This window comes from Sorex fumeus, unplaced genomic scaffold (assembly GCF_029834395.1).
Source record: "Sorex fumeus unplaced genomic scaffold, SorFum_2.1 ptg000035l, whole genome shotgun sequence".
NCBI lineage: Eukaryota > Metazoa > Chordata > Mammalia > Eulipotyphla > Soricidae > Sorex > Sorex fumeus.
In genome coordinates, this window is record NW_026606092.1 from 32308117 (window position 1) to 32452295 (window position 144179).

Consider the following 144179-nt stretch of genomic DNA (forward strand, 5'->3'; position numbering starts at 1 on the left):
CAGTTCCCCCTCCCCCTACACACACAGTTGTGATTAGTTCCAACCATTTACAAGTCCTCCTAAACCCTGTTTTCCCTGGCCTTGGATATTAGTCTCCTACTCTATATTTCTTTTATATACCACAAATCAATGCAGTCAATCTTGCAATTAGACCTATTTCTTCCTGCTTATCTAACCTTAAGTCATCCTTTTCTTGGTAGACTATATGATGGTGATTTTATTATTTAAAAACCTTTTTTTTTCCTGGAGGGGTGGGGGAGATGACAATTGGGATACTGGTGAGGGAAGTTAAAGCTGGTGGTGGGATTGGTGTTAGACTAGCACAGCGGGTAGGGCGTTTGCCTTGCACGCAGCTAACATGGCCGACCCGAGTTCGATTCCTCCGCCCCTCTCGGAGAGCCCGGCAAGCTACCGAGAGTATTCGATATGCCAGACACAGTAACAACAAAGTCTCCAATGGAGACGTTACTGGGCCCGCTCGAGCAAATCGACGATCAACGGGAGGGCCTTTACTTTACTTTATTATTTATCTCGAGGCTGGAATATAGCATAGCAGACAAATTTCTTGTCTTACACACAACAAGTAAAACCGTTTTCCTTTGAAATAGTTGTATTTTATTATCATTAAAAATTGATGCACTATGATTGATGCATATAACACCATACCCTTCACCAGAGTGTACCTCCTCTGCTTCCTGTAACCTACACCCCACCATCAACTCCACTCACTCACCAAGGTACCATCAGTTTTGCCAACCAGTTCTCAGACTTTGTTGCCTTTGTTGATCATTTGTTATTGCTTTGCTGTGCATTTTTATCATTATTATTTTTGAATGGATAATGCATTTAGTTTCACCTGTTTATTTTCATTTTTAACAAAGCTCCCATTTAATTTACAATATTCACTGCAAGGTCCTTCTCTTTTGACTGTTATTTCACTTCTTTGCACATGCATACCCATGCATGCACACACAGATGTGAATACATGCACAGATGTGTGTATACACAAACACACATGCATATGCATGCATGCAAAACAGGCACACACACATATGCACACACATTCATGTACATACACAGGTGTGCACTCAGCACTTTCTGTAGTACTCTGCTCTCAGACTGCCAGGTGCCCTAATTTAACACCATTCCTGGGAGGAGAGGGAAGAATGGCAACAGATCCCATGTGTAGTATCATCTCTGGATTTTCTAGGGTTTGACCACGGAGGTAGAAAACTTAAAAGTTGTCCCTGAGACTTCTAAAGAGATGCTTCCCCCCCGCCCCCCACAAACAATGGAGTCTCCTTACACTGTGTTTTTCTTCTGTTCTCAGAGCAAAACACTGTTAAGACGTCTTTGGACCTCACATACACTTGGCCTCACATAGCTGTTCACATTCTGACAACCAGTGCTTTGTAGCAGGCTTTAAGAACCATGACTTTTGGGGTTCTGGGATTCCTACCTGCCCATGAGGCAGTGGTTGATCTTGGTAGTAGTGGTATTTGGTAGAGGCTTCTCAAGCTCCCCAGAGACAAGGGGGGATCAGGAGGACAGAAGATGTCAGGTCTGGTATCAACCCTTCATAAGTCAAAAGTCAACAGCATTTCTCTAGCACTGCTTTGGAACCCTGTGGTGGGGTGGGGGGAACACTGGAAGGCGTCTCACTGGGAAAGCCACTGAGACTGTTCAGGGACTGCTTGCTGCCTTGGTTTGGCAGCATAACCCAGATTTCCCCTGTAGGACTGATGCATTCTACTCCATTCTGACCTCTCAAGTTCCTTGACTTTCCTCTCGTGGCCCTCTCCATGTGCCTTGCTCTTGCTCCCTTTGCTGATCATTGCACACACTTCCCTCTCTTCTCTCCACTCTCTCCCCTCTCTATGCTACCTGCTCCTGAATTTAGAAGGGGGCTTGGGTAAGCAACTTATGAGAGAAATCCTTTTGTGTCTCTCCTCTCCTTCTGACTCATTTTAACATGATATTCTCCAGATCCATCCACTTAGCAGCTAATTGCATGATAAAATAATTTCGACCACAAGAAATCATGAAAAAATATTATGGAAATTTCCCATGCATCTTTTCCCCAGCTCCCCTGATGATAACGTCTTTCCATAACAATCATCACTGGTTATTATTTTACAACCTGATCAACACCTTCTGCTTTGCTTTGAGTTCCTTTGCCTGGTTGCTTCTGCCCTGCAAAAATCCTTTCTGGAATCTGAAAGAACTTAATGTCAAAGAGAAAACTCCAAGGCACAAAAACATAACCTCAAAAAGATATGTATAAATACAGGTATTCATTGTAACACCTACCACAATAGTTTGGATATGGAAACAATCCAGATATCCACTAACAAATGAGTTTATACTAAAGGGATAACATACATACACAGTGAAATATTATGCAGTTGCAAGGAAAGGTGAAATACTTTAGCTGCAACTTGGATGGAACTGGAGGCTATCTTGTTAAGTGAAGTAATTCAAAAGAAGGCCAAATACTTGATGATCTGACTTATATGTGCTGTGAAGAGTAACAGAACAAGGGATTATACAGTATCGGAGGTGTGATGCCATATTACCCCAGACTCTAGATTATAGCAATGAGAAGGACGGGGAAAAAATCAAAAGGGAATAAGAGGAGACATACAGGAGGTAACAAGAGTAAAAGCCCTTGGGCACATGAATGGTGTCAAAGGGAAGCATATGTATGTATCTGAACCATGGAGACAACAGCACTGTAAGCATGAGACCCAACCTACAATAACTGAACATTCAAGTATATCTGTCAAGGAGGCAGGCTGGAGAGACAATTGTGATGGGAAATTGACTTCCATGAATGGTGATGGATTGGTGTTGGAGCACTGTATGCCTAAAACATTGTATTCTTAAAAGGCAAACATTGTATGCCTTTTATGTACACCTTTGTAATTCATAGGACCTTTATAAAGAAAGAAACAAACAAAACAGAGCAAACTGTTTGCAATGTAAAGGTGAAGAATGGAGACTAGAGCTCAGCTTCTAGTTCCAAATCTGGAGCTGTGTCTTTATGTGATACAGCTCCACATTAGAAGAATCCCCAAATGAAAATTGATGGCTTATTTATTTAAAATAGAGGCAATGAATAACTCATGAATTCATGCATAGGCTTCTTATTCTTCCTTGCAATGGAGATGAATGGATAAATCTATTTACCTCTCTGCCTCCATGTCTCTTTTCACCATGAAAGAAATATGAGATAAACTGGGGACGGCAATGAGATGTGAGAGGAAGAGGGCATGACCAAGACATGGGAAACAGAAGGCAACGTACTGACTAACCTGGAATATTGTTACTAGTCTTCATTTCCCCCTTTGTAAAAGGAGTACGTGGAGGAAAAAGGAACGTGGTCAGAGGCTCTAGTTGAGGAAGTCCATGGAAATGGGTATAGCTAGCTAGGTTCTCTAGGAAACTAACTGGGGAAGGGAGTTAGCATGCATTAAGAAGGAATGGTGGGATTGACACTGTAAAATGGAGAGACTGATGCACAATTGGATAAAGGAAGAAATTGAAGCCCAATGAAAGCCTTGATCAACTGCATACAGGGCTCTGAACCTAGAGCACCCTATGGCATAGTGTCAATGAGGGGCATCTTACTACCTACCTCTATCAGTGTGAGTGGTACCAGGATAAGTTGGAATCAAGATTAGTTGCAGGCAACTGAAGCAATTTTTTTTCAATTATACTTTTTTTTCTTTTTGGGTCACACCCGGTGATGCACAGGGGTTGTTCCTGGCTCATGCACTCAGGAATTACTCCTGGTGATGCTCAGGGGACCATATGGGATGTTGGGAATTGAACCCGGGTCGGCCACATGCAAGGCAGATACCCTACTTGGCTGTGCTATTGCTCCAGCCCCACCAATGATACTCTCAACAACTGGGCAGGAAAGGCTTCATTAAAGAGACATCTGGAAAGTGATCAGCAGATGTCCACTCCAATGGGAGAGCATCAGCTTATTGATATGATATGTTATTATCATATCCTAGTTCTTAGAACTCATGCAGCTCAACCTCTTCCTTAAAGGGAGGGGAAGAGTAATAAGTTGTTCAAGGTCACAGGCAAGGTTATAACATGCTGAGTGCTTGTCCTTGCCTCTATTGATTTCAGGATAGAACATCTAAGAGGCTGCGTACCTGTCTGAATCTTCACAGGGAGAACTGGGCAGGCTCCAAGTACGGGCTGCTTCTGTGGGTACCACCATGGGTCTCAGACACAGCCAAGAGGCCTGGAGCTCATATTGGTATTTTCCAAAAACTTTTTTCCCTCCAGCCTTTCAGTCTTTCTGCCAGCCTTCAGCCTTTCAAAGAAAATGGCACTCAGCCTCTGGCTTCCTGGGAGTCTATCCAGGCAAATTTTTCAATTTGATCTTTTGTCCTTGGCATTCGTTAAAAGGAGAATTAAAAATGCATTAGGATTAAGCCCAGTGGTGATGGTGCCTATGGCCCCATGGGAAATTCATCAATTCATCAACCAAAGCTGGATTGACAGAGCATAGAGTCGAGTCTGAGAGGACCGGGAATTGGAATTTTCCTGTGAATTTGCACAATTTACTCACAAGGTCTCTATGGCCAGGGTCTGAAATAATGAAGATAATGAATGCCCCAGTTGGTGCTGAGAGCCTGCCTCTGTGCCTGGCAGTACTTAGAGTGAGGTCGGGGGCAGAATGGGGACAAAGTGCACTAGAAACAGTTAAATTTTGTAAGAAAAGTGTCTTATCTTGTTCTACTCACAGAGGGAAGGAAAACATCAGCTCCAGAGTCAAACCTATTTTGGAGGCTAATCCGTCTTGGTACAGGGGTGCCCTGCAAATCTCTCTTACATTAGGATTTTGGGCTTCACACTAATGCGTGCACTGTATTCCATGGAAATTTAATAAGAGCCCTACGTGTCTTTTGTAATTCGTGTGTCTGTATCTTATCTCCACTTAATGAGTTAATATGGAAATTAATTTAGTACTCATCAGATAGCAGAGTGACTTGTCAAGATGTGGGTTTCTTTGAGCTTTGTTCAAAGTTCTCCCCGCCCCCTCTCTGGCAGCTGAATTCTTAATATTATCCAAATAGGGAAAAATTGACTTGCTGCAAATACATATGAACAAATTTAGAGTTGAAGGAATCCCATAGCTTTTTTTTTCCTTTTTTAATTTTACTGAATCGCCGTGAGAAAGTTACAAGCTTTTCAAACCTGAATCTCATTAGGCCCTCTGTTCTAAGTCCGTTTCCTATTGTTTCTGGCTGTATTCCAGCTGGGAATCTTCTCATTGAATTGACCTCTAGAAGTTTCCACATTTTCAAGGTCTGTCCCCGAGTGCTTGCTGGTCCCTTTGCCTAGGTCAATTGTTCTTGCCTTCTTTACAGGAGAAACATATATATCTTTGGTCAGGCTAAAATTTTACTTTCTCCCGAGACTACGGCTGGATTCCTTCCATGCTGAGGGTGTCAACTATCTCTGGAGGTGAGGGTTACAACCGAAGACTAGGGTTTCTCAATATTTGAGTGCATGATCCCTTCCTTGCTTTTATTGAAGGAGAGATCTCCTGCAAGAAAGAACTACTATTGCTCAAGGCTAGGAAATGGGGGTAAGAAAGCAGGACTGGTTTCAAACCTTGCCAGGAATTCAAGGGACTACAAAATTTGAGCATAAGAGAACAGGCAGATGATTGGGTACTACCCTGTTCCTGAAAAAAACATCCTGTTACCTTAGGTAGAAGAAAAAAAAAAAACAGTGCCCATTGCACCCAAGTAATAAGCTGAAAAATCAATACCAAATGGAAGCAATGACCCTCGGTTTTAAGGCTGGACAACATTAGCAGTCCCTACCCCATAACCTTGTCCCCTGCCCTCTGCAGTTTTCTCATTAAATCCCTGGCACTAGCCCATCCTCTCCATTTGATGGTTTGTATAGAAAGGGGCTCTCTCCATTCTCCTTGTCTTTCCAACTTCTGTCTCTTGATTGTATAGCAAAGGAGGCAGAGGATAATTGCAGGTCTCTGGCTGGGACAACTCTGGCAGGGCTGCAAGGCCCTTGGCTTTTTCTGCAACAATCACAGCCTATAGGATGAGGAGCTTTCTTGAGGCTTGACTGACTCCCATCATGTGGGCAGTGAGCTGTGACAGTGTACTCAGCGTAACCTACATTTATGGTCAGTTGCCTGCCTGCTTCTTCCTTTGCCCATTCTCCCTGGTGTTCTCACTGGACAGATCGCTTGAGATGGTGAAAATTTCCTAGTGATTGACAAATGAGTGAGTCACATGGGCTCAGCACTCAAGGCACCCAATGAGCAGGTCAGCTTTCTATAGCCAGATGTCAGATGGCACCCTGACCCTGCAGTGGGTTTGCTAAATATCTCTTGGGTAGTGATACCACTGGCTGCTTCCATAGGATGCCTCTGTAAGGATTGCCACGAGCAATAAGTCAGCACTCAGGGATACCTGATCTTTATATCATGCCATTTAAATGGCATTTACTCTGGTTACTTCTATTCTGATGTTCCAGATAACATGGACAAACCAACTCTATTCCCTAAGATTCTCCTCTGGACTATCTTTTTTTTTTTTAATTAATTAATTTATTTATTGAATCGCTGTGGGAAAATTACAAAGCTTTCAAGTTTAGGTCTCAGTCATGCAAATATCAATCACAATTCCCTTTACCAATACTTATTTTTCACCACGAAGAACCCCAATAACCCCCCCCCAACCCCCCCATGTCTGTGGGGCAGATGAATTCTACTTAACACTCTACTTTGACTAGTTTCATTGTTTCGATAAAAGTTGCACCATTATTATTTAGACTTTACCGCCCCCCCCCCCCCCAAACTCAGCCATGCTGAAAAAGCATTGTGAAATGATCTGCTTTCTACAGCTGGGTTCAAGAATTAAATGATGTTGCGCGGCCGGGATAGAGGCTGCGCGGTTTTGGGTGTCTGCTATTTTATTTATTAACCCTGCAAGTATTTCTACTGAGAGTCAGATAATTAAGAGATTGGTCTCTGTGCTTCTGGGCCGTGGCCGTGCCGGAGAGCCACTCGTGGGGGGCAACTGGTGACCTCAGTCGGGCGTGAAGGACGGGCCAGAGCGCCCCCTGTCCCATGAGGTATCCATCGCGCCCCCACCCCCGGCTCAGACCTGCTCTCCACCAGGCTCCCATGCGGCCGCCATCTTTCTTTTTCTGGACTATCTTCTTATCAAGAAATTAGATCCCTGAATCATCAAGGAAATATCCCTAATCTTTCTCGGCAAAATTGCAGGGCGCCAATATACACTTGTGGTAGAGGAGACAAAGTTCCTTAATAGCACCCTGGACACTTACTCCATTCTCCAACTCAATCTTCATTGTTGGAACATAGAAAATTGGTCCAAGATGCCTTATGGTCAAGTCTTGACGCCTCTTAGCCAAAACTCAAAGCTAAATACAATCGGGGTCCTTCAAAATTTATCTGGGTGTGGCATAGAATCTTATCCTTCAAAATACACTCGAGAATGAAAGAATAATGAGAACAGAGTCATTTTGAAATATAAACTGCTAGAACATTTCTTTGACTTTAGTATTTATTGGTACAGAGGGATTGGGTTAAAAATGAAGGGAAAATGTATCTGTTGAAACATATGCTAGAAGCATAAAAAATTAAAAGAAGTTTGGGGAATTTTTAAAAAACAAGTAAGGATAAAGGACAGAAGTTTAAAACGAAGAAAAATAAAATAATCTTCCAAAATATAGAAAAAGTCTGAGGAACGTGGTCAGTAGGGAAGGTACATCTGCACAAAAGCAGGTTTGTGAGAATCTTTTAGAAAAGAACTTTGTAGGATGAAAATAAATCAAACTTGAGTGACACTTATAAGCTCCACCATTATGTATTCTCATCCAGCAATGGATGATGATCTAGCCTCCTTAAGACTTAGTTTTATTAAACTCCTCTTTGGTAGGTCCCTTTTGGCAGTGACTCAAATTACAGGCCCAGTTACAATTACCAAAAACAGTATATTATCTTCTTTGGAAAGATTACAGATGCCTAATAGTTATGTGAACAGTCATCCTCAGAGCCATGGCTGTTTTGTCTTCCAAATATCCTAAAATATCACCAGGCAGTTGGGTTCTTCTAAAAATCCTTCCCCAGGATAAAACTCCCTGGTAACCCACCTGGACTGAACCATATTAAGTCTTTCTGCCAACGTCCATGGCAGTCAGACTTCAAGGACATACTTCATGGATTCATTTGCCAAGACTCAAATCAGCCACAGGTTGACCTCAGCTGCACCTAAGAACCAATAATTGACCTTCAACACCTGTTTTGCAAATCTGCCAAGTAATGATTTAAGAATTGTTTCTTCCTCTTTTTATTAGCCTCTTCATTCTCAGAGTAATGTTTTTATTTTACAGATTTATCATTTTCCTACCCCATGCCAACCCCAGCAATTTTAATACTTGAAGTTATTCTCAGTAATCTTTCAATCTTTAGGTCCAGAATCCACAATCTTACCAGTCAGTAACTTCTTATTTCTTTCTCCTCCAAAAGGCTTGCCCAAACACCCCTATTTTAGACTCTTCAAATGGCTCTAACAGTTCTCCAAGATTTTCATACCAATTATGCTTGCCAATGTTGGCTCTTTGTGGCTTCCACCCCTTAAGGTTACCTTCCACTCCTTTACCCTGCTAATGTCCAAGAATGAGCCTTCATTTTTAAGAACCTATTTGTAAGCACCATGCGGGATCACAATCACAATCACAACCATCCTGTTATTCGTCGATTGCCTCGAGCAGGCCTCAGTAACGTCTCCTTCATCCTAGCCCTGAGATTTTTTTAAAAAGTGCCCTATTCAAGGGCTGGAGCGATAGCACAGCGGGTAGGGTGTTCGCCTTACAAGCGGCCAACATGGCCGACCCGAGTTCGATTCCTCCACCCCTCTCGGAGAGCCCGGCAAGCTACCGAGAGTATTCGATATGCCAGACACAGTAACAACAAAGTCTCCAATGGAGCCGTTACTGGGCCCGCTCGAGCAAATCGACGATCAACGGGAGGGCCTTTACCTTTTTACCTATTCAAGGCTCTTTCAGAGTTAGGAGAATGAGACCCTTCATTGTTACTGGTATTTGGCATATTGGGTACGCCACGAGGAGTTTGCCAGACTCTGTCGTGTGGGCAGGTTATATTCGGTAGCCTGCCGGTTTGTCCAAAGTAGGAATGAGATGATAAGATGTCCTTTCCAGGAGCTGGGTTTTTTAGTCTCTGAGTCTTGGCCGTTGATGGAATTACACAGCGCCAGGGGGCCAGTTGATGGGTGTGACCCCTCACCCCCCTCCCCGCCTACTGGAATTTGGAGGATCTGGGTGGAGTAGGCTTGGAGATCTCAGCCCCGGGACCCATGTGCTTTTGTTCCTCTGCTGGTACCTTCATGTGTGTGGAAAGTGGTCTCAGCATGGTGGTGGCTGGTTCTGGAGGTCTTCGGCTGCCGGAGCCCTGGTCGGGGCGGGGAGGAAAACTCAACCCGCTCCTCTCCAAGGGACCCCAGCGAGGATAGCCAGGTGCGGGGATTACCATGATATACCATGAGGGATATCAGATATTATTCCTTATCTCAGCCCCAACCCCAACTCTTTAGACTATTATATGACTTATTGAATTCCTTTGGAGGTGTTAAAGGTAACATTATTTTCCATTTACTGACATGTTTTCTTCAGTGCTTCTCAAAACCCAGGTTCCCCTCTGTGTTATATTCACTTGAAAAGAAGGACTCTCAGTAGGTCAATTAAACCCCGTCAAGAGCAATTTCGTGTTCTTAGTCAAAGAAACCTTATCAAAGTTGAAAAAGATCACCCTTCCAGGGTCAAAATGAAGCTATTAAAATCTTCATTTCTTCTCCTCCAAATAAAACTTTACCCACTAATACTGTCTTCCTACGACTCTCAGTTTTTTTTTAATTTATTTTTATTTATTTATTTTTTTACAGTTGTAGATTTACAATTTTTTTTGTGCTTGGGTTTCAATTATACAATGATCAGATACCCATCCCTCCACCAGTGCCCGTTTTTCACCACCATGGATAATAGACTCTCAGTTTTGTGTAGGGAGATTGCACAACCATGTCCTACCAATACTCAATTGCTTAAATACAATCACTTCCTTAATTACTAAAACTCACATGACTCAGCCAAAATAATAAAATCTTACTCTTTGATAAACATAGGCTATTCTCTTTTGGAAAAACCCCACTCAAAACCCCACCCAAGTTACTTATCCATCTTTGTTTCACCTGGAAGCTTCTGCATTACCTTCAAAATACTTTAACTGCAATTCTGTCAAACTAAGTTTTTTCTTAATCTATGTCTGTCTCCACTGGCAGATATTCTATTTTACTTATGGCATCCCAGACTATTTCAGACTTCCTCATCATATTGGACTGGAATCTGTTCTCCTGCATACCTTATTCCTATCATAAAGAATGTACTATTAAAAACTCTCTGGCCTTTCCATTCTAGGGGAACCTAATGTCCTTACAAGCCAAGAGTGCCAATTATCATTATCTGACTAGTGGCATTAGAGCATGATATCCTCTGAAATAGGAAGAATTATCTCCTCTTCTTAAGCAGGTAAATTTAGACGTGCTAAATAATATTTTGAGCCCAGTTGTACAGACTGGCTGAACATATGCCCACCTGTTCCTGAAAAAAAGTTTGTGATATAGTTTGTATAACACAGACTTTCTCTGGAACTCACATGAATCACTAACAATATTTTTGTCCTTCATGAGCTCCAAGAACAAGTGAACTCTCTCACTGCAGTAGTTCTTTAAAACTGTAGAACCCTGGTTATGCACCCAAGCAGGGTACTACTCTAATGTGACGGGATGAGACAATCAGTGTGAACAATTCCAAGACAACATAAAAAGCTCACTGAGCAAGCCTCCTTATTTTGGAAGAGGGTTAACAGCAGTTGGCTAACCTGGAAATTCAATTGGAACTAATTTTTCTACTTAATACCCCTCTTATCACTGTCACTGTCATCACTGTCATCCCGTTGTTCATCAATTTGCTCAAGCTGGTACGAGTAACGTCTCCAATTGCCCTAGCCCAGAGATTTTAGCAGACTCTCTTTACTTGTCCTTCTCAATGGTGCCACATTGGAGGCTCTTTCAGGGTCAGGGGAATGAGACCCATTATTATTACTATTTTTGGCATATCGAATATGCTATGGGGAGCTTGCCAGGCTCTGCCATGCAGATAGGATACTCTCAGTAGCTTGCCAGGCTCTCTGAGAGGGAGAACTAGACGATAAGAGGTTGTGAGGCTGAGCGTGCTTCCAAGAGCTTTGTTTTATAGTCTCTGGATCTTGGCTGTTGATGGGATTACACACTGCAGTTTGTGGGTGTGACTGCCAAGTTACTGGAAAATGGGGGATCTAGGTGGAGTAGGCCCAGTTCCGATCCGAGCAGGCTTGGAGATCTCAGCCCCGGGTCCCGTGCACCTGGGTTCCTCTGCCAGTTCCTTCATGTGTAAGGCTTGTCCGAGACCCCTCTTATAATCACTATAATCACTACATTTCTAATTTTGACATTTTTTCCTTAGCTCATTAACCAGTAAACAAGTTTGTTCTCTCACCCTCAGTCCCTAAACCTTAAATTTGATGTTCATCTAACCAATAATTTAGGCCTAACATCTCCTCATTTCCCCTAAATTCACAACATGGTGATGGCATAGGTAAACACAATTCTATGTCAATCATCAGCCTGAACCAATTTAAAGTATCATGTTAAGCGAAATGAGTCAGAAAGAGAGGGATAGACATAGAGAGATTGCATTCATCTGGGGAACATAAAGTAACAAAATAGAAGACAAACACCCAAGAGTGGCCGAGATTAGTACCAGGAGTTTTGCTCCATGGCTTGGAGGCCAGCCATACATTCTAGGAGAAGAGGGAGCTCAGATAGAGAAAGGAACACCAAATAAAGGGTGTTGGGAGGATCCTCCCAAGATGGGAGAAGCATGCTGAAAGTAGACTATAGACCAAACATGATTGCCACTCAATGCCTCTTTTGCAAACCACAACACCCAAAAGGAGAAAGAGAACAAAAGGGAATGCCCTGCCACAGAGGCAGGGTGGGATGGGGGGGATGGGGGGATGGGGGGTGGGAGGGATACTGGGACCCATGGTGGTGGAAAATGGGCACTGGTGGAGGGATGGGTGTTTGATCACTGTACAATTGAAACCCAAACACAAAAATTTGTAAATCTACAAGTGTACCTCATGGTGTTTCACTAACAAAAATTAAAAAAAAAATGTAAATGATGGAGAATGGGCACTGGTGGAGGGATGGGTACTGGATCATTGTATAACTGAAACCCAAGCACAAAAATTTGTAAGTCTACAACTGTACCTCGTGGTGTTTCACTAATAAAAATTTAAAAAGAAAAAGAAAATATACCATTGCCTCCATTCTATGATTTCTCTTGCTGTCTGATGGGGGTGGGGGAGAAGGACTCTAAGGACTAAATAATAATATTTTGAGCCTAATTGTACAGGCTGGCTGAACATAAGCTCACCTGTTCCTCAAAAAATATCCTGCCAACTTGGATATGAGAAAAGGAAACACTGCCTATTGGATCCAAAACACAAGTGAAAAATCAACGCTACCCCCAACATTGTCCCTCTGATCTAAAGGTAGATAATGTCACCAGTCTCTACAATCTCTCGACCTCCACCCCTGGGAGACAGCTCTCTTCAGTCCTTTGTTGTTCTCATTTTTTTTAAAAAAAAAACTTGCTTCTACTTTAGTTTTTGGTAAATTCCTTTATTCCATCCCACCTCCACAGCACCAGTCAACCTTCTCCAAGGACCTGGTTTGGATTCTTATACTTAGTCGACCCAGGAAGGGGCAGGTCCTAAAATTCTTCTTAAGGAACAGTTAAATGAGAGATATAAAAATAAAAACTAAAAGTTTTTCCATGAGAATGTAGTTGGAAATTTTATTTTCCTTCTCAATTAGAACATTACAGTTTTTTTCTTTATTTATTTAAAAAAAAAAACCCCTCTCTTTAAAAAGGTTGAGCTATGGCACAGCAGTAGGGCATTTGCCTTGCACGCAGCCGGCCTGGCTGAGTAGGTTCAATTCCTCCACCCCTCTAAGAGAGCCCGACAAGCTGCCGAGAGTATATCGCCTGCACAGCAAGCCTGGCAAGCTACCCGTGATGTATTTGATATGCCAAACACAGTAACAAGTGTCACAATGGAGATGTTACTGGGTCCGCTTGAGCAAATCGATGAACAACAGGAGGACAGTGCTTTAAAAGAGAAAAATTCAAAACAAAACAAATCAAGGAACCAAATTCTAAATTAATGAACCAAAACCAGTAAAAGACTCTTCAAGTTACAAGTCTGACAGAATTTTTCACAGCTCAACAAAGGTGAGTACAGCAAATTCATTCCTCAGGTATTCAACAGACATGTGCAACCCAAGTGAGACTCTGATCTCTTCTTCTGGAATATCTGGAGAGAAAAGAAGTTTGCCTCAAATATAGTTTCTTGAGGTGTTTCTCTGTGGAGTAAGATCTGTGCCTTTCCTCTCTAGTACAGCCATGTCCTGTTCCTTAACCACCTAGCAGTTTTGGTAGGCTGCTTTTTCAGGAACTTTGACCTCCAACAGGGTCACCTGCTCTTTCTCTACACCTTCTCTCACTCCAAGGCTGTGTGTGGGAGTCTGCTTCATTAAAGGTGGACAGGGATGTGTGTGGTAAATGGTGTCTCTAGAGGGAAAATCGTGGCCTTGTGCAAGAAAATTGGGCAGAGTATAATTGCAGTTGTAGAGGTTGTTGGCAGGGATATGCAAATCAGAAAAGCAATGAGATATCTCACAACAGTAAGAAACCATGTTACCTAATAAGAAATCACTGGAAACTACCAGTGTTGGTGAGATGCCATGACAAAGGAATCATCTTTCACTGTTTGTGAAAATGTCATCTTGTTCAATCTCCATGTAAAACAGTATGAAGACGTCTTAAAAAGGTAAGAATAGAACTTTCATATGAGCCAGCAATACCACTTCTTGTCATCTATCCCAAAAGACAACAACAAATAATTTAAAAGATGCATGCATTCCTCTGAAGTGCTAATAGATGATATATGGGAATAACCCAAGTGTTCAAAAAGAGATGAATGGATAATGAAGTTGTGGTACATATAAAAGAATGGAATACTGCACAGCTATGAGTTGAGAGGTAGAACAGGGGTGAAGGTGCTTTCAATGCATGAAGTTTATCCTGGTTAAATCCTAGCACCATGTATGGTCCTCAGAGCATTGCCAGGAATTATCACTGAGCACAGAGTCAGGAGTTGCCCTAAGCACGACTGGGTATACTTGCCAATTCCACCCCTCTCCTGCACAAAGAAAAGGATTGAAATACTGAAGTTCACTGTTTGTGAGTACTGGAAATCAGATAAAATTGTATCACAACATATGAAGCAAAATAATTTAGAAAGAAAAGGACAAATACCAGATCATCTCAATCATATGTTCTCATGAGAATATCCATCCAAATTTTTAGGTGCAAAGAGATTAAATAAAAGTTTGAAACTTCATTTAAGCTTTGTATATGTGGTACAAAGGAAACGAAATAAGGAAAGAGACATTGTTGGATGATGACAACCCTCCATTTTTCTTGAGAACCTAGATTGCCATGCTGCATATGTCAGACCTGCTCATCTCATGATTTCTAATTTTTTTAATTTTTAAATTTTATAAGGTAGTTTACAATATTTGATTACATTTAATATTCAAACACCAATCCCACCACCATTACACCTTCCCATCACCATATTTGGGATGTTTCCATCACAAGCCCCAATCCCTGTCCCAAAGCACAATCGAAATAATGTATTTTGAATGGTCTGTTGTGAAAAACCACTGGAAATCATACAGAAAAAGTATCCATAGAGAAAACAGTGTGAAGATTTTTCTTTTTAGGCAGGGACCATTAATACATTCTTTAGGATATCACTAACATTGTCAAAGGTTGAGTGATGTGAGCTTTCATATATATATGTCTGAAAATACGAGTATATGCATATATATATATATTTCCCTCTATGATTTGTTGTCTACTATTTGAACCCCATCAGATGTGGTGTGATACTCTTAGATAATGGGTAGGGAGTGTTTTATGGTGTCTTATGGTCCAGGAATAGGTTCACTCGTGCTTGAGGCTCTGCTCGAGCGTGTGGGGAACAGCCTTGAGTGTGGTGGCGATTGGGTTGTGGAGGTTTTCAGCTGCCAGGGATGAGTCTTTTGGGGTGGGAAGGGCTCTCACCCGCCCCCATCTGGGGTGCCCCGAGTGAAACAGTCATGGTCTCTAATTTTAAAATCATTGTTTCCAGTATACCAACTCACATTTCCTGTTTCACCTGGCCTAGGAACTATTTTCCTTTCTGATGAATTTCTGTCTGTACTACCATTTACCTCTTTCTAAAAAATATTGAATTATTCTGAGATACACAGTTAAAAAGTTGTTCATGATTGGGTTTCATGCAATGTTCCAACACCCAACCCTTTACCAGTGTACATTTTCCACCACCAATGTACCTTTTTGTCTGGATTGATAGCCCACATGAATTATATAAATGAGGTTAGTCAGGACTTTCCTGGGCTGTTGCAGCCACAAAAGCTGCATCTTTCAAGACTATTAACTCTTGCCATGTACAAACCATAAAGCTACTATATGATTTAATATGATTTAAAGAATGTGGCTCTGGATGAGAAAAAGGCCACCAGCAAAATAGTAAATTGTCTCTTTCATTCTATTCATAAACTGTTTGCATCTATAGTTATCCAAAGACTCTTAAGTTCCTTCGACCAGTCAATATATCAGTTGAAGACAGAATCTGGGAAAGTGGAGCAAGGAGAAGAAAACAGAAGTGTTTGGATTGCCCAATTCAGCAGTCTGCTGTCATGTGAACTCTCTCTGTATAACTCAGAAAAGATTGGTTCCAGAATCATCCAAAAGTTGATCAGAAATTGGATGTTTTTATTAGCAAGGGAATAGAAAATCTTGTTCTATCAAGTGGTAACCCATTAAGTTTTGGAAGATCCAAGGATTTTCCCCACAGGAATAGTTCCCAAATTTTAGGATCACTTGGAAGACTTATTAAAGCAACATTTCCAGGCCACATCCCTAGTCTCTCATTCAGTAGATCTCTCATTCTATATATCTCATATCTTCCAGGTGACATTGATGCTATTGACTTGAGGGTCACACTCTGAGAATCTGCCCGAGAGGAAAGAAGAAATTATTTTTTGCCAATTTTTTTTTCTGAAAACACACTCTTGAACACAGTGGAGATTCAGTTTCTAATTTTATGAAATAAGTTTTTCTAATTTTTATGCAAAGCTTTAAACATTATACTTTAACTGCAAAACTCATAAGCTTAAAAAAGCTTTGGCACGGTAGAGAACAAAAATTATGATTTTAAATGAGAATTAAGTACTTTTCAACTAAGACCTTGAATGGCCTACAGCCATTGCAATTATCATTATAATCCTGTAACTCTGCAGCTGGAGAGCTTAGCCCAGATGAAATTGTAAGGGGATGGGCCAGATTGCTTCCAACCTATGTGCCAGCTGTTTCCCTCTAATAAGGAGCATACAGCAGTTGGCAAAGCATGGCTCACAGGCCAAACCTGGCCTGCCACCTGTTTTTGCATGGTCTGAAAGCTAAGAATAGCTTATACGTGTTTAGATGGTTAAAAGAAAAATACGGTAACAATTTCATTCAATGTATTAACACTAGGAAATTCAAATGTCTTTGTCTATACAGCTTTATTGGAATACTATCACACTCATTGTTTTGTATTTTCTGTCGCCAAGATGGAGGAGTTGTAATAGAAACAACATGACCCACAAAGTCTAAAATATTTACAAAATGGTCCTTTATAGAAAACATTTTCATTTTCCTGTATTAAAGGATGAAGAGCTTACCGTGTCATTTCCACTGAAGTGGAAGACCGTGATGCTTGCAAAAAAATACTAAAGAACACTGGAATAGCAGGCCATAGGCTCTCAGAATTTGAAGGAACAAGAAAATGTTGAATTTTCACATCCCCAAAGATCATTAACCATCTGTGCTTACACTTACAGTGAGCTCAGTTTTCAGAAAGACTTTTTCCCCTTATCCCTTATCCCACATCTCAGAGATTTTGATCTCAGTCATCTGCGTGTTTGTTTACAATACTCCAGTAAGTGGTTTGCTAATCAGTTCCTCAAACTCAAAGTTGTGATCAGAGAAATAATAAAGTGAATAAGGTGCTTGTCTTGCAAGCAGCTGAGCAGGATTTAATCTGTGGTACTGCATATGGTTCCCCTAGCATCACCATAAGTGAATCCTGAGCACAAAGCCAGGAGAAAGCTCTGAGCTCTTTTGGGTGCCCTTTACCCACTTCTAAAAAGAAAAGAAGTCAGTTCTGGTCTAGTATTTATGATCCCTTTGAAGGTGAGGAGTCTTTCTCCATGGTGTAAACTTCATTTTGGAACAATTCCATGAATTGTAAGTCTTCCAGATAGAAGAATATCAGTAAGAGTTGCATCAATGCCAGAAAAGATGATAAATATCCCCAGTGTAACCATACACAGGCCTTAAAAATTTCCTAAGAGGGGAACATAGCCAACCATTATAAGAATTGGTGGCTAAAGTTGCAAATACACAATCCTTAGTAAAACTAATGGAACAAACTGGATCAAATTAAGTTCTCCAAAGACACATTCAGCAAAACTAACACTAGATACTGAGTAAAAGTACTGAAGAAAATAGTTTTTGTGACCGCTGAGTAGCAAGAAAGATTGGAAATGTGGAACACTTTTTCCAGAAAACAAGCTATGCATGCTACTCTGTGAAATCTTACTAAAATCTGTATGATTTTAGGGCCAGGAAAATTTTATTTGTATAAAACTAAAAATTGCAAACTAAACTGTTATGTAACAAGGATATTATTTTTTACATCATTGTCATAAGCTAAAAACTTTTGCTCTGTTAATAGAAAAACATTAAATGAAGGAATAAAGGTTTTAGTTCTAGGGCTGGAGAGAGTACAGGGGTTAAGGCACTTGCTTTGCACGTGGCTGACACTGGCTTGAATTTCTGTCACTGCATCTGGTCCCCTGAACACTATTAGGAAAGATCCCTGAGCGTAAATCCAGGAATAGATCCTGAACAATTCTGGGTGTGTCTCCCCGCAAATAAATCACTGATTGCATAAAAAATTAAAACTTGGGGGTTATTCATGGGTTTAGACGGAATGATTTAGAAAAACATTACCAGCCGCCACCATGCTGAGACCACTCTCCACACACATGAAGGTACTGGCAGAGGGACAAAGCCACGCGGGTTCCGGGGCCAAGACCTCCAAGCCTACTCGAATTGGAGTCGAGCATCTTCCACCCAGATCCTCCAAATTCCAGCAGGCGGCGGTCACACCCACCACCTGGCCCCCTGGCGCCGTGTAATCCCATCAGCGGCCAAGACTCAGAGACTATAAAATCCAGATCCCGGAACCGCGCGGCCGCAAATGCGGCCGCACAACATCTTATCAGAACTTTTTTTTATGACATCTTATTGTCTCATTCCTACTTTGGACAAACTTGCAGGCTATCGAATGTAGCCTGCCCACAGGGCAGAGTCTGGCAAACTCCCCGTGGCGTACCAAATATGCCAAATACCAGTAACAATGATGGGTCTCATTCTCCTAAAGAGCCTTGAATATAATCTCAGGGCTAGGATGAAAGAGACGTTACTGGGGCCTGCTCGAGGCAATTGACGAATAACAGGATGATGAAATGAAATGAAATGAAATGAAATGATTTAGAAAACAATGCATGATGCATAGACTTTTTTTGGTGACTTTTTAAAATGAATTACCATGAGATACAGTTACAGACTTAGAATCTTTCGTGATTACATTTCAGTCATACAATGATCCCTCCACCAATGCCCATTCTCTACCACCAATGTTCCCAGTATCCCTCCCACCACACCTGCCGCTCCCCGCCCCCCCCCGCCCCCGCCCGTTACCCACCCCCTGCCTCTGTGGCAGGCACATTCCCTTTTACTCTCTCCTTTTGGGTGTTATGATTCTGGCTATTTACAAAGACTTTTTTGGAACCTAGGCTGGAGCGATAGCACAGCGGTAGGGCGTTGGCCTTACAAGCGGCCAACATGGCCGACCCGAGTTCGATTCCTCTGCCCCTCTCGGAGAGCCCGGCAAGCTACCGAGAGTATTCGATATGCCAGACACAGTAACAACAAAGTCTCCAATGGAGACGTTACTGGGCCCGCTCGAGCAAATCGACGATCAACGGGAGGACCTTTACCTTTACCTTTAGGATGACTTAGTGGCAAAGCTTCTGCTTGGCAGGTGTAAGGCCACAAGGCTAATCCCACAAGTGCCAAGTGCAATCCAGAGAGCACCGCTGGCTGCCTTCCTGAGCACCATCACTGAGAGTGAGGTCTCTGACTCAGTCTGGTGAGTGTTGGCACCTTGCCCAAGACTGTGAACTCTGACAAACAGTAGAACTTAAAAGTGCCTGAACATCATAAAGAAAAGAGTGTTACCACTGGTGAGCATGTATGCAAGTACCATGACTAAAGTATGTGACCCTCACAAGCACTGCAACACGTGTATGTGGGTGTGCCCCCGGTCATGATAGTAGTAGCAAAGGGAAGGTAAGGGCGAAAGTGTTTTGTGAACCTAGGCTGTTTTTTTTTTTTTATATGTGTGTGTGTGTGTGTGTGTGTGTGTCTTTGGCAGGGGTTGGAGGAGGGAGGTCACGCCTGGTGATGCTCAGAGGTTGCTTCTGACTCTACACTCAGGAATCACTTCTGGTGCTGCTCAGGGGATCATATGGGGTACTGGGGATCAAACCTGGGTTGACCAAGTGCCCTACTCACTGTACTATCTCTCCAGCATCTTGTGAATCTTGTTTTTTTTTAAAACATGTGTTTCAGAATTAGAGATATTTATATAATCTCCCTTTAAGTTCATAAGGTGGTTAAGGAGTTAATCTACTTGGCAAAATATAATGCTTGCTTCTGAGTATATAGTCCAAGAATATCCTTTTATCTCACTATTGTTTATTTTCTATTATCAGCACCCCAATAGGGGAATCCTGAACTCTGCATCATGCATTGTTTTCTAAATCATTCCAATAACTAAATACTATTGACTGAGGAAAATATATAATGAAAATGGAATATTTAATATTTTTGCTTTAATATTAAGAATATGATCTGTTTTCCTCTGTAGAGAAAGGAGCAACTGATCTATGCAAATGTAATATAATAGAAAATTTTAACTGAAATGCATTGTAATTGCATTATGCTACCTTACAGTTGTAAAAAAATGGCATCTTTTGTAAATTGGTGCTAGCAAAATCTTGATCTATATATATGCAATATATATGCAGCTAGAGAAATGTTTCTACTCGAACAGTTTATAGAAATTTTATTTGAATAGTAGTATAGTTTCATGGTTCATTAAATCAGAACTGCCCAACAGACATACACTGAAATGTTTATTCTCACCTTTCTCCTCAGGACACCCAGAATTTTCCCCACAGGTTAAAATTTATATTAATTTCCTATTTTCATCCTAGTGTTTGCCTTCACATTTTCCTTAATGTCTGTTTATTAGACATTTTCATCCAGTTACATGTTCTAATACTTTTTACTGAGTAACATGATATTAATCTTTATACTTTAGGTTTATAATGTAATTGCCCACCCCTATCACCAAGCTGCCAATAGCCAATATTTCTACACCACTGTCCTTTCTTGTCCAGCCCTTTAATTCTCCCTCACCTTGGAAAACTTCGTTATATTGGCAAAGTCTAACCATTTGTTTTTTATTGACTGTTGTCTATTTCCTTTATTTATATACTGGTATTTGTCATTCTCATTATGATTTAATTTTATTTAATATGATACCTGTAGTTCTATTCAAGTAGCAGTGAAAATTAAAGACTTTTATTTTTTCTTATAGTTGAGTAGTTTTCTATGAAGTCTATATACCACAATTTCTTAACTCACTCATCTGTTACCGGGCAGATCAGTTCTATTCAGAGTCTGACTATTGGAAATAGCATTGCAGTGATAATAGATGTGCATATACATTTTTGGGGGGGCTCCCCCCCCCAAGCTATGCTCAGAGTTTACTCTTGACTCTGTGCTCAGGGATCGATCTTAATGATGCTCAGGGTACCATATAGGGTGTGGGGGATTAAAACCAGGCGGCCACTTGTAAGGCAAGTGTCCTGCTTACTTTTTTTGGTCCTGCTTACTGTAATATCTCTCCATCCCCTACAATTTATATTTTTTGAATGAATATTTTATATTCTCGGTATCAATACCAAAGAGTTGGAGCACTGAATCATGTGGAAGTTCTATTTTCAATTTTTGAGAAGTCTACAGATAGTTTTCCATAAAGGTCAGACCAATTTACATTCCCATCAATAGTGAATGAGGGTTCCTTTTTGACCACGGCCCTGCCAGCACTGGCCATTTACAGATTTGTTGATAGAGGTGATCCTCACTGTTAGGAGTTATGACTTTGGTTTGAATTTCCCTGATAATCAGTGATGACAAATACTTTTAGAAATGCTTCTTGGTCCCTAAGAACATCAGTTTGATCCTTGATGCCACATGGCCATGAACATTTCCTGTATAGCTCCTATAAAGAAGTGTAAAATAAAAATATTGAGAAAAAATAACTAATTGTCATTGATCTAAAACAGTACTAATTAGGAGAATGAACACTAACAATATGGTAGACTTTTTAATATAAGTGAAATATATTTATCATTGTAAAGTGAAGAGAACATTCTAGTTCAAAAAGGTATAGAGATGATGTAAATATTCCAATAACAAATCAGCATTCCACATAATCAAATTTACTCAATAAAAGCATAAGTTCTAATATTATTAAACCAAATAATGAAAAGACACTATTGATTTTCGCATCTAAATCTTGTATTTGTGAACTTTCATCTATAACCAGTATTTTAATCATTTAACATGCTCCATTTTAATCATTTAACATGCTCCATAAGTGTTAAATAAAACCTAAAAAATGGCTTGATACATACTTATTAAAGTGGTGTGAAAAAATGATTTCTATTTTACTGTATTAATTGGATATTGGTAAGAAAATATTAGCAGGGACTGGAGCAATAGCACAGTGGGTAGGGTGTTTGCCTTGCTGACCCGGGTTTGATTCACAGCATCCCATATGGTCCCTTGAGCACTGTCAGGAGTGATTGAGTGATTCCTGAATGCACAACCAGGAGTAACCCCTGTGCATCGCCTGGTTTCACCCAAAAAGAAAAAAAAAAAAAGAAAAAAAAAAGAAAATATTAGCAGACAAAACTCTTATAAGAACGTTGAAGCATCTCTTGTTTCACAAGATCAATTAGAAGGTGCTAATAGAAAAATAAATAAAAACAATGGGACCAAGCCAAACAAAGTATTTAAATCACTGAGGATACATGGTTAAAAATTCATGAATTGGAGGCCAGGTAGTGTAGTGGGTAAGCCTTTCTCCTTGCACTTGTCCAGCTCCAGTTTAATCCGAGGCACCACATGTGGCCTTCCAAGCCCCTGAGCGCAGATCCAGGATTTAGCCCTGACTTTGGGTGTGGCTCTCCAAACAAAAATTGATTATTTATCTAATTCTATTCTATAGATTGCAAATCAATTTTCCTACTTGTTCAGATAACCTCTAGTGCAAGTTCCCTAGGTATGCATGGCTTCTAACACAGTGGCTTCCTTAAGGAGGTTAAAGCAAGGAAGAAGGAACTCAGACCAGCTCTTGGTTGATTCTTTTTTTTTTTATTATTATTATTAGTGAAACACCATGAGGTACAGTTGTAGATTTACCAATTTTTGTGCTTGGGTTTCGATTATACAATGATCAAATACCCATCCCTCCACCAGTGCCCATTTTCCACCACCATGGATAATATCCCTCCCACCCCCATCCCTCCCATCCCACCCTGCCTCTGTGGCAGGGCGATCCCTTGTGTTCTCTCTCTCCTTTTGGGTGTTGTGGTCTGCAAAAGAGGCTTTGAGTGGCAAACATGTTCAGTCCATAGTCTACTTTCAACCTGCATCTTCCCTCCTGGGAGGATCCTCCAAACACCCTCCATTTGGTGCTCCCTTCTCTATCTGAACTGTCTTTTCCCCTAGAATACCCGGCTGGCCTCTAAGCTATGGAGTAATCCTCCTGGTGCTGATTTCAGTTATTCTTGGGTATTAATCTCATATTTTGTTACTTTATATTGATTCTTAATCTCAAGGTATTGGTCAAGATCTATGTCTCTGATGTGCTGAAGGTGAAGATTTGACTTTACCTGCCATTTTGTACACATGAAATGCAGGGGACTTAGAAGGATACAAAATGAGTACCCATTTATCTGAAGAACTCACTTAACAACCAGGAAATAGGTGGGTCAATAGTTCCCTATGGTGCATGGAGGGAATTTTAAAGAAGGCTGATTTTCATGATTCCTTCCACCTCCTAGTATCTGTAAAGCACTTTGACTTCTCAGATCATTTTTCCCCACTCATTATCTAATTTGTTTTTCACAACCACCCTGGGGTTGACAGCACAGTTATTATTCTCATGCTTCTTCTTTTAAAAACATATATATATTTAAAATACAAATATGCCAGAATCAGAGCAAAAATTCAAGATGGAATAAGCAGTGATGTTTCTGAGAATGCAGCTCTCTCATCCTCAGAGGGAAAATTTAAATGAAATGAAATATTTAACAGATAAATGCACTCCCTTCGCAGCCAAAGTAGAGGAAAGATGGTACTAAGTACTTAGTAAAGGAAAAGACATTTTTAGATAGAAATTTACCCCCCAAAGTCATTGCTTATAAAGAAATTCAGACAATATGCCAAACTTTGAGGAAAATATGCAAAATTGTTTTTCCTTCCCACCTAGCTCTGTAAGCATCAGAGAAGGACCAGATAGGAGTCAGAAATAACAATAGTTATTTGAATAGAGACAATGTGATAGAGAGAATTTTTAATAAGATATATAAAATATAGTAAACTAGGTAATCAAAAGAGTAAAAGATAATAGGCAAGGTATGCAAAACACTTATTGCCCCTGGGAAAAATCCAGTCTATTGCTTCTTTTGTACATAAAATTTTATTGAACCATTGACACTCATTTACCCGAATGATGTGAGTATGGTTGCTTTGTGCTTTTAGGATAGAGTCAAGAGATCTAGCCTTTTGCTGGAAAGTTTCCTAGCCTCTGTTTTGTGTCAATGCATCAGGATGAAGCTATTACAAAGGGGCTCCTACTTCTAGGACTGAAAGAACAAAGAGAAGGAGTTGGAATTAATAACTCTTGGAAACTTGTAAGGAGTCCAAACTCAGGGCATATGAGGGGAACATTTCAGTCTGGGACAGGGCTAAGGGACATTCACGCAGCAAGTTCAAGTGTTGAAAAAACTTTAAACTGGGTCCATCTTATTAAAGCAATGAGGTTCCACTAGGTTAGAAACTTGCCTACAGACCCACAGGGGTTGGGGTGGAAAGATGGCTCGAAGGGTTTGAGAATGTGCCTTTTATGTGGCGCCCCAGTTCGATTCCCAGCACCACATGAGATTACTGCCTTGGACCCCTGAAAGAGACCAAACACCTTCATTGTAATGTCGGAAGTTTCTCCAGGAAATGAGCGTTCAAAATTGATTTCAAAAATGGAAAGGGAAGGAGTCTGGGAATAACTTTTTGAGAAGGGTTTTCGCTGTTTAAGCTGTTGAAAGGAAATGCAGCACAGTACAACGCTCAGAAGAGAATGAAAGGAAGACCAGCTGGCTAGTCCAGGCCACACCCGGGGTGATTAAAGCAGGACTGGTGGGTGTTGTCTTCTGGCATCACTATTTTGGAAAGTTCTGCAAGAGACTCCAAAATGGAGCCAACGTCTAGACACGCATGTACCCACATTCAGAAGCTTCTCACCCTTCTTCCCTGCCTCTCTAATGGCATCTTCCCACCTTTAAAGAAGTGTGTTGCTTTTGGGCAGGGGCAAATGGCATATCTACATTGTGTGGGCATTGGCAATGGATAACTGAGAAGCATCAGTCCCTGGTCCCTCAGAAAACATCCAGGCATGCCTGTTTCGGGTGCTGTGGAGCAGCTGTTCTCAGAACACTTGCTAAGAGCAACTTGGCTTCGCCTTTGCTTTTCCTTGTACAGTCATGGCTTCTTAAAAAGCCTTTCATCAACCAGGGCACTTTCAGATCATGCGCCTATGGAAGTTATAAAAAGAAAACTCCATGGGGAGAAAAATGGTCCCACACAAGGAGCCTGGGCAAAACCCCACCACTCCAAGTAGCTCTGATCTGTGCACTCTTGCGAAATATGTCACTAGGAGGCCTCTGGAGAATTCGGGACCTACTCAGTCAAGCCACTCATTGTGCTTATACTGGCACAAAAGCACTCCTTGCTTTTTCCCCTGGGAGAGCTTTTAAAGAGGGGGGCGGTGAAACCAAGTTCAATTTTTATTTAAAATATTTTCCCGTAACAAGAGAAGTGAATGAACAAAAATTTGAAAATTTCCTAGAACAAAGAAAAATTATTACCTATAGTCCACCACCCACGTCTAAGTAGATTGTGGGGTAATTGACCTGGACAGGCAATGCGCACATATAATAAAGTATATATGTAGGGGAAATTGGATCATATAGATTATACGCCTTGTACATTTTTAAAAATTGCAAGTATACATAATTTTAAAGGGTACATTGGGTTCTATTGCATGGGTGACACAGCCTATTTATCTATTTTAAGACTTAGTTTTTGAGAGCAGTTTTAGATTTACAGAAAAATTAGGGAAAAGAACAAAGGCATTCTTTCATGTTTCCCTGATTCTGTCAGATATCATCTCCCCCACTTTGAAAATCTAGAGATGGTACATTTGATCAGCAGACAGGTACATATTGTCACATTTTCATCACTCAGAGTCCATGGTTTACATCTGGATTGACATGGTCTTCTACTTTCCATAGGTTTGGATAAAAGTATAATGAATATATCCATTACAATAATACACTTAGCATTTTTACTTTCCCATAAAACCCTATATGCTGAACTTATTTTATCATTCTCTTGTTATTGGACACTGTGGCTGTTTTTATTTTTCAGTATCAGAAATAACACTATAATTATATCATTAATTGTATTCCTTAGAGATAAACCTTGATTGATGCGCTGGATTATCTTTACTCTTGAGTTTCAGGCTGTGGGATTTTGTGCCTGCTACCTGGAATATTTCTATCTCCCCAGGCTCTTTTTTTAATTAACTTCTATTTATTTCTTCAGTGTTGGTTGTCAAATGTCAGTTTTTCCTAAGAGTCTTTCTGACCTCAAACTGGTTATATACTTTGATAACAACTTGTATTTTAGTTTCTAACAATAACACACTTTTATTTTTGTTCTCTACTAGGTTCCCAGATTTGAATAGTGTCTGGTTCACAGTAGTATCTAAGTATTTAATAACTTAATTTTCCATCACATTCTAATGCAAGCTTTCAAATATTACTTTGCCTTTCATAGAAGAATTTAAAAGACTTATTAGTCTCCAGTTTACCTGCTGTTCTAAGATGACAATATATAGTTTGCAAGCAATGAAGTCAAGACAAGAACATAATCTTTTTGACTTTTTTGTTTTGTTATTGGGCCATACCTGGTTGACTCTGAGTATATCTTGACTCTGCACTCAGAGATCATTCTGGTGGGGTTTAGGGAACAAAATGTAGTGCCAGAGATTGAACTTAAGCAGGCTGCATGAAAGACAAGCACCCTACTTGCTGTATTATCACTGTGGTTCCCATTTTAATTGAATTTTAATTAATTGTGTTTACCTGGTGGCCGGGGGCTGGAGCGATAGCACAGCGGTAGGGCGTTCGCCTTACAAGCGGCCACCATGGTCGACCTGAGTTCGATTCCTCCGCCCCTCTCGGAGAGCCCGGTAAGCTACCCAGAGTATCTTGCCTGCGTGGCAGAGCCTGGCAAGCTCCCCGTGACGTATTCGATATGCCAGACACAGTAACAACAAAGTCTCCAATGGAGACGTTACTGGGCCCACTCGAGCAAATCGACAATCAATGGGAGGGCCTTTCCCTTTACCCTACCTGCCTGGTGGCTACAGTCAGCTTCTTCAAGCCAGACACATCCGGAAAACATGCCTTGCCTTACCAGAGGGCAAAGTTATGCTTACTAAATGAAAATAAGTCCATCAGTCCATCTACCCATGTATCCACCCACCAATTTATCCATTGATAGATCCCTTTTGGATAGATTGAACAAATATTATTACTTTCCCAGACCAATATTTAGTGAATATGCCATGCATGGCTCAATGTTCAGTGAAAGATGATGGATAACATGTCTTTTCTCTTGGAGAGCACAATTAATCTATCATATGAAATTATTCTAGGTACAACTTGGAACTTGAGGTAATTACACTAAAGGAAGTAAGAAAGAAAGTGAAAAATAAGTGCAAGAAAGTTTCATTCATGTGTGAAAAATAAATAATTAAAGCAAATGAACTTGAAAACCCTAACAGAAGTGACTTCCAGACTCCGTGAAAATACTGTTGGTCACTGTAGAGAAAGGGCGATGAATAGGACAAATGGGTAGAGGGATCTCTGGTGATAGGATGTCGTCTGAATTTTAGCAGTTAGGTTTGGTAAGTCCTAAACGTATAGAGAGGGTTTAAAGCTAATCCACTGAGGGTGAAGGAGAGACTTCAGTTGCAAAATATCTGCCTGGAAATCGCAAGACTGTGAATTCAATGAGTGGTGTCACATACAAGTTCTGGGCAAGGTCCCAGCAACTCTGCTATGGGGAATCGCCAGAACTAGAACCGAGTCTGATCTCCAGAGTATTGCAGTCAGGTGTGTGGGAGCACTGCGTCTACCGTGTGTGAGCTCTGGCAAGCCCCTCAACTGAAAATGTGAGGGTACTTAGGCCAAGTGTAAGATCCCCAGCAAAGCTTGCAGGTTCGCAGGGGAGCCGGGGATGGGGTCCGATTCCCATGGCGCGCCAGACCCCAATCACTAGGCAGCCAGAGGAGACTTGGGGGAACACCTGCCGGAATCCCGCTAGACCTCTGACACACGTCTTTAGGACTCAGCCCTCCTCTGCAGGTACCTAGTTCAGTGGGTTGGGTTTCTGGACCGGCTGGGGGCGTGGCCTCCCCACAGTGGGCGTGGCCTTCTCCAAGGCGGGCAGCCCAGTTACATTTCCCACTCCCAGCACTCTCCACTCATATCTCAGCCTTTATCACCTAATTCTGTGGAAAAAATCCTGGCGCCTCAACTACGATACAGTAATAGCCCACTGGCCTACTCCAAAGAACCAGCTCTTGGTTTCATTAACCTTTCGGATTTTGGGGGGGTTTCCATGCTGTTAATTTCTGCTCTAAGTTTTATTATCTCTTTCCTTCAGGTAAATTTGGGTTCCTTTTGTTGGTCTTTGAGAAAATAAACAAGATTGATAAACCACTAGAAAGACTCATAAAGAAAGAGAGAGAGAACCCTAATAAACCAAATCAGAAATGAAAAAGGGGACATCACAACAGAAACCAATGAAATTCAAAAGATCATCAGAGACTACTTTGAGAGTCAGTATACCACGAAACAAGAGAACCTAAAAGAAATGGATAAATTCCTGGATTCCTATAATCTCCCTAGATTGAACCAAGAAGACTTGGGTTATCTGAATAAACCCATTCATATCAAGGAAATTGAAGTGGTAATCAGAAGTCTTCCCAAAAACAAAAGCCCAGGCCCAGATGGATTCTCTAGTGAATTCTTTCAAACATTCAAAGGAGACCTTTTGCCAGTTCCTCTTAAGCTTTTCCAGGAAACTGAAAAAAAAAAAACAAGGATTCTCCCAAACAGCATCTGTGAGGTACACATCTCCCTAATACCAAAAGCAAACAAAGATACCACTAAGAAAGAAAACTATAGGCCAATATCCCTGATGAACATGAATGCGAAGATCCTCAACAAAATATTAACAAATAGAATCCAACAACTCATCAAAAAGATCATACACCATGACCAAGTGGGATTCATCCCGGGGATGCAAGGATGGATTAACATTCAGAAATCAATCAACATAATATATAATATCAACAAAAGTAAAAATAAAAACCATGTGATCATATCAATAGATGCAGAGAAAGCTTTTGACAAGATCCAGCACCTGTTTATGATAAAAACTCTCACCAAAATGGGCTTTGAAGGAAATTTCCTCAAGATAGTCAAAGTCATCTATGACAAACCCAATGCAGGCATTATCCTCAATGGGGAAAAACTAAGAGCCTTCCCTCTAAGATCAGGGACAACACAAGGATGCCCACTATCACCACTTCTGTTCAGTATAGTACTGGAAGTACTTGCAATAGCAATTAGGCAAGAAAAAGACATTAAAGGCATCCAGATAGGAAAGGAAGAAATATAGCTCTCAGTATTCGCAGATGATATGATACTATATCTCAAGAACCCTAAATCCTCTACCAAGAAACTCCTAAAAACAATAGACTTGTACAGTATATTTGCAGACTATAAAATCAATGCCAAAAATCCATGGCCTTCCTATATGTGAATAATGAGACAGAAGAAAGTGACAGGAAAAAATTCTTGTTCACAATCGTGCCCCAGAAAATCAAATACCTCAGAATCAGCCTAACTAAAGAGGTAAAGGACCTCCACAATGAAAACTAGGAAATGCTACTCCATGAAATAAAAGAGGACATGAGGAAATGGAAACATATCCCCTGATCATGGATAGGAAGAATTAACATTGTCAAAATGGTAATACTCCCCAAAGTATTATACAGATTCAATGCAATCCCTAGAAGGATACTCATGAAATTCTTCAAAGAAATATATCAAGCACTCCTGAAATGCATATGGAACAACAAACTCTGACGAATAGCTAAAGCAACTCTTGGGAAAAAGACGTGGGGGAGGCATTACCCTCCCCAACCTCAAACTCTACTACAAAGCGGTAATAATTAAAACAGCATGATACTGGATCAAAAGCAGGGCCCCAGACCAATGGAACAGGGTGGAATATTCGTACACACAATGTATGAACATCTAATCTTTGATAAGGGAGCAAGAAATGTGAAGTGGAACAAGGAAAGCCTCATCAACAATGGTGCTGGCATAACTGGACAAGCACATGCAAAAAACATGCACTTAGACCTCGAACTAACACCGTGCACAAAAGTCAGATCAAAATGGATTAAAGATCTCAACATCAGGCCAAAATCCATAAGGTACATTGAAGACAAGGGCGGCAAAACCCTCCACAATATTGAGGCTAACGGTACCTTCAAAGACGACACTCCACTGACCAACCAAGTGGAAACAGAGATAAACAAATGGGACTCTCTGAAACTAAGAAGCCTCTGCACCTCAAATGATACAGTGACCAGAATACAAAGACAGTCTACAGAATGGGAAAAGATATTCACCCAATACCCATATGTTAAGGGGTTGATATCAAGGATATACAAAATACTGGTTGAACTCCACAAGAAGAAAACATCTAACCCCATCAAAAAATGGGGTGATGAAGTGAACAGAAACCTTCTCAAAGAAGATACCTGAATGGCTAAGAGGCACATGAGAAAAAGCTCTACATCACTAATCATCAGGGAGATGCAGATCAAAACCACAGTGATACATCATCTCACACCACAGAGACTGGCCCACATTCAAAAGAACAAAAGCAACTGATGCTGGCGTGGATGTGGCGAGAAAGGGACACTCCTTCACTGCTGGTGGGAATGCCCACCGGTTCAGCCCTTTCGGAAAATTGTATGGATGATTCTCAAAACATTAGAAATTGAGCTCCCATTTGACCTAGCAATACTGCTTCTGGGAATATATCCTGGAGAGACAAAAACGTATAGCTGAAATGACATCTGCACTTCTATGTTCATTGCTGCACTGTTTACAATAGTTGAAATCTGGAAAAAACCCGAGTGCCTGAGAACAGATGACTGGTTAAAGAAACTTTGGTACATCTATACAATGGAGTACTGTGTAGCTGTTAGAAAAAGATGAAGTCATGAAATTTACATACAAATGGTACTACATGGAAAGTATCATGCTAAGCAAAATGAGTCAGAAAGAGAGGGTCAGACATACAAAGATTGCATTCATCTGGGGAATATAAAGCAACAAAATAGGAGACTTTTAACATCCAAGAATAGCCTAGATAAGTACCAGGAGGTTCACTCCATGGCTTAAAGGCCAGCCACACATTCTAGGGGAAAAGAACAGCTCAGATAGCGAAGGGAACACCAAGTAAAGGGTGTTGTGAGAATTCTCCCAGGATGGGAGATGCATGCCGAAAGTAGACTATATACGGAACATGATTGCCACTCAATGTCTCTTTTGCAAACCTTAACAACCAATAGGAGAGAGAGAACAAAAGGGAATGCCCTGCCACAGGGGCAGGATAGGATGGGGGGATGGGGGGAGGGATACTGGGATCATTGGGGTGGAGAGCGGGCACTGGTGGAGGAATGGGTACTCGATCATTGTATAACTGAAACCCAAGCACAAAAACTTGTAATGTCCATGGTGGTGGAAAATGGGCACTGGTGGAGGGATGGGTACCTGATCATTGTATAATCAAACCCAAGAACAAAAAATTGTAAATCTACAACTGTACCTCATGGTGTTTCACTAATAAAAAAAATTAAAAACAAACAAACAAACAAAAAAAACTTGTAATGTCCACAACTGTATCTCACAGAGTTTCACTAATAATAATTTTTTTAAAAAAGACCCCCATCAAACAAGTGTCACACCTTCAATAAGCACTGTAGCCAAGTGTGTGAGAACCATATCCAAATATATGAATCCTGATCTGTGCCACAACAAAATATGTGAGAATTTGGGTAATGGATATAGCTCAGGCTTTGCATGCATGAAACCTAGGTTTAATAAAGAAAAAATGAAGGAAGGGAGTGAGGGAGGGACAGAGGGAGGAAAGAAAGGAATAAAGGAAGAATGAAAGAGAGAAAGAAAGAAAGAGAGAGAGAGAAAGAAAGAAAGAAAGAAAGAAAGAAAGAAAGAAAGAAGGGAAGAAAGGAAGGAAGTGGGAGAGGGAGGGAGGGAGGAAAGGGGAGGGAGGGAGAGAGGAAGGAAGGAAGGAAGGAAAGAAGGATGGATGGAAGGAAGAAAGGAGGGAAGGAAGGAAGGGAGAGAGGGAGGAAAGGAGGGAGGGAGGGAGTGAGGAAAGATGTGCAAGAAAGATAGGTGTCCCCATGCATCCATCACAGCAAAGACAAGAGAGGAGGATTGTTACATCTCTAAAGTTCTATAATGCTGTAAAGCTAATGATAAATCAACCAAAGGGACCAAATATTTTAGAAACTGTCAATGTAACCAGTTTAAAAACTTTTTTTAATTGAACCAATTCAAAAAATCTTATATCAGTTTTCACATTTCACACATCCGTCTCAAATTAATTTCTGCATATGATGAGGGATTAGGGCTCAGGTCCAGGTGCTAAGCCCTTGCCTTTAGCAGGACTACATGCCCGTTTCTCTCTCTCTCTCTCTCTCTCTCTCTCTCTCTCTCTCTCTCTCTCTCTGCTTTTTTAGTCTGGCAACCCTCCTTCACCCTGTGACCCCATGCGAAGCAAATGGTATATGTGCAGGGTTGGTGCTCACAAAGGACTCATCTCGCCTTTAAATCTTTTGTATTATCTTGCAAATCCACAGGGTTTTTCTAAGTAGTTCTGGTGTCTCCAAGTCCCTGTGAAGTCCGTCTGTCTTGACAGATTGGTGTATGCACAGAGTAGTGACAAAATTCAGCTGAATACCCAGGAAGAAAACTGTCCCAGCTCCAGGCTGGGTCCCTCCTTTGTTGACTACATTCCATTAGACTACTTTGCTCTCAAGATTCTCTTTTGTCTGCATTAGCCAAGCAGCATAAATGCTGGCCGATTTCGACCATGAGTCTGGAGATGTCAGACTACAGTTGAATCTCACAAAGACAATGTTTATGAGAAATGGTCTTGTTCCTGACACTCCATTCGCTCTCAATGGAACGAACATCTCTGAATGCAACAGTTATGTGTACCTAAGTCGAGAAGTCAACATGACAAATGACTTGACACCTGAGTTGCGCAGGAGGAAGAGAGTGGCTTGGAACGCCTTCAAGAGCGTGGAAGAAATAGCTAAGAGGATGAAGATCCTCTGGCTCTGGTTACATCTCTTTTGATTCCACTGTTCTGCTTGCATTAACATATGCCTCAGAGACCTGGGCCCTACGAAAACAGGATGAGAATGCTATTCAGGTCTCCCAAAGAGGAATCAAAAGAGCTATGCTTGGAGTATTACGCTTCACTCCAATGAGATAAAGAATTCGGAGTTTCGACCTCTGTCGATGGTCAAGAATCAGGAGCACTGTCTCGCTTGCCAAGGCATAGAAAATCAGATGGGCTGGACATGTAATGAGATTTGGAGACGACCACTGGACTAGAGCGGTTACCAACCGGATTCCATGGGATGTCAAAAGATTGCGTAGCCGCCCACCTACGAGATGGTCAGACTTCTTTGTGAAGACCCTGAACGATCGGTTTGAGACTCTTCTTGTTCCTAGAACGAGCAGACGCCATTGGGCTACACTAGCATGTGACAGGGACAAATGGAGACATTACTGGTGCCCCGCTCAAGTAAATTGAGTAACGGGATGTCGTGATATCAAGTGATATATTTCAAACTGGATTCCTCCTTTAATTTTGGTTATTATTGGAAATTTGCAAGCAATATCATGCTTAGAGTCTCCTGCCCCCACACCTGGCTGTCCTTGCCGGGGCCCCTTGGAGGGGAGCGGGTTGAGTTTCCCTTCCCGTCCTGACCAGGGCTCCGGCAGCCAAAGACTTCCAGAACCAGCCACCACCATGCTGAGACCACTCTCCACAGGCATGAAGGTACCGGCAGAGGAACAAAGGCATGCGGGTCCTGGGGCTGAGATCTCCAAGCCTGCTCGGATCGGGGTTGAGCATCCTCCACCCAGATCCTCCTTATTCCAATAGGCAGGGGTCATACCCACCAACTGGCCCCCTGGCGCCGTGTAATCCCATCAACAGCCAAGACTCAGAGACTCTAAAACCCAGCTTCCGGAAGTGCACAGCCGCAAATCGCGCGACATCTTATGATCTCACTCTTACTTTGGGCAAACTGGCAGGCTACTGAATGTAACCTGCCCACACGGCAGAGTCTGGCAAACTCCCCATGGTGTAACCAATATGCCAAATACCAGTAACAATGATGGGTCTCATTCTCCTAACCCTAATGAGCTTTGATATGGCACTTAAAAAAAAAATCTCAGGGCTAGGACGAAGGAGATGTTACTGGGGCCTGCTCGAGGCAATCGACGAACAAACAGGATGGTCGTGATCGTTGTGATAATGCACATTCTTTTAGCCTGGTCAACTCTTTTCTAGTTTGTACAGTGAGTGTGATGATTAGCACTGCAAGGACTACACAGAACCCCAAGCTACAGACACATCATCCCGTGACTCTGGATTTCTACTGATAGGTTGGTAATTCTCAATTCTGTGTTTTGGGCTAGAAATATACATAGAAATACCAAATTTGTCTTTAGCTACCAAAGTTTTTCACATTTCCTTTATTTTTATTTTGTTTTATTGAATCACCGTGAGATACAGTTACAAACTTTCATGATTAAGTTTCAGTCATACAATGATAGAGCACCCATCCCTTCACCAGTGTGCATTTTCCACCCCCAATGTTTCCAGTATTCCTCCCACTACCCCCACCCCATCCCACTCTTTGCCTCTGTGACATGCCCTTCCTTCTTACTCTCTCTCTAATTTTGGGCATGATGGTTTGCAATACAGATACTAAAAGGCCATCATGTTTGTTCCTTAGTCTACTTTCAGCATGCATCTTCCATCCTGAATGATCCCTCCAACTATCATTTACTTAGTGGTCCCTTCTCCATCCCAACTGCCTTTTCCACCAGCACGTGAGTCCAGTTTCCAAACCATGGAATGATTCTCCTAGCCCTTGTCTCTACTGTCCTTAGGTGTCAATTTTATATCATGTCATTTTATATTTCACAAATGAATGCTGTCATTCTATGTCTGTGCCTCTCTTTCTGACTAATTTTGCTTAGCATGATACTCTCCATATCCATCCATTTATAGGCAAATTTCATGACTTCATCTTTTCTGACAGCTGTATAGTATTCCATTGTGTTGATGTACCAAAGTTTCTTTAACCAGTCATCTGCTCTCGGGCACTCGGGCTTTTTCCAGATGCAGGTTATTCACATACCCTTTAAATGTACACACCTTAGAGTCTTACACGGAACTCATTGTCTTCCCCACACAAACCAGCTCCTACCGAATATTTCTCATCATGATGAGCACTATTTTCCTACTGCTCCTGCCTTGCCTGGTGTTTCTAGTGCAAAACCTCTTCTTTCATTGGTGAGCTGCTGACTTCATAGGAGTCTATCTCTGAATATCTAACACACCTCTCTCTCTCCTGATTCCCCTGCCATTTGGCTAAAATGATTTGATTTTACTTTTCTTACTGTTAAATTCCTTCCTCTACTCCCTGATCCTTTTGTCAATGTTGTTGTTGTTGTTGTTGTTGCTGAGGCTAGGGATGATACTTAAGTTGATTGTGATTCTGGCACATTTTTAAAAGTTATAGACACCTGCCCTTGGTGTTCATGCAAATTTGTGTATCCTTAGTTGTGATGCTCACCAGAGCTACACTTCATGGCCACGATACTTACACATTCTTTTTTTTTGGTAATTTCAGTGCTCACTTGGGTCACATCTATTTTTGGGGTGCTCATATATACCTGGATGTTATGTAGCTGGCAATTTCTGGTGATGCTGGGGATTATAGACAGCAGTGCTACCAGGATCACATTTGGAGCATATGGGATACAAGGAACTTGAACTTGTGGCCATATGCTTGTAAGTCCTGCACAATTCCTTTGAGCTTCAGGAATGATTTTTAATTACTTCCTAGCTGGACTCTAATTTCTCCTCTTTTTCTAAACTTCCCTTGTCTCTCTCTCTCTCTCTCTCTCTCTCTCTCTCTCTCTCTCTCTCTCTCTGTGTGTCTTTCTCTCTCTGCTTCTATTCTTTTTTTTTCTTTTTGGGTCACACCTGGCGATGCACAGGGGTTACTCCTGGTTAATGCACTCAGTGTTACTCCTGGCGGTGCTTGGGGAAAACATATGGGATGCTGGGAATCGAACCAACCAGGTTGATCGTGTACAAGGCAAACGCCCTACCCGCTGTGCCATCACTCCAGTCCCCTCGGCTTCTATTCTTATCTCTGCTTTCCTTTATCTCTTGGTAAATACTTGTGACAGTGTGCATCATGTGAGTGCACACCCACAGTCACACACACACACACAAACTCAGGCACACACACACACACACACACACACTCCTCCTCTCTTTCTATTTTAAGAGTAATATTTTAATAGAAACAGCATTTTCAAGAATTAAACATGATCAAGTCTCTCTCAGGCTTACAAATTCCTGACAGCCTCTTTTATTTTTTTTCTTTTTGGGTCACACCTGGCGATGTATAGGGATACTCCTGGCTTTCCACTCAGGAATTACTCCTGGCAGTGCTCAGGGAACCATATGGGATGCTGGGAATCGAACCTGGGTTGGCCACATGCAAGGCAAACGCCCTACCTGGTGTACTGCGCTCCAGCCCTAGCCTCTTTCCGCAGAATAATCTACTTAGAAGTTAAAGTTCCTCCTCCAGTAGCCTCACCTGCTTTTTCAGCCAAGAGTCCAGTCATCCTCACTAACTGCATGGGACCACAGATGCTACAGGTTCACAGGCGAGTCACATGGCATTTCTGTATGATAGCATCTCCTGGAATGCAATGCCATTCCTTCCATGGGGGGTTTCTAGAGACATAGTTTGGCTGTCCTTTAGCATATCAGGATTGGTTTCTGTTCTGTGCTCTTCTCCCCCCACATATATACAGCTGCTTTCTTGTGATTTTTTCTTACCTTACCTAAAATAGCTTTCTTTAGGCAAACCACTGGCAAAATTCCCCTTCCTATTCCAAGACACAGCTTAGATGACTCCTAGGTTTTTTCCTAACAAATGCTTTAACTTCACAGAAATGGAAATTGTTCAATTATCACACTGTATTATTGATTTGCACTTTTAAATATATATATTTAATTTTATATTTGTATTTTCTCTTCTTTATAGGCAGAGTTTAAGGGGAAGTTGATATGATTACAAACATTAGCCTTTAAATAAAACAAATCTTTTAAATTTTTATTAGTGAAACACCATGAGGTACAGTTATAGACTTACAAATTTTTGTGCTTGGGTTTCAGTTATACAATGATCAAGTAACCATCCCTCCACCAGTGCCTATTTTCCACCACCACGGATCCCAGTATCCCTCCCACCCCCCATCCCCCCATCCCACCCTGCCTCTGTGGCAGGGCATTCCCTTTTGTTCTCTCTCTCCTTTGGGTGCTGTGGTTTGCAAAAGAGGAATTGAGGGGCAGTCATGTTCAGTCTATAGTCTACTTTCAGCATGCGCCTCCCATCTTGGGCGGATCTTCCTAAGACCTTTTATTTGGTGCTCCCATCTCTATCTCAGCTGCCTTTACCCCTAGCATGTGCGGCTGGCCTCTAAGCCATGGAGTAAACCTCCTGGTACTTATCTCGGCTATTCTTGGGTGTTAGTCTCCTATTTTGTTACTTTATGGAAATGAAACAAATCTTAACTACTCTCAGTTGGTGGAAATAATTTAGATAAATAGGGTACAACTGAGTATTGATACTTTGTGTGTGTGTGTATGGTATTATTTTTTTGTGTGTCATTTCTGACTTTCATTACTCTGGGGAGCTTGCAGGACTGGGTATTAAACTTGGGCTCGGGAGTCTCCCAAGTGTAAAACATTCACACCTGCCCTTTGAGCTGTCTCCCTGGACTGAATATTAAGAATTTTGAATATCAACTTGTGGAAGCTGCATTTTACTTCACAAACCAGAGACTTTCAAAATTATTTAGTGAACCACCTCCTTTCCAAGAAGTGCATCCTCATTGCATCTGAGGGTACTACTGCCTCCTCGCTTTGATCTTTCCACTACCTCTTGCAGGGTAGCATTGCTAACTTTGAAACTTTGCTGTAGACGATGGGAAATCTTTGGGATGGGGACTGTATGGAGGTCTTCGGCTGCCGTAGCCCTGGTCGGGGCGGGGAGGAAAGCTCAACCCGCTCCCCTCGAAGGGACTCCGGGAAGGAACACCCAGGCGCGGGGGCAGAGACTGCACTGTTCTCGTCCGGGATCTGGATTTTATAGTCTCTGAGTCTCTGGCCGCTGATGGGATTACACAGCGCCAGGGGGCCAGGTGGTGGGTGTGACCCCCGCCTACTGGAATTTGGAGGATCTGGGTGGAAGATGCTGGACTCCAATTCGAGTAGGCTTGGAGGTCTCGGCCCCGGAACCCGCTTGGCTTTGTCCCTCTGCCAGTACCTTCATGTGTGCGGAGAGTGGTCTCAGCATGGTGGTCTCAGCATGGCAGCCGAAGACCTCCAGGACCAGCCACCACCATGCTGAGACCACTCTCCGCACACATGAAGGTACCGGCAGAGGGACAAAGCCACGCGGGTTCTGGGGCCGAGACCTCCAAGCCTACTCAAATTGGAGTCGAGCATCTTCCACCCAGATCCTCCAAATTCCAGTAGGCGGGGGTCACACCCACCACCTGGCCCCCTGGCGCCGTGTAATCCCATCAGCGGCCAAGACTCAGAGACTATAAAATCCAGATCCCGGACGAGAACAGTGCAGTCTCTGCCCCCGCGCCTGGGTGTTCCTTCCCGGAGTCCCTTCGAGGGGAGCGGGTTGAGCTTTCCTCCCCGCCCCGACCAGGGCTACGGCAGCCGAAGACCTCCAGGACCAGCCACCACCATGCTGAGACCACTCTCCGCACACATGAAGGTTCTGGCAGAGGGACAAAGCCACGCGGGTTCCGGGGCCGAGACCTCCAAGCCTACTCGAATTGGAGTCCAGCATCTTCCACCCAGATCCTCCAAATTCCAGTAGGCGGGGGTCAAACCCACCACCTGGCCCCCTGGCGCCGTGTAATCCCATCAGCGGCCAAGCCTCAGAGACTATAAAATCCAGATCCCGGAACCGCGGGGCCGCATTCGCGGCCGCGCGACATCTTACTAGAACTTTTTTTTTTTATGACATCTTATTGTCTTATTCCTACTTTGGACAAACTTGCAGGCTATCGAATGTAGCCTGCCCACAGGGCAGAGTCTGGCAAACTCCCCGTGGCGTACCAAATATGCCAAATACCAGTAACAATGATGGGTCTCTTTCTCCTAAATAGCCTTGAATATAATCTCAGGGCTAGGATGAAAGAGACGTTACTGGGGCCTGCTTGAGGCAATCGACGAATAACAGGATGATGAAATGAAATGAAATGAAATGGGGACTGTATGAGACTGCTGATGAAATGGACTCGGCCTAAATTAACCACAACAAAAAAGACCTGAGAGAGAGTACACCGGGTAAGGTACTTGTTTTGCACACAGCAAACTAAGCTTCAATCCTTATCACCACCTATAGTCTCCCCTGAGCATCACCAAGAGTGATTCCTAAACACAGAGCCAGGAATAATCCCTGAGCACAGCTGGGTGCGACCCCCAAATTAACAAAGTAAAATAAGGCAGCGTCCTGGAGCGATAGCACAGCGGGTAGGGCGTTCGCCTTACAAGCGACCAACATGTCCGACCCGAGTTCGATTCCTCCGCCCCTCTCGGAGAGCCTGGCAAGCTACCGAGAGTATTCCATATGCCAGACACAGTAACAACAAAGTCTCCAATGGAGACGTTACTGGGCCCGCTCGAGCAAATCGACGATCAACGGGAGGGCCTTTACCTTTTACCTTTACCAGACAAAACATGAGTCGGAGTGCGTGTGAAGGCAGAAAGGATATTGGTTTGCTTGCCCAGCCCACAGCCTACCTTACAATGAACCTCAGACATTATGAAGTCAGTTAAAGTGTTACTTGTACAGGAAACAATTAGTCAATGTCTGTATTGCCCTATGTCAGTGTTTACTTTTCATATTCCATTCAATATTCCATGCACTGGTTTCTTTACGTCACTCTTAGAAACACACTCAAATATGTTTCTAGATAGAATTGGCTAGACTGGCTCAAGATATACAGAGCAATGTTTTTCTTCATTGCATGGCTACATAATCTACTTAAGCCAAGATAGTTACCCATGTCAAGGGAAGTCGCTTGTAAGATCCTCCCTTTCTTAATTGAATCCCCAAGATTCCCTTAACATGCCAAGAACCTTCCACACTCAATGAGTAAGGGATTTAAGTAACTCAACAACATTTTTTAATGACAAAACTGTCCTTGTAATTCTTTGTATTTTCCATTTTTCCTCGTTTGCTTTCTTTGTTTTTCTTAGTTCTTATTTTCTATTTCATTAACCTCATTGTATATTTCTTCTGCTAAAAACCATGTCAAATAAATTTTAGAGAAAAGGTGGTCTATAAATAAAACTATGAAAAAACAGGAATAATAACATGCCTGAAAGGAAAAAAAATGCAATCCATCTGAATAATAGAAATTTTATGAAATGTAGCCAGGTATAAAAATGAAGGTGAAAACTATTCATTTAGAAAATATAAGCACTAATATTTTGCACATTCCCTCATAATAAAAAATCTTGTATTATATATGTATTATATATAAAATTTTATCACGGTCACAGTCCTCTTTTATCATGGTCACAGTCCTCCCATTGTTCATCGATTTTCTCCAGTGGGCCCAGTAACGTCTCCATTTTGAGACTTGTTGTTACTGTGTTTGGCATATCGAATACATCATGGGTAGCTTGCCAGGCTCTGCCGTGTGGGGAGATACTCTCGGTAGCTTGCCGGGCTCTCCGAGAGGGGAGGAGGAATCGAACTCGGGTCGGCCATGTTGGCTGCGTGCAAGGCAAACGGTCTACCGCTGTGCTATCACTCCAGCCCATAAAATTTTATATTATAAATAAAATTAATATAGCTATATCTTTCTATCTATAAATACTTTTATATATAATACATAGTTGCATTCATAAATGCAAGTTGATCAAATAAGTGTTTAGAAACAATAGAGCATTGCAAAACCTCTTTAATCATCTTTTCAATTTAATAATTTATCTATGCATGTCATATGTATTATTTTAATTTTTTAAAATGTAGTTGAATGAATCCTACTGCAACCAAAGACAGTACCACCATAATGATCTAAAATGTTGGTCAGGAACAAATGTTTTTCCTGAAGTAGGATTTTTCTGACTCTTAGAAATAGGATATGTAAAAAAGACTATTATTCAATCAAGTTCAGAGAATTTTTACAAACAATAAGTTTACAAGCAAATATCTTTTAATTGGTAAGAAACAAAAAATAATGAGTTGAGAAGGAAGCTAGGGAACTTTTGGAAAGAGATGGTGGAAAAGAAGTAAACAACTGAAACTGATTATATCCTTGGACATGTTGTTTCCAGGGCATTACACTGAATTGAGTATAAACCAGAACTCAAGGCAGAACTGACATTGTCCATTCAATGTGCAGTGGACACTTCACAGGGTGCAATTTCAGATGAGAGAGGAAGTCAGAATCAAGATTTCCAACAAAGATTTCACACGGTCCAAGAGTATCTGTTCCTCTACAAGTGGATTAGATTTTATAATCAATATTTAAAATTGACATTTAGAGTTATCAGAAAAAGATCCCAAATACAAATGCCGTTTGGTTCAGCCCTTTTGGAAAACAGTATGGACGATTATCAAAAAATTAGAAATTGAGCTCCCTTTTGACCCAGTAATACCACTCCTGGGAATATACCCTGAAGATGCAAAAAAGTATAGTCAAAGTGAAATCTGCACTCATTTGTTCATTGCAGCACTGTTTACAATAGCTAGTATCTGGAAAAAACCTGAGTACCCGAGAAAAGATGACTGGTTAAAGAAACTTTGGAAGAGCGTGGCCTCAAATGTGGCCGCACAACATCTTATCATCTAGTTCTTACTCTGGAGAACATGTCAGGTTACCAAAAGTATCCTGCCTACACGGCAGAGTCTGGCAAACTCCCTGTGTCATATTCAATATGCCAAAAAACAGTAATAATGATGGGTCTCATTCTCCTAACCCTGAAAGATCCTTGAATCTTTCACTTCCTAAAATCTCAGGGCTAGGACGAAGGAGACGTTACTTGGGCCTGCTCAAGGCAATCGATAAGCAACAGGATGACAGTGATACAGTGATTAATCACTGTGAGTTACAGTTGCAAAGCTTTCATGATTTTGTTTCAGTTATAAAATGGTCGAACACACATCTCTCCACCACTGTACATTTTCTACCATCAAAGTCCTGAGTATCCCTCCTATCACAACCAACTCACCCAACCCTTGCCTCTATGGCAGACAATTTTCCTCTTATTCTTTCTCTATTTTGGGCATCATGATTTACAATACAGATACTGCGAGGCCATTATGTTTGGTCCTTTATCTACTTTCAGCACACATCTCCCTCCTGAGGGATCCCTCCAGACATCATTGACTTAGTGGTCCCTTCTCTATCCCAACTTCTGTTAGCCCGTGACTAAGTTTCCTGAAAGACCACCAAGGAGCTGGCTTTGATGCAAATGCAGGAGTATCTTTATTGAATAGCTTAATTTAGGACTAGTCTGAGCTAGGGCCCCTGTCCGGCACAGCAGTGTTCTCAGATCGGGTGTTCCTGAGCCACAAAAGTGTGGGGTTTTTATACATAACAGTTACATAGTGGGGGCTTTCCCTTGGCAGTGGTCTAGGGGATTTTCCATTACTTGTTCCTTGCTGATTGGGTGGAGGTTGAGGTTACCTGGATGGAGGGAGGCTGAGGTTACATGGCAGGCATGGTGGGATCTTTCCTGGTCTGATTAGATTAGATGCTCTGGCTGGTGTCATGTCATGTTGTTCTGCTGACCTAACTACTTTATTTTGGGGAATCTGCAACTAAAATTTAGGGAACCAAACCTTAGGCATAGCTCCCCATTGAGCCTATCATGGTGCTACCTTGTCCTATCTATCACTGCCTTTTCCCCCAGCTTAAGAGGTGGACTTTCAAACTGTGGAGCAATCATCCCGGCCCTTGTCTCTACTGTTTTTTGATATTAGTCTCATACTATGTTATTTTGTATTCCACAAATGAGTGCAGTCATTCTATGTCTCCCCCTCTCTTCCTAACGAGTCCTGAGTCTCCATGTTCATCCACTTATAAATTGGAATTCCATGACTTCATCTTTTCTAACAGCTGCATAGTACTCCATTGTGTAGATGTACCATAGTTTCTTTAACCAGTCTGTTCTCGGGCACGAGAGTTGTTTACAGATTCTGGCTATTGTGAGCAGTGCTACAATGAACATACAAGAATATACCCTTCTTTCTTTGTATGTTGTTTTTGTCATTTGTGTAATCTCCAGGAGGCTAGGGGAAAGCCCCAGTGGCTCTCTGTCTGGCTGTCCGTGTCCAGTGGACTCAAGCTGCCTGCCCTACCTGGACAGCCGATGCCATGCACGGACGAAGGAGGAAGCGAGGCTGCCAGGATGTTTGGTGATCAGTTGCCATTTATTCCATTCTCCCCATGCGCCTGTTCCAGTCTCACTAAGCTCCCCATTCTAGTCTCATATTGTCCCTCATTCCCGTCTCCTATCTTTCCCGCTCATCTCTCTGTGTTCCCTCTTGGAGCTGTATCTCTCATCTCTCCACGTGTCTGCTCCTGCATTCTCCCCCTACATTCTTCTTCCTCTGTCCCCCTTGCTAGTCTCTCTGCGCTCCATCTTGCTGTCCTGGTTTCTCTCTCATCTCTCTCCAGCTCTCTTGTATTGAGGGTAGCAGAATCAACATATTAGGCCCTTCCTGATCACTGATTAGGCTCAAGGGTGGAAATACCACCTAGGGATGTTTCTCCTTTCCTTAGTCCAATAACTTAATTAACATCTTAATTCTACTTCTTAATATCAGTATGGACACAGTAAGAGATATATTGAGCTTGTGGGGTGGCTCTCTGGGGATATCTCATTATAGACTCTGACTACAGTGCTCATGCAGGGTTAATCTTTTCTACCCCTTAAAAGGGTCCTAATCCAGTTATTGCTTTTTAGATCATGACAGAATTTGTCCATGATCATGCTCTTAACTTATAGTTAAGAATTATGAAGTTTTAGCCAGGCCCATTTTGATGCCAGGGTAGCTCACAGCTTGCCCTGGGTTCCTCTAGTCCTTCATCGGGACCCTGCTTTTGGGGTGCTAGGAAGTAAGGGCAACTGAAGCTTAAGTAGAAAGAACAGATGCCCAGGGGTGAATATCATTCAGAGTCAGTTAACTCCCAAGTTACAAAAGCATAGCATTAACTGTCTTCCTGTGTCTATACAAAAAGGACATTGCTCTGAATCAACTATGCCAAGGACTCGAGGAGAAGAGAAAAGCAACATTGACAAGTTAACAGAGCACAAAGAAAGAGGTTGCAAATAAACACAGAGGAAGGGGAACACTGTGTTGGGAGCAACCCAATAAACCCAATCTTCCTGTGGCCAGGAAGAAAGGGCAAACCAATGTTTTCCTACAGTCGTTGACCTTGACAGTAGAGTTTCATTACTGCCCATGGGGTCAATCAATGGAGAGACATGATGATGGGTGGAGAAATATCTAATCAACACGCTAGAGGCTGGAAGGTGGCTGCATCATGTCCTAGACAGTTACATGGATGCACATTTGTAAGAAGTGAATACAGAAAAACAGGGAAGCATGTTCTAGAGAGGTGGTGCCAGAACCATCAGTCCTTTGAGAGCTGATCCTTAGAGGCACACTCTATTGTGTATACCCATTTATCATTTAATTTAATTTTTACTTTAAAAAATATTTTGGCAGATCAAATTCTAATTTTTTGAGAGTCGTCCATACTGTTTTCCAAAAGGGTTGGACCAGCCGGCATTCCCACCAGCAGTGAAGGAGGGTCCCTTTCTCGCCACATCCACACCAGCATTGGTTGCTTTTGTTCTTGTGGAGGTGGGCCAGTCTCTGTGGTGTGAAATGATATCTCATTGTGGTTTTAATCTGCATCTCTCTGATGATTATTGATGTAGAGCATGTTCTCATGTGCCTTTTTGCCATTCGAATTTCTTCTTTGCGAAAGTTTCTGTTCATTTCCTCACCCCATTTTTTGATGGGGTTGGGTGATTTCTTCTTGTGGAGTTTAACCAGTCCTTGTATATCCTTGATATCAACCCCTTGTTGGATGTGTGTTTGGTGAATATCCTTTCCCATTCTGTAGGCTGTCTTTGTATTTTGGTCACTGTTTCTTTTGAGGTGCAGAAGCTTCTTAGTTTAAGATAGTCCCATTTGTCTATCTCTGTTTTCACTTGCTCGGCCAGTGGCGTGACATCTTTGAAGATACCATTAGCTTCAATATCATGGAGAGTTTTGCCGACTTTGTCTTCAATTAACATTATGGATTCTGGTCTGATGTTGAGGTCATAAATCCATTTTGATCTTACTTTTGTGCATGGTGTTAGGCAGAGTTCTGAGCCCACTTTTTTGCATGTAGCCATCCGATTTTGCCAGCACAGTTTATTAAAGAGGCCTTCCCTGCTCCATTTCACTTTTCTTGCCCCCTTATCAAAGATTAGATGATTATATGTTTGGGAGGAAATGTCAGTATATTCAACTCTGTTCCTTTGGTCTGCAGCTCTGCTTTTGTTCCAGTACCATGCTGTTTTAATTATTACTGCCTTGTAGTAGAGTTTGAAGTTAGGGAGGTTGATTCCTCCCATTTTCTTTTTCCCAAGAATTGCTTTAGCTATTCGTGGGGGCTTATTGTTCCATATAAATTTCAGGAGTGCTTGCTCCATTTCTTTGAAGAATGTCATGGGTATCCTTATAGGGATTGCATTGAATTTGTACAGTGCTTTGGGAAGTATTGCCATTTTGATTATGTTGATTCTCCCCATCCATGAACAGGGGATATTTTTCCATTTCCTCGTGTCCTCTTTTATTTCCTGAAGTAGCGTTTTGTAGTTTTCTTTGTACAGGTCCTTTACTTCCTTAGTTAAGCTGATTCCTAGATACTTGATTTTCTGGGGCACAATTGTGAACGGGATTGTTTTCTTGATGTCACTTGCTTCTCTTTCACTATTTGCGTATAGGAATGCCATGGATTTTTGGGTATTGATTTTATAGCCTGCCACTTTACTATACAAGCCTATTGTTTCTAGGAGTTTCTTGGTAGAGGTTTTAGGGTTCTCTAAGTATAGTATCATGTCATCTGCGAATAGTGAGAGCTTAATTTCTTCTTTCCCTATCTGGATGCTCTTAATATCTTTTTCTTGCCTAATCGCTATTGCAAGTACTTCCAGTACTATATTGAACAGTAGTGGAGAGAGTGGGCATCCTTGTCTCGTCCCTGACCTTAGGGGGAAGGGTCTCAGTTTTTCCCCATTGAGGATGATGTTTGCTGTAGGTTTGTGGCAGATGGCTTTAACTATATTGAGGAAAGTCCCCTCTATCCCCATTTTGGGCCTCACAAGCAATAGTTGGAGAGCCCAGGCTCATTTCGAGTGATACTTTGTCACCCAGGTTACATTGTTCAGTGCTTGAGTTCTATAGTGATGTGACTCAAGAGGCCCCTGATGCTGGAGGCCATCTGGGTCACACCTGTTGGTTTTCAGGGACCTGTAGGGATATACCCGGTGGAGCTCTCAGGGCTATATTGTCCTGGGGATCAAATTTGTATCCTCATACTTATCAGGCATATCACCAGCCCTTCAGGTTATCTCTCAGGCACTGTAACCTGCAAAACTAAACAGATTTCTGAGGAAGTGTTTAATCAGCATATAATCTGAGGCTTTGAAGGGAAGGATAAGATAAGGGAAATATTTCCTAAATTTTAAGCTCCTGTCTCCAAAAGAGTCTCACCAAATCCAGGCCTCCTGTATGCAAAGCCTGCGCCCTGGCATTTTGAGGTAGCTCTCTAATGCCAGGTTGTATTTCTCTTCATCTATTCTCTTTCATCTTTTAAAATCTGTGGGTAAGAGCAATTTATCCATCTGTATTTTTTCTTACTTTTCAAAGATTGCTACTGCCTCTTTCTAGCGGTAGGGCGTTTGCCTTGCACGCAGCCAACATGGCCGACCCGAGTTTGATTCCTCCGCCCCTCTCGGAGAGCCCGGCAAGCTACAGAGAGTATCTCACCCCCATGGCAGAGCCTGGCAAGCTCCCCGTGACATATTCGATATGCCAAACACAGTCACAACAAAGTCTCCAATGGAGACGTTACTGGGCCCGCTCGAGCAAATCGACGAACAACGGGAGGGCCTTTACCTTTACCTTACATATATTGTATTTTTTCATATTCCATCTTTCATACCTTGATATCCTTGTTTATGTTTTATCTGTGCTTAATTTTGGATTATCCCTTTAGTTGTCACTTCCAGTTCACTCTATCTCTGTATTTTGCTTTTCAACTTGTTACTGAAGTATTAATTTCAATTATTAGACTTATTTTTCATTTTCTTTGTTTTACCAGACCTGGATGTTCTCAGGACTTAACTCTTGGCTCTGTGTCCAGGGGTTGCTCCTGGAAGTACTTCAGAGACCATAAGGGCCAGAAACTGGTCCTCGATCAGCCATCTGCAAGGCAAAAGACTTATCTGATGTATATTACCTCTCCAGCCCCCATTTTCCTTTCTACATATTCTTTTGGTTCTTGAAATTTATTTGGATAAATTTTATATTTCTAGTTCCTTGCTCATTTTCAAGTGTTCTTATTTTCCTTTGAGCACAATTTAAAATTTAATTATTTTTTTAATTAATTAAAAATTTATTTTAATTTTTTTAATTGTTGTTTTGTTTTGCTTTTGGGCCACACCTGGTTGTGCTCAGGACTCTATGCTCAGGAATTGCTCCTGGTGGGCCTCGGGGGATCATACAGGGTGCTGGAGATCAAACCTGGGTTGTCTATATTCAAGGCAAATGCCCAACTATCTCTCTGGGTTCTAATGGGTCAGTTAATTTTGATATCTCATATTTCATGTTGCTTTAATTACTTTGGCTTATCCTTATCCTTTTTTCCTGTGTGTGTGTGTGTGTGTGTGTGTATGTGTTTGTGTTTGTTTTGGGGTCACACTGGGTGGTACTCAAGGCTTATTCCTGGCTCTGCATTTAGAGATCACTTCTGGCTGTCTCAGGAGATCATACTGGGTGTTAGAGCTCAAAGTCAGGAGGGCATCATGCAATGCAAACACTCTACACACTGTACTAATGCTCCACTTTGTGTGCTTTTGACTTAAAGATCCAAATTGTTGATTTTCCTTAGAACTTGATCCATAGGCATTCTCAGTGAACTAAGATGAAGAGAAGTCCTTCCAAGAGTAACTTCAAAACCAAGCAAACCTTGGTTTTGCTCTACGTCTCAAGGCAATACCCCAGAATTTTGTGACTTAAAGTGATTTGAGGATTTTGAAAGCACAAAAAGTATATATTTGGGTTGAAAAATTCAGTAAAATCAAAAGAAATGAAAATAAAACTAAGTAAAATAAAAGAAATTTTTATTTTCCTTTTTTTTAAAAAAATTATGCCTGTTTATGTGCTCAACCATTATATTTCTCTGTATATTTGGTCTGAGAGATACATATACACTGAAATCTATGTAAGACTTATGCTATTGCTCAGTTTTATTTTTTGATATTTGTTATACTTTAAATTGATTAATTCTATTTCTCACTACCACAAACTTTCTTCATCAAATAAGGAATTCCTTCAAAAATAAACAAAGATGCAAACTCTTTTCTGAAGGTTAGATCATTCCCTCCGTCTGACGGAAGGCAAATTCATGTCCCCTCATGAATTTCTTGTCACTGAATTCCTGCCCCTTTCTTGCCAAAGTCTGTCTGTATTTAGATTTGTTTCATTTTAATGCCAGAGATTGAACCCAAGATTCCAAGTATATGAAGTCTATACTCTACCAATGAACACATCCTTGACTTGGTTGTAATTCTGGATTATAGTTCAATCTTGGTTTCTCATACTGAGTCTTTAGATTTGCTACTTGCTGGAGGTCTTTAAGCAAGACCACCCTTATGGTCTTCAAATCTTACCTGCAAGGAAAGTACATTATCTTGGTCCCATTATTAAATTTGTCACTCTAGTCAGATTCTTGGTATTGACCTTCATTTTAGTATTGCACCAGACTTCTGTGGTCACCTCCTCCACATCTGTGTTCTACTGGGTCATTGTGATCCTCCCAGTATCTCTCCTGGATGTGGGCACATGTTTGGTCAATCTACTTTTGGTGTCAGTTGACCTCTCTGACCAATTTCACCTCTCCAACTCTCCCTCTCTTCCCCTCTCTCCACTCTTTCTCTCTCCCACTCAATGCTTTCCATCTGTACTTTTTCTATTAGCCTTCACCTCCTGAATTCCCATATCTTTCCTTCCTCTATTCCTTCTCTTCCTTCTTTTCCGATCATTTTCTTTCTCTTTAATGTCTATCCTTCTTTCCTATTTTATTCTTTGGCTTTTTTGCCTTGTCCTCATTATTTTTGTAAAATAATTTGTTAGAAGTATTAAGTAGAATCATAGACTATTGTGTTAAAAATGATCTATTTCTAGAGTCATTATGATTTTTATTTATTTGTTGAATATTTTATCCATTCAACAAGCAAAAAGTTGATGAAACTACTATGCAGTATACTCAGGACTAGAGTTTCCTTGGTATTGTAAGTATTGAGGTTTATTATTATTATTTTTCTGAGCCCTAGACTTCAGACATATTTTTTAATCTCTCAAGGAGCTCACAGCAAAGTGGAGAGAGAAGTTAGTTAGGGAAACTGAAAAATAGTGCACAATTACCAATCTTTTGTGCACCTGTCTGTGTGCAATGTATCACCTTGAGTGCAGAGACTGTGAACCAACAGTTGTGTGGCAAAATTCAAGAGAACCATCCTACAACTTGTTAATGTTGCATGCTGAAGGATTTGTTTCCTGTTCTAGAGGGGAATTACATCAGCAGAACATTATGGCCAAAGAAGATGGATTTCAAAGCCTTAAATAAATGGATCCTTTTGGGCTGGTAAGAACTACATAAGTCAGCCTCTAAGCCTAAACACCCCTGAAGCCAAGCTTAAGAAATATAGATTTGAGTCATTTTTATAAACAAGGCAGTATATATAAAAAAGAAGAAAGGATAGCAGTGCTTGTAGGAGGCAAGATGGGACTCTGTGAGAACTGGAATTTCTTAGAAAAACAAAAAGAATCACCTCCCGTTCTGTGATTTCCATTATGAGCTGAATTTGGGTCTCCAGCAGTAGTTCTTGCTCAAAAAAATTTTCCCTTAGGAAATAAGATGTTCCAAAACATTCAAAGAACAATTTTTCATAAGCAGTTGAACTGATTTTGAAACTCGATTGTGTGTGAAATGTACTGTTTCCTACCTGTGTTGGCCATTTGGCCTTTATAGCAGGCTTGGTGCCAAGACTTTGAGCATATTAGCTTGTCCCGAGGCAGATCAGGTCCATCTGGAAACTGCAGTGCATACCAGGTTGAGGTTGGGAGGGTCTCAAGATGAACCCTATGTCTCTGAATTTTTTGAATCACAATTTTCTGATATGTATTTGTCAGATGTTGACAGGCTCACTCTAGGTAATTATAGAAGCTTGAAATGTGCAAGGCAAAATTACAAATTGTCTATAATCTTACCACTTTGTTAAAAACACAACTGCTCTTTGGTTTTTGTAGTTCAGGTGACAGATACAGAGAGAAAAATAGATATAGAGACAGATGATGGATAAAAAGTTCATAGGTGTTTGTTGGATGGATGGGTAAATGAATGTTGGATAAATAAATGAATTGATGAGTATTGGATGGATATTGGCTGGATGAATGTATTGATGGAAAAATGGTTATGGACTAGATGGATGAATGGGTATTGGATGGAAGAATAAATTGAATAATATCCAACAGCGGATGGTAGATGGATGTTGGACAGACAGATACATGAAAGGTCTTCTACAATACCACACTTAGCTATTTCACAGTGGACTTCTGCTAACTCTCTAGGAGAGTGGTTCTCAAGGGGTCTTTCCGGGACAAGCACTATCAGCATTATTTAGGAACTTCTCTGAGGCTCCACCTCAAACCTTTTGGGAATCACAAACTGATGGGGCCCTACCAGACTGTTTTAGTGATTTAAGCGACTGTTCAGATGAGTAATATGCACTGAAGGCTGAGAGCTGCTACCCTATATCACTTAATCACTTAACTTCCCGTTAGTCGTCGATTTGCTCGAGCGGGCACCAGTAACGTCTCCATTTGTCCCTGTCGCGTGCTAGTGTAGCCCAATGGCATCTCTTCGCTCTGGGAACATGGAGGGCCTCAAACCGATCGTTCATGATCTTGACAAAGAAGTCTGACCATCTGGTAGGTGGGCGGCCACGCAGTCTCTTGACATCCCGTGGAATCCAATCAGTAACAGCTCTAGTCCAACGGTCATCTTTAAATCTCATTACGTGACCAGCCCATCTGATTTTTGACACCTTGGCAAATGAGACAGCGTCCCTGATTCTTGATCGTTGACGGATGTCAGAACTCCGGATTCGTTCTCTCATTTGAGTGAAACGTGATATTCCAAGCATAGCTCTTTCTATTCTTCTTTGGGAGACCTGAATGGCGTTCTCATCTTGTTTGCGTAGGGCCCAGGTCTCTGAGGCATATGTTAATGCAGGAAGAACAGTGGAATCAAAGAGATGTGCCCGGAGCCGGAGGTTCTTCGTCCTCTTAGCTATTTCTTCGACGTTCTTGAAGGCGTTCCAAGCCGCTCTCTTCCTCCTGCGCAGCTCGGGTGCCAGGTCATTTGTCATGTTGACCTCTCGACCTAGGTACACATAGCTGTTGCGTTCGGAGATGGTCGTTCCATTGAGAGCGAATGGGGCGTCAGGAACAAGGCTATTTCTCATAAACATTGTCTTCGTAAGATTCAACTGTAGTCCTACCTTTCCACACTCACGGTCAAAGTCGGCCAGCATTTGTGCCGCTTGGCTGATGTTTGGTGTTATTAAAACAATGTCATCAGCAAAGCGGAGGTGGTGTAGTTGCCGACCATCTATCTTCACTCCCATTCCTTCCCATTCCAGTCGTCGCATGATGTTCTCGAGGGTGGCACTGAAGAGTTTCGGTGAAATGGTATCACCCTGCCGCACCCCTCTCTTGACATCAACGATCACTTCTTTGTAGAATGGTGAGATCCTGGTAGTGAATCCGCAATACAGCTCACGGAGGATTCTGATGTATTGGGCTTGAATGCCCTGATTGGCTAGGGCTTCAATGACCGCTTCCGTCTCAACAGAATCAAAGGCCTTCTTTAAATCAATGAACGTTAAGCAGAGCGGCATCTTGAACTCCCGAGAAACCTCAATGAGTTTGGTTATCGTGTGGATATGGTCGATGGTGCTGAATCCTTTGCGGAACCCTGCTTGCTCACATGGTTGTCCTTCATCTAGTGTTCTGCCAATCCTATTCAGGATGACTCGAGTGAACAACTTGTAGATGACAGACAATAGGCAGATCGGGCGATAGTTGCCAATGTCATGGATGTCTCCCTTCTTGAACAGTAGTACGGTCCTGCTGGTTTTTCGGTGTCCTTGTCAACACAAACTTGGCCAAGAGCATTGATTCATTCGAATGCCTAACAACCCGAATCGGACGTTTACATTTGAATAGATGTGGCTCACTGCCTGCAGTTTCTATCTTCGTTGTCTACGCACCAACATCTCATTATGATGAAAGAGAAATCGAGAAGTTCTACATGGAGCTAGAGAAGTTCTATAAAGAAGACCACACCTTCTACAAGATAATTGTGGGTGATTTTAATGCCAAGATAGGACCGAGAAGATCAGCTGAAGAACTTCACATCGGAACCCATGGCCTAGAATGGAACGAACAGGGTGAGAGACTGTCTGAGTTCATCATGTCGACCAAGACCATTCATGGTAACTCACAGTTCCAGAAGGCAGAATCTAAACGATGGACATGGGAGTCTCCCGGTGGACGATTCCACAACGAAATAGACCACATCATATTCAATCGACGGTTTTGCCTGACTGATGTCGCTGTTGTCCCAAAATTTCGAACGGGATCGGACCACCGTCTCCTTCGTGCAAAATTCTACTTCACAGAGCGGGGAGAAAGGGCTGCAAAGTTCAAAAAGAGAACTCCCAGAACGACCACCAACTGGGAACTCTTTGGTACTATTGCGGCAACATGGGAAGATGCCATTGTTGACAACATTGACGAGGAATACGATCGACTGGTTCAGCACCTCCATGAATGTGCGAGGAACGCCAAGAGAGAGATAGCCACAAAAAGTCGCCTATCTTCGAAAACTCTTGAGCTAATTCGCCAGCGTGGTTTGGCGCATGCCTCAGGCAACCGCAAGCTAACGTCCGAGCTTGCAAAGCAGTGCAGAGATGCGATCAAGGAAGACCTCAAAGAGAGAAGAGCAGAAGTACTGGTAGATGTGGCAGAAGCTGGGAAAAGTATTCGTAACGCCCGCCTGTCCTTCGCCAACTATAAGACCAAGATGACTGCCCTCCGATGTCCTGATGGATCCATCACATCCTCCAGAACGGCAATGGAGAAGATTATCCATGACTTCTACTCAAATCTCTTCGATAGCCATGTCCACTTGCCGACATACCAAATTCCACAGGATGGGTATGTCGTTCCCAACGTTCTCCCTTCCGAAATCCGACACGCTACCCTATATAAAGACCATATTTTAGAAACTGCCCATTCTGACTTCAGCCCATCAACTGCATGCAACTGCTGGAAAAATAAAGAAGAGTCTCAGTTTGGCTTATTGAAGTTTAAACTTCGTTTTGGTTAACAATCCATACATTTCCTTGGGGTTTAACTTAATTTTCTTGATAAAATTGCTCAATATTTCAGATTCTTTCCATGATGGCCTCACCCAGACCCTCCCAAAATTACATTGGGTACCATGTAAAGTAAAGGCCCTCCCATTGATCGTCGATTTGCTCAAGCGGGCCCAGTAACGTCTCCACTGGAGACTTTGTTGTTACTGTGTCTGGCATATCGAATACTCTCGGTAGCTTGCCGGGCTCTCCGAGAGGGGCGGAGGAATCGAACTCGGGTCGGCCATGTCAGCCGCGTGTAAGGCAAACGCCCTACCCGCTGTGCTATCGCTCCAGCCCTGGGTACCATGAGGGATTTAAATTCCATATTCACTTGTCCAGAGGAACACAGACCCTGTGCTCCCATTATGCTTACTGCTAGCACAAGATACAACTGCTCTGACATTCATCTTGGAGATTCTTTTAGTGCTCACTCCTGACTTTGGTGATTGCTGACATATGTTCTATTCCCCCCTCCTTCTAGCTACTTCAGCTTTCTCCCTCTACTACTGAGATCTGTCCTGTAGGTTCTGTCCATGCTAGTATTTCTATACTACATTCTATTTGCTTTTGACCAGTTTCATTTATGCTGTCAGCTATGTACCCCTGAGGGGATATTTGGTCTGCTAAATGTGTCTCCTGCCATTGTAGTAGATAGCCTTGCATGGTAAAAACAGCCATAAAAAAGCTTCAGCAGGGAGAGACCAAGTTAAGATACTATCTGCCCTTTGTCTCCTGAGCTCACAGCATCATCATTTCTCCTAGAGTGACTCCCTCCTCCCCACCTCTCTCAACTTCTATTTCCTGTTATCCCTTATGTAAAACCATTGATTGTTTGAATGGCCCTTCTTTACCTGCTTACAACTTTCAAGTTCATCTCAGGTGTAAAATCCTATTTTGAATGTCAAAAGTTAAATAATCATTTTTTCCTCTTGGCATCTGTAATAATGTCTCACCCTGCGGTAGATGGATGTAGGAAGGCAAAATAGAAAAACACAAAAATGTTTCCAAATCCTACCCACTTTTCATAATCAATATATAGCTTTTATATCATTTGGATTCCAATATTCATACTTTTTGATAGGTCTTTTTTTGTCACTTATCCATATGCCATGAACAATGTTTCCATGTCATTAAGTACTGTCTACAACATGACTTTTAACTGCTCAAAGGAATTCAATTAAATGTGTGGTGAGAAGGAAAATAAATTGCTATTTTGAAAGCTATTGGCATTTTGTCTGTATTTCTCTAGGGTGTGGTAATAGCATTCTTTTTTGTTGTTGTTCTTAAAAATGGGCTAAAGGGAATGCATGAATGGATTTTCTGGTTTCCAAAGTCCTTATTTGGAGCCAAAATTTGAGACCAGGTAAAGATGAATGGCAGAGGGAAAGTTGCTTTCTTTTATGCAAAATCTGATGTTGGAGGGTTTTATTTTGATATCTTTTGGCTTTCTACCTGAAGGTGGAATGTGAAGATAAGCAAGAAGGACTCTAGGTAGGAAAGGTGTGTCATGCCAAAGTGGTGAGATGGTCAGCAAGAAGCTTCCTGTACTGAACCACAAATAATAAATTTGATAGATGTTGACATTCATTTATGGTTCTAAGATATTGTTTTTTGCCCATGTATTATACTTGTGATGTCCCGCCAAGCTACTGAGAGTTTCTTGCCTGCACAGCAAAGCTGGCAAGCTACCTGTGACATATTTGATATGCCAAACACAGTAACAACAAGTCTCACAATGGAGACATTACTGGGCCTGCTTGAACAAACTGATGAACAACGAGAGGACAGAGCTAAAGTGCTACAGTCCTTCACAAAGACTATTACACATAGTTACACATACAAGTAATGTCTTATAAAATGAGCTAATGAGGCTGTTTTCATGTTTGCAGTAAAGTATAGAGGAGGTAAAATGTACCCGGAAGATACTCTTCTACAGGAGCAGAATGAACTATGAGATGAAGTTACCTACCAACTATTATAGCTATTCCAAGAAATTATTTTTAATATTCAGAAATCCCCATGTCATAGAGAATGGAAAAATTATTTTAGTTCAATACTATAATCAGGTAAATACAGAAAAAACTTAGGATACTTTAACCATAAGTACAGCATAATTTATTAAACCTTCTAATTATGGTACTTTTTATTTATTCCCAGAATCATTCACAACACTGCTATCATTAACCTTATCATTAAAGTTTGAAACATATTATAGTTTGTTTCCTTGGGTCAAATTCCTAGAAATGGAATTTCCTTGGATGATGATCACTTGATCACTTGATTGCTTGACATCCCGTTACTCATCAATTTGCTTAAGTGGGCACCAGCAATGCCTCCATTCGTCCCTGTCACATGCTAATGTAGCCCAATGGTGTCTGCTCACTCGAGGAACATAAAGAGCCTTAAACCTATTGTTCAGGGTCTTGACAAAGAAGTCTGACCATCTCTTAGGTGGGCGGCCATGTGAACTTTTGATGTCCTGTGGAATCCAGTCGGTAACGGCTCTAGTCCAGCGGTCATCTCCAAATCACATTACGTGTCCAGCCCATCTGATTTTCGATGCCTTGGCAAACAAGACAGCGTCCCTGATTCTCGATCGTCACTGGAGGTTGGAACTCTGGATTCCTTCTTTCACTTGAGTGAAGCACGATACTCCAAGCATAGCTCTTTTGATTCCTCTTTGGGAGACCCAAATAGTGTTCTCATCCTGTTTTCGTAGGGCTCAGGTCTCTGAGGCTTATGTTAATGAAGGAAGAACAGTGGAGTCGAAGAGATGTGCCCAGAGCCGGAGGTTCTTCTTCCTCTTAGCTATTTCTTCAATGGTCTTGAAGGTGTTCCAAGCTGCTCTATTCCTCCTACGCAACTCAAGTGCCAGGTCATTTATCATGTACCTCGACCCAGGTACATATAGCTGTTGCATTTGGAGATGTTCGTTCCATTGAGAGCAAATGGAATGTCAGGAACAAATCCATTTCTCATAAACATTGTCTTCATGAGATTCAGCTGTAGTCCAACCTTTCCTCACTCATGGTTGAAGTTGGCCAACGTTTGTGCCTCTTGGCTGTTGTTTGATGTTATTAGAATGATGTCATTAGCGAAGCGGAGGTGGTGTAGTTGCCAACCTTCATTCCCATTCCAGTCATTGCATGATATTCTTGAGGGTGGCACTGAAGAGTTTCGATGAAACGGTATCACCTGCCAAACCCCTCTCTTTACGTCAATGATCCCTTCCTTGTAGAATGGTGAGATCCTGGTAGTGAATTCGTAATACAGGTCATGGAGGATCCTGATGTATTAAGTTTGAATGCCCTGATTGGTTAGGGCTTCAATGACCGCTTCAGTCTCAACAGAATCGAGGACCTTCTTTACATCGATGAACATTAGACAGAGCGGCATCCTGAACTCCCAAGAAACCTCAATGAGCTTAGTTATCATGTGGATATGGTCGATCGTGCTGAATCCTTTTCAGAACCTGGCTGCTGGCATGGTTGTTGTCCTTCATCTAGTGTTCTGCCAATCCTGTTCAGGATGACTCAAGTGAACAGCTTGTAGATGACAGAAAACAGGCAGATCTGGCGATAGTTGCCAATGTCATGGATGCCTCCTTTCTTGTACAGTAGAACGGTCCTTCTGGCTTTCCACTGGGATGAAGCCTTGCATTCAGACAGGTAGCGTGTGAAGAGCCAAGCCAGTGTATTGATGAATACTAACGGCAGGTTCTTCAGGTGTTCGGGTCTGACCTTCCTAGGCCGAGTGCTGTTCACTTCTTTACCAATGAAATGGCGTGTTGGATTTTGGAGTGGAGAAAGTTGGGAATGACATATCCATCCTGCGAAACTTGATATGTGGGTAGGTGGATGTGGTTATCAAAGAGATCCAAGTAGAAGTCATGGATAATCTTCTTTATTGCCCTTCTGAAGATGTGATATATCCGTCACGATGTCGGAGGGCAGTCATCTTGGTCTTGTGGTTGACGAAGGACAGGTGGGCATTGCAAATGCTTTTCCTGGCTTCTGCTGCATTTGTCAGCACTGCTGCTCTTCTCTCTTTGAGGTCTTTCTTTATCGCTTCTCTGAACTGCTTTGTGAGCTCAGACGTTCGCTTGTGGTTGTCTGAGGCTTGCGCCCAGCCACGTTGGTGAATGAGCTCAAGAGTTTTCGAAGACAGGCATCTTTTTGTGGCTCTCTCTCTCTCAGCATTCCTTGCACAATCATGGAGGCGCTGAACCAGTTGATTGTATTCATTGTCCATGTTGTCAATGAGGGCATCTTCCCATGTTGCCGCAATAGTGCCAAAGAGCTACCAGTTGGTGGTCATTCTGGGAGTTCTTAAACTTTGCAACCCTTTTCCCCCACTCTGTGAAGTAGAACTTTGCACGAAGGTGATGTGCAAAATAATTGGATGATGACAAGTCTATTTTTTAAAGATTTGTGATGATGAGAACAATGTTTTTCTTAGTTTTTAAAACTCTAAGAGAATCAGCTATCTGTAGGATCATGAATATCTCATGTATCATTGTCTCATTGTACAGATATGGATGCAGTTATATGTACATAGAACAATGGGTAGAATGTTCTGGAATTTGAAGGAAAGCCTATGACCTGGGATCAAATCCTGACACCATACCCATCTCCTGGGACACACTTAGTGAGTTTGATATGTCTCTGGGGCTTTTTTGGTTTTGAAAACAAGGTTTATTCAACATCAGCCTCATCCATTTGACTTCAAAAGATTTACATAAGTAATAGAATTTTTATGTACCCCAAACATCCATAAATATTAAAAGCTTGAGTTCTCTGCCATTTGTTTTCTTCAGAGTGAGAGAAATGTGAAGATCTCAGTGACTCCAGAAAGTAAAGAAAAATAAGCCAAGTAGAACCTGCTTGCTATGATGTCTGCTGCCAGCTGTTAGGCCCAGTAATTTGATTCAAGGATATTTATGACCTACATTTTGAGTCACTGAAGCCCAGACTGCACTATTTCTCATGTAGCCTTGCTGAGAAATGAACTTACAAGCAGAGAATGTGAGTTTTTCTGTTAAGTAGATGCCTCCGGAGGTTCTAGAAACCTTTCCAAGTGTATGGCTGGAGTGAGCAGAATGGCTGGGGTGGTTGTGCAAATGTGGGTTTGTTTTCCTAGGATTCCTAGCAGGGTTGGGACCTTGGGGAGGTTCTTCTGGTCTCTCTGGTGCAATTCTCTCAGACGCGCAGGCACTGGCAACAAAGGGCCCTCATCTGGCATAAAGAGAATGGGCTCAACCCCCTCCTAAATGCCTTTCTCTCACTAAGGATGGAGTAACGTGGACATGTCCACCTTGTGGAAAGCTGATAGAAGAAGGAAAAGAAGTATTTCTCTAACAGTGCTTCTTTGTTTCAGGGTAACACCCTGCTGGGCTCAGAGTTTACTCCTGGTGTAAGCCCGGTGCTCAGGAGATGTCACTTCTGGAAGGCTTCAGGGAATTATATGAGGTGTCAGGGCTCAAACCTGGGTCAGCCATATGCAAAACAAATGACCTACCCACTGTACTACCTCTCCAGCCCCTTCACCAGTGCTGGTACTCTTGACACTTGGGGAATCAATCTCCAGAAACACAGCAGTTTCTTCGTGAGAACAGAGGTGGAAAAACTGCAGAAGAACTCCATCTTTATGTGTCTTTCTAGTTCCTCGACATGCTTCTGAAGATTTTCTTACAGAGGCTACTTTAATAGTGCTTGGCCCAGGGGAGGAATAAGGTGCTCCTACAGGAATGGACTGTGTCTTTATTTCAGTCTGAAATTTTATTCTTCATAGTTTGAGGTGTTTTTTCATTTTTTAAAAACTAGCTCTATTGAATTAAAAAGTGTTCTCCACCCCAAGTTCATAGCCTCAGAATGTGAATTTATTGGAAATGAATGCCGATGCCATCACTAAGATTAGACTGGATTAAGGAAGAGTTTAAGTCCAGTGTTTGTTATGCACCAGTGAGCCACTGGGATTGCAATGGGCCCGGAGGGAACAAGACAGCGCTCTGTTGCTGAGCTCCTCCCAGCCTCAGAAGCTTTGTCTGCTAGAATTCTATCAAGGAATATTCCAGACTTGCTCCTCATCTAGGGAACAAGAGATGAGAGAGCTGCCGTGTGCTTCCGTTGTCTGATTCCCTCTCTCCTGTCTCCACAAAGGGATATTTTTTCCAGTATGTAGTCAAAACCTCCTCCTTCTTGGCAAAGGTTGAGAGAGAGGTCAGGTCCATGAAGATATTAGAAAAACTCACGACTCTGCCAAGGGTCAGCGAGGATGTTGTCAAAATAAAGTAAGGAATAGACCTTTTTTGGGGGGGAGGCATGATGTTGGGGTCAGAATAGTGCCCCGGAGTTCAGTAAGAGTATGGTTTAGAGTTCAAGAGCTCTGGAGCATCCATGGATGTATTTAATAGACACCCCAGTTCTCCACTGGTTAAAAGATCCAGCTGAGAATAAAGAAGGAAGAAACAAATTGAGGGGGCCACATTTCTGGGACCTGTGGGTGATGCTATACTGGAGAAGGAACACTGAGGCCTTTGGGGAAGAAGGTTGGGGAGTGATTCTGCTACATGATTTTCCCAGCATGAGAAAACTCAGATCTCCTGGAACCAGCTGTATATAAAACCAGTTGCCTTAGCATTGTAGGTTAAAAATAGTGGTAATTGCCAGCTCCCTGAGTGTGGCCAATTATTACCATTATCATAATTGGACTAGAAATTAACTCATTGTGTATAAAATCCACAACATACCCAAACTTGCTACAGGCCAGCTGGCTTGTGAAGTGCTGGTGTGAGCGTGGTTGGGTGTTCTTGGAAAAACTCGGAGCAGAGGTGGGGGCTGGAAACAGTGCCAGCTGCTGTTCTTGCTTCTTGCATGCTTTCTCCAGCAGCACGAAGCGTCAGTCATAAGACGTGTACTGCAGGGCTCACGCACTTTCACCCTCCTGGTGGAATGGCACCTTTCAGATGTAGCCTGTCTATACAGATATATCACCGGCACCCTGGGAAGGTGTAGTCACACAACCATGATAGTGGTATGTGGCTGTCAGTGTCAGATGTATGTATCTTAGAAGGTCGAGGAGGTCTGAGATCAGTGGGTACCCTAATATGATTTGAATTTTGAGATTCACTAGGTGTTCCCATTTGGAAAAACTGGATGTCAAGGGAAGAAATTGCCCTGCAGTCCATGGTGAGAGGAGGGTGGAGAGGACCTTTCCACTTGGCAACTAGAAGGCTGGTCTGGCACTAGGACAAAGCAAGCAAAATGCATAGAAGAAAAGCTTAAGTGGCTCTCACTTCCAGGTTCATGTTGATAGAGCAACAGCATTTCTACCAACCTGAGGGCGAGGGTCTCCTTTAGTTTAGTGCCCTTGTTTACCCCTGCTCTATGAGCTCCAGTCTAGTCCTTTATAAGTGGACTTCTGTGATGGGTGTGACCTAAAAGGAAACTGAGGAAGATGAACACTTTTGTGCCAATTTGTCTACCCAATCCCCTGCCAACACCACCATTCATATCTCCTGACTTTTTCCATCCTGTGATTGGGAATCTTCAAAGGCTCCAAAGTCACTAAATCAAGAGAGAGTAGGAAGAAAATCTGGGTCCTAATATACTACAAAACTTTTCAATAGTGCTACTTTTAAATCTCATAATATGTATAGATATAGTCATAACTCTGGGTGACAAAGGTAACTGACTTCTCATGATCGCCATAGGAACTGAGGTGTTTACCATAATAACTACCTTTTCCTGCTGAGTCAATAGCGTACATTGCTAATCCTTGACAAATATGGTATCCAGGAGTGAGTGAGATGAGCTTAAAGTTAATTCCTTACTCCAGTGTTTACATCCTTTCATCCAGTCAGACAGATTCTGTTGAGGGACATTTGAGCACCTTGGTCTTCCTAAACCTGAACCTAAACTTGGCCTGTGATTCTACTGTTCCCTGCCTCTGTAGGCTGGGCTGAAGACATTAATCTCTCTCTTAGGCCTTCAGTTATCAGAGTTCTGCAGCTGGTCCTGCCTTCCCAGCCATGCCCAATGCTTTCTTTTCCATCTTCTACATGCACAGTTATAGTAGGTTTCCATGAGATATGTGTGTGATTTTTCCTAAAGCTTTGGGAAATCTGTGTGTGTCCAACTCAGCTGATCTGATGGATGAGTAGGGTTGAGGAGAGCTGTTCTTTCACTCAGTGCCTTCACCACTGTGGGGAGCACAAGAAGGGAATTCTGACTGAAAGACTCTCATGTTTCAAGGGCAGCTCAGGACCTCAGGATTACAACTGAAATCTAAGGTTCTGCTTAGATTCTGCTCAACAACACAATCTGTGGGTGGTGGCGTGGAAACGAAATGGTTCTCAGGAAAATTCAGCCAAGAGTTAGGATGAGGTCTCCATGGTATGACTTGAGGCCTTTGCCCTTGCCCCACAGTTCCCAAACTTTCTCCTCCTTCCCCGCTCCCAGAGACTCAGGGCACTGCTGACTTAAAAAAACTTCTTCCTTTCATCTTGGAGATGTTTAGATCTTTGGCAGTTTTCCCAGCCTGGGTTTGAATTTTAAATCGTGTTTATCTTAGGGTTTAGACTTGCCTGTTCATGTGGATTGCTGAGGGGGTGAGGAGGGACAAGAGGCATACCAGACGGGCTCTTTATGCAAAAAACAAGGGAATTGGTGGTGAAAGGGCTCAAGGGAAGAAAAAAGGAAAGTTGAAGGATATAAGTTTAGTTGACAGGGTGTGGAGGACAACAATGATGAATTGGATGAGCTGTCAGGATGAAGTGAAGAGTTTGGAGCAAACTCAAGGAACTCTCATCAGTCCTGCCTCAGTCCCTCTGGGACAGTGAGGAGTGAGTGCTGGCTGCCCTGATGGATGGTGGTACTGGTGGCTGTTAGGCTATCTCAGGAAGACTGTAATGGACATCAGTGACCAGGTCAGTGCTTAGTCTCAACACCCTAGCCAGGCCCAGCAGGGCCCAGCAGTGCAGCTGCCACATCATAATTGGCCTCTAAGCTTTCAACTTGCCTGAGCCAGTGACCAGGTAGCTGTCAAAGATTATTCTAGGGTGTCACTTATGGGATAATATGAACATATTACTTGGGAGAACGAGTGAGGCAGATTGTCCTTCTTTAAGTGGGTAGGTCTTGCCCAATAAAGACCTGAATAGAACTAAACATCTGGCTTTTCCTGAGGAAGTGGGTTTCTCCTTCCTGACACATCTGCTTTTCTTGGCTCTATAGAAGCATCCTGCTGTTGGAGCCAGATTAATAGGGCATTGGCTTTGCAGGTTTTGGGCTTGTTGATTTGAGCATTTATAATAGTTCTTGAAATAATTAATTATACCTACATTCCCCTATTTCTTGCTGGTTCTGGCTCTCTGAGGAAGCCCTGATGAGTACATATCGTCAAGACACATTGTCATGGTGACCTAAATTACAAGGTCACCCACCCCCGATCAAATCACATCTCCTATGGAGGAGGCAAACTGCCTTAAGGTCATTAAAAAGGCTGCCTGTAGAACACCTTGGAAATTTCCAAAATTGCCTCACTTAAATCTTATGTAAGTGGTTTATTTCCTTAGAGCAAATAAGATCTAGAGGACAGTCAAAGAGATACTTTTTTTGAGGTCCTTTGATGAATAAAATAATAACTCCCTAAAGATATGCATGTTGCAATCCTCAGGACCTATGATTAGAAAGGATTTAGATGTGATTACATTACAGTACTGAGATGGGGAGCTTGTCCTGGATGGTCCAGGAGAGTTCAATATAATTACAAGCATCTTTAGAGAGAACTAGGTGAGAAGGTCCATTGGAAAGTAGAGGTGAAATAGAGAAGGAAACAGAGGTTACAGGTCATAGTGATGTGCTCCGAAGGTGATAAGGGGGCAATGAGCCAAGAAAAAAAGGGGACCTTCCCTCTAAGATATAGAAAAGATCAGAGAACCAAGCAGATCCCAGTAGAGACATGCTGCTATCTCCGAGTAAGGTCAGGTATATTGTAACTGACCTAATTCCTGCTGGGTCTACCCTGGGCACCTGAGAATATCACATGAAGTGCAAGTGGGTTGGGCATTTGGGAAAGACTCCAAAGACTTTGCAATTTGTTTTCCTAACAGGGAAGGCAGGCCCACTCCTCTGTAAGGAATGTTATTAGAACCTCTGCCTTAGTGTCTGGTGGGATGCTAGCACAGTACCAGAGGAGGCAGTTAGCTCATCTAAATAGAATGCTGGGACGTACAGTATAGAATTTTGATCTTCTGGAGGTAGATTTGACTCTGAGGAAGCAGCAGAGAAAGTTCTGGAAGCAAACAGAGAGCCGGGAGGGTTATTATTGCCAAGGAGTCAGGCTGTGGTTCAGTTCTCTGGCTCCCCACCCATCTTGTAGTTTTGGTAAGTTTGTCCTGCCTTCCCAAATAATCTGATTTTCACATTCTGTCTTTGTGTTTTCTTTAACTATTTTTAGATCCTTTGATTCAGCTTTGTTGGCAGCTGCTCTTTCCCCATCCAGCTGAAGAACTTCTAACTCCTCAGTCAGAGGAGGCCAAGACTCCACAGCTGCGAAGCAGCCCTCTACCCACCAGCGGTGGGATTTTGTCCTCTACCTGACAGAACATATGTGGCCTTGGGCTCTGAGGGACACCCACTGACCCGGAGTTGTAAGGAAGTTCTCCCAGGGGAGGATTCCACTGTGATATTCTCAAGTGGTGTGAGCATCAATGGGGTTAAAAATCCCCTAGAAGACTACTCAAACCCAGAGACTGGAGGGAAAGAGGGGGTAAAGTCAGGAATCAAAGTGATAACAAAATGAAGAGTTCTGGGAGGCTGCATCCTTGTGACTGCTGCTTTCCTGGGCATACAGAAGACATGAAAAACTGTCCCTGAATCTGACAGACAGAGCATATATAGCGGGATTGTTATTCAGCATTCTTTGGAGTAGGGTGGAAGATTTGGGCGATGCCAAAGGGTTTGTACCCAGGATCTGTGTTCTGGGTGTGTCCCCAGCGATGCTCAGGATGGAATTGTGGCTTACATCTTATAGGACAAGCAGTATAATCCGCTTTCTCCCTGGCCCTCAGCATTCTTTGCAACACTAAAACTGAGTAGTCGTGAATATTCTCTTTGAGGATGGCCCTGAAATATTTCAGTTTCTTCAGAGAACATAATGGTTCTCTCCGTATGAATGGGAAAAGCAGAGCCTTCAATGAACTCTAGGCTTAATACCTGATGTCCAGTTGCTGTTTCACTTCCTCCTGGGATTTCCTGGGATGTCCTAAGTCCCGGCACAAGTTGGTGTCAACCTACATGACTACATTAGTTGTATTGCTGGTGACATATTGCTGGTGACCATCATCAGCGATATTACTATAATCCCTCGGTGTCTCCTTATTCTCTTCTGTAAAATGAGTAATGTAGTGGTATTAATAGCCATGCTAACACGTTGATATTATTAGGGGTAATTATAAAATGATGATACTAATACATGATATTAGTATCTACTTCCTGATGTTGTTGGGAGGATGAAATAAATCACTATATATAAAACTTAGTAAAATTCCTCACTCACACAAATGAACATGCTACAGAGGTGTTAGTTATCTGTCCCACATATCTGCATGTTGCCCCACCTCCCACTACAAGCCCAGACCTTGCCCAGACCTCTGAGAAGCTGCCACTGTTTTCATTACTGAGGAAACGGAGGCCTCTGTGGGACTGATTTCTATATACTTCAAACATTCCTGTTTCACGAATTGGTAAGTTCTTCTTTCTTATCTCAGGGGATAAGCGGCCCCTCGTTTTTGCCTATGCTAACCCTTCTACTAGTGGGCTTGATCCAGGCTCTTCCTGTCTCATTAAATAAACATGTAAACTATTAAAATATTGTCTGCTCTTCCCGCTCTTTCCTTTCACTGTTAATGATATTGTCGTGATTGCACACACTCACACATATACACACACAACTGGCTATTGGCACCTTTCGTTGTGGGGCTCAGTGTGGCCACACACCAGGCTGAGGTTTCCGTGCAGGGTGCGCGGTGAGGGTTGTATCCTTATAGCTGTGGTATCAACACACGTTTGTCGGTGCATACACTCTTCAGCTGTGGTGCTCACGCATGTTCTAATTGTGTGGTTATTGGGTGCCAGATATTAACTCTAAGTGTTTTAGGTTTCATCAGTGAATTGCCCCTTTTTCTCACCCCAGAAATATTTAATTTGCTCTGACTAGCACTGCTAATCCCTTGAGTTTATCTGTGACTTTTCCTTTGTACTTTACCTCTCACTGTTACATTGCCCAAGTCAGTCTTGGTTACTTTTAAGTCAAAACTGGTAACTCTGCACTTTGTATTTACAGTGAATCACTTGCTTTTCTATTTCCATTCCTCTTTTCATATTTTACTCTAGAGCAACGTCCTTTGCTTGAACACAGAAAGACCATTAATGCTATGCTCCTAATATTTGGAAGTTGATTGGCTCTGAAATATATTTACTCCTGGGCATCTGTCATAATTACTTATCTCAGGCTTTGGTTGCTGTAGTTTCTGAACACCCCAAAAAGGGAGATGCTGCCGTGGGTTTGGGAAGAAACGAGGGTGAGTGGTGAATGCAGGGATACCAGGGATGCAGCTACCCCTGCATCTAAAGGGGACAGTCTAGAAAGCATAAAAGCATAGTCTTTTTTTTTTTTAATTTTATTGAATCACCGTGAGATAGTTATAAGCTTTCATGTTTAGGTTATAATCACACAATGATCAAACACCCATTTCTCCACCAGTGCACATTCCTCACCACTAATATCCCCAGTATACCCCCCCTTTCCCACCCTTCCCCTGCCTCCATGGCAGACATGATTCCCCATAATGTCTCTCTACTTTTGGGCATTATGGTTTGCAATAAAGACCCTGAGAGGTCATCATGTTTGGTCCTTTTTCTACTTTCTGCACACATCTCCCATCACGACCGATTCCTCCAGCCATGTTTTTCTTAGTGATCCCTTCTCTATTCCAGCTGCCTTCTCTCCTTTGCTCATGAGGTAGGAAAAGCACAGTCTTGATGCAGCCGGTATGACTTAAGAGACAGGACCCTCGGGGAAAGGACAAGCTGAATTGGCCTGAGGACCTAGTCTGGGACTTAAGGTAAAAGCCTTGCTTGCCCCTGAAGCCCAGAAAACTAAGCTTTGAAAATTTTATTTCTTGCTGCGCTTATACAAATAACTGCAAGTATTAATAAGAAGGAAATTTAATTGTTTAATATGCACAATTAAAGGGAAAGAGAAAAAAGCGAGTTAGAGTGTCTCCTTGAGTTAATTCTCCAAGAGAATTGCTTCCACCGGAAGACTTTACCTCTGCAAATGATCAATCACACCTATATGCAGTCCTATACTTTGAAGCCCCTCAGATGTGCTAAAACTATGCTATCAGCTCTGCATTAAACAGGCCATTTTGACCATCGGTCTGTGATTCCCCCGTCTCTTTGATGCTCGGCTAGAGAGGCTGGGGAGGTGGCTCTCAGTCACACACTCACTTTTTGAACTCACAACTGGGCGTCACAGCTGTGCTCACAACAAGCTTGCCAGCAGTTGTACTACCAGCTTGCAGTGCTCGTACATCTTTTTGTGGTGGTGCTTACCAAGATTTGCACCCCTTTGAGATGCTTATACTCACTGGCTTTACTAGGGGCAGCAATGGCTTGTGGCTCTGGGAACATAGACAGCATAGCTGCCAGGACCCAACAGGAGAACTGTAAGGCCCATGTTCCATGAATGTGGTAGTACTGGGAATTGAACTTATTTTTATTCTTTGTTGGCTTGTTTGTCCAGGGGCCACAGCTGGCAGTACTCAGGGACTGTTCCCAGCTCTGTGCTCTGGAGTTGCTCCTGGTAGGGCTTGAGGTCCAGATGATGTACCAGGGATGGAAGCAGGCCTTCTGCATGCAAAGCATGGGCTCAGCCTGATGAGTTTTATCTTGTTATCTTCTGCTTGTGAAGGAAACACTCTAAACCACTGGGTTACCCTCCAGGCCCTCTTGTCTCTTTGATCTGGATTGCAATGGTGTCCTTGTCCCAAATTACTCCTTTTAAGGTCACACTTCATAATTACAAAGGAAGTGATGAGTAAAATATATTATAGTAAGGTAAAGGTAAAGGTAAAGGCCCTCCCGTTGATCATCGATTTGCTCGAGCGGGCCCAGTAACGTCTCTATTGGAGACTTTGTTGTTACTGTGTTTGGCATATCGAATACATCACAGGGAGCTTGCCAGGCTCTGCCGTGTGGGCGAGAGATACTCTCGGTAGCTTGCCGGGCTCTCCGAGAGGGACGGAGGAATCGAACTCGGGTCGGCCACATTGGCTGCGTGCAAGGCAAACGTCCTACCGCTGTGCTATCGCTATTATAGTAGAAAAGAATAATTATGTAAATAAGTAAAACTGTAAACCTCCACCAGAATCTCACTTCACTGAGGTCCTCTCCAACCCTTCTGTCCAACCACACAAAATGACCTTCTCTTTGTTTTTTTTTTTCCTGCTATATCATTCTGCTTAACAATGTTCCTAGGGTTACTACTGCTGGCAGAATTGTTTTATTCTCCCAGGCACTAGGGCTGTCACTAACCCATCCCTAATCTAGCCTCCTGTCCTTTCTCTTTTCACAATCACCCACCCCAAGAGCCCTTTTGCTGACCCTCCTCACCTTTGCTTTCGCGCTATTTATTTCTTTTAATCTGATAGAATATTACTGATGATTCAAACTCCAGTTCTAATGCACATTAGGCGCAGCCCACTTGCATCCACTCAGCAGTGATGGTGCTCTGAGGGCTATGCCGAATTGTGCTCAAATCTCTAATAAAGCACTTATCACATGCTACCACCTGTGCGGGTCCAAATTTACACGATTCTCTAGATTCATAGAACTTGGCTGTTGTTGGGCGATTTTCTCTCACTCAGCACTCCTGGGAATGGTTGAAATACAGGCAAGAACATTCTTCCTCAGAGTTATTTCCACGGGCATTTAACTTACTTTTGGAACTAGCATATCATCAACAGTGCCAGATCTCAATTTGCAAACAGAACAGGACTTGGGAGGTGGGGGCGTGGGGGAGGATGGCTTATCTTGGGAGAGCTGCTGTCAAGGGCACCACTTCTGGTCTTTTGCAGGAGGCACGGATGATTCATCTGTGACAGGCTTTCTGCTCTGTGCTCCCCGCCTGAGTGGTTTAAAATTCATCACTAACTAACTTCGAAGTGTGAGCCTCAAGTTTTTGTAGATGTTAGAATCACATGGTGATAGAGGTGGAGACTGGATTGAGGGGAATGCAATGTGGGAAGAAGGGGAAAATATGCATTTTTATAAGGGCCAGAAGTTGCTGAGGCTGCCACAGTTGGAGAATAGCTGCTTCAAAAAATGGACAACATAGGTCCTGCCATTTCCTACCACCACTAACTATTGCTGCTATCTTACTTTCTCTCTGTGTCTATGGTTATGACCAGGGTGTCTTCTTTGCTCATTGGCATGATTCCTGGTGAGTCACATGAGTTTTTATGCTGTTTCTTATTTCTCCCTGACTCTCCTTTCCCCCTCTAATCTACCTATTGTCATCAGCCGAAATATAAGAGTTATCCCACATTTCTATGAGCTTTTTATATTCTTAAAAACCACAACTGGCAAAAAAAAAAAACCCCACAACTGGCATATATAAAGAGCTAGATCGAATGCAGTAATGGTTGAGTTGGATATTTGGTTTTGGGCCTGCTATTAAATTGGCCCTCTTGATAGTGAGTTAAATATTCTGTACCTAATTTTACTATAGGTAAAATGAAGGGAATAGTATATGATAGTAAGCAGATAGGAATTAGAGAATTGGGTCGATGGTCGACGGTTCTCCCGTTGTTCATTGATTTGCTCGAGCGGACCCAGTAATGTCTCCATCATGAGACTTGTTGTTACTGTGTTTGGCATATCGAGTATGTCATGGGTAGCTTGCCAGGCTCTGCCACGCGGGCGAGAGACTCTTGGTAGCTTGCCGGGCTCTCCGAGAGGGGCGGAGGAATCGAACTCAGGTGGGCAATGTTGGCTGTATGCAAGGCAAACGCCCTACCCGCTGTGCTATCACTCAAGCCCAGAGAATTGGGTACAAAGAAAATTCTGCTTATGAGAAGGTTAATAAGATAATTGTTAAGGTGGAGTATGTTGATACCAGGAGCACATTTTACAACAAATAAACAAATGAGCTTATATAATTCTGTCAATAGCTCTTAAAGAAGATGTAACATCTGTTGTCACTCTTACTAAGGATAGTGGAAACATGATTTTCGTAGCTACTTAATATTCTATTATTGGACCTCACATGTTGAACATTCTTATTTAAAGAATTATGAGAATAATACATTCATATCTTTATTTCTGAGTATATGAGTGGGAGAGATATTTTTCACTTTTCTTTCATTCTAAGCAAGTCAGAACTGTTAACTTTCGTCTTACCTTGACACCTGACATTGAGAGGAGGGGCAATGTAAAAATTGCTGAGAGGTGCCCTAAGGAAGGAGAGAAAATGCTCAGAACAAATGTTCTTATGATACTTAGCTACTGATAAGGATACTCAAAATAACAAATGATTGGAGCAATAGCACAGCGGTAGGGCGTTTGCCTTGCACGCAGCCAACATGGCCGACCCAAGTTCGATTCCTCCGCCCCTCTCGGAGAGCCCGGCACGCTACCGAGAGTATCTCGCCCACACAGCAGAGCCTGGCAAGCTCCCCGTGACGTATTCGATATGCCAAACACAGTAACAACAAAGTCTCCAATGGAGACGTTACTGGGCCCTCTCGAGCAAATCGATGAACAATGGGAGGGCCTCGAGCAAATCCATTTCTGGTGCATGCTCAACGTAGGGACCTCTGACCCTGATTTCACCTTTCCCCTTATTAAAGTCAAAATATATATGAACTTACATGTCCCTTAGCCCTATAAGATATTAATGACAAATAAGCTGGCATGATGTCAGCACTGCCCAGATTGTACTACAGTGCATGATACTGCAGCCCAGCTCCTTGATAAATATTTACTCCTCAGTTAACTCACTCTACACAAACCCCAAAACTCAGCAGAGAAGACTCCCCTCAGGAGTTCACACAATCACTCAGGTAGGTGCTTTCACCTGAATAAAATCCTTTGCTTTCTACATACTAAACTCGCATCCGTAATTTCTTTCTTATTATAAATACAAGAATTTTGTTTCCGGGTTGAATCCACTTGTTGGGATGCAAAAGATTAACTTACTGTTGTAACTTAAGTTTTACTGTTCTCAGATTCCTAGGTTCCAAGGTGGCAGACACAATCTCTCAGGCCACACACTTGACTTGAGTTTAACCTGATAGCTTCCTTTCCAGGAGTGACAGGGTACTTACTCTTACTGAAAAGGAGATCAACTGGGACCTCTTTAATTTCTGTGGTCTGAGAGTGGTCTCCTGGCTACAACTTCATCCTTCACTTTTGCCTATCTCTCGAACACATTTCAGATTAAATCAGACTGTAATGTGGATAACTGAGATCCAAGAACCCCTGAACACGACAGAAGTGGAGAAGTGGATTTTTTCCAGAGGATAGAGAAGTGTGTGTGTGTGTGTGTGTGTGTGTGTGTGTGTGTGTGTGCCTGTGAACTCAGAGGGGCAGTAATGACCTAAAGGAATCGGGGTTTCTATCAGTTCTCATTTCCCTACTCCCTCCCCAGGGCTAGAAAGTAGGAAGGGGGAAAGGGAATGAGACCCCAAATCATAAACCCTTCATCTTAATCTATACTTCTCAACCTAACTGGAAAAGATGACATTGGGATAGGAAACAAATGAAGATATTGTGCTGGGAAAAGTGGAAGACTGTGTAATTCTGGAATGGTCAAGTTCACAGTTACTGGATTAGGGGAAGGGTGAGTGGGAGACTAAAAAGAAAACATTACAGATATTGTGTATTACAGTGCTGAGGTATTTTAGAATGAGACTCACAGCATTTTCATGGATGAGAGTAGAACTGTGCACAACTTCACACAATAGGAATATGTGCTTCTTGGTGGATGATTTGAGAAGGTTCATAGTTCATTGAGAATCAAAAGGAAATCACATTCTTCCAAGATTCACAGAGATAAGGAAAAAGTTTTGGGACCTTTAAGAAACACAGCTGGTCTGTAGTTAGTTTAGATCTGGGACACAGTTCAAGGATCTAAAAGCAGCTATTTCTCATTTTTTCTAAGCACTTTTTGGTCTGGGTTCATCCATTTCATAAACCCTTGACTGATACAATAGGGATATTGAATTTGACTAGAAGGTATAAAGAAACCTTCAAGCCATGAGTCACCCTCTTCAGACACACTCTGAAGAGTTTTTGAACAGGAACTTTTCCATGTTTCATGGGCTATGTGCCTGGAGGGTACAACTCTCTGGCCCTTTGTGTTATAACTATGTTTATTTTGCAAATCTTTGCAAAAAGTTAATTGCATTTATTATATTACATATTTTCATAAACAATCCTACTATTGGTAAGATTAATACCCGCAACACTTTTATTTATTTATAGAGCTCCCACTATCCCCACAGCACATTATAATATATATTACATAATAAAAATATATGTAAGTACATATATATATATATAAGTCTTTTTTACTTTACTTTCACACACGTACATACTATATGTGTGAATGTAAAATAGTAGACAGCAAGGATGAGTTAGAACCTGCAAGCCTGAGGTTCATCCACGAGGATGAACTAAACATTCAGGTCTCATAACTTTCCCCTGGCTTTTGTGCTATGGGCATGTGTGTAAACACACAAAAACGATGGGCAAAGGGACGGCAGTGGCCTATCTCTCCCGCCACCCACATTTGGTAGTCTCAGGCCGTTTCCCCTCTCCAGGGAGGTTGATGACGATGGTCAGGCGAAGGAAGGAAACGAGGGCCAAGCTGATTGGTCTTAGTAGCAGTTTATTACATGGAAGAGATGCATGTCATGGAGGTAAGCTCCTTGTACTCCAACAGGCATGCTTCACAAGTTGAGACTCTATCACAGGGTGAGAAACATGTCTGGTCTAGGAGCTGCATAAGTTGAAGAAAACTCTAGGTAGAAGTAGAGCAGCTGTAGTCCTGATCACTTTCTCACAACAATGAGATTAGACAGCAGATAATGTGAAACAAAACACCTGTTTCTCACTGGCCTTCCCATATCTCCTACAAGAATACCTGGTATAGACCATCATAATCAGAAATATACTTAAAGGGCAGAAAGGGGAGTCTAGCCAATGTGGTTCATCCTAACCAAGTTGATAGATCAGTAAGCTATTGCAGTTCTCTTTTTAACTCTCATACATACTCCTGAAAGCATGCTTGGTCTCAAAAAAAAAAAAGTAATGCTTCCACTCAATGTAATAAAGTAGATCTCCTTATCCATGAATACATTTCAAAATTTCTAGAGAACTCCTGAAACTAAAAATAGTGTGACACGCTTACATAAATTTTTTCCACCTATACGTACAGATCTATGGCAGAGTTTGATTTACAAATTACATATAGCAAGACATTGACATGACTAACAATAAAAAGGCCCTCCCGTTGATCGTCGATTTGCTCGAGCGGGCCCAGTAACGTCTCCATTGGAGACTTTGTTGTTACTGTGTCTGGCATATTGAATACTCTCGGTAGCTTGCCGGGCTCTCCGAGAGGGGTGGAGGAATCGAACTCGGGTCGGCCATGTTGGCTGCGTGTAAGGCAAACGCCTAATTATTATAAAATAGATTACTTATAACAGTGTAATTAAAGTTATGTGACTGTGATATCTCTTTATCCTGAGCTCTACATACCCTATTGTGCCTATTGTGTGTAAAAATATTGGATTCTGGTTGGTCTCTTATAAATAAAACTGTGGAAAGCAAAATCACAGATAAGGGGGAATTGCCATGCAATTGTGCAGTGTGCAAGCAGAAACACTCGAATCATGTATCTGAGAGAGAATGTACTCCCTCTTTTGTGTTTGGATAATATTCTATCTCTCCTTAGGAGATACATTTACCCCTTTTTATATTCTCTACCTAAAATATGGAGATATAAAGTTATTATCTATTAATACATCTAATGTAAGACTATAAGGAAATGAAAGAGCGAAAGAAACACATCCAATTTGTGCATATTAATATTCATACTAAAATTAGTAATAAATTTTCATAACTACTATAATCTTCTATTCAACTTGCCAGAGTTGTAGCTGGATTTTATAACTACCTCCTTTCACTATCCATTTCACAACCTCTTTGCCTTCTACAAACACTTCAGTTTGCCAAGCCTCTGGTTCCTTGCATAATGGATCACCCAAAATTAAATAATAAAGGTCTGTCTGGGTCATTAGGAGTCCTACTTGAACGAGTGGTGAATCTAATTTTGGAGCTTATAACTAATAATAGTGTCTCAGAATAAATATATGCAAGGCAGATATTCTCCTCATCTTGCTCATCAAGTAGGAGAAATCTTACTTTCCCTTTATGTATGGGAACAATTATTGCAACTTGTACAATAATCCTCCCTCTCATTTTTGCCAATTTATTAACAGGTATAATAATCTCAATAAAGTACCATGAAGTTATCCATTTGGTAGCCTTAAATTACAGTTCTATAGAATCATTGTTGTGTTTCTAGTAGAAACATTTCTTCCTTTGGAACTAAGACTAGATTCTTTTGGAATCTAATGTTAAGGGACAGAAAGCAAAAATTTTGCTAATAAATCTAGAGGGGTCATAAGTATTGCTGTGTAGGCTTAATTGACTAGATGAACAAGACAAACTTCAGGTTTTAATGAAGAGCTCCAGTTATATAAGATATAATAATGTGGCATCACATGATCAAGCATTATATCTCCTTTGAAGCCCTGTAGAAACAAAAAAACCGTAGATAATGTTTCCAAAGTAGATAAAGTATATTTGGAAGTTGGCATGATATTGCTTCAACATTCAATTGATCCAAAATTCTGCACTCTGGCTTATATACAGGTGCCTTTCAAAGACTATATGCAGTTGTAAGAGTAATAGTACAGTGGGTAGGGAGTTTGCCTTGCATGTGACTGACCTGGATTCAATCCCCAGAATCTCATATAGTCCTCTAAGCCTGCTGGAAGTGATCTCTGAATTCAGAGCCAGGAGTAAACCCTGTTCAAAGCCATATGTGGCCTCAATGCAAAACCAAACCAAACCAACCACCTCACCCAAGCCAAAGACTCCATCCATTTTTCTGATGAAATACTGTCTAGATTAGATGATGTGTAGATCAGATGATTGAATCTGTGGACTTCTGACTAAGCGGTAGTTCATTTTACATAGCTGCTTACATCTGCTTCAAAGTCTTCTCTGATTCTGTGACCCATTTAAAATAAAAAACTATTTGAGTCACTTGAGAAATGAGTCACTTGATAAATGAGTATATGTTGCCTTCAAAATTCTCTACGTATTATGAATGTTATCCTACATGAATGAGATGTAGCACTATGTCTTTATTCTTGGAAGAGTACCTCAACATGACCCAGACAATAAGGATTTTGTGGAATTTAGTCCCCCTTATTTATTCAAATATTATCTGTTGTGCTTAAAGTAGAGATTCACTAAGTTCATTCAACATATTCTCATCGATGTAATGGATCAGTTCAGCATCCCATAGGAAAGAAAAGTGTCATGTCCCTATTCACTTGACTATAGGATTGATAAATTAAATTATATATCAGTGTGGATTCCAGTGCTCTGGGAGAACCCAACGTATACTATCCATTTGTCAATTGCAGGTCCAGCAGTTAAAATTCATGAGGTAAGACAAAGTGAGGTCTGTGAACCACCTTTGTGCCTCAGTTCCAGCCCCATACATGCCAGGAGAGAACACGGCTGCCACCCATTTTTCTGAGTGTCGCAAGTCCCGAGCACTGTGTACTTTGACAGATCCATGACACTTGAGTCCTCATTGTAGAGAGCCACTCAATCATCATTAACTGGGTCATTTTGACAACTAAAAACATTCCCATCATGGTACAGTGAAGGTACGTTGCAAATCTTAATAGCAGAAAGAAAATGACATTTTTGTTTCTTTTTGGGCCACACCCAGTGATGCACAGGGGTTACTCCTGGCTCATGCACTCAGAAATAACTCCTAGCGGTGCTTGGGGGACCATATGGGATGCTGGGAATAGAACCCGGGTCGGCCACATGCAAGGCAAATGCCCTATCTGTTGTGCTATCACTCCAGCCCCCCAAAATGACTTCTAATGGTCTTATTAATACATATGGAGGAATTTAATAGACTAACAGTCATATACCAAAAGCTACAGAATGTTCCAATAGCAAAAATACGTCTGGAAGAGAAGGTACAACTGGAGTCAACACCTGATTAAGTTAATAATTATTTACCTTATTCTGGTGCTTTAATTAAGTTGTTACTCTATGCATAATAATCTACGCACCAGCTCTGGGGGCTGGTGGGGTCAGTGGTAGAGAACATGACTTACACATATGAGACTGACATAGATCCCTGGAACCACATAAAAAATACCAAGTTAATAAATGCAATAATAAAACAATCAAGCTCCATCTGTTTTCTCCAAAAATGAATGATTAATGGTCAATGTTGTGGGCATGTGGTGACAATTACCACCCCCGCCTCTTGTGTCTTTTAAATCCTTGACAGGGACACAGATTTTGCAATCTTTCCAGAAATGTGACATTGCTTTTGGCTTCCAAATTTTCTAAGTATAGTGAATTAGTTCCTCTGCTTGCCTTTCCTACCTTATAGACTAGAGAACCACGTGAGGCTTTTGTTGGGTAGGTCTACTCGAATTTTGCACTTCAGAACTTGGGGCATAGTCATAGGAGGGTCTCAAGGACCCAAGGGACCCACAAAAAATATGAAACTGAACACAAATTTCATGAACTTGTTTGACCTCCATAGCCCTCTACTCTGAATAGTGAGTCATGTAGCATTTTAGACTTTCAGGAGTTAATGACAATACAGATCCAGTGCCCCACGGTATTGGAATTCCTGCCAGTGTAGATCCTGAGCCGCCTGGGTTGAGTAACCTGTGAGATCACTTCGAGGTTTGTTTGAAACTAAGTCCAGATAATGGCAAAGATCTGAGTCTCTGAGTCCAGGGACCCAATTCTCCTCAGAGAATAGTATAGTTGTAATTTATAATAGTATAAGTGTATTGGGCTGGAACGATAGCACAGTGGTAGGGCATTTGCCTTGCACACAGCCAATATGGCCAACCCGAGTTCGATTCCTCTGCCCCTCTCTGAGAGCCCGGCAAGCTTCCGAGAGCATCTCGCCTGCTTGGCAGAGCCTGGCAAGCTAACCGTGATATGCCAAACACAGTAACAACAAAGTCTCCAATGGAGACGTTACTGGGCCCGCTCGAGCAAATTGATGAACAATGGGAGGACAGTGATAGGTGTAATAGTTTGAATATTGGCTGGGCTTGAGGAAGCAGGTTGTCTTTGGAAATCTTTAAGGAGAATTAAGCTTTGTTTCTGTTTAGGGAGTTTGGAGACTCTGAGTCTGTGTCCCCCTGAAACTGTATGTTGCATGCAACCACTAATCTTCCCTTTTGCCTCCCCTTACTACATGCCCTTGTTCCACACATTCTGCATTTCTATTACTTCTATATGCCATTGATTGTCCCAAATAAACTTGTCAATTGATTACCAGTCACTGGCCAGCAACTACTGTTTCCCTGTCAGTAGATCACACTCATGTCTATGAACTATCAGTCTTAGACTGGACTTGAATGGGCCCATTGCTCATGTGTCAGCTGTACCACTAGGTGGTGACGCCACAGTAAACCCCACACGTCTGATTGTTTCACCTTCCTCAGTGCACACTCACCAGGATAAGTACTGAGTCTTTTTGAGTAAGGCAGGAAGTTTATTTTTGGAGATATTTTTGACAATAGCAGGTTACTTCTTCAAGGACACACAAATGGGTTGTCAAACTGGTTGAAGTGCAGGAATTGGACAAGACACTGCGACTCTTTATGTTTGTGACTTGGGTCAATTTCTGTACGTTAGACCTTGAGCTTTTATGATTATACAGACAAATCAGGCTTTAATATATTCACTATTTTAATTCTAGGGACAACATGATCAAGCAGCAGTGTCAAAGATCTCTGTGAGTCAGATAATTTTGATTACTGCTTTGGTTCAGAAGTCTCTTGGTCCCTGTAACTCAGAATTCTATTAACCTTCTTGCATTTAAAAATCACAATTAGATCACAGTTCACATTGAAACATATGACCTACAGAGAAGAGTAACAACAGAGCTCTTCAAGAATGAGAAAGGACTCTTCAAGCGAGCCTTAAGGAAGGATATGCCCCCTTGACCTTTACAGACAGAACATGAGGGTCCTTATGTGAGAAATCCATTCTTATATTCTAATCTCCATAGGTCTTTGAATAGTTCTGTTACAGCACACTAAGGAAGTTATGACATTTCATCTTCATTTTTATTGTATCTAGTATCAGATACATATATTGGTTAAGCAACCAATCAAAATGTTCTTACTATTCTCATCTCATCTCTTTGAGTTAAATCATCAAATATAGATTATCTATTCAGGAATAGAGCTTGTTTTATTCATGCTTCTGCATAAAAACATAACCAATTGGATGTGTGTATGTCAACCATTGCAGAGTCTTTGTCAGTGAACTCCTGTGGTCCTTTATGAAACATGATGAAACTCTAACTTAAAGCACTGTAGCACTGTCCTCCCATTGTTCATCGTTTTGCTCGAGTGGGCCCAGTCTCTCCCTTGTGAGACTTGTTGTTACTGTGTTTGGCATATCCAATACGTTACGGGTAGCTTGCCAGGCTTTGCCGTGCAGGCAAGATACTCTTGGTAACTGCTTGCCGGACCCTCTGAGAGGGGCAGAGGAATTGAACCCTGCTTGGCCAGGCTGGCTGAGTGCAAGGCAAATGCCCTATGCTGTGCTATCGCTCTAGCCCAAACTTATAGTTAAAATTAAATTATTAGAATTTTTTTTGCCTGATCTAAGTTTATATATTTCCCCTGAAATAAGGCAGGAGTAAATAGGGAGTGAGGGAGAAAGGTAGGATAGAGAAGCAATGAGATTTAAAGATTTAATTATTGGTCACCATTTATATCATGATAAAAGTTCTGTAGGGCCTATGAGGATGAATAAGGCTATTAGCTAGCAAGCAGTTAATGTTTTCCTTGATTAGTTTATCTCTCTCTCTCTTTTTTCTTACTCTTGGTTCTTACTATTGAGCTAAGCAGAGAACAAATGCAGAAAATGATGCAAGCTTCACTTGTATTCTACCCCTGTTCTAACCTTTTGGTGGTAAAGCAACTCACTTTTCAGTTTCTTATTCTTTGAATGGAATTACTGCATCATAAAAGTTGCGTAAAGAACACTTCTTATTTCATAGGCATGCAAAAATCACTTAGTATCTATTCTTATTTTACTCATTCCTTTCCTTCAGATGTTGTAGTGCACTAGGATGTCACACACTTTGTTTATGTGCTTACATACTTAGTTGTAGTGGCTTAGAGTTATATTGGCAGAACCAGAGATTGTATTCGGCACTGATGGGGTGGAGAAGAAGCAAAATAGGCATTCTATCACTGTGTCAACATTACCATGAGTGTTCCTATAAGTTTTTTGTCCTAACTAACTAAGCAAATTCCATTCTTATCTACTTTGCTTTGATACTTATGAAAGCTTTTCATCACTGTCACTGTCATCTTGTTGTTCATCGATTTCCTCGAGCAGGCACTAGTAATGTCTCCTTCGTCCTAGCCCTGAGATTTTAGCAAGTGCCACATTCCAGGCTCTTTCAGGGTCAGGGGAATGAGACCCATCATTGTTACCGGGTTTTTGGCATATTGAATATGCCACAGGGAGTTTGCCAGACTCTGCTGTGCGGGCAGGATACTCTAGGTAGCCTTCTAGGTTCTCCAAGAGTAAGAACTAGATAATAAGATGTCGCACAGCACCAGGGGCAGTTGGTGGGTGTAACGCCTACCTACTGGAAGATGGGGGATCCTGGTAGAGGATGCTTACTCCCAATCCGAGCAGACTTGGAGATCTCAGCCCTGGGTCCTGCATGCCTTGGTTCCTCTGCTGGTTTCTTCATGCGTGAGGCTTGTCCGAACTTGTTGAGAGTGGTCTTAAGTATGGCTGTGCTTGGTTCTGGAGGTCTTTAGCTGCCAGGACTCTGCTCAGGGCGGGGAGGGAAACTCAACCCACCACTCTCCAAGGGGCCCCGGTGAGAACAGCCAGGTGTGGGGGCAGGAGACTCTGTGCTGTTCTCTTCTGGGAGCTGGGTTTTATAGTCTGTGTGTCTTGGTCATTGATGGGATAACACAGCACTGGGGGCAGTTGGTGTGTGTAACGCCTACCTACTGGAAGATGAAAGCTTTTAGTTTGTTAATTTCTCCTTACATACCCTGAATTTTGTGTAATCAGCAAATTGTACATTTTGCACCCATATTTATCCTTTTACACCTTTTGCTTGGATAAGCCTACTCGGATTGGAGTCGAGCATCCTCCACCCAGATCCTCCAAATTCCAGTAGGCGGGGTCACACCCACCACCTGGCCCCCTGGCGCCGTGTAATCCCATCAGCAGCCAAGACTCAGAGACTATAAAATACAGCTCCCGGAACCGCAAATGCGGCCGCACGACATCTTATCAGGACATCTTTTTATGACATCTTATTATCTCATTCCTACTTTGGACAAACTTGCAGGCTTTCGAATGTAGCCTGCCCACAGGGCAGAGTCTGGCAAACTCCCTGTGGCGTACCAAATATGCCAAATACCAGTAACAATGATGGGTCTCATTCTCCTAAAGAGCCTTGAATATAATCTCAGGGCTAGGATGAAAGGGACGTTACTGGGGCCTGCTCGAGGCAATCGACGAATAACAGGATGATGAATGAATGAATGAATGAATGAATGAACACCTTTTGCACCCATATGCTTATCTTTTAAACTCTCAGATATGAAATTGTAGAATCAGAATGTGTTATTTCTGAAGTATCAAAGAACTTTCATGACTAGTTTATTTTGTGCAAATTTGAAGTAAAAGATTCCTCGCAAGTGAGAGATTTGCACATTTCACAAATTTTCCTGTTTATGTTTTACATTTTGTTTCCTAGTGCTTGAAAGGTCAGCTTTCAAGACTTATTCAATAAGTATGGGGCATTGATTTATAAGTTTATATATACAAATATGTATGTATATATATGCATATATATGTAAATACATATACATAGTTTTGGGGACCACATCTGGGAGTTCTCAGGGCTAGCTTCTGGCTTTGAGCCAGCTATCAGTAGTCTTGGTGGGGCTCAGGGGACCACATGTAGTGCCAGGAATAGAACCATGGTTGGCCATATGCAAGGCAAAAATGATCTACCAGTTATACTATCTTTGTGGCCCCTGTAAGTGACATTTTTTTCTAATAAAAACTTCTCCAAAATAAGTTAACTCTGTGTGTGTTTGTGTGTGTGTGTGTGTGTGTGTGTGTGTGTTGGGGTAGGTGGTTTTGAGACACATCTAGCAGTGCTCAGATGAACATGGTGCCAGGGAATGAACCTGGATCTCCTATATGTAAAGCATGTGTTCAACCTGCTCAGCTATCTCTCAGTTCCAGCATTTTTTTTTCTTTTTTGCTTCTTGGGTCACACCTGGTGATGCCTGGGTGCTACTCTTGGCTCTGCACTAAGGAATTATTCCTGGTAGTGCTCAGGGGATCATATGGGATGATGGGGATCAAACCTGGGCTGATAATGTGCAAGGCAAAGATCTATTTGCTGTAATATCCCTCTGGCCCTACAACTTAATTTTTTAACTAAGAGATTTAGCTATAGTGACAAGGGATAAAATAACTCCTCACAAGAGAGAAGTGCTTCAAATCTTGTGTTCTTGTGTCATAATGTTGAATTTGAATACTGACTAAGGGTAATTAAAAATTTTTTTCTACACTTAGAAAATGGGGGCTAATAGGTTTACTCAGAGGTTTAATGTGGGGGTTAAATGTATTAATACATTTAAAAACGTTAAAATGGTCCCTGCCCAGGTAATGTGAAACTTTGTGACCTTGGACTCTGGGTTCAATGCGACCCAGGAAGGGCAATCCTCTGCCCTTTTCCTCCAGTCTCTGGTGACCCAGGGGTCACACGCATAAGTCACACCCATAAGCCCATTAGCCACCATCCAGATCAATGGCTACTTCTCCCGGAAGGGAGCATAAGATGAGGCCCCCATAGCCATGCCACCAGACTCCAAGCCAGACTATTTCACTCCGGGCACCCTAGAGAGGGGTGGGTGAAAGCCCTTCCCACCCCAAAGGATTCAGCTCTAGCAGCCAAAAACCTACATAACCCAATCATCACCATACTCAAGGCTGCTCCCCACACACTTGGGCTGAGCCTCACATATGAGCGAACATATTCCTGGACACATCATAAGACACTCCCTACCCGTTCTCCATAATTACCACAGCATATTTGATGGAGTTCAGACAATAGGCAACAAATCATAGAGGGGAAAAAAAATATATATATATACTGTCCTCCCATTGTTCATCGATTTGCTCAAGCTGGCACCAGTAACATCTCCATTGTGAGACTTGTTGTTGATGTTTTTGGCATGTTGATTACGCCACGGTAGCTTGCCCAGCTCTCTGAGAGGGAAGGAGAAATCAAACCCAGGTCGGCCACATTCAAGGCAAACTCACTACCCACTGTGTTATCGCCGCAGCCCATTATATACATATTTAATATAAACATATTTATATACACATTTTAATGTATGTATACCAAAACTCACATCACCCAAAATTTAACAACATGTCAGTGATCTCCTATAGAATGTCTTAATGGCTCCTGCCAAAACAGAACAATCTCCAAACTGTTTTCTATATGAACACATTTTTGTAAGTATGTTCAGCAGTTCTTCATAACAGACAATACAAAATATATTATTTCAGTTCTGTTTTGGCTTGAGGCTTGGGATGGAAACATCCTGATTTTCGTGGTGGGAAGGTGTAATGGTGGTGGGATTGGTGTTGAATATTAAATATAATCAAATATTATGAACTAACTTATAAAATTAAAAAAAATGAAAAGAAAACAAAGGTCCCTGGAATGATGTACACATGCTCAGTGAACATTTGCTACTTTAAGCTGGTGTGCTCTGTGGTTCTGTCATATTTTAATACTGGAGGAAGGTGGGTGACCGTATATGAAAACTTTCTGCACTGATTTTTCAACTAGCTCAGTCTTCAAGTATTTCAAAAGAAAATGTTGTCTAAAACAAAAAGTAGGTCTCCTAATTCCAAGTTCATATTGACCCTTTCCACATCTTTAAGAAAAGGCCTCTCTTAAAAGGTCCACTGCAGGAACTGTAGCTTCAGGGCAGCAAGATCAATCAAATAAAGAGTTCTGCAGGACCCAACTGCACATTCAGAGAATATTCTTAGGAACTTGGGAAGTAGTTCATCAAACCTACATCAAACTACACACTTGTAACTAAAGAGTCCCAAAGTTGAACGCAATCACAGAACTATCATTCTGTTGAGTTTAATGATGAACGAAAGATCTTGGGAGAATAAAAACCAAAATAAAAGCTCTGGCTCTTTATTAGCCAGAGCTTAGGGTGTATGCTCACACATATCACACACTTGTCTTATAAATCACAAAGGTAAGTTAGCTACTTGTGATGTATATACGGTTCTATGTAAATATATGAAAGGACTGCTTTAACCTCATGCATTCTTTATGGAAATACAAAGTAGGAGCATAACCATGAATATAACCTTTAGGACCTCAAAATTAGAGAGGCATCCTGCAGACTATGTGATTTTACTAGTCTGATAAGGCACACGGGGAATCTAAGAACCAGGGATGAGGAAGAAAGAAGGAAATAACTGACTGCTCCAGCTTAGAGATTTATTCACCCATCAAAGACTCTTGAACTCTAGGAATTATTGCAGAGAAAATATGCTTAGATTAAAGTTCTTGTCAATAATTTCTCTCCCAGGGTTCTTCAAGGTCAGTGGAAAGATGGAATCTCTCAATGAGGAAATTACGAGTGGTTTGAAGCACGCATTTTAGTGGCAATAAAATTTATGTTTGGAAAACAAATCATAAAAATATTCATGTAACTCTAAGTAGAAAAAGAAAAGCTGAGTAAAGTCTGATAGGGGTGTCAAAGGAGATGCCTTTTTGAACATTAATAATTTGTAAGGTGATTATAAAATTTCTCATCAAATTGTCAATAATCTATTGAAAATTTCAGTGTTACACAGAGTACTGTTACCTTAAAAGTCATCTGGTTTCTTTCTTTTCTCCTCCAATGTCCAAGACAAGCCATGACAATTACAAAATTACAGGCCCCAATTTTATTTTGGCATAGTCAGGACTCCAGTAGAACTGAATCCAGGGAGCCCTGTTCATTTTATTTTTTAAAATCAACTTTGGTTCCATGAAATATGGACTTCACATCACTTTTCTCCTCCCCTCTGAGATCTTTTGTGGCCAGCCAGCATGCTGAATTTGAATACTATCTCTATGTTAAAAGCAAAACCATCTTGAAAGAAACATTTAATCTCCCTGAGCTTCTATTTCCTCCTCTATAAAAGGCAAGTGATGATGAATACCCCAAAGGTGGTGGTTGAAAAACCTTAAATGACAATGCATTTGAAGTACTCAAGCTCTTAAATAATATTCAGCAAAAATAGCTACTAGCTATACTTATTATTAATATCTTGGGGTGGAGTAAATTGATCTTCTGATTTCCTTTCCTTAGAATTCCCCCAATCTTTCCATTCTACCATGGTGTCAATGTTTTCAGTACAATTGTAGAATTTTATAAAACTGTGTGGTTATGCTCTAATTATAAATTTGTAGTGTGCATAGGAAGAAAGAATTCATCTAATAGAAGAATCAGGATTTGGAAGATTTAGGATTCTATCCTATAACTTAGCCCATTGGGGGTTAAAATGGATCCTAAAAATTATATGCTGAATTTCAGGTGCCCATACATTTTTAGGAGAGGCAGTGATATACCTATATTAGTAATAATCTTTTACTTTGTCTTTTGGTTCCCTAAAAAAGTGCTACTCTGACCGCAACTTGGTATGTGGACTTTACAACACCCAGGTTTTATCCAAACCTTTGCCACCCAATGTCCCTTTCAGGTAGGATCATTTCCATTTGAGGAAAATCAAGAGTCAATATTGACATTGGTAATAGTGATGTCGGTGCACTCATGGGTGACTTATGTGAAGTGAGGAGAGAGACAGTCACTTTCTCTCCATCTGCCTCTGCCACCTGGGACCCAGAGTTCTGGGTTCTTGTCTTGCCTCGCAGAACAAAATTTCAGGAGTAGACAAGCAGTGAAATAAATAGATTTTATTTGGAGGATTTTTGAAGGTATGGAGAGAGAGAGAGAGAGAGAGAGAGAGAGAGAGAGAGAGAGAGAGAGAGAGAGAGAGAGAGGATGGAGAGAGACCCTTCACATAGCCCAGCATTAGGCTTGAAGGCATGAAAGCACACATCTCAAGAGGGGAGATGCGGGCAACACATGTGCTTGGACAACACATGTAATGTACTCAGCCACGTGGGCACAAGCAGCACACAGGGTTCGGGCAGCATGTGTGCCCTTCTTTTGTTCAAGGTGGCTTTTATGAAGTTTCTCCAACCTGCCCCCATGTGGGCTTCTTCCTAGGTAAAAGTCCATTGATAAAGAGATTACCAGAATGTTGGGAGTGATGAAGGTCTTCTTTGAGCTGAATCATTAAAATTAATTGGATTAAGGGACCAAAGGTATTCAAGGAATTTCTTTCATGGGGAGGGGTCTAATCTTCTCAGGTCCATTGCTACTCAAGGTCTTATCTGTAGCCACAGGGTAGATTTGCCTTAGAATTTTCTTCCTGAAGTTTTGTTGACTAAGTTTAATTGCCGAGGGCCTTTCCCTGCCTACCTGGCTACATCAATAGAGGTAAGCAGAGGATCTAATTCTGAGCCATGTACTAGCTGGACATCTAGTTCACACTTAGTTCTGTGTCTTAGTGAGCTTAGCCTCTCTTGAAGTGAAATCAATTGGACTTTATCAAAGTGCATCACTAGCATATAAATTTTAACTTTGCCCTTCAGACTTGGCATTTTATTTCTATTTTTCATGATCCTTTATTTGGTATTTTATGTAATCTTATAAGCCATCTGCCATTTTTTTTTCTGACTGAGATAGCATATATGGATATAATATATATATTCATCAAATATATGATGATTTTTGAAAAAGGCATATTAAACATAATGCATCCTCCTATATCATGGTATTCAAAAGAATGTGGAAGAAAGAAAATGCGAAGTGTACTTTTCAAAATACTTCCTGTGTTCTTTCTTTTATATTCATCCCTTCCCTGCCCCCAGGCAACCCGATGATATGCTAATCATGTAGGGAGGATTTATATTTTGTAAAATTCTTCCTCTTCTCGTCTCTCCTTAATTGACCTAAATGCAGAGTCTCCTGCCCCCACCCCTGGCTGTCCTCACTGGGGCCTCTTGGAGGGGGTCAGGTTAAGTTTCCCTCCCGCCCTGAGCAGAGCCTCAGCAGCTGAAAACCTCCAGAATCCAGCCACAGCCATGCTTAAGACCACTCTTCACATGCTCAGACAAGCCTCACACATGAAGGAACCAGCAGAGGAATCCAGGTGTGCGGGACCTGGGACTGAGATCTCCAAGCCTGCTTGGATCGGGACTGGGCCTCCTCCACCCAGATCCCCCATCCTCCAGTACCCAGACAGTTACACCCACCAACTGCCACAGCACCATGTAATCCTATCAACGGCCAAGGTCCAGAGACTATATAACCAAGCTCCCAGAATGGCAAGGCCATAAATGCAGCTGCACAACCTCTTATTGTCTAGTTCTTTCTCTTGGAGAACCCAGCAGGCTACTGAGAGTATCCTGCCCACGCGGCAGTCTGGCAAGGTCCCTGTGGTGTATTCGATATGCCAAAGCCCAGTAACAATGATGGGTCTCATTCCCTTGACCCTGAAAAAGCCTCCAATGTGGCACTTGCTGAAATCGCAAGACTAGGAAAAATGGAGACATTACTGGTGTCTGCTTGAGGAAATCAATGAACAACAGGATGACAGTGATACAGTGATACAGTGAAAATTCTTCCAGGCAGATTCTGTTATACTTCTTTATTTTCCAGTCCCACCTAGTTAACCCACCACACCCTCAAATCCTCCCTCTATGGTTCTAGGTTTCCTTAGCTCTGATTCTGAGTCCCCTTCTGCCAATCCTCCAAGGAAATGATTTTCTGATTTATGATGTAGTATTATGCCCTTGGCTTTTAGAGAGAGAGAGAGAGAGAGAGAATATAAGAAACAGACAGTTTAAGGGCATTTCTGAATCTTTTGAAAAGCTTCAGATGAGACCATTGTATGTTATGTGATCAAATGTCATCCAAATAAAGATTTTCTTCATCATCCCTTATAATACGCAGTGCTAAAGAAAAAAAAAAAGACTCTCCAGGAGAATCTGAATTCTGCCTATGTATAGATGAGAAGTGCAGTGCCCATTATGCTGTCACATAAAACTTCCTTATCTTCTAGAGGAATACATTTAATACAGTGGACATTGGTTGCTAGATTTCTATTACATACTGGAGTATAAAGCACAGTATGGCCACTGTTGGTTCTGCGACAGTCTATGGGATGAAGAACAAAACCTATGTTCCATTATAGCTATGATTTTCTCAGATTTTCTTTATAATCTTATATCTCTATTTTTCAGTCATTTCTATACAGCTTTGGTCTCTGAAATCCTAAATGCCCTACTGAATTTATTTTAAATTTTTCTCCAGTGTGAGAGACTTTTGGAGGATATTTCTGTTGTTTGGTTTGGGTGGTTTAATGCTCTTTATTTCTACAGTTCCTCTGAGAGCATGGCATGCTTCAGAAGCTCATATACATTGGAACCTTTCTCCCCAGGCAGAAGCTAGTTGGACTACAGGTGAACATCTGGCCCATGCTGGACCAATCAGATTTTTGAAGTTTCAATCCTGAGAAACAAGTTGCGTGGTCTTGAGGGCCAAGGTTACCATTTTGGACTAACTATAATGGAACTTAATGTAGCAGCAGAGTGAGCTGGAAGTGATGACCTTCAGAAGGAGATTTAATTAAATGCTTGAGGATAACTGAACTGAAAACCCACATAGAATGAAGGAGAACAGGATTATGAGCAAGAGAGCACCAAAACATATGCGGCATATGAAAGGTTCTCTTTTGATTATTTCTATTTTCTCACTGAATTAAAAGGCAAGGTCTTCATCTTGGAGTTGAAATGGGAAAGGGGTAAGCAAGTTGAAAAGAGAGAAGGTGTGAATGATTCATCTTGGAGTGGGAGAGTGAACTGTCTAAGGGAATGTAGTAAGAATGAAAAATAGCATTGTGATCCCACCGATGCTTTCTGTTGTGAGTTTAAGCTGAAAAAACTATTATACAAGTTTTATGTTCTTTCTCTGACCACTTATTGTTCTATGTACAGAAAGTTGGATTTATCCAGGAATGATTTTAGACTAGATGAGCATGACAGAGGAAGGGAAGAGTAAAGGAGTGGATTGTGTCTGTGAAGTAATGATGATAAAAATGGAGCCTGAAACCTAATGAGGGAGGGGTTAGGTCACAAGTGTGCAGTTAAACAAGAGAGGAGATAAAGAGAATATTGTGGTCCAAGAATCCTTGGTATTAGAATCTTGAGAAATTAACTAGGAGGCAAGATATTTTCTGGCGAATTGGGATATTTGAACTACAGATTGTAGAAGGTACAGTTAATGTTGATGTCAAGGAAAAGGAATTGGGTGAGATGAAGTAGGATATATAAAATAAGAGGAGATAAGCTGGAGCGATAGCACAGCGGGTAGGGCGTTCGCCTTACACGCGGCCAACATGGCCAACCCGAGTTCGATTCCTCCGCCCCTCTCAGAGAGCCCGGCAAGCTACCGAGAGTATTCGATATGCCAGACACAGTAACAACAAAGTCTCCAATGGAGACGTTACTGGGCCCGCTCGAGCAAATCGACGATCAACGGGAGGGCCTTTACCTTTACCTAAAGATGATCAAGAAACTGAGAGGCAAAGGTACTGGGAGTATTATCTTGTAAGAATACTGAAATTGCCAAGTGTGATAAGAGTAGTGTGATGAGAGAGACAGAGATGGAAATAAAAGGGAGAAGCTCAAAGATCTTAGGTGCCTCCAGTGATTCATTAACTTCCGAGTTGAGAACATCAGAATGTCAGAGAATGGAGTCAGGTTGACACATAAGACTTATTTTTTTTTCTCCAGTAAGTACTGCTGGTTAGGGCCTTTACTTTTTACACATATTTTTTAAGGTACATACCCATCTTTTAGGTGGTTTGTAGAAAGGGTACCCCAGATATCAGGGAGAAGATTCAGATTATTCTAAACTAGCAGTTGGTTTTGATAGCTGACATATGACTCTGTTCTGGCTGATGAGCATAAGAGTGATCATCCATGAGGTTATCTTTGTTTTCCTAATGCTAAGGGTTGAATGACTTTTTTTTTTTTATAATTAACATGGCCAGTATCACATATCTTGATTGGCTACATCTGTCTTGACACAAGTCTGTCAATACCACACAAGAGCACAGAGAGGAATATGAAAGTTATAGAGGTAAGAAGCTGGAACTCTATTGCAATATACCTCATAACTTCCCAATTTCTGATATTGTTACAAGATCTAACAATTTAAGTTACTATTTAAACTACCCAGTATGTTTAGTTACTTGAAGGAAGAAGGGTCTTAATGACAAAGATGTGTACTTTTCTTGGACTTCAACTAATGCAGGTAAAATTCACGTTACAATGTGTTTTTGCTGCAAACAGCAAATTCTGCAAATACAAAGAGTTCAAAGTCCCTTTACATCCTCAAAGTGGAGACTCTAGTATTCAATCCATACCTTCATCCTACATGATCTTCTTAGTGTCAACTACTGAAATGCCTACCACTTGGATGTAGCTACCTGTGGCATATTCAATATGCCAAAAACAGTAACAATAACGGGTCTCATTCCCCTGACCCTGAAAAAAAGCCTCCAATACAGTCATTGGGAAAGACAAGTAAGGAGAGGCTGCTAAAATCTCAGGGGTGGGATGAATGGAGATGTTACTGGAGCCCGCTCGAGCAAATGGATGAACAATGGGATGACAGTGATACAGTGATACAGTGACAGGATGTAGCAAGGACCCAGGCTGATATTTGTAGGGCATCATGGTCATGCAGAGTTATAGATGTGTGTTCATCTTGAATGAAGAGAAACTTAAGCTTCAATTGTCAGCCTACCCCCCAAAAGATTTGAGAATAGCAGATATAGAAAGTTATTATGTGCTGATACACTTCAACCTAAGTGCCTAATAGTCTTATTGAATACTTCCCTGTGGTTTCTGAAAAAATTTTAAATGCACACAGATCAATATATGGAATGACTATATTCTCCAAACACTATATTCTTTTCTCTAGACTCAACAAACACATAAATTATTCTTCTGCAAAAATATAAGATCAATCTATAATATAATTTTCATCTGACATATTATGCTACTGATTGGACTCCGTTTTTAAATCAAATTTTTATTGAGGTCTCATGATTTGCAATAGTATTAATATTAAAGTTTTAGGCTTACAAGGTTACTGCACCATACACACCATCAGAGTGTTAATATGCTTCCACCCTAGGTCCCTTTATAGAAACATTCCTGAAATAATCTTTAATGTCTCATATCAAAAAACTGTTAGATGGCATCACAAAATTAGTAGTTATCTGTAATTATCCTCAGCTTAGAGTAGTCTATAAAAAGTCCCTATGCTTATGTAGGTCAGTAAACACTAAATAGGTCAGGAGGTAGGGACCACTCCTGTCATATCTATTCCCAACATTGAAAGCAAGCACACCACTCAATCTTATTGCTTACCCTCTGACCCCTTCACAAAATGAGGAAAGTGAGCTTGAGTTATTAGAAGAGGCCTAGGCTGTGAATGCAGAAGAACAGAAATGATCAATGGAACATCCCCATCATTCATCACTAGGAAAATCCAGAGAGAGAAAATGTGCCCTATTTTCTCTCACTGCCCTTAATGGAACAAATCACATTGCTCCATCTTCCTTCTTAGCCAGTGCTGGGGCAAGGAGTTTGGGGACAGCACAGTTGAAAGCAACCCCATTAAGTCAGTGTGGAAAATGCTGTGATGCGTTTACCCCATCCTCCCTGGAGAAGTTGGATAAATATTGCAGGTAGAAACCCAGGTGAAGGCTCTAATAGATTCTTAACTATGTTTAGAACTAATGGTTAAGGGCCTTTCTCAAAAGAGAATCACAGATTCTATTTCTATGTGGTGTGATAAATGTGTTTCAGATACAGCACTAAGACTGTAGCACTAAGATGGTAGTAGGGATCTCTGAATGCAGAGCCTTGAGTAAGCCCTGAACACAGCTGGATATAACCGCAACCCCCCCCCCCCCACCAAAAAAAAAAAAAAAACAACAAAACAAAAAACCAAACCAAAGCAGAAGCAAACCCCAACTCCTTGTCTCCCCACAAACAAAAAACACTATCACCTCCTATTTTGAGAGCCTCTAGTCTTCATGGGAATTCTTATGTCGCAGCTCTATTTCCCTGTACAGAAAGTCTCAGTTACAAAAAATGGAGAGTTGGATAGGATTGGTTCCTGAGAACTTACAAAGCCAATTAGCCTAAATCAAGCTAGTGCTTGTGAGTTGATTTTTATGTCAGGAGAGGAAAGTTCATCTCCTGAGCTCTTTCCCTGATATTTCAGACTGATCATACTGATTACCTCACGTAGTCTTGGAATCCTTATTTCTAAGATGCTCAAACAATTGGGCTAATTGTCAGTGAGCCCTAATCAACCACAAAAATACCTTAAGAACTTTTTCTGACACTTCCAATTATCAACCTTTATAAAGAAAAGGAAACAAGCAAACAGAAAGCAAGCACACGAGAACATTCTAATTTTTGTCTAGTGCTACCAACTTCCTTTATATTTGGAACAAAGAAATTAAAAAATGTCTTTATTTTTCAGTCTAAATTCTCTTTTGCAGAAAGGAATGAAGTACATTGATTGCACTCACATTACAGAAAATTGTTCAGGTTTTAAAATTTTCTTATACTTGGAAAAATCTGCTTTGCTGTATTTCAATGGAAAGAGCATTGACTTTGCCATAGGAAAATCTGAACTCCAGTCTTAAATTCATGTCATGCTGGTCTAAGTTTCTTATCAATTATAGAATTAGAAAGAAATAACATTTGGATGAGAGAAGCAAGCAGAAACTGGAAAGGAGTATGATAATTTAATCATGGAAGCATTGTCTTAATTACTTGTGTACTATTTCTGTATGAAAAATCATGTGCTTGCCACTTAGTGATTCTCAGAATATTGTAGAAAAGCCATTTATACCAGGAGAGGACAGGAATGTGTGATTCTTGGGGCCCTTCAGGGCACTAAGAAGGTAATGCAGTGCCAGGAATTGAAGTAGGTTCTGAGCAAACACGGCATTTGTCCTGACCTCCTTATGTTATCTCCTATGACCCCTGTCTTTTATTTTTATTTTCAGTGTTAGTTTCTTTTGTTGTATTGGCTTACATCAGAGTCTCCTTTGCTGAGTGTGTGTGTGTGTGTGTGTGTGTGTGTGTGTGTGTTTGTCGGGGTGGGGTGGGAGTGGGGGTATGCCACATATGGTGGTGCTCATGGCTTACTCCTGAACTCAGGGATCACTCTTGGCAAGACCTTGGGGGTCATATATGCCAGGATCAAACCCAGGTTGGCCGAATGCAAAGCAATCACCCTTCCCCTGTACAATCTCCCAGCTCCACATCCAAGTCTCTTTTTAAAATTTATTTATCATAAACTTAGGGAAATCATTTTTTAAAATATTTAACTCTTGAGGACCAATACCTGTCTAGGCATCAGCTGTGGACCAACTGTTAGTTATCGCTCTGTTAGACCGATGACTTTCAATCTTTATACACCTGTGACAAACACTGATATGTAGACCAGCAGTTGAAAGTCACTAAAGTTTACAATGTTATAGGATTTTAGAGCTTTAGTTTAACACCTCTGTGTATAATGCTCACTATTCCTATTAAAGTATCGATGCTATGTTAACAAAAATGGTGATGAAACAGAAAACCTTTTTATTGTTTCTGAACTTAAGAACTTTCAACTGTTTATCATCATGCATATTTGCTGTGGATTTGTGATGTATGACCTTCATTATGTTGTTGTATGTTCCTTCTCTCTACATCTTATTGAGAGTTTTGACCAGAAATAAATATTGATTTTTGAAAAATACTTCTCTCTGCAAATGTTTATAGGATTATATGATTTTTATCTTTTTGTTTTTGTTTTTGCTTTTGGGCCACATATAGAGGTACTCAGGGATTATTTCTGGCTTTTCTGGCACTTAGAGAATTCTCCTGGTGGTGCATGGGAGATCATATGGAGTACTAGGAGTTGAATCTGGGTCAGTCACATGCAAGGGAAGTGCTGTACTGTTGCTCCGGCTCCTATCCTTCCTTTTTAGTATTTAAAACACTTTTTTTTTACATTGATAGTTTTGCCTATGTTGAACCATTCTACATCTAGGGAAGTTTAGTGGCTTTTTTTTTCTCATGTTGAAACTTAAGATGATTTGGTCTGGGTTGACACTTTGATTGCAGCCTTGGTGAGACCTTGAGTCAGAGGAATCCACCCAAGCTCCCTTGCATTCTCTACCCTCAGAAACCATGATAATAATAAATGTTTTCCATCTAAGCTGATACATTTTGGAGGTAACTAGTATATAGTCCTTGGCCTTCAGGAACTCTTGCTTTAGGATAATTCCTTCTTTGGAAAGTGCTTTGCTGATAAGGGAGGTGGGTGTAATGGCGAGGATTCTATTAATTAGGTTTCAGGTGGTGAAAAGAGAAGGCAGGAGCCTTCTATGCTAATCAGGCAATAATGGCATTTGAGGCCTGTAATAGGCTTCCTGTAACCAACACTTGTCTTTAATTAACAAAAGTTTATCTTCTTGAAATGACAATATTTGCATTTTCACTTAGTGGGTTGGCAGAAGTTGGAGAAACAGCATTGCATGATAGAGTTACAAGAGCAGGGTTGCTCTGCTATTGGATTTTGCTCAAATCAGCAGCTATTTTTTTGGCTGCCTTTTCTTTTGACTCAGATGTGTCTCATGTACACAGACATACTCTGCCCAAGTTTCTACTAACTAACCCTTTATTAAGGACATCTCTTTTAGGATACGCTGTGCCTAGTGTTGACATCCTTCATTATTATCCCTTGCAAGGTGGAACACAGAAAGTTAGGGATTATTAGTGCCACATTACAGTTACAACAAATGTAGTCATTACTTTATTGAAAATGGGAGTGTGGTGTGGTTTTGGAAGTAGGTATGAAGGAAAAATGGGATTCCTTTTTTCTCCTGAAGACCTTTACTCAAATATCGGGATGCAGAGTGACACTTTTTGATTCTGCTCCTTTTTGCTGAGGATATTGAAGGCACCCCATTGGGCACTCCATTCTCATCCAAAATATCACACTCTAACAAAAACACCCAAAGGAATTTAGGTGATTTCCCTGCAGATCAACGTTTCCCTTGGATAAGGCCAAATTGGAACAGTATTCCTAGTTTTTAATTTTAGGGGAGTTCCAAAGACATGACAGGCTGAAGGAGGGCATTGAAATCAATTACAAAGATGAACAATTATTTGGACACACTTTTCTTCATGCTTTTTCTTTCTTATCCTTTCTGTTTTGGCAAATGCTCATAGACAATGCAATCGGGTACAGGCAAGCTGCTGCAACCTTCTGATCATTACTTTAAGATGTCAGATCATGGATCAGAGGGAGGATGAGCAGTCAGGCATCACTTCTGAGGCATAACACTGAGATCTGTGGAACTTTGTGACCTTACATCTCACCTTGTCAGCTAACTGCTAGTTGCATATGATATTTTAGAGATAATTCATTCCTAGACACAATGTGTGTTTTGTCTGCAAAACTTCATTTCATTCTCTCTTTTTGTTCTTTTGTTTAGGGGACACACCCAGCAGAATTCAGGAGTGACCATTAGGTCAATGCTTGGAGATCATTCCTGATAACCCATGGAAGAACATGAAGTTCTGGGATCAAACTCAGGTCTCCTATATGCAAGAATGTGTTCTAGCCAGTTGAATTATATCTCCAACCCATCTTGTCTTCCCTTTTTTCTTTTTCTTTTTCATTTATTTTAATTTTTGCCATATCTGGCAGTTCTCAGGCTAGTTCTTATCTCTGAGTTCTGAGTTCACGCTTGATGGTGCTTTAGAGAACATATGTGGTGTCAGGAATCCAACGGGGGTCAGCTGTGTCCTAGGCAAGTTTATTCATCCGTAGCTTAGCTCTCTGACCCACTCTATATTTTCTCTTAATGGAATTATGGTTTCCTAAGAGAAAGGACCCCATTCTTGGTCTTTGCGATTATTGTGAATCGGTTCTAGAAGGGTGCATGTTACCCGGTTATGGGCAAACTCCCAATCCCAGTAATTAATCTATCATGAGTATATGACCCAGAAGGCCATATAGAGACATAGAGAATAGGAATTCCATAAAAGGGTGAAAGAAGTATTGATGTTGAAATGTTGTGTGCCTGAATTCAGACAATTCAAAGGAACAACTTTGTAAGCAATAGTGTCTTAATTAAAAATAAATATTTTTAAAAGGGAAAATGGGGTGAAAAAAGACACCCTATTTGGGGAGATGATTCCAGAGGCAATCTTTTTAATGGTCATTTTCTCTCTAATCCATAAGAATCTCATTCTGTGTCAGCATCTATGAAAAACAATAGACAAGCTCGTTAAGATAACAGCAGTCATAGACTGCCACCTATAGTACCTGCCTATGTGGTCCTTATGGCCACAGAGCACTTTCTGGCATGAGCACTGAACCAACAGCCCACATTGCCAGTTCCTGCATCACTAGAAGTATTTATGGCCCCTTCCCACCACTATTTGGTGTGACCCCTATAAAAATAAAGAGAAAGATAGGTTGAGTTAACTTCTTGTGTTTCTGTTGACTATTTAATGTGAATTAGAGCAAATTTCTTATTCTCTCTGACCGTCTGGTTTCTTTGTGAAATGTGAATAATAATCCCAATTATACAGATTTTAGTATTTAGCATTCGCGGCCGCGCGACATCTTAGCAGGACATCTTTTTATGACATCTTATTATCTCATTCCTACTTTGGACAAACTTGCAGGCTATCGAATGTAGCCTGCCCACAGGGCAGAGTCTGGCAAACTCCCCGTGGCGTACCAAATATGCCAAATACCAGTAATAATGATGGGTCTCATTCTCCTAAAGAGCCTTGAATATAATCTCAGGGCTAGGATGAAAGAGACGTTACTGGGGCCTGCTCGAGGCAATCGACGAATAACAGGATGATGAATGAATGAATGAATGAATGAATACAGATTTTAAATTTGCAATAAATAAGAAAATAATTGTAATGCACTTGACATATAAATCTTGTAACAAAGTGATAGTATTTTTTAACTTGGTTGTAGCTCTTAGTATGTTGTTTTAACACTTTTAAGAAATTAGGGCCTGGAGCTATAGGTAGGGCATTTTTCTTGCACACAGAAGTTTACTTAGGTTGAATACCCAGCATCTCATATGGTCCCCAAAGCACTTCCAGGAGTAATTCCTGAGTGCAGAGCCAGGAGTAACCTCTGAGCATCACCGGGTGTGGCCCAAAAAGCAAAAAAAAAATTTTTTTAAAAGAAGCTAGAGATATAGTTCAGCAGGCAGGTTTGCTCCGCAGCATCCCATCTGGGTTGTCTGAGCACAGCCAGTAGTGATCCCTAAGTGCAGAGCAAGGAGTAAGGTGTGGCCCCCCAAACAACAAAACAGTTTTTTCTTTTAAATTCACTTAGCAAAAGAAAAAAATATTGTCAAAAAATAAGAAAAATGAAAAGTATAGTCCCAAATATTAGATACCCATAATTATATTGGTTAATATCTAACTAGAATTTGTATGTGTGTGTGTTTGCATATGTGTGCATGAGCAAAACTAAATTAGGATCATCGTGTACACGGAGTGTTTTAAAATTTATCTTTCTTTAATGAGTGTAGCTTTATTGTAGTTTTTATCTCTGCTCTTAAAAATTATAATAAAATGGTAAAACCAAAAGAATAGTAAAATAAAAAAAATCAATAATTAAGAAGTCATAGAGAAGAATGGAATGAAACCAGAAACTACCATCCAATTTTAGCAACAAAGTGATCCTCATACCATTGACGATCCTTTGAGAAGCTGATGGAGGCAGCACTATGTTCTACAAGTGTTCTATGACCAGCTTTTTAGTCTTAGCATGTGTGCTGAAGAACCATACACACTGATACATCTGTTGCAGTGCATTCATTTTTCAGGACTGGATGGTCATCTCATGCATAATTTAGTCCAGTATTTTTAATCTTTTTACAGTTGTGGATGAGTTTGTGCACCAGTTTATGGACTGGTTTAAGGATGGCGGTTAATAACAACAGCAGTAGATCACTTGTTTTCAACCTTTTTAGTCAGAGGACTAAATTGGCTCATGGAGTGTTAGTTGAAAACCACTGATGTAGCTGTTACATGACCGGGAAAAACATTTTTGCAAACTTACTAGAAACTTTCCTGACATCAGTCCATGGGGCTTTAGTCATTGGCATCCAGCCTACTCACCAAGAAAGTAAATTTTTGAAGGGCATCATCCACCTCCCTTAGAAGATGTTTCAGAATTCAAGTGGAGGAGGGAGTCCCCTGACCCATGCCACTTGCTTCTCGTCCAGTTAAAAGTTTCCCAGCTCCAAGCAGGCTGACCTGGACAATTCAGATCTCAGGGACAGATCTCAGGGACATTGTGATCACATAAGCACTGAGGAGAAGAAGGTGGGTTGAGGTTATAGGTGATAGACAGAGAGCAGTTTGGGTGACTGAGATAAACTGTAAAGATTCTTCTGGGATAAATGATGAGACAAAACCACTTTTTTAAAAATCAGGAAATATGACTGGGGGTGCAGTGTGGAATAAATTGAGATAACTGTGCCTATGAAAATATATGGGAAATGTCTCAGTGTGGGCTGAGAAAGAGGAAATTGACACTCCTCATTAGCACCAGGAGGGAGTAAAAGATAACAAATCCAACATGGAGGTTCATTTACCTAATATACAAACATTAAAAAGCACACCTCCTCATAACACAGTGACATAACTTACAAGTAACCACATGTATCAGTGAGACCCTGTGCTTGATCCCCAGTAACACTGAGTGCAATATAGACCATTTCCATCAGCAATGAAAACAGCACCACCAGCAGAAACACAGTAAAATAAAATGGATGATGGATTCTTCTTAAAAGTGCAGCAATTATTTGCTGCAATAACTAAATATCTCACAATTCATTTTCAAGACATTTATTGTTATATATAGTTATTAATTGAAGAATTATTTATAATAAAATATCAGATCAATCTAAACATTGATTTTAGGAGATTAAATAAATATATTAAGGTTTATGTTTAGGTACTGTTATGGCAAAATCTCCATGTTTTACTAAATAGAAAAGCAAAGTACAGTCGTTTATAAAAGAAAATGTGTGTGTATCTTTGCTGGTGACCAAATATGTAATATTTCAGATTACAGTGGTTAATACCTCTGGGATTTTTGGATATCTAGGACAGAAATGGGAAAATATTTTTTCACTAATTTCTGTGTCTTTAAAATTTTGTATCATATTTTGGTCAGAGCAAGTGAAATTAAAGTTAAACCTTGTGGGAGGCAAGTGTTAAAGAAGGCATAAGGAGGAGTGAGGAAGATGCAGGTCCAGGATGAAGAACTGAGGAAGGAGGAATTTCTGAATTCTCAAGGAAGAAAGAGAAATGAAAAGAAGTTTTGCACATGATTAGAATAATATATAGTCCTTTTCCAGTATGTACATTGCTCAAAGACATTTAGACTCTTTAATGCACTTTTCAAGTTGAATTCTTTTTTGTTAGATCCTTTTATTTTGTTTTTTATTATTTCTGGCCAAAGTTTAATAGTGATATTTATGTTAATAGTAAAGTGATAATAATATAAAATCCATAATGAAATATGATTTATCTCAACATTGGCAATGCAACTAATACTTTCATGCATGATATCATGACCTCATCTAATTCTTATAGCAATTACAAGATGTCAGTAGTTATTATTTCTATTTTATAGATGAGAAAGTTGAAACATATAAAATAATTAACATATATTTAAGTTTATGCAGTTAGTGACAGTGTTGATTAAAGGAAAAAATAGGGCCAGGGAAATATTACAGGATTTAAGGTTTTTGCTTGCAATTGGCCAACCCTGAATCAACCCTTAGTATCATATGATATTCTGATCACTACCAGGAATGATTTCTGAGAACAGAGCTAAGAGTAAACCCTGGACCTTGCTGGGTGTGTGCCAGTTCCCCAGTAAGGAGAGCGATAGCACAGCGGTAGGGCGTTTGCCTTGCACGCAGCCAACATGGCCGACCCAAGTTCGAGTCCTCCACCTCTCTCAGAGAGCCTGGCAAGCTACCGAGAGTATCTCGCCCGCACAACAGGGCCTGGTAAGCTTCCCGTGACGAATTCGATATGCCAAACACAGTAACAACAAAGTCTCCAATGGAGACGTTACTGGGCCCGCTCGAGCAAATCAGTGATCAACGGGAGGGCCTTTACTTTTTATTCTTAAGCACAAAGCTAGGAGTAAACTGTGAACCTTGCTGGGTGTGGTCCCATCAACCCCATATAAATAAAAATGATCCATGAATACAGAGTGAAGAGTAAACCCTGACCTTGCTGGGTGTAGACCCAACTCCTTGTCTCCCCCCCCCCCCCCCCCCGCAAATTAAAATGGAATCTACCCAGAAAGATTGAAGAAAGGATGCAGAGCCACTTTCAGCATGCTCAGTGATGGTGTGGGCCTAATGGCTTGGTACGTGGGGTCACAGGACCACGTCTGGTGAAACTGGTGGGGGTGAAGACATGCAGTAAATTCAGGATCGATGTATCTGCCTATCACTGGAGCTATCTCCTCAGCCTATTTAGCAATAAAGTATAAACTCAATTTTGCTTGCCATTTTTTAAATTGTATTTTTAAACCACTTTGCTGTCTTTCCTTCCCAATGAATGAGGAATCTGTTGGAGAATGTAGTCGTATAAGTGTGCAAACACAAACATATTACATCTAACTTCAGATATTAAGTGCATATATCTGTGGACCACTTATCAGGTAGAGCTGAAATACAATAGTAGAATAGATATGATGGTCTTGTTCACTCAAGAAAAATCTAGATGTATTAAGACAATAGGCAGGGTAATCATTTAGGGCATATTAGGAAGAAAGATGCCTGCAAGGCCATAGCTAAGCAGGTGTTGCTGCCATTCCTATTAGGCCTCTGGGATTTTCCAGAATGTGAGACTGGGTGGAAATGAAATAAGTAGTTTGCTGACTCCACTAATTTGCAAAAGCATTTCCCAAACTCCCAGCGTATCACTCATTTTTTTTTCCAGCAGTCCGCCGGCTCTATATGATATTTTAGAGATACTGCTCTCACAAATCACTACCGAACAGACAGACACCAGCCTCTGCTCTCAGGGGGAGGTAAGGAGCCAGTATTTTCTCTGGGAGATTTAGTTTGTGCTTTTTCCTTATTGTTCCAACCAGGCTGATTCCAATGAGTTTATGAGAACAATTCCAGGCTTATTTTCTCAGCTTTTCTTCCACAGGGAACTGAAGAAACGTCAGTGTGTTCATTAACACGGAGGGAGAAAATGTACATCTGTATTGTTCTCACGCTTAAACTCTGATTTGTTTGGACCACAAGGTTTGAGCCAGATAACAGTGTTCCCGCCACCATCAACTTTTCAACTTTGTATTAAGAAAGAAAGACTATTCTAGAGATGTGCTGTCTATTGTTGCAGTCAGTAGCCTATACGACAACTGAGCATTTGAAATCTGACCAGTCTGAATGGAATTGTTCTGTAAGTAGCAGTTAGCATAAAAGATGAATGTACCCTGTTCCATTCCCAACACCACATGGTCCCCAGGGTGACCCCTTATCACCACCAGGTATAGTGAAACTCCCCTCCCCAAAGTGAATGCAATGTATTTTAAATGTTTTCTTGATTATAACTCAACTGAAATTAAAGTTGGAAAGTAGAATATGGGGTGGGGGTCTGGGGGGAGGCTGGAGCAATAGTGTAGCTGGTAGAGCAATAGTCAAGTGGCTAGGGCATTGGCCTTGTACTGGCAGTTGAACCAAATTGACCTGGGTTCGATCTCCAGCATCCCATATGGACCCCGAAACACTGTCAGGAGTAATTACTGAGTGCAGAGGTAGGAATAACCCCTAAATATTATCAGGCATGGACATCCCCATAACGACAACAAAAAAAAATAGAAAAAGTAAGTAGAATATAGGTAGTGTTTGCTTTGTATGACACTCAGAACTAGAAAAATAATCATGCAGCTGAAATTATATAAATACCTGTACTAATGAAATGATGAGCATTATGTGACCTTTGAAAATTATTCAAAACATTAGAAACTTCTACTGTCAGCTATAAGTATATAGGCCCACTCTCCCCTCCTCTCACCTTCCCTTCCCTTCCCTTCCCTTCCCTTCCCTTCCCTTCCCTTCCCTTCCCTTCCCTTCCCTTCCCTTCCCTTCCCTGCCCTGCCCTGCCCTGCCCTGCCCTGCCCTGCCCTGCCCTGCCCTGCCCTGCCCTCCCCTTCCCTCCCCTTCCCTCCCCTCCCCTCCCCTTCCCCTCCCCCTCCCCTTCCCTTCCCTTCCCTTCCCTTCCCTGCCCTGCCCTGCCCTTCCCTGCCCTTCCCTTCCCTCCCCTTCCCTCCCCTTCCCTCCCCTTCCCTCCCCTCCCCTCCCCTTCCCCTCCCCCTCCCCTCCCCTTCCCTTCCCTTCCCTTCCCTTCCCTTCCCTTCCCTTCCCTTCCCTTCCCTTCCCTTCCCTTCCCTGCCCTGCCCTGCCCTGCCCTGCCCTTCCCTTCCCTCCCCTTCCCTCCCCTTCCCTCCCCTTCCCTCCCCTCCCCTCCCCTTCCCCTCCCCCTCCCCTTCCCTTCCCTTCCCTTCCCTTCCCTTCCCTTCCCTTCCCTGCCCTGCCCTGCCCTGCCCTGCCCTGCCCTGCCCTGCCATTCCCTCCCCTTCCCTCCCCTTCCCTCCCCTTCCCTCCCCTCCCCTCCCCTTCCCCTCCCCCTCCCCTCCCCTTCCCTTCCCTTCCCTGCCCTGCCCTGCCCTGCCCTGCCCTTCCCTGCCCTTCCCTTCCCTCCCCTTCCCTCCCCTTCCCTCCCCTTCCCTCCCCTCCCCTCCCCTTCCCCTCCCCCTCCCCTTCCCTTCCCTTCCCTTCCCTGCCCTGCCCTGCCCTTCCCTGCCCTTCCCTTCCCTCCCCTGCCCTCCCCTTCCCTCCCCTTCCCTCCCCTTCCCTCCCCTTCCCTCCCCTCCCCTCCCCTTCCCCTCCCCCTCCCCTTCCCCTCCCCCTCCCCTTCCCTTCCCTTCCCTTCCCTGCCCTGCCCTGCCCTTCCCTGCCCTTCCCTTCCCTCCCCTGCCCTCCCCTTCCCTCCCCTTCCCTCCCCTCCCCTCCCCTTCCCTCCCCTCCCCTCCCCTTCCCCTTCCCCTCCCCCTCCCCTTCCCTTCCCTTCCCTTCCCTTCCCTTCCCTTCCCTTCCCTGCCCTTCCCTTCCCTGCCCTGCCCTGCCCTTCCCTGCCCTGCCCTTCTCTCCCCTTCCCTCCCCTTCCCTCCCCTTCCCTCCCCTCCCCTTCCCCTCCCCTCCCCTTCCCCTCCCCTCCCCTCCCCTCCCCTTCCCCTTCCCCTCCCCTCCCCTCCCCTCCCCTCCCCTTCCCTCCCCTCCCCTCCTCTCCCCTCCCCTTCCCTTCCCTTCCCTTTTGGACCACAGTCAGAAGTATTCAGGGATTGCTCCTCGCTCTGTGCTCAAGGATTACTCCCAGCAGTGCTCAGAGGACTATATGCAGTACAGGAAGTGGCGGGGGGAGCAGGTACTGAACCCAGGCCAGCCACATAGAAAGCAAATATACTACCTACAGTATTTTCTCCAATCCTGAGTGTTCCTTTATGATGTTATCTTTTCTCTGGCATAACTTCTCTGTGGTAGCGCTATATAGCTATGTATTTTCCCTTACACCCATACTCCTTATTACTGTTACCTGTGCCATCATAAGTTCCTCTGGCTGAACATCTAGAGCCTCTTATACAGTGGAAATGTCAGCATCTCCAAGTCATTTATCTTTTAATAACTCCTATTTTCACTTTGAATAATATCATTTTTTCTTTTCTTGCATAATATAGACAGGTAGGTTATCTACCTGTCTAGAATTTCACAGGGGTTAATCACTGAGAGACAAGGGTGAAACAACACTACAGACTTAGCTCCATAAGCAGGAACTGAATAACAGATGTAACTGATGGACTATTAAAGAATGTAACTCTTCTCTGATAGTGATGAACAGCTATTCCTCATGATGTCATCTGTGGATAGAAAGTCTAGCAGTGAAGCTTGTACTGTATGAAATTAGTATTAATATGTTAACTAAAATGTGAACCATTATTGGAGGACTATTTAAGAAGATTATTTCATAAGGTGGTGAATTGTAAGCATGTTAGAAAGATGCAAAGTAAACAAAGAAAGCAAATGCTTACAATAAATTGATCATTTATTTTTGTTTTCTGAAATGTGATTATCAGAAATATCTAAATGAAAGGTGTGGTTTGTATTATAATCTTATTGTACAGTGATGCTGAACATACTATAATAAAAAAAACTTAAGGTATGTGGTTTATAATTTGACAAAAATGTGATTGGGAAAGAATCAAATATTGTGACAGTTTTGAATATGAAGGACCACAAAGAAAGAAATAGATCCAAATCTACAAAAATTAAAGAGTTCTCATGGGAAGGGGGGTGTTCCGGTCCGTCCTTCACGCCCTACCGAGGTCACCAGTTGCCCCCCACGAGCGTCTCTCCTGCACGGCCACGACTCCAGAGCACAGAAAACAATCTCTTAATTATCTGACTTTTAGTAGAAATACTTCCAGGGTTAATAAGTAAAATAGCAGAAATCCAAAACCAAATCCAAAACATTTAATTCTTGAACCCAGCTGTAGAAAGCAAATCATTTCACAATGCTTTTTCAGCATGTCTGATTTGGGGGGGGGGGGGGCGGTAAACTCTAAATAATAATGGTGCATCTTTTATCGAAACAATGAATCTAGTCAAAGTAGATAGAGTGTTAACTAGAACTCATCTGCCTCACAGGAATTGGGAGGGGTGGGAGGTGGGGTTCTATTGGGGTTCGCGGTTAAAATAAGTATTGGTAAAGGGAAATGTGTTTGATATTTACATGACTGAGACCTAAACCTGAAAGCTCTGTAACTTTTCCCACAGTGATTCAATAAATAATTTATTAAAAAAAATTAAAGAGTTCAGTATGGTGAAAAATAGAAAAGCCAAAGTTATAAAACATAACGGATTGTGGAAACATTTGCACCAAACAGGTAAGTCTAAGAAAATTTCTAATATTACAAAATTACTCATTTAAATTTATTCTAAAGTTATCAAGACCACAGCAGATTGTAAAACAGACGAATAGCAATTTATATGAGAGGAAATTGAAATACTATATGAGTGCAATGAACAATTGTTCTTGTCTAGTTATCAAAGACATAAAAATTAGTTATCTTTTATTTACAATTTAATATCCATTTTATTAACAAAATATGATTGCATCAAACACGGAGGGCTTTTTGATAATTTCATGTAATGTAACTGACATTGTATTCAGATATAAATCTTCTTGGTAATTAAACTGTATAAATTTGAAAAATTCAATACCAGTATTTCTTGCCCTTTTATTTAATAATGACACTTCTGAGAGTTTATGTAAAGAAAATAATTCAAAAAACAAAAAATTTATGTATAATGAAAAAGTAAAACATAACAAAACTTATAGCAAGTAAAACGAAAACTACTCTACAAATCAAATATAATCACTACTGCCAACACTGACAGAATGCACAGAGATGTCAACTGCATATGGAATGTTTGCTAGAATTTACCATATGGGATGTCATAAAGAAACCTGCTATGTATTTCAAAGGACTGTAACCATTCAGATTGTGCTTATTGAAAATACTGAAATTAGTTTCAAAACCTATAATAAAGGTTAACTTTAAGAATGCCAGTTACTTTACTTATTTAAAAAAATTTTTTTTTATTAAATCACCATGAGGTACAGTTACAGACTTACAAACTTTCGTATTTACGTGTCAGTCATACAATGATCAAGTACCCATCCCTCCACCAGTGCCCATTCTCCACCACCAATGTTCCCAGTATCCCTCCCGCCACCCCTTCCCCATCCCCTCACCCCCACCCCATGGCAGGCACATTCCCTTTTACTCTCTCTTTCCTTTAGGCTGTTGTGGTTTGCATTGCAGGTATTAAGTAGCTATTAAGTTCCGTCTATGGTCTACTTCCAGTACGCATCTCCCATCCCGAGTGGGCCCTCCAAGCACCCTTTACTTGGTGGTCCCTTCTCTATCTGAGCTGTCTTCCCCCAGCATGTGAGACCGGCTTCCAAGCCAAGGAGCAGCCCTCCTGGTCCTTATCTCTACTTTCCTTGGGTGGTAGTCTCCCATTCTGTTACTTTATATTCCACAAATGAGTGCAGCCCTTCTATGTCTGTCTCTTTCTGACTCATTTCACTTAGTATGATACTCTCCACATTGATCCACTTATATGCAAATTTCATGACTTCATCTTTTCTAACAGCTGCATAGTATTCCATTGTATAGATGTACCAAAGTTTCATTTACCAGTTATCTACTTTCAGGAATTTGTTTTTTTTCCAGATTCTGGCTATTGTAAATAGGGCTGCAATGAATATACAAGTGCAGATGTCATTTCTATTATACTTTTTTGCATCTCTGGCATATAATCCCAGAAGTGGTATTGTTGGGTCAAAATGGAGCTCAATTTTTTGAGAATTGTTCATATTGTTTTCCAAAAGGGCTGAACCAGTCAGCATTCCTACCAGCAGTGAAGGAGAGTCCCCTTCTCCCCACATCCATGCCAACACTGGTTGCTTTTGTTCTTTTGGATGTGGGCCAGTCTCTGTGGTGTGGGATGATATCTCATTGTTGTTTTGATCTGCATCTTCCTGATGATTAGTGATGAAGAGAAGTTTTTCATGTGCCTTTTGGCCATTCAGAATTCTTCTTTGAGAAAGTTTCTGTTCATTTCCTCACCCCATTTTTCTGATGTGATTGGCTATTTTAATATGGTAGAGTCCAACCAGTGTTTTTTGTATCCTTGATATCAATCCCTTATCAAATGGGTATTGGGTGAATATCTTTTCCCAAGGAACTCTAATTACTTTAAAGTTAAGCAATAAAATTCTAAGCAATCAATGCATCAAATAAAGAATCACAATAAAATGAGAAGATAGAGTTTATTAAAACATGTGGATAATAGGTAAATAGTCATCAAGGAAATAAATACCAAGCTTGAATTTTATAATTATAAAATTGCTTTCCAAGTATCAAGAGGCAAGCATTTTTAGATGAACAAAAATAGATTATTCATGTAGTTCCTGGGAAAAGTTTGTATTCTAAAGAAAATAAAATTATATACAAGTTTTCATCTTAAAACTAATTACCACATATGGAAAATTTGGTCAAAGAAAAAAGAAGGAAATAAAAACTTAAAGTCAAATTAAGACAAATAGCAAACAAATAACATTAAGGAATACTAACAAAACTCTTATTTAATATAATACACAAAGTTCTTGCTAGCATAATTATGCAAGATAAAAACATTCAAATTAAGGGGCTGGAGCAATATCACAGCAGGTAGGGCGTTTGTCTTGCATGCGGTCGACCCGGGTTTGATTCCCAGCATCCCATATGGTCCCCCAAGCACTGCCAGGAGTAATTCCTGAGTGCATGATCCAGGAGTAACCCCTGTGTATCACCGGGTGTGACTCCAAAAAGCAAACAAAACAAAACAAAAACATTCTAATTGAAAAGGAAAAGGAAAGCTATAGTATATACAGATGATATTATTAATATATTAAAAATTCCAATGACTCAACCATAAGGAATTAAAACTAATAAATTCACTGTCACTGTCACTGTCCTCCCGTTGTTCATCATTTTGCTCGAGCGGGCCCAGTAACATTGTGAGACTTGCTACTGTGTTTGGCATATCGAATACGTCACGGGTAGCTTGCCAGGCTTTGCTGAGCAGGCGAGATACTCTCGGTAGCTTGCCGGGCTCTCCGAGAGGGGCGGAGGAATTGAACTCGGGTTGGCCATGTTGGCTGCGTGCAAGGCAAACGCCCTACCCGCTGAGCTATTACTTCAGCCCAAAACTAATAAATTAATTCAATATAAAATTAAGAGTATGAAATCAACTATAAAAATCTGTTGTATTTCTATACACCAAAAAATATATATCTAAAAAAAATAAAGAAAACAATCTCATTTAGTCATCTTTAAATTCAATAAATAAAATTTCAAAAATTCTTTTCACAGAAATGGAATCTAACTTTTGTAAAAACGACTCTGAAACAACGCTAAATTTTTTTTTCTTTTTATTAGTGAAACACCATGAAGTACAGTTGTAGATTTACAATTTTTTGTGCTTGGGTTTCGATTATACAATGATCAAATACCCATCCCTCCATCAGTGCCCACTTTCCACCACCATGGATAATATCCCTCCCACCCCCACCCCCCCCACCCCACCCTGCCTCTGTGGCAGGACATTCCCTTTTGTTCTCTCTCTCCTTTTGGGTGTTGTGGTCTGCAAAAGAGGCATTGAATAGCAAACACGTTCAGTTCATAGTCTACTTTCAACATGCATCTCCCCTCCTGGCAGGATCCTCAAACACCCTTTATTTGGTGCTCCCTTCTCTATCTGAGCTGCCCTTTCCCCTAGAATGCTTGGCTGGCCTCTAAGCTATGGAGTAATCTTCCTGGTGCTGATCTCATCTATTCTTGGGTATTAATCTCATATTTTGTTACTTTATATCCCCCAGATGAATGCAATCTTTCTGTGTCTGTCCCTCTCTTTCTGACTCATTTCGCTTAGCATGATACTTTCCATGTTGTACCACTTGTATGTAAATTTCATGACTTCATCTTTTCTAACAGCTACATAGTACTCCATTGTGTAGATGTACCAAAGTTTCTTTATCCAGTCATCTGTTTTTGGGCATTCAGGTTTCTTCCAGTTTCTGGCTATTGTAAAGAGTGCTGCAATGAACAAACAAGTGGAGATGTCACTTCGACTATGCATTTTTGCCTCTCTGGGATATATTCCCAGGAGTGCTATCGCTGGGTCAAATGGGAGCTCAATTTCTAATATTTTGAGAATCGTCCATAGTGTTTTCCAAAAGGGCTGAACTAGTCGGCATTCCCACCAACAGTGAAGGAGTGTCTCTTTCTCGCCACCTCCGCGCCAGCATCGGTTGCTTTTGTTCTTTTGAATGGGGGCCAGTCTCTGAGGTGTGAGATGGTATCTCATTGTGGTTTTGATCTGCATCTCCCTGATGATTAATGATTTAGAGCATTTTCTCATGTGCTTTTTTGCCATTCAGATTTCTTCTTTGAGAAAGTTTCTGTTCATTTCATTCCCCATTTTTGGATGGGGTTGGATGTTTTCTTCTTGTGGAGTTTAACCAGTACTTTGTATATCCTTAATATCAACCCCTTGTCAGATGTGTATTCGGCGAATATTCTTTCCCATTCTTTAGACTGTCTTTGTATTTTGGTCACTGTTTCTTTGTTGGTGCAGAAGCTTCGTAGTTTAAGATAGTCCCATTTATCTCTCTCTGTTTTCACTTGCTCGGCCAGTGGCATGGCATCTTTGAAGATACCATTAGTTTCAATGTCATGGAGGGTTTTGCCAACTTTGTCTTCAATGTACCTTATGGTTTTGGGTTTGTTGTTGAGGTCTTTAATCCATTTTGATCTTACTTTTGTATCTTTCCATTTCCTCATGTCCTCTTTTATTTCCTGAAGTAGCGTTTTGTAGTTTTCTTTGTACAGGTCCTTTACTTCCTTAGTTAAGCTGATTCCTAGGTACTTGATTTTCTGGGGCACAATTGTGAACGGGATTGTTTTTTTCATGTTTCTTTCTTCTCTCTCACTGTTTGCGAATAGGAAAGCCATGGACTTTTGGGTATTGATTTTATAGCCTGCAACTTGATTATACAAGTCTATTGTTTCTAGGAGTTTTTTGGTGGAGGTTATTGGGTTCTCTAAGTAGAGTATCATATCATCTGCGAATAGTGAGAGCTTGATTTCTTCCTTTCCTACCCGAATGCCCTTAATATCTTTTTCTTGCCTAATCGCTATTGCAAGTACTTCCAGAGAAGCTTTATGCCATGGAACATCAAAACCTTGAGGAAATGGATAAATTCCTATACTCCTACAAACTCCCAAGGCTGAACCAAGAAGACCTGGAATACCTGAACAGACCTTTCATTATCAAGGAAATTGAAATGGTAATAAAAATTCTCCCCAAGCACAAAAGTCCTGGCCCAGATGGATTCACTAGTGAATTCTTCCAAATCTTTAAAGAGGACTTACTCCCCAGCCTCTTTAAGCTTTTCCACGAAATTGAAATATCGAAAACACTTTCGAACAGTTTCTACGAACAAATATCACACTGATACCAAAGGCAGACAGAGATATCACAAAGAAAGAGAATTACAGGCCGATATCCCTGATGAACACAGATGCAAAGATGCTCAACAAACTACTAGCAAATAGAATCCAACTAGTCATCAAAAGGATCATACACCATGACCAAGTAGGATTCATCCCAGGGATGCAAGGATAGTTTAACATTCGGAAATCAATCAACATAATCCATCATATCAACAAAAGAAAAGATAGAAAGCTTATGATCATATCAATAGGTGCAGAGAAAGCATTTGACAAGATCCAGCACCCCTTTATGATGAAAAACCCTAGCCAAAATGGGAATAGAGGGAACTTTCCTCACTATAGTTAAAGCCATCTACCACTAGCCTACAGCAAGCATCATCCTCAATGGGGAAAAATGCTAAATTTTTTATGGAATCACAAAAGACTCTGCATAGCCATAGCAATCCTTCAGTGAAAATAACTATAGGAACAAGATAAAGATGCCATATTTAATTATTTTGGGGGGCCACCCCCAGTAGTGGTCAGAGCTTATTCCTGGCTCTACACCCAAGGATCACTCCTGATGGGATCAGAGGAACCATGTAAGGTACCAAATATATTGAACCACAGTCGATAGTGAGCAAGGCAAGCACAGTGCCCACTGTACTATCTCTCTGGCCCCAGTTTTCACATCATTAATTTAAAACTGTCACTGTCACTGTCCTCCCATTATTCATCGATTTGCTTGAGTGGGCACAGTAACGTCTCCATCGTGAGACTTGTTGTTACTGAGTTTGGCATATTGAATACGTCACGGGTAGCTTGCCAGGCTTTGCTGTGTGGGCGAGATACTCTCAGTAGCTTGCCAGGCTCTATATTTAAAATATATAATAATAAAAATAGTATAGAATTGGCATAAAAACCAGACACAGAGACCAATGCAGAATAGAGTCTAGAATTATATTTTAAAACATATGGTCACCTAATATTTGAATAGGGAAGCAGGACCATCAATGGAAAGAGAATATCTCCTCAATGAATGGAAAACTTAATAAAAAACAATGGGGGGATAGGGGGTGGAAGGGATACTAAGATCACTGGTGGTGGAGAATGGGCACTGGTAGAGGGATGGGTATTCAATCATTGTATAACTGAAACCCAAGCACAAAAAATTGTAAGTCTACAACTGTACCTCATGGTGTTTCACTAATAAAAATTAAAAAAAAACAATCAAATTGAGTTAATCACATACAATGATTAATATTAATCTCATCAAAGGACTGATAACATGAAGCTCAGAGAAGAAAATATAGGGGAAATAATTGGTGGTGATGAGGTTGTAGAGAAAGCCAGAGCCTGCACACTGTTGATGGAAATATAAATTGATTCCTCTACTATGAAAAATGATAAGGAATTTTCTCAAAAATTAAATATAAAAATTTAAAATGATCTAGTAATTTTACCAAACAAATATATACACAAAGAACATTAAAGCAGAATCTCAAAGATACATTTGGATCCACCTGTTTACTTCAGTATAACTCACAATACACAAAAATATGGAAACAATTTCCCATCAGTAGATTAATGGGAGATTTGGTATGTATATATGCATACATATGTATTTAGCATATTTTATATTATATGCGTGATATATTGTGTGTCCACTTACAACAACATGGATAGATAACTTAGGGAAATTTTTCCAAGTGAAGACAAAAAAGATAAATATTTCATGATATTACTCTATATGTGATGTCTAAAAAATACTCATAGAAATAGAGTAAACTTATAATTATCATAGTCTACTTTCCCTATGCCCAATATCATTCCTTCTTCTCTTCCCCATAATACTTTCCAGGCAAATCCTTAATAACTATCCTGTAATTTTAAAAAAATTAATTATATGCCTTCCTAGAACCAAAACTGTAACAAGGAATAATATTTCCAATGAGCAAAGCTTTAAGTGGCAATCCATTTCATATAGAGAGATAAAGGAACACAATAAGAAAATAACCAGATCAAGTAGTGACAAGTGGTATTGCCAGCTAGTCACAAGCATGAAAGAAACAAGACTGGTAGAAGAGTGAGACTGAGTAGAGACATATGAATGGACCTAATTGGATCGATAAAGAAATGTGAAGAACTTTCTATCTCATCTAAAGACACTGTCACCATCACTGTCCTCCCATTGTTCATCAATTTGCTCGAGCAGGCCCAGTAACGTCTCCATTGTGACACTTGTTACTGTGTTTGGCATATCGAATACGTCACGGGTAGCTTGCCAGGCTTTGCTGTGCGGGTGAGATACTCTCGGTAGCTTGACAGGCTCTACTAAAGACAACAAAAGAATATCTACCACAAAAGAAAGCCCAAGTAAGCAATCATATAAAATAATTCAACCAGATGATGCCAACCAGACTCTGTCATCAGCCACACCAGTGCCAGCACAATGGACATTTGAATGAGGCAGCATTGGTAATACAATTGGAAATTATTCACAAGTACAGCAATATGGACAAGGCTGATGTTCCTTTCAGGGATATCAAATGTCTAACCTATTCTTAATAGAGACTAATGCTTAATTCCCCATATGGCACTATTCTTTGAAGGGACCATTTGATAGCAAGTTGACTGAGTTGATCTAATTGCACTCTGAAAGGATCAGTGATTTGTATTCACACTAGACACATGTTTGTGGCATTGGTTTGCTTTTCTACCTATAGTACTGAGTTAGCATTATTCGTAAAGGTCTTACATGCATATCTTCTATACACATGATATTATGTATAACATCTCTCGAGTCAGGTAGCATACAAGACAGCAGAGAAGTATAGAAGCGAACATATATCTATGAAATCCATTAATCACATCACACAGTTAACCCAAGGAAATGTAGATAAAGAAGTAAAAGTGTCCCAATCACAGCTCAAGTGCCATCTTGAAGATTACACAATAAAATTGGTAAGCCATCCTCCAAGTCACAGAACATACTTTGAATTTAAAATATATAATGTTGCATCCCCAGTATGCATACTACATGTGTCTGGGAACCAAGGGGTGAAAACAGGAGTGATTGTATTTACCTTGACTCCCCCTAACCCATTTCGAAAAATTTTGCTTCCCAAGAATGAAGATTTTTGCTTCTGCATGGTTAGAAATACTGGTCTCTAATTGAAGAACTCTTTATCTAAGGGATACAGAGACATTTGTATCCCTTATCCCAAAAAGTAATCTTTTTTTTTGGGCTCCTGATAATGGAACCTAATCATCAAAAAAGGAATGCATTAGAGTTGCACAATAAAAACAAAAAGAAATATGTTGAGGACATTACAAATATGTTGGTAATTCATTTGGGCATCTCTGAATCCTCCCTTTACTAGTTATTTTTTTTTCTGGGGGTGGGGCAGGGTGGGTGAGAGGAATGAGCTATACCTGGTGGTCCTTAATGCTTATTTCTGATTCTGTGATAAGTTTTGGTGGTGGTATGGTTCTGGGGGTTTTACTGGGGTATGACACATGCCAATCCAATACCTTAGCCCCTATACTGTCTCTCTGCACACTACCTTTACCAACTGTTAATAGTAAATGTCAAGTGAAGAAGTTAGAGAGCAGATCTGGGTTGTGCCAACAAGTAAGTAACTGGAGTTAGCTCCTGAAGATGAGGGGAGTCAACTCACGATAGTAGAGGAGGAAGGCAATACGTATCAGTTGGGGTCCCTAAACCTGCAACAGTAATAGGAACTGTGATTTCTACCACTAAATTTCCTTTTATGAGAGTTCAGTAAGAAAAGGATGCCCACCAGTATCCGGGAGGAACTTTCTTCCAAACATGTAAGAACAAAACAACACAAAAGACTCCAGGACTGACCCGTGTTGAATATGAAGATGTACCACTCTGGCCCTGTTCAAGAGAAGACTTGTCTCATATTTTGAGAGTGCTGTCAGAAAACAAACTTCAGATTGTCAATCCGTTAGGAACTACTAATGTAGTCCCCTCACCAAGATCATACTTATTGGGCTTGAATCCAGTGACATATGGTTCTACACCCATTGACTGGTGAAGGCAGTATAAATATAAAGGCACAATCAGTTCATTTCCATACTAGAAAATCCAACTGATAAATAACCCCAGACCCGAAAAATATCTACCTCTTAATCCCTATGGAATCCATTTAATGTTATCCTTACAAAATATAAGTCATGTTACATGACAAGGTGGGTGAACAAAGCTCTACTTCAAACAGCATTAAGGTTTCCCATCAGTTGACCTTAAAATAGAGGATGCTGTATGATTTGAAGGGGTATTTTAATGTGTAATAGGGAAACCAATAAGGGTATCAGATCAGAGAGATTTGAAAGTCTGCTTTGCTGGTTTTGAAAAGGGTAAAGGAGCCCAAAGCAGAGAAATTAAATCATTAGAATCTGGAGAAGATGTGCACATAGACCCTTTAGAAGGAAGGCAGTTCTGCTAAGTACTTGACCTTGGTTCAGTGAGATTCATTTTGAATTTCTGATTTTGTAACTATAAGGTAAATTTGAATGTTTTATTTGGTAGGGGATCATACCCAGAGGTCTTCAGGGGATACTGTGGCTCTGTGCTTAGGGAATACTCCTGGAAGTACTTAGGGATCTAACCAGAGTTGGCTGTACCAGACTAATGCCCTAATCCCTGTGCTATGTCTGTGGTAAATTTGTGTCGTTTCAAGCAAAATAAATAAATAAATAAATAAGTACATAAAGGTTGGTACCAAGTCATGTGATATAGGAAAGGTGTCATTTAAGATTACAAAGTTGCAATGAGTTATAAATAAGCCCCAGAGCAGAATAGCAGATTTTCTTTTTTTCTTCTTCTTTTCTTTTTTTTTTTTTTTTTTTTGCTTTTTGGGTCAGACCTGGTGATGCACAGGGATTATTCCAGGGTATTCCCTTTTGTTCTCTCTGTCCTTTTGGGTGTTGTAGTTTGCAAAAGAGGCATTCAGCGGAAATCATGTTTGGTCTATAGTGTACTTTCAGTATGCTTCTCCCATCCTGGAAGTATCCTCCCAACACCCTTTATTTGGTGCTCCTTTCTTCATCTGAGCTCCCTTTCCCCTAGAGTGTGTGGCTGACCTCCAAGCCATGGAGCAAAACTCCTGGTATTAATCCACGCTTGGTTGTTAGTCTCCTATTTTGTTACTTTATGTTCCCCAGATGAATGCAATCTTTCTATGTCTATCCCTCTCTTTCTGAGTCATTTCACTTAGCATGATACTTTCCATGTAGTACCACTTGTATGTAAATTTCATGACTTCATCTTCTCTAATAGCTACATAGTACTCCATTGTGTAGATGTACCAAAGTTTCTTTAACCAGTCATCTGTTCTCGGGCACTCAGGTTTTTTCCAGATTCTGGCTATTGTAAAGAGTGCTGCAATGAACAAACAAGTACAGATGTCACTTTGGCTATACTTTTTTGCCTCTCTGGGATATATTCCCAGGAGTGATATTGCTGGGTCAAATGGGAGCTCAATTTCTAATTTTTTGAGAATCATCCATACTGTTTTCCAAAAGGGCTGAACCAGTCAGCATTCCCACCAGCAGTGAAGGAGGGTCCCTTTCTTGCCACATCTGTGCCAGCACCGGTTGCTTTCGTTCTTTTGGATGTGGGCCAGTCTTTGTGGTGTGAGATGATATCTCATTGTGGTTTTGATCTGCATCTCCCTGATGATTAGTGATGAAGAGAAGTTTTTCATGTGCCTTTTGGCCATTCAGATTTCTTCTTTGAGAAAATTTCTGGTCATTTCATTGCCCCACTTTTTTTATGGGGTTGGATGTTTTCTTCTTGTGGAGTTCAACCAGTACTTTATATATCCTTGATATCAACCCCTTGTCAGATGTGTATTGGACGAATATCCTTTCCCATTCTGTAGACTGTCTTTGTATTTTGGTCATTGTTTCTTTTGAGGTGCAGAAGCTTCTTAGTTTAAGATAGTCCCATTTATCTATCTCTGTTTTCACTTGCTCGGCAAGTGGCGTGGCATCTTTGAAAATACCATTAGCTTCAATGTCATGGAGGGTTTTGCCAACTTTGTCTTCAATGTACTTTATGGATTCCGGTCTGATGTTGAGGTCTTTAATCCATTTTGAACTTACTTTTGTACATGGTGTTAGGCAGAGATCTGAGCCCATTTTTTGCATGTAGCCATCCAGAATAGAATTTCTGAACTGGACACTGTAGGTCCACTTAAGACATTCCACCATATGCCCCCACAAACAATATTTCAAGAGGACATCAAGTAAAAATCAAAAAATGAAGAGTTGTATCACAAGATTAGTGTACCAACCAGAAAGATAGGGGTACACAGGAAGGAAGCAAGTTTTGAAGGGACTCATGGTCAAAGAATTATAGAAAAACATTGCTTTAAGCAACATTGCTTCAGAGCACAATAGTTATATTATTATCATCAGACTTGCTAAGAGATGAGAGCTTAATTATTCCAACCAAAAAATATGTTAATTATGTAACAACAGAAGTGCTCATTATTGCTACAATGGCAATCATATTACAATATATAAATGTGTCAGATTGACATGTTGCACACTTTAAATTTACACAATGCTCTATGTCAAATATGTCATTAAAATAGAGTTTTAAAAAATGAATCTCAAGACTTACTGTTGAGTGAAATAAGTATGAATCATCTTGTATGATTCTATTTATATTAAGTACAAAATATATAGGCAAAAATAACCTTGTTATAGAATTTGGAACGGTAGATAACTTTGGGATAATGGGGTACTGAGGTTGAAGCTTCCAGGTTGCTGGTAATGTTCTGTGCGTTGTTTTGTGAGTTGTTCTGTAGGTGTCTGCTTATAAAGAAGTTTGGACAGGGAGGGCATGCACAGTGGTGCTCAGAGGCTGTTCTTGGTTTTGTGCTCAGGAGTGACTTCTGGCAGTGCTCAGGGTAGCAAATGTGAAATTGGGGATTCAAACCAGAGTCTCATCTTCTTCCACTGCATACCAGGCAGTATCTTGTCTCCTACACTGTCTCTCCAAGCCCAAATGTTAGAGTTTTACAATGATCTAATTTTTATCTTTATTATTTTCATTTCTGCTTTGAAGCTATACTCAGTGGTACTCAGGATCATGAAGTGCCAGGGATTTAACCCGAGGCTACAGCAAGCATACCAAATCATTGAACCATCTCATTAATCCTGCTTATAAACTAAATTTTCATCAACTAGACATTCAGTCATCAAGCAAGATTGATAATTCATCAAGCAAGATTAATCAAACTGTTAAATTTGAGGAATGTATATTTTATTAAAAGTTTATAAAGCTATAAAAACAGGAAAGAGAAAGGTCAGGATGGCTCAGTTTATGCACGGAAGGAAAGGAAAGGTGTTGGAGAGAAACAGCAAATTCACTGAGTTAACCATCTACTTCACTGTCACTGTCCTCCCATTGTTCGTTGATTTTCTTGAGCGGGCCCAGTAATGTCTCCATTGTGAGACTTTGTTGTTACTCTATTTGGCATTTCGAATACGCCATGGGTAGCTTGCCAGGCTTTGCCATGCGGGTGAGATACTCTCGGTAGCTTGCCGGGCTCTTCGAGAGGGGCAGAGGAATCGAACTCGGGTTGGCCATGTTGGCTGTGTGCAAGGAAAATGCCCTACCCACTGTGCTATTGCTCCAGCCCAACCATCTAGTTACACTTAGGAAATCTAAGTAACAGTCATCAAGACAGTGACAGCCCGTGTGTTCTATGCATTATAGTATATAAGGCATAGCATATAAACACATTAACTGGTTCCTCTTCACAACAACCTTTTAAAACCTATTATTAGCCCTGTGTTGCCTGTCAGGATACCAAGACTCACAGATCACTGTCCAGTGTATCACTGTCATCCCATTATTCGTTAATTTACTCGAGTGGGCACCAGTAATGTCCCTATTTGTCCCAGCCCTGAGATTTGAGCAGCCTCTCCTTACTCGTCTTTCCCAATGATTGGAGGCTCTTTCAGGGTCAAGGGAATGAGACCCGTTATAGTTACTGGTTTTGGCATATCGAATATGACATGGGTAGCTTGCCAGGCTCTGCATGTGCGGGTGAAATACTCCTGGTAACTTGCCAAGCAATCCAAGAGGCATATTTTCCCCTGTGATCTGTTGCTTACTGTCTGAACTCCATCAAACATGGTGTGGTAATTATGGACAATGGGTAGGAAGTGTCCATGATGTTCGCAGCCGAGCAGTCTGGAAAGTGACCTGGAGCATGGCAGCAGTTGGGATGGAGGTTGGCTGCTGAGGCTGGGTCCCTTGGGCTATGGTGGGCTCTCACCTGCCCCCTCTGGGGCACCTGGAGTAGAAACAGCCTGGCGCGGAGTCCAGTGGCTTGGTTATGGGGCCTCCTTTTATACTCCCATTTGGGGGGAGCAGCTGTGAGTTCTGGAGGGTGGTCAATGAGGAGATTATCTGGTGCCAGCAGGGTGTGGCTTATGGGCGTGATCCCTGAGTCACCAGAGACTGGGGAAAGCAGGCAGAAGATCTCTGCTCCAGGGTCCAGTTGTGTCCAGAGTCCAAGGTCACAAAGTTCTGCATTACCTGGGTTCTGTGGGACTTCACTCCTGCATGAGGTTCACAGATACTAGGTGATATTCCCAAGAAAGCAAAGCACACAGTAGACTCCCTTTCATGCTACAGCCCCATGTTCCCATGTTATGTTCTCGGTTTTCCTCTAACTCCATTAGAGTCCTGTAGAATATCTCATCAAAGGCAGAATCTAAACTTATTCCACCCCAGTCTAACCTCACTTCATCAACTTTAGCTGCGACCTGCCCATGAGTGTATAAACAATTCATTTGTGTCACTTGTATCATTTATTATCCCGTTGCTCATCGATTTGCTCAAGCGGGTGCCAGCAAGGTCTCCATTCATCCCTGCCGTGTGTCAGTATAGCCCAATGACATCTGCTCACTCCAGGGACACGAAGAGCAGTTATTGTTACTATTGTTACTGTTTTTGGCATTTCAAATATGTCACGGGTAGCTTGCCAGGCTATGCTGTGCGGGATGGATACCCTTGGTAGCTTGCCAGGCTCTCTGAGAGGGAGGAGGCTTTTGGGGCCGCCTCTAATCGCCTTTCACAGGTGTTCACAGGAAAAACTGTGTCACTCTCTTCTGGGAGCTTTGTTTTATAGTGTCTGAATCTTGGCTGTTGATGAGATTACATGGTGCAGGGAGCAGTTTGTGGGTGTCAACTGCCAACCAAATGGAAAACTGTGGAGCTGGTTGGAAGAGGCCCAGTCCCCATCCGAGTAGGCTTGGAGATCTCAGCCATGGGTCCCGCATACCTGGGTTCCTCTGCTGGTTCTTTCATGTGTGAGGCTCATCTGAACTGTGGTCAGTGGCTTTGAGCATGGCTATGGCTGGGTTCTGGAGGTTTTCGACTACTGGGGCTCTGCTTGGGATGGGGAGAGAAACTCAACCTGCCCCCCATCTGAGGGGGCCCCAGTGAAGATAGCCTGGCAGGGAGTCAGGAGATTCTGCATTGCTCTCTTCCGAGAGCTTTTTTTTTCTTTTTTAAAAATTTTTATTAGTGAGACACCAAGAGGTATAGTTGAGAGCTTTGTTTTATAGTCTCTGGATCTTGGCCATTGATGAGATTACATGGTGCTGGGGGCAGTTTGTGGGTGTGACTACCAAGCTACTGGAAAAACTGTATAAACAATTCAGTTATAATATCTCAGGCATAAGTTATGGAAAGATGATCTTACACTGAGTTTATTTGGGAACTTCATAAAAGGAATATCCTTGGAGTTAGATTTAAAAAGAACCATGTAGTGGAGAAAACTCACAGTGGGTGAGATTGGGCAATGGAGAGGAAATATCAGAAAGGCTTATAAATTCAGGAACTGTGTCTTTTCTGTCATAAAAAAGTTATCCCCAGAGATGAACATATTTAAAGACTTGATTACTATTTGTTGAATGAAAGAAGTGAATAAACAGAACATTTATCTAAATATTGGTTTGAAGGTAACTCTTATGGTTGGGATAGTACTACACTAAGAACACACTGGATCCTTTGGCTCATAACTGAGAAGCACCTAGAAAATAAAACAGTATTGTAAAATGCTGAGAAAATATTCAGAAAAATTCAGTTTTTAAAGTGTGACTTTGCACTTGAGTGCTGAGCCATCCCAGAGTACCTGGTGCAAGATCTTAAATTAGAACCCTTCCCATCTGGATATATTCTGAAGGCGTCCATTCTAAGTCCTTCCATCTGGGGTTTTAGGCCCTTTGTCCTTCTTGTGAGGACTAACATTTTTTTGGAAGATTTTCTCAGTTCTCATTTCACGAGAAAGATGATTTGTTGAGATAATGATCAGTACAAAGTTACACAGTATTTCAGGCACCACCTCCTCTTTGAGGGGGATAATCAGCATTTCAGGTCACTGTTTAAGAATTTTTCTTTTTCTGTGTTGCAGGAACATTGCTCCTCAAATAGTTTCCACCCGTGGGATGAGCAGATGATGAATGTTCTAGCCTTGGTGTCTCTGACATTTACATCCAGGAGCTTCTGGAAAGACTCATTTCTAAGGCATTGTGCCTGGGTGAATGATTGTACTCTCAAAGTATTGATCAATAGATCCATATCACCCCCAAAGGAAATTTCTAATGGACTAGTTCTTTCTGCAATGCAGTAATTTTATCATCTACTTATGAACATGTGAAAGCCAGGCTCCAGACAATTGGAATATATTAGTAATCTATAGTGAGGAAGAAATCACAATATAATATTAAAGTAGGATGCAGAGATTTTTTTTGAAATTCAGCAAGTTTATGTGATGTTATAGATTCAGGTAGTCAAAATTATAAATGTAGAATGGGACATATGAGACTAATCATAGTGTAAATGTAAATGGTACAATAAGTTTAACTATTAAAAACATTGTTTGTAGGTGAACACTCATATACTTATTAGTTTGGCTTATATTTTCTAGAACGATCCTATTCCTTAGTACAAATAGTTGTCATATAAGCACTTAAGTCATAACATAATAGTTGTCTCGCCACAATTAATGGGTTCCAGAAATGAACATTTGACTCAAGAATGAGAAGCCCTTTCTGAGGATTTTATTTATTCTCCTAAATCTATATTTATTGAATGAGAACTGAGAATGGTAAGGCATAAACTTTTTTTTGAAAAATTGGGTTAATAAGAGATTAAGATTTTTAGGCAGTCATGTCCCCATTTGGGGGGCAGCCTAGGGCTCTGTCTATGGAGAAGGGAACAAATATGAGAAATTAAGAGATTCTATGTCTAAATTTAGGTCCTTGGGTTAGTTTATTTCTGTTATTTATCTTCATTTCTCATCTCTCAGTTCATTTTTATTCTGATAACTTGATAGAATTTAATAGCTCCCTTTTAATTCAGGATAATTAAGCTTCTGTCACTTGTATCACAAAGTATTCAAAGTAATCATGTGCAAACTTGAGCTCCATCCACAATGGGGAAAATCACTAAATACCAAGAGTCTAGGAAGTACAGATTTGAACTCTGTCTTGGTTACAGTAGCATATTTGTGGTGATTTCTAGCTTCAAGGTTATCAAGATGACTGCCAAGAGGAAAACTTGAAGAAGCATGTAGCTGTTTAGAAATCTTTTAGAGTTTGCCTTGTTGAAAACATAGAGTGTGTTGTGCTGCCTATTGGAAAACTGAGGTCAATAGTTGAAGACTGAGTTGCAGTAATGCAGTATAGGACTAGCTTCTCATTGTGTTAGTCCTCTAGCTAGTTCATGGGATGGCTAATTAGCAGAGAACTAGGTTGGGTCACCATTTGAAGACCCAATTATCTGGGAATTTGAAAAATAGATACCAGCAAACCAATACTATAACTATAATTTACTGGAGACTTTTAGTATGTGGAGTTCTGTACTTCAAATATACTTTGTATAAATTACTCATTAATTCTTTGTTACAATCATATGAAATAAGCGAAACCATATCCATTAAATTTACTCATCAAATAGTATGTCTAAGAGTGAAATGTTGGGTAATTTTAGGGGCAAAAGATAATTTGTACAATAGGGCAGCTGCTGGGGCAGGGTAAGGCGCTTGCCATGTACATGGTTAGTCTAAGTTCGATCCTCTGCACCCCATATGGTCCCAGGAGCACTTACAGGAGTGACTCCTAAGTGCAGAGCCAAGAGTGACCCATGAGCATCACCGTATGTGGCCCAAAATAATATTAACTGTACCTCATACTTCTAACCTACCAATTTCATTGCTTATGAATGTATACATGTATCATCTCTAAAACTAAGCTTTAGTTTGAGATATTATAACTATAATAGAGTTTTTCTTTCTTATATTTGCACATCGCTGGAGCGATAGCACAGCAGTAGGGCGTTCGCCTTACAAGCGGCCAACATGGCCGACCCGAGTTCGATTCCTCTGCCCCTCTCGGAGAGCCCGGCAAGCTACCGAGAGTATTCGATATGCCAGACACAGTAACAACAAAGTCTCCAATGGAGACGTTACTGGGCCCGCTCGAGCAAATATATATATATATTTATATTTATATGTTTAAAGTCCATGGTATGATGCTCGCCATGAAGGGGGAGAGGCAGTGCAGTTAGGACAGAGAAGGGACTACTATGACGATGATAGTTGGAAATGATCACTCTGGACAAAAATTGAGTGCTGAAATTAGGCAAAGTGTTATTCATGATTCCCCTTCAGTAACAGTATTGCAAATCATAGTGCCTAAAAGGAAAATGGGGGTGGGGGGGGAAGAAGAAGAGTAAGTGGAGGAGGAGGAGAAAAATCGTATCTGCTTATAGAGAAAGGCTTGGGGACGGGGTAGGGGGTCAGCTGGGGGAAAACTGGGGAACTGGTGATGGAAAATGTACGCTGGTGAAGGGACGTGTGTTGGAACATTGAATGACTGAAACTCAATCATGAACAACTTTGTAACTGATAGCTGACGATAATTTTATAAAAAATTTTTAAAGAATAGGGTAGTTGTTAGTTTTCATCTTAGTCATAAGTATTTGTAACTTTACCATTGTATGACATATTTTAAGTTAATAAATAGTTCTCAATTTTGACTCAATTCTACAGCAAATGGTAACTTTTCCTATTTTTAAATAAGTGCTAGTTATAACACTTATATTTTCATTGTGATAATTTAGTTATATTTACCCAATAAGCTCCCTTACTGTTTGAAGGGCATAGTAAATAAAAATGGCATTTCATTTTAAATGTAGTTGAAAATTGATTTCATGTCTGAATATTTTCAGTTATGAAGCTCAACTTTTCATAGATACGTTAGAAAAGAATGTATACTTTCTGCTTTATTATAGCCCTTCATCTCATAGCAGTAACATTATCTGCTACCTACCCACAGATCAATAATTGGATAAAGAAGATATGGCACACACACAATGGAATTATATTCAGCTATTTTTTTCAGATGCCATTTGCCATTTGTGGTCAAAAAGGAGGATCTTAAGGTAATTAAGTGAAGCAAATGAAATCAGAAAGAGAAAGATATACACTGGATATTAACTATCTGTGCAATGTATGGAAATAAAACTGACAAATGGGCAAAAGCAGTATAGTAGACAATGGCAACAATCTGAGGTTACCAGAGGGAAAAAGGTAACCTCTGTCTCTTCCAAAATGTGGCAAAGGTTTGAGGGAAGGAGGTGTTGGGTGTTATTATTTTTTTCTTAAAAATTAAAAAATGTAATCTTTTCCAAGGGTCACAGAATTACATATGTGGGGCTATTTAAAATCAGACCTAAATGGATTATTTGTTTTGAAAAGTAACTCAGATTCGATAATGAATCTAACTCATACTTTATAAAATAAGAAAATTCTATTAATTACATTAAAGTACAAAAAGGTATTTTTATGCTTTAAAATTTTCCCTACAATCATGTATTTAATTTTTACCAGATACTAGCAAAATTTTTTTAACACACTATTGTATTACTTCCACTCACCCTGTCTTCCTAGTCAGTCCTATTCCTTTTACTTTTTAAATAAAAGGTTGCAAGAAGTCTTAACATAAATAAAGATCATAGTTACCCAGATATAGAGAGACTGACAGTTAATTCAGATACTGAAGATTGTTTTCAAGTAAATATTTAAAAAAAAAGTTCAGTGTTTACAAGGGAGGGAAGACCTTTCCTTGCCTCTCTTTTGACAGAGATTAGAAGTATTTCTTTAAGAAAAAAAATAAATTTGAGAAATTGTATTGATTTAGAAAAGAAAAAAAAACAGTGTTATACTTAGGCCTAACAAAGGAACATATACTTAGAAGGGATACAATAATGACAGTGGAGACTAGCCTTCATCCAGATAAAATTGCTATTTAATGACTAGCAAGCGTGGAAGAAGGGTTTGAAGTCAGAGTAAAAATGAAATTAAGTTGAATCGTTTATTTACATCTATACAAAAGAAAAATGGTGTCACAACTTGTAAGATTTCTTTTCAAAATTAGTACTTAGGAAAAGTGCTAGTATTTATAATATCCACTAAAGAAAAAAATCTTTTAATTATGCTTTAGTTTTGGCATAGTGCTAAATCTATTTCCAACTCCCTATAGACTGGTAATAATTAAAATAATCAACTTTTCATATAGATTTAAGTGGAAATAGATTTTCTTACAAAAATGCATCTTATTTATTGTACAGAAAGGCCTTAACTGAAAGTCAAGACAATGCCTTACAACTAGATGGAATAAATTAAAAAACCATGCAGGGTGAGTCTGCAAAAACAAATGATCTCAGGAACGTTAAAAGATATTTTCTATTACACCACCAATTCTTTCTCCCTGGAGGCAGCTATGTTAAATTCTTTCAGCTATTTCTTCTGCACTTCATTCTATCTTTCTAAGTAATGTGTTTGTACTACATTAATGTTCTGTGAGGGGATTATTAATTTTTGTTGCTTCTGTGATAAATTACCATGCATTTTCTTAAGCAACCTTCATTGACTGCTAGTAGGAAAGTCAATGGAAAACAATATGAACACTTCTCCAAAGCTAAAAATTGAGCTTCCATATGATTCGGCAATTCTGCTTCCTGGTATCTACCCTAAGGGTCCCAAAACTCAATTTAAAAAAGACATCTGCACTCCATGTTCACTGCAGCACTATTCACTATTCAAAGTCTGAAAACAACACAAATTCTAAGGTCAGATGTCTGGATAAAGAAACTATGGTACATAGACACTGTGGAATACTATTTGGCTGTAAGAAAAATTGAAATCATGAAATTCGCTTGTCATGTGGACAGAGCTGAGAGTATTATGCTGAGTGGAGTCCATCAGAAGGAGAGGGACAAGATTACGTCCAGCTCTGTGCTCAGGGACCATTCCTGGCAGTGCTTGGGGAAACATATGCAATGCTGGAGATCAAATCCAGGTTGAATGTGGTCAGATGTGTGCAAGGTAAGTGCCTTACCCTTTATGTTATATCTCTAGCTCTTTTTCTAACGTCTAAAGACCACATATATTCCTCAGAATTGTGGTCTCTTTACTCTTTAGTTTTTTAGTTTTGTTTGGTTTGGTTGAATACAACCCAGTTCTGTTCGGGGCTTATTCCCATCTCTGCACTAGAAAACACTCCTTATGTGCTAAAAAGATCATATGGGTTGCGTGGAATCAAACTGGGGTTGTCATGTGCACGACAAGCACCTTGCCCTCTGTGCTATTGCTGGTCCCTTTATTCATTGTCCAAGAGAGCAAATTTGTACTACTGCATTCTTTCTTCTTTCTCTTTCTTTCTTTCTCTTTCTTTCTTTCTTTCTTTCTTTCTTTCTTTCTTTCTTTCTTTCTTTCTTTCTTTCTTTCAAGGAAACTTTCAGAGGTTCTGTGCAGTGAATTGACTGGTCTTCAGGTTTAATCTCTGAAAGATGTAGCTTTACACTGTGTTTACACAGGTTTTTTTTGTCAATGATATTTTCTCATTTTTATTAATTGTTCACTTCCCTTCAGTATTGTTATAGTTGTACTATGTCAGGGGTCAGTCACTTAGTTGCACTCCACTGGGAATCACACTGACATGACTGGGAATTCTACTCAGTGATGTGGGGTGGTGCATAGGATTGAATTCTCAACCTCATGTACGCAAGGCAGGTAGGTGCTCTACCCACCAGGACTATAATTTTCAAAGTGTTTCAGGTGACAAAAAGTGAAAACTGAGGTTTCATCAGCCACATCTAACTAGATAGCACATTCATTTTATAAGACAAAGTCCTAACAATATCAAATTAGCCTTTACTCACAAAATCAGCTAAGTTGGAACCAGAATTCCTATCTTGGCTTTTCTTATTTTGGGGAGGAAAATTTTACATGATAAACTCTAAGTTCATTCCCCAACCTAAGATTTATGGGCACAATAAAGTATAGTGATTCTCAGGATTTAATGCCTCGCTCACTTACAAGGCAATTTGTATTACATATATGTCATATACCTCCTACAGGATTTTAATTAAGTTCAGAAATTTATATGTCTTTATAACTCATTTGTGACATAAAGCGAACGATTACCTGATAAACATTAGAATATAAGAATAATGGATTCTAGTTGAAATATTTGACCTTCTGGGTATCCAAACTTATAATTATTAGAATTGTCACAGAGTCAGGGCTGAGATTAAGTCGTGGTGTATTATGATGTGATGTAATATAATGGCAATACTACAGCAGTCTGTTCTTTTATTATTCCCAAAGGTATTTCCAAATTTCTCAATGCACATTTGAGGGAGAATGGCCAATGTCGCCTATCAAATGGTTACTACCACTTCATCCATCTTTCATATAATTTAAATTGTAGGCTCATTTTATTACTAACACTTTCATGTTTGACAGAATGGCTTCTCTCATATGTGACATAAAAATAAACATAGTAAGAGAATAACAATTGACGAAAACAACAGAAGCTGAGAGCTTGTCTGCAGAACTGAGTTTACCATGGCAGGTGGATGGGGATGGGTAAAGGGGAACTGAGATCCTACTGGGGGGAAAATATTCTAATGGAGGGTGTAGTGTCAGAAAATTGTATATATAAAGCCCTATCATTAACAGTTTTTCAAATAACTCTTTCAAATAAAAAAAACCCAACAAAACAAAATATTGTTACTTTAGGAGGGAGCGATAGCACAGTGGGTAGGGCATTTGCCTTGCATGCGGCTGACCTGGTCAACTTGAGTTAGATTCCTCAGGCCCTCTCGGAGAGCACAGCAAGCTACTGAGAGTATCTAGCCCAAATGGCAAAGCCTGACAAGCTCCCCATGACGTATTTGATATGCCAAGCACAGTAACAACAAGTTTCACAATTTTACTGGGCCCGCTTGAGCAAATCAATGAACAACGGGGGGAGAGTGACAATGACAATGACTTTAGGAGGAATGTAAGGAAGAAATACAATGAAAACATAAATGTGTTAGTGCAAGGTCAGCTCCATTGTCCTCTTCCCCAATTCCCTGATAAAGATAATGATCCTGATGATGACAACATATATTTATAAAAGTATATTGTTTCTATATGTTTATAGAACTCTAAAGTATTAGTATTTGAAGATAACATAAATTGCTTATTCTTTGCCTTTTTAAATTCATGAGTAAATTGAAATGATCTAATAAACTTATCTAAGGTCACCCAGTTTCCTCCACCCCTCTTGGAAAGCCTGGCAAGCTACTGAGAGTATCTTGCCCGCATGGCAAAGCCTGGCAAGCTACCCGTGACATATTCCATATGCCAAACACAATAGCAAGTCTCACAATGGAGACGTTACCGGGCCCGCTGGAGCAAAAGGGTGAGAAACAGGAGGACAGTGCAACAGTGCAATGTGAAGATCACCCAGTTAGCTAATAGCAAGATTATGAATGAAACAGGTTAACATTTTATGCCTAAATTTATCTATTGTAACATCACTCATTTGTGACACATAAATAGCATATATCATATATCATATACATATATTCACACATTTGTGAAATATTACACAGCTATTTGTCATCATCTACCAAATAACAACCTTTTCTAACACTTTTATCTGATGCCTATGATAATCTTCTAAGGTGGTATTCTTAGAATACCTAAGAGTGAGGAATCAGTAAAGGAGAGGTAGAGTAACATCTACAAGATCACTCAGCCAATAAAAGACAGTGTAGGGTTTGATGTGCAAACTCTAAGGGTGTGCTCCCAAACTGAAAGGAGTTGACCAGATTAGTTATCACAGTCCAGACCAAGTCAAAACCGTTCAAACCATCTGTGTGGGTGACTTCTTACGATTGGAATTTATTGTTAGCTAACAACATAGTGAAAGCATATCTGTTTTAGACTTGACAGGAATCCAATCCTATTGAGTGGTGTTGTTGATCACGGACTTCGGGGGTCAATCTGATTTGTTTTTGTCTAAGCTTCCTGATTATGAATTATCAGGAATAAACTTGATCACTAATCCCCTTCATCCTCTTTCTTACCTATCTCAAGCTCACTGGTAAAGAGGAAAGGAGCTTTATAGCAAGCAGGAACACAGTTCATTGGTTCCCAGTGGGGCTTATTGAGTGTTAACTCTACTATTGTTGTTTTTATGTTATTTAACTGTATTGAGTATTGGTTTCCTTTTTGAAAGCTGAATAGAATAATGTTATCTCTTACAGTGCAATCACAGATATGAGTATGAAACTCTTGACAGTAAAATGGTCATTCAAAAGTCAGGTGTGTCCTAAAAGATGATTCTCTCACCATGTCTCACAAATTCCATATAACTTTTAGCCTACTGAAAAACTTAGAGAGATAATTTTAATTTAGTACCAACAATAATGTTCTATATGGGAAGTTATTCCAACACCCTGCTTTGCATTTTGTGTAACTATTATCATGAACAGACAAAAACTAGAAATTAGAAAATTGTGAGTTTTGATGTTAAGTGAATAAATTGTCAAAATGTTTCTAATGCTAAAGTTTATAAAGCAAGTTTGTTGGTTTCTTTACTTCCTCAGGAGTCATGTTAACTAAGCTCACTAATTTCTGGGTTAGTCAAGATATTAGACTTATGAGAGCTGATTTAAACTAGTTAAAACAGATATTGTTTAAACTAATTGGATCTATCCAGAGGCACAGAGGCAATTTTGGGGTATCAGCAAGGCTGAAGGTTGCTGATGCACTCACCCTGCAAGTACAGGTTGACTTAACTGATGGCACCATATACCCGGATCCCCAAACTCTTGAGTTATTACAAGTATGCTTAACTAGGGAAAAAGAAGCCTCTAAAAATTGTGGAGTAGGTGGAAAGAGTTCACACTAGAACTCTGCGGGGAGTGCATGGAGCTGGGTGCCTCTACCCTCAGCTCTGGTGCTTAGTAGCCCTCATCTATGGCATGAACTCCTAAAAGATTCAGAGGGTCTTAACATCATTGTGTTCTCTCCCCTTTAGATTCTCCAAAGACTTACTCAGGGTTAAGGTGGGATATCAGAAATCATGAAGAGAAAGGGAGATCTTAATAGTTAAATTCACAATTTTGTTTTCGGTCAGGTGCGCATCTGGTATAAATAAATCTCCCACCAGAATTCATACCCCCTAGTCCTACCATCCACAAAACAGCTCTGAAATTAAATATAGAATTTTTATGTGTTATATTGTTATATGTGTTATATGTGAATATTCCATAAATGTCTTCAAAAATAATTTAAAAGTCAAATGTTGGAAAAATACAAGATATGTCAGCACCAAAAATAAAACCTAACTTTCTGTGTCTCTCAAAGCATGAAATAACCTCCAGGTAATTCTTTTGATAATTTTCCTGAAGTCTAAATTGATAGTTCCATTTAAGAAATAATTCTTTATTCAAATTTTACTGGCTTAAAGCCTTATTGAATGGCATTTTCATCAAACAGTGACTTATTCTTCCTGTATTAATTTGAGAGATTAAGTCATAAGAAATGTTGGAAGAAACACTTTTTAAAAAAATCCTTTTTGAATACTATCTCAACAAATAAATGAACTTCTATCTTTGGTTTTTTAAATTAAGTATTTGGCTATTGTCTAGGACAAACCCTTTTTCTCTATTTCTCTAAAGCTCCATGCTGTCATTATAATTATGACAAAGTAGTTTTGTAGGAATGCTGCCCTTTCAAACTCACATGATTGCACAAAATCAATTGAACAAATTCTGAATTCCTTATTTGCATACAATTTAAGGCCATAACAATGAAGACTCAGAATCTTATTTTTTAAAAGCATCCCAAACTGAGTCACTTGACCTTCTTTTATAGGAATTACAAGTATAAAAAAATATTTTCTGAGCCAGAAAGCTAGTCCAAGGTTTAAGGCACTCGATTTGTATGTGACTGATGTGACTTTGGTCCTTCCCTGAATTACATATCTACCCAAGAGTATCTTCAGCACTGATCCCCCAGCAGAGCCCAGGGTAAGTCCTGACCACATCTGGGTGTGACTCAAATCCCCACCACCACCAAGTTCCCTCAACTATAATCTGTCACTTGGCATATAGAGAGACAAAATCCACACCATTCCTAAATAATAGTACCCAAGAAAGGTAAGGAAATACTATTTTCTGGAAAACTGTCATGAAACCAGGAATGGCGTCAACAATATTAGACACATGATTATTTTACTTTCACAAACTACACTTTGTTATAATCCTTAAAACAATCCTGTGTCTTATGTTCTTCCATATTCTTGTGCCTCCTTTCCCCAAACATGTCTCCTTCCCTATCCTCTGTTCCTGAACCAAAACCAGGTAGAATGGTGGATGCCAGCATTTTCACATTTTGGCACATGCGGAATGTTTGAATTGCCACTAAAATAGTCAAGAATATATCAATATAATTACATACTTTATTTGATACATATTTATGCCATATCTTAAATTTTATGCCTTTATATTGTATTATTCTACAGACTGGAGTGATAGCCAGCAGGTAGGGCATTTGCTTTGCACGTGGATGACCCAGACGAACCGGGTTTGATTTTTCCGCCCCTCTTGGAGAGCCCAGCAAGCTACCAAGTGTGTCTCGCCCTCATGGCAAAGCCTGGCAAGCTACTCGTGATGTATTCGATATGCCAAACACAGTAACAAGTCTCACAATGGAGATGTTACTGGGTCCTCTTGAGCAACTCGATGAACAATGGGAGGACAGTGCTACAATGCTAATATACTTTTGAAAAAAAAACCCACAATACTACTATGAATTTGTTTTCTTTTGCATTTCTTTTACATTTATGCCTTAGTGATCTGCAAATATTATATTTTCATGTGCCCACAGGTGAGAAAAAATGAGAAATATTTGTCTAACCTACTGGGATCACCATCATATTCATGCTCTCTCGTTGAATGAAACATTTTAATGCCACATGACTGTAAAGACAGTTACCTTTTCCATGGTACCTGTGTTGTATTTTTAGATTATTCCTAGTTTTTAACAATGAAAGTACTATGAGCATTCTAGCACAAGTTTTATTGTGGACTTATGATTTATTTTTCAGATACCTGGAATGAAATGGCTGCATGACATAGTAGATCTATGTTAAGCTTTTTTTAAAAAAAATCTCTTTTCTGAAGTAATTATATTATTTTGTACTCATACTAACAATTTAGAAGAGTTCCTCTTACTTTCAAATGTATATCAACGTTTTATTATTTTAATGCTTTCATTTGAATCATTCTGGTTTGTAGTATTGCTTGTTTTCTGTTAATTTCCTTAATTATACTCATTTTAATTGCCTTTTGGGGGGACAGTTTGAGTTAATACTCTAACTTTTCTACCTTCCTTTTTTTTTTAATGAATCACTGTGAGATATAGTTGGAGACTTAGAAACTTTCGTGATTATGTTTCAGTTATACAATGATCGTGTACCCATTCTTCCACCAGTGCCCATTCTTCACCACTAATGTTCCCAGTATCCCTCCCACCACCCCCACCCCAACCCCCACCTCCTGCCTCTGTGGCAGGTGCATTCTTTTTTATTCTTTCTCTCCTCTTGGGTGTTATAGTTTGCAATATAGTTAGTAAGTGGCTGTCATGTTTGGTCTATAGTCTACGTTCAGCATGCATATCTCATCCTGAGCAAGCCCTCCAAGCATCATTCACTTAGTGATTCCTTCTCTATCCCAGCTGCCTTTCCCCCCAGCATGTGAAGCCAGTTTCCAAGCCCTGGAGCAATCCTTCTGACATCTCTATTATCCTTGGGCGTTAGTTTCCCATTCTGTTACTTCATATTACACAAATGAGTGCAGTCATTCTATGTCTGTCCATCTCTCTCTGACTCATTTCACAAAACATGAGACTCTCCATGTTGATCCACTTATATGCACATTTCATGGTTCCATCTTTTCTAACAGCTGCATAGTGTTCAATTATGTGTAAGTATCAAACATTCTTTAACCAGTCATCTGTTCTCGGGCACTTGGATTTTTTCCAGATTCTGGCTATTGTATATAGTGCTGCAATAAATGTACAAGATTAGATGTCATTTCTACTGTATTTTGTTTTTGAATCTTCGGGAGATATTTTCAGAAATGGTATTGCTGTGTTGAATGGGAACTCAATTTCTAGTTTTTTGAGAAATGTCTATATAGTTTTCCAAAAAGGCTGAACCAGTAGTTAAGGAGAGTCTCCATCCATGCCAACACTGGTTGCTTTTGTTCTTTTGGATGTGGGCTAATCTCTGTGGTGTGAGATGATATCTCATTGTTGTTTAGATCTGCATCTCCCTGATGATTAGTGATGAAGAACCTTTTTTCCTGTGCTTTTTGGCCATTTGGATTTATTCTTTAAGAAAGTTTCTGTTCATTTCATCTCTCCATTTTCTGATGGGATTGAATGTTTTCTTCTTGTGGAGTTCAACCAGTGCCTTGTATATCCTCGATATCAACCCTTTATCAAATGGGTATTGGGCAAATATACTTTCCCATTCTGTAGACTGTCTTTGTATTCTGGTCACTGTTTCTTTTGAGATGCAGAAACTTCTTAGTTTAAGATAGTCCCATTTGTTTATCTCTGTTTCCACTTGCTTGGTCAGTGGTGTCTTGTCTTTGAAGATACCTTTAGCTTCAATGTCATGGAGGGTTTTGCCAACCTTTTCTTCAATGTGACCTTTATAGATTCTGGTTGATGTTGAGGTCTTTAATCCATTTTGATCTGACTTTTGTACATGGTTTTAAGTAAAGGTCTGAGCCCATTTTTTTTTTTTTGCATATAGCTGTCCAGTTTTGCCAGCACTATTGTTTAAAGAGGCTTTCTGTTCTCCACTTTATATTTCTTGCTTTCTTATCAAAGATTAGATGATCATATATTTGAGGGTGTGTGTAAGGATATTCAACCTATTCCATTGGTCTGTAGATCTGTCTTTGTTCCGATACCATGCTATTTTAATTACTCACTGTGTACTTTTCCACACTTTTCAAAGAGCGATAGCACAGTGGTAGGGCGTTTGCCTTGCACGCAGCCAGCCTGGTTGAGCCGGGTTCAATTCCTCCGGCCCTCTCAGAGAGCCCGGCAAGCTACCGAGAGTGTCTTGCCCGCACAGCAAAGCCTGGCAAGCTACCCGTGATGTATTCAATATGCCAAACACAGTAACAAGAAGTCTCAAAAAAAAATGGAGACTTTACTGGGCCCAATAGAGCAAATCGATGAACAACAGGAGGACAGTGTTTGTTTGTTTTGTGTGGGCTTGTGGTAGATGGCTTTGACTATGTTAAGGGAAGTTCCTTCAATTCCTGTTTTGGTGAGAGTTTTCATCATAAATGTGTACTGGATCTTGTTAAATACTTTCTCTGCATCTATTGATCTGATCAAATGGTTTTTGTCTTTTCTTTTATTGTTATGATGGATTATGTTGATTTATTTGTGAATGTTAAACCATCCTTGCATCCCTGGGATGAATCCCACTTGGTCATGGTATATGATCTTTTTGATGAGTTGTTGGATTCTATTTGCTAATATTTTGTTGAGGACCTTCGCATTCATGTTCATCAGGGGTATGGACCTGTAATTTTATTTTATTTTTTGTGGTGCTTCTCTTTGCTTTTGGTATTAGGGTGATATGCACCTCATAGAAACTGTTTGGGAGCATTTCTGTTTCTTCAATTTCCTGTAAAAGCTTGAAAAGAAGTGGTATTAGGTCCTCTTTAAATTTTTGGAAGTATTTTCTAATGAATCTATCTAGATCTGGGCTTTTGTTTTTTGAAAGATTTTTGATTACTGTTTCAATTTACTTGATAGTAATAGGTCTGATCAGGTATTCCAGGTCTTCTTGGCTCAGCCTTGGGAGGTTATAGGAATCTAGGAATTTATTCATTTCTTCTATGTTCTCTTGTTTCGTGGCATACGGGCTTTAAAGTAATCTCTGATGATCTTTTGAATTCCTTTGGTTTCTGTTGTGATGTCCCCCTTTTCATTCCCAATTCAGTTTATTAGGGTTCTCTCTCCCTTTCTTTGTGATTCTTGCTAGTGGTTTATAGATCTTTTTTATTTACTCAAGAAACCAGGTCTCACTTTCATTGATCTTAAGGATTATTTCTTGGGTTTTCATGTCATTAATTTCTGCTCTAAGTTTATTATTTATTTCTTATTGCCTGCTTTGGGATCCTTCTGTTGATACTTTTCTAAGATCTTGAGCTGTGAAGTCAACTTATTTATGTGGATTGTTTTCCATTCTTTGACTACTATGTGGGCCCTTTCTTCCTTCCTGAGAAATGCTTGCAAAGCTATAAAATTTCCCCTTAACACTGCTTTAGTTGTGTCACACAAGTTCTAGTAGCTCATGTCTTTATTCTAATTTGTTTCCAGGAACATGCGATAAAAGAGGTGTTGGAGGCATCGGTGTCGTTGTCAACACAAACTTGGCCAAGAGCATTGATTCATTCGAATGCCTAACAACCCGAATCGGACGTTTACATTTGAATAGATGTGGCTCACTGCCTGCAGTTTCTATCTTCGTTGTCTACGCACCAACATCTCATTATGATGAAAGAGAAATCGAGAAGTTCTACATGGAGCTAGAGAAGTTCTATAAAGAAGACCACACCTTCTACAAGATCATTGTGGGTGATTTTAATGCCAAGATAGGACCGAGAAGATCAGCTGAAGAACTTCACATCGGGACCCATGGCCTAGAATGGAACGAACAGGGTGAGAGACTGTCAGAGTTCATCATGTCGACCAAGACCATCCATGGTAACTCACAGTTCCAGAAGGCAGAATCTAAACGATGGACATGGGAGTCTCCCGGTGGACGATTCCACAACGAAATAGACCACATCATATTCAATCGATGGTTTTGCCTGACTGATGTCGCTGTTGTCCCAAAATTTCGAACGGGATCGGACCACCGTCTCCTTCGTGCAAAATTCTACTTCACAGAGCGGGGAGAAAGGGCTGCAAAGTTCAAAAAGAGAACTCCCAGAATGACCACCAACTGGGAACTCTTTGGTACTATTGCGGCAACATGGGAAGATGCCATTGTTGACAACATTGATGAGGAATACGATCGACTGGTTCAGCACCTCCATGAATGTGCGAGGAACGCCAAGAGAGAGATAGCCACAAAAAGTCGCCTATCTTCGAAAACTCTTGAGCTAATTCGCCAGCGTGGTTTGGCGCATGCCTCAGGCAATCGCAAGCTAACGTCCGAGCTTGCAAAGCAGTGCAGAGATGCGATGAAGGAAGACCTCAAAGAGAGAAGAGCAGAAGTACTGGTAGATGCGGCAGAAGCCGGGAAAAGTATTCGTAAGGCCCGCCTGTCCTTCGCCAACTATAAGACCAAGATGACTGCCCTCCGACGTCCTGATGGATCCATCACATCCTCCAGAACGGCAATGGAGAGGATTATCCATGACTTCTACTCAAATCTCTTCGATAGCCATGTCCACTTGCCAACATACCAAATTCCACAGGATGGGTATGTTGTTCCCAATGTTCCCAATGTTCTCCCCTCCGAAATCCGACACGCCATTTCGTCGGTAAAGAAACAAACAGCACCCGGCCCAGACAAGGTCAGACCTGAACACCTGAAGAACCTGCTGTCAGTACTCATCAATACACTGGCTCGGCTCTTCACTCGCTACCTGTCTGAATGCAAGGTTCCGTCCCAATGGAAAACCAGCAGGACCGTACTACTGTTCAAGAAGGGAGACATCCATGACATTGGCAACTATCGCCCGATCTGCCTATTGTCTGTCATCTACAAGTTGTTCACTCGAGTCATCCTGAATAGGATTGGCAGAACACTAGATGAAGGACAACCATGCGAGCAAGCAGGGTTCCGCAAAGGATTCAGCACCATCGACCATATCCACACAATAACCAAGCTCATTGAGGTTTCTCGGGAGTTCAAGATGCCGATCTGCTTAACGTTCATTGATTTAAAGAAGGCCTTTGATTCTGTTGAGACGGAAGCGGTCATTGAAGCCCTAGCCAATCAGGGCATTCAAGCCCAATACATCAGGATCCTCCGTGAGCTCTATTGCGGATTCACTACCAGGATCTCACCATTCTACAAAGAAGTGATCGTTGATGTCAAGAGAGGGGTGCGGCAGGGTGATACCATTTCACCGAAACTTTTCAGTGCCACCCTCGAGAACATCATGCGACGACTGGAATGGGAAGGAATGGGAGTGAAGATAGATGGTCGGCAATTACACCACCTCCGCTTTGCTGATGATATTGTTTTAATAACACCAAACATCAGCCAAGCGGCACAAATGCTGGCCGACTTTGACCGTGAGTGTGGAAAGGTGGGACTACAGCTGAATCTTACGAAGACAATGTTTATGAGAAACAGCCTTGTTCCTGACGCCCCATTCGCTCTCAATGGAACGACCATCTCCGAATGCAACAGCTATGTCTACCTAGGTCGAGAGGTCAACATGACAAATGACCTGGCACCCGAGCTGCGCAGGAGGAAGAGAGCGGCTTGGAACGCCTTCAAGAACGTCGAAGAAATAGCTAAGAGGACGAAGAACCTCCGGCTCCGGGCACATCTCTTTGATTCCACTGTTCTTCCTGCATTAACATATGCCTCAGAGACCTGGGCCCTACGCAAACAAGATGAGAATGCCATTCAGGTCTCCCAAAGAAGAATAGAAAGAGCTATGCTTGGAATATCACGTTTCACTCAAATGAGAGAAAGAATCCGGAGTTCTGACATCCGTCGACGATCAAGGATCAGGGACGCTGTCTCATTTGCCAAGGTGTCGAAAATCAGATGGGCTGGTCACGTAATGAGATTTAAAGACGACCGTTGGACTAGAGCTGTTACTGATTGGATTCCACGGGATGTCAAGAGACCACGTGGCCGCCCACCTACCAGATGGTCAGACTTCTTCCTGAAGATCATGAACGATCGGTTTGAGGCCCTTCATGTTCCCGGAGCGAACAGATGCCATTGGGCTACACTAGCACGCGACAGGGACAAATGGAGACGTTACTGGCGCCCGCTCGAGCAAATCGACGACTAACGGGAAGTTAAGTGATTAAGTGATTAAGTGATTGTTTCCAGGTATCTTTTGATTTCCTCCCTGACCCACTCATTATTCACCATTGAGTTGTTTAATTTCCGGGTGTTTCATTTGATTCTCAGCATCTGTGTGTGATTAACATCTATCTTCAGTACATCGTGGTTTGAAACAATGGTTGATACAATTATATCTTTCTGATTCTATTGAGGTATGTTTTGTGGACCAGTACATGGTCTATCCTGGAAAATGTTCTGTGTGCACTGGAAAAGAAAGTATCTTCATTTTTGGGGGGATGTAAAGTCCTGGATATATCTATTAGCCCTCTCTCTTCCATTTCTTCCTTCAAAACCAGTACTTCCTTGTTGAGTTTTAATCTTCTTGATCTATCCAAAGGTGATAAGGTGGTGTTGAAGTCTCCAACTACTATTGTGTTGCTACCAATGTCCTCCTTGAAGTCTATTAGCAGTTGTTTTAAGTACTTAGCTGGTTCCTCATTGTGTGCATATATGTGTAGGAGTGTGATTTTTTTTCCTGCTTTACATAACCCTTGATTATTTAAAAAAATGGCCTTCGCTGTTCTTTCTAATCTTTTTCAACCTGAAATCTTTGTTGTCAGATACTAGTATGGCCACCCTCACCTTTTTGAGGGAGTTATTTGCTTGAAGGATTGTTTTTTCATCTTTTGATTTTGAGTCTGTGTTTGCTCTGACTGTTCAGATGTGTTTCTTGTAGGCAGCAGAATGTTGGATTCAGTTTTTAAATCCGTTTTGCCACTCTGTGTCTCTTAATTGGTGCATTTAGACGATTGACATTGAGAGAGACTATTATCATGGGGTTTTGCACCATCTTTCTGTAGAGGCTTTTTGTGCTTGTAGGGATTTGTCTTGTTTTACAGTAACCCCCCTTTAGTCCTTCTTTTAAAGTTATTTTGAGTCTGTGAAGTTCCTGAGCTGTTGTTTATTCATGAGATGGTGTATTGTTCCTTTGAGTTTGAGTGAGAGTTTAGCTGGATAGAATATTCTTGGGGAGGCATTTATTGAGTTTTTTCACTATATTCCACCATTGTCTTGGGGCTTGTTAAGTCTGTTGTAAAATCTAAGGGGTGCTACTTTCTATGTGATTTCCTTCTTTGACCTTGCTGCTTGCAGTGTTGTGTCTCTATCTGTGGTATTCATGATTCTGATTGTGATATGTCTAGGAGTTTTCTTATTAGGGTCTCCTTTAGCAGTACCCTTCGGCCTCCATTTTCCAGCTCTGGGAACTTCTCAGCAATGATATTTTTAACTGTTGCTACTTCACTGAGGTTGCCTCCCTGTCCTTCTGGTACTCTGATGATTCTTATGTTGTTTGTCTTGAGTTCGTCTCTGAGGTCTCTGGTTCACTGTAGTTATTTTGAGGTTTTTTTTTTTCTCATTGTATGTTGTTACCTATATGCTTCTGCAGATCATCTTCAAGCTCACTGATTCTGTCTTTGAATGTTGTCATTCTACTGTTGAGGGCGCCCACTGAATTTTTAATTTCATCTACTGAGGCCTTTATTAGTGACACTTCTGCTGTAGCTTTCTTACTTCTGCTCTCATTTCTTCTTGTGTTTATGGCTGTCTATTCCACGGTTTCTTTCATGTCCTCCTTTAATTTAATGGATGCCTGTTCCACTGTTTTTTTGAAGTCATTGGACATCCTCAACATTTCATCCCTGAATTCTTTATTGAAAGATTTGATTTGTGGGTTTTCCCTATAGAGTCTTCTGGGCTCTTTTCTTCATCCACTCCTTGTGGTGGGTATTTGCACTGTTTATTCATGTTGCTGTGGTAGTATGGAGGTAGGACCCTCGAATTCACTATCAGTGTTCCCCTCTTCTTGCAAGAAAGGATTCTGGATGAGCTTGGTTGATGGCGGTCACCTTCTTCTCCTTCCAGAATACTAACTTCCTCTTTGGTGCTCCTCTGTGACTTATGTGAGTCCTCTAGTGCAGCTTCAGAGGATGTGCTCTTTAATATCAGGCTTGTTCAGTTTCTTGTGTTCACGTTAGTTTTGGAGAGATTGGAATAGGCTAGCAAACTATTGGCGTAATGTGACTGTGACAGCCATGCTGTCCTCCCCAGAGTTAGGTAATGGAGATTGAGATCTGAGTCCAAAGCACTGGGAAAGGGGAAAATAACTGTAGCTGCCGCTGTACCTGCGAGGGAGTTGGCTGTGTCAGTACCTGAGCTAGATTAAACTCCCACTTCTTTTTATTTTCTGAGTTTTTTAATTTTTATTTATTTGGTTTTTTTTATTAGTGAAACACCATGAGGTACAGTTGTAGACTTACAAATTTTTGTGCTTGGGTTTCAGTTATAAAATGATTGAGTACCCATCCCTCCACCAGTGCTCATTCCCCACCTACAATGCTCCCTGCATCCCTCCCACCCCCCACCCCCCCATCCCACCCCACCCCAGCCCTGTGGCAGGGCATTCCCTTTGGTTGTCTTTCTCCTTTTGGGTGCTGTGGTTTGCAAAAGAGGCATTGAGTGGCAATTATGTTCGGTCTATAGTCTATTTTCAGCATGCATCTCTCATCCTGGGAGGATCCTCCCAACACCCTTTAATTGGTGTTCCCCTCTCTATCTGAGCTGCCTTCTCCCCCGGCATGTGCGGCTAGCCCCCAAGCCATGGAGTGAACCTCCTGGTACTTATCTCGGCTATTCTTGGTTGTTAGTCTCCCAATTTGTTACTTTATATTCCCCAGATGAATGCGATCTTTCTATGTCAGTCCCTCTCTTTCTGATTCATTTTGCTTAGCATGATACTTTCCATGTAGTACCACTTGTATGTAAATTTTATGACTTCCTCTTTTCTAAAAGCTGCATAATACTCCATTGTGTAGATGTACCAAAGTTTCTTTAACCAGTCATCTGTTCTCAGGCACTTGGGTTTTTTCCAGATTTTGGCTATTGTGAATAGTGCAGCAATGAACAGAGAAGTACAGATGTCATTTCGACTGTACTTTTTTGCGTCTCTGAGATATATTCCCAGGAAACTCCCACTTCTGATGCAGTTCTAAACCTTCCTGGGGGTCGCCTCTGGCCTGGCTGCTGGGTTGGGGGAGTGGCATCTTGGGTGAGGGAGGGGTGTCTTGCAGTTCCCTAGGTCAGTTTTTTGGGCACCTTTTCTATCTTCTTAAAGAGAAATCGTGAGCTACTAACTTTAACTCTTTACACTTTCTTGATACAATTAAAATGATGACTTTCTCTCTAATAGTTTCTTTGTCTATTCCATGAAAGTTGAAATAATATACTTCATTGTGATTCTGTTAAAAATGTATCTTTTCTTATATTTTTCACATTTTTACAAATGTATTGCTTGATTTCCAAATATCTGGGCTTTTCGAGAATAGATGACTGGTTAAAGAAACTTTGGTACATCTACACAATGGAGTACTATGTAGCTGTTAGAAAAGATGAAGTCATAAAATTTACATACAAGTGGTACTACGTGGAAAGTATCATGTTAAGCAAAATGAGTCATAAAGAGAGGGACAGACATAGAAAGATTACATTCATCTGGGGAACATAAAGTAACAAAATAGGAGACTAACACCCAAGAGTGGCCGAGATTAGTACCAGGAGCTTTGCTCCATGGCTTGGAGGCCAGCCACACATGCTAGGGGAAAAGGGAGGTCAGATAGAGAAGGGAGCACCAAATAACGGGTGTTTGGAGGATCCTCCCAGGATGGGAGAAGCATGCTGAAAGTACTATAGATCAAACATGATTTCCACTCAATGCCTCTTTTGCAAACCACAACACCCAAAAGGAGAGCGAGAACAAAAGGGAATGCCCTGCCACAGAGGCACGGTGGGATGGGGGGATGGGGGTGGGAGGGATACTGGGACCCGTGGTGGTGGGAAATGGGCACTGATGGAGGGATGGGTATTTGATCATTGTATAGTTGAAACCCAAGCAAAAAAATTTGTAAGTCTACAACTGTACCTCATGGTGTTTCACTAGAGAGATAAAAGAGATAAAGGCCCTCCCGTTGTTCGTCGATTTGCTCGAGCGGGCCCAGTAACATCTCCATTGGAGACTTTGTTGTTACTGTGTCTGGCATATCGAATACTCTGGGTAGCTTGCCGGGCTCTCCGAGAGGGGTGGAGGAATCGAACTCGGGTCGGCCATGTTGGCCGCTTGTAAGGCGAACGCCCTACCGCTGTGCTATCGCTCCACTAATACAAATTAAAAAACAAAACAAATATCTTGGAAATTTCTAGATTTGTACTAAAATAGTAACTTTTCACTATATGTAGAGATTGAAATTAAAATGAATTAAAATTAAATATTCAGTTATTAAATCAGTCTACCTAAACCTCAAATGTTCAATAGTTATTTGGATAATGATGTCCATATTTGGAAGAACACATATGAAACATTTCTATCATTCCATAATATTCTGTTTAAATATTTTATTATCAAATTCCAATTTCATATTGTAACAGATAAAGGACAATGTTCTATATGTTTTTGAATTTTGATATTTTTGAGACTTGTATTGTGGCTCCTAAGAAGTCTATTCTGATAAATCTTCCATGTGCACTTACACAATACTTTTCTGCTATTGGGTGTAGTATTCTATAGCTGTCAGTTAATTCAAGAAACATCTCCCTGAATCCTTGACAATTTTTCCTACTCCTACCAATTGTTGCAGATGTGCTAATGTAACAATAAATGTCGATATGTCTGTATTTTCTATTAGTTCTGTCACATTTTAAATTATTTTATGTTCTTGATAACTTAAATGATTTAGTTTTAAGTTTCTTTATCTTGATAATACTCTTTGTCTTGAAGTCTTTTGGGGGTGTCTTTTTCGCTTTTGTGGCCACACTGGTAGTATGCAGGGTTTGCTTCTGACTCGGTGGTCAGGGATCACTCCTGGACATGCTCAGGGGGCTACAAGGGTGCCAGGGATAGAACCTGGGTCATCTGCATGCAATGCAAGTGCTTTAACTGCTGTACTATTGCTCTGATCCCTTGAAGTCTACACTTGTTATAAGATGTAGCAATAGTAAATTTTTCAATGATCAAGTATTTGCAAGTTATATTCTTTTAAATTTTCTACTCTTTTAGTTCCAATTTTTTTTATTATTAAAGAAACTTTTACTTAACAAAAACTTCTATTTAATGAGTCAGAGAGATAATAAAGTGATTAAGGTGCTTGCTTGGCATGTGATCTGACAAGTTTGAATCCCAGGCATCCCATATAGTCCCCTGAGCACTACCAGGAGTCATCCCTGAGAGTATTATCAGGGTAAGTTCTGAGCACCAAAAGTAATGTCCCAGAACCAAACAAAAGAAAATCAAAAGTGTAAGAAACAGCTACTTAGGTTTTTACTTTTTAACAAAATTTGACAGTTTGTGCCTTTTGTTGTTACTGTGTTTGGCATATTGAATACGTCGTGGGGAGCTTGCCAGGCTCTGCTGTGCGGGCGAGATACTCTCAGTAGCTTGCCAGGCTCTCCAAGAGGGGCGGAGGAATCGAACTCAGGTCGGCCATGTTAGCTGCGTGCAAGGCAAACGCCCTACCGCTGTGCTATCGCTCCAGCCCTTTTAATTTCACTCTTAGGAACAAATGTAAATATTAATATATGTGGGTTTTAATTTATTACAGTTATACTTGCTTTATATTTTTAATATACTATTTTTGTTTCTTTGCTTATATCTCTTCATTTTATATAAATTGTACACTTTAGGTATTAAGTTTTATTTTTATTATTCTGTTTCCATGTTATTCTCATTTTATTATATATAATATTAGAGTTTCAAGGGCTTAGCTTCATACATCTATGTACAAATAATCCTCACTACCATAGATCTAGCCCTATCTCACCACTAGAAAGACCCTTATCATATTTCCTCTCACCTCTCTTCTTCTTTCCCTCTGGTACCCATCAGAGCTTTTACCCACTGAAGTTGTTAGTTTTGGGGTTTTGCTGGGTAGCTTGCTTTGATTAATATTCTGCATAGGAATGAAACTATCTGATCATTGTCGTTTCTTTCTTTCTTTCCTGATTTCACTTTGCTCAAGCATTCATTTATTTTGAATGTAAATAAGTCCAAGCATACATTGTTTGCTCATCTTCAAAGTTACTAATTTCTTTCTCTGCTGTGTCCAGTTTGCTAATAAACACATGGAAATCATTCTTTTACTTGATAACATGTTTTATTTCTAGCATTGAATTTCCCCCAACTCTATCATTATATACATTTGTTATTTTATTATTTTTCAAGGGACTGGAGCGATAGCACAGCGGTAGGGCGTTTGCCTTGCAAGCAGCCAACAAGGCCGACCCGAGTTCGATTCCTCTGCCCCTCTCGGAGAGCCCGGCAAGCTACCGAGAGTATCTCACCCGCACGGCAGAGCCTGGCAAGCTACCCATGACGTATTCGATATGCCAAACACAGTAACAACAAAGTCTCCAATGGAGACGTTACTGGGCCCGCTCAAGCAAATCGATGATCAACGGGAGGGCCTTTTATTATTTTTCAAAAATTGAGTATTAACACCCAAATGCACATGGGGCTTACTCTGCCTCTGTGCTCTGGGATAATTTCTGGTGGTGATCACGGGATGATATGTTGTGTCAAGGACTGAACTAGAGTTGGCCACCTTCAAGGAAAGTGCCTTAAGTCTTATATTATCTCTCTGGTCCTTTAGGTATATATTAGCCTAAAGCG